This window comes from Anas acuta, chromosome Z (genome assembly GCF_963932015.1).
Source record: "Anas acuta chromosome Z, bAnaAcu1.1, whole genome shotgun sequence".
Taxonomy (NCBI): Eukaryota; Metazoa; Chordata; class Aves; order Anseriformes; family Anatidae; genus Anas; species Anas acuta.
Window position 1 is genome coordinate 11,015,915 of NC_089017.1, and position 144,179 is coordinate 11,160,093.

Sequence of the window (144,179 nt, forward strand, 5' to 3'; positions counted from 1 at the left end):
TTAACGTGTAGAAAAAAAAAAAAAAAAAGATATATCATCTCTGAAAAGGAAGTGGAAACTGCAAATGTATCTATTTAATGATATAGAACTATGTTAAAGGATCAAAGTAAAGTATAACTATTTACATCTTTGCGGTTTGACAGACTGTCCATGGTAATTAAAGTAAGATAAAACCACAGCATTACAGTATTATTCGTACAAAGGAGGATGCCATTCTTCCAGATGTCATAAGCAAGTGCCAGACTGTCTAACTTCAGTTCATATGGTAAGGATCAATATTTGCATCCTGCTTTTCCAGTAGTGTGAAATTGAGCTAACTTGTTACACTGCAATGGTTCTTCAAAATGTCTGAAGAAAAATATAAATGTGTTCTGAAATTGTAACTCAGTTTCATCAGAGTATAAACAAACAAAAAAGTGTATTTTTAATGTACCATAATCGACTAAACTAGAAAAAAAAAAAAAAAAAAGAAAAAAAAGAAAGATTCATCATCTGGGCTGCCAGCCTAATCGTGATAATATAAAAGGTTGAGTTTTCTTTAAGCTATATTCTGTGACTGCAGGTACACACTGGGAGGTTCCTAACAGGCTGAGACAGGACAGATTTTCTCTCTTTTCCTCTAAGTTTTAGTACAAATTTATCACAAACAACTCTTCATTACTTTTTCTGGATGAGGAATCTAAATCTTTTAAAAACGTGGTTTATATAACTTTAATTTGGTGCTGTCTTCATTTTCTGTGAATTCCATTTTAACCTTGAAAACACCTTCTTGTGTGCAAAGACAACTGTGATTTTTCTTTGAGTGAGGCTGGAAGACAAAACACATACCCAGTTCCTCACATGGCAATGTCTTTTTCGTTATGCTCATTTTGCAGCTTTCATTGTGCAGAAGAGCTCAACACAGATTCAGATTCTGGCTTGGAGCTAACACAGACACTCTGAACCAGACCCTAAGCTGGTATAAATCAACATAGGTGCCACTAAAGTGAGAGGAACAGTATCTCATGTCAGAGCAGAGTCTGGTCAAAGGTTTCTCTTGTTTCTTTTAGAACTGAAGCCAAATGTAAATTTACTAAAAAAAATACCATCCAAACACAAAACAAATTCCAACAGTTTTTATTCAGCTAGTCAGCATGGATTTAGCAGGAGGGACTAACAGAACTGTAGACCCCATGAACGTGGTCTTATGTCGTGCGCACTCCACATTTCCAGATGGCAGGAGAAGAAGTGCTTCTGAATTGCCAACAGCAGTTTTGTGGTTACTTGCAGTCCTGGTAGTAATAAGAAAATTAAAAAGAGAATGGCAATAATGGCTGTTTTTGTGAAGTTTTTGCAATGAGACAAATGTCATTATTTTTAAATCAAGCTGGCAAAGCTACAATGGTGTCAATAAAGTCAAACTATGTATGGAAGTCTGTTTTAAGAGTTGAAATGGGGCTGCTAAGAAAAATGTTGGCCTCTTCCTCCACGTGTGACTCAAAGGTTAGCAGTATTGGGTCTAATAATAGCTCAACAGCACATTTCTCCCAGAGTAGCAACAAAAATGGTTGTTTATTAAACACAGTGTTGAAGCTGTAATACTGTCTGTAGCACTCAGTGAAAGTAAAGGCAGTATTTGTTAAAATACATTCAAACTATTGAATGTATATCGTTCTGAAATTTTGCAGTATCCATGTAGGATTATTTTATTATAGATTTCCCTTCCAAATAAAATTAAGTGCTAAAACTGAGAAAATATTGTGCTTTATGAAAATAAATAAATAAATAAAAAAGTAAATCCATTCTTTTAGATAATTTTTGTAGGTAGGAACATTTTAAATAAATGAGAATAAGGTATTTTAGAGTTATCCTCTTTTTTTACTTTTTCATCTTCAGCTGAAAATTTCTTATCAAAGATTTTCCAGAACTTATTTTAGTATCTACAGTATCCTTTGAATCAGACTCTAGACCAATCTGTTTCAGACAGTCAGGAGTACACTTCACAATGGTATGATACAGTGTAGGTAATATTTACAGCTTTTAGAAGGAGGTTTTTTTTTTTTTTTTCTGTAAAAAGTCTCATTTTTTTTCTTTGTATTAATACATAAAATTATTTGTGACAAGCTGCTAAAGCAACACATTTCTATCAGCTGGTAAGATTTTTTCTCTTGTTGCATTTAGTTAGGGATGTAACTATGCTAAGAAGGTTTAATTTCTTAGAAAATGTTTCAGGATATGAAAAAAATGGAATATGATTTCTGCATACAGACTTTATAATTATTAGGTGGGGGGATAAATCAGTGGAATCAAAGTGCACCTCTAATGAGAAAATAAGAAGGTTTGAATATCAAATCACTTGTTTGTTTCTGTTTTGGAAGAACTTTCTGCACAGTATTTCCAACAGTTTCATGTTAGGAAGTAGTATCCCTACTAGATCACTAGCTTAAATGTGCTACTATCAGTATCTCTGTACCCTGTCTTTCCTTCTATATGGTTTCTTTTCATTGTCGATCTGTTTCCAGATCTAGCTATTATATATTCTAGCAGAAATTTCTCCAGCTTTGGTGTTTGAAATATACAGAATATACAGATCCAGAGCCATCGTGGTAAAAAAAATAATAATAATAATAAAAAAGTTGGCTTTACTTCTTTCTGCAGTTATTTATATGGTCTCAGATGAAATCATGTTCCATGCAATTATCAACTAGAAGTGTTTTGAACTAAAGGAATGCAAAGAATAAAGAATAATTGTAAGAATAATTGTATTGGTAAAATTAGGATATCTTGAAAATATATTCTAAGATGCAAAGCCTGGACCTTTGAAAAGTAGTTCCTAAAAGTAGCTACAGTATATAAGTGCTTTTGTGACTTTGTGTTTTTTGTGATATGTTTTAAGAATCCAGGGGTACCATAATTAAGTGCCACTTGCCAATATTTTCCAGCACTGCGTAAAGTTAACTGCACATATAAAACATATTGTCTCCTGCTGCTGACTTTTTATTGTTCTGTGTCTGTAGTAAATGCTGGACTGGTATGCTTAAGGACATAATTTTGTGCAGGAAACCACAATAAGGTCTGGGAATAATTGCAACACAAGATCAAGATTAAAAGATAGAATTTTGCAAAAATCATTTTTATCAAAAGGGTTTCTCTATATACAGTATTTCTAATGATCAGTTCATGTATAAAGATAAATGTTAGCAAGAATAACCAACATTTAATGTCGCCACACACCAAAACAGTTAGCTTGATCAAGGCATGATGTTACCTTGTCATCTGGTTCACCACTCAGCTTGAAAAACATTTTGTTATAGTATTTTACAGTCCTTCTAACCATGAACAGTTTGGCTTTAACAAATTTGTGTAAGATACAGAATTTGGCTTAGTCTTCCACTCATGCTAGTAAAGCTTTTCTTGAGTACAGTTGCCAGTCCTAGAGATCTATACAGGACATGGCTGAATAAAATCTGCCTTCCATTTTAGGTTATTCCACTGGAGATTTTCTTTCTGATGTGTGAGGTCAGGAGAAAAGTGTTATTTTATTCAGAAGGTTTCATTTTTGTTTTATTCAGAAGTCTTCCTATTCCTTACACAAAGTGAAAGGTTACCTTAGCCTCTCTAACCCTTGCCATTTGCACAGAATTCCTTTGAAATATTTTTTATTCTCTCTGAGATGGAGAAGAATTGATTTATGCTTCCAACGTTTTGCAGACAATTCAAACCAAGTCCACAGCAACAGAACAAGCAACACTGTAATCCATACAGCATGTGCCATCTGTAGAGGATGTAATTGCAATAGTGTTATAACCTCTTCTCTGTGGGCCAAACATGTGGAACATTCTCTAGATGTTATGTTTGGCTGAAAATGTTTAATGTCGTGGTATTTTGAATTGGGACGAACATCCAGTAACAATGTACTGTTCCTAGGCATTGAACAACTGTATCAAACGCAGCATTTGAAGAGGGGCTTGTAAAACACAAGGGCTTATAAAACCCATACAGACCTCCTTGGGGTAAGAGTAGAGGAGTTCTTAGAGCTTTGGTATAAGATTCATAGATTAAGCTTAACAGTGTTTAGTTAGACTAATCTTCTCTTGTCCTGAGCAATTAATGTATACCAGTGGGTCTAGTTGGGGCAATTAAATAAAAAATGAGAAGCTCTTTTATTTCTGAAGTGTTCATTGAGTAGTAAATATCTGTTAGTGCTTTTTTTTTTTTTTTTTTTTTTTTTTTTTCCTCCTATTAAAATGCATTGCTTGAAATAATGAATTAAATTACAGAAGTAATAATTGTTAACAACACCACCTTAATTGCTATTTGTTGCCACAGAAGCTCATATCAAGATTATGGATGTTTTGTGGGAGGAAGTGACACATAATAAAGACAGTACTTTTTCTGAAGAGCTTGAAGTCTTAAGTTGGTCCACTGTTAGCCTTAGGAAAGTTAGCACCTAGTCTAAGCTGGATACCTACACTTTTACAGCCAGTGGAGAGACACTTGACTTTTCAGGATACACATTTCAGACTGAGAGAATTTTCTGCAGAACTTGATGTTAACATATACTTTGGTAACCTCCTGGGATTTTATGCTTGGGAGCCCCAAAAACATCCCTGCCACACATGATTCTGTCTGTGGAGGGAGGAAAAGGCCCCAACTTGTGAAGAACAAGGTGATAGGAAATATATTTTTTACACAGAGCTGCACAGAGCTGTACCCAAGTGGGCAGTTCCAAGATGAATCTTCACAATTATTTGATCCTATAAGAAGGGTCTTTGCTGTGCAGAACAGTAAAATAGAACAGACCTGAACACTAGTTTTCTACTTCCTTGGCAGATGATCCAACCCCTGGTTTAGTCTACTTAGCAAGTCAATCACCAAATGGGCCACATGTAGATCTAAGGACATCATAGAATTATACTAGGCAGGGGCAATTAGATACTATTAAGCATCAGAAAAAAAAAAAAACTTTCAACCAGCTGTCAACTTTTTTTCTTAGAGGAACTGAGTTTCCATTTAAATAAAAGGTATTTATTTGTTTACCTTGTAATTGCACCCACAGTGTGATGGACAGAGACAGAGGGGGTTATTCCACAAAGAATCTCTGAAAGTGTCATACCTACCAAAAGTCTGAGGAACAAACACCATTCTGAGGACTAGGTAAGGAAAAGGTTAGTTTTACCAGTCACTGTGTTGTGGAAGAAAGCAGCCCATCCAGGGGGTCTAAAAGAAATCTGGAGGGAGACTCTATGTTAGGGCATGTAGTGGTAGGACAAAGGGTAACAGCTTTAAACTAAAAGGGTAGATTAAGATATTTGGAAGAAATTCTTCACTATGAGGGAGTTGAGGCACTGGAACAGGTTGCCCAGAGAAGCTGTGGATGCCCCATACCTGGAAGTGTTCAAGGCCAGGCTGGATGGGTCTTAGGGCAACCTGGTCTGGTGGGAGATGTCCTTGCCCGTGGCAGGAGGGTTGGAATTAAGTGATCTTTCCTTCCAACTATTCTTTGATAAACCACCTGTATGATAGTATTTGTAGTTTTGGTATTGCAGATGTGAGATCAACAGCCTGAATCCTCATCTGCTCAGAGTACCCCACCCAGAAAGAAACCATGCTTAGGAGCGAGCTTAAAACTGACATGATGGATCCTGCTCAGAGGTACAAAAAATAAAGTTTAGGGAATCTTGACCAAAAAGAGAAAATTGCCTACACAATTTAAGCAGCAGCCAAATGAAGGTTATTAGATTAAAAAAGTGATTCAGACACCTATCATCTGCCACAGACATACTTTTGAATTTTTTATTATTATTATTATATTATTATTATTATATTATATTATTATATATTATTATATATTATATCATTATTATTATATTATATTATTATTATTATTATTATATTATATTATTATTATTATTAATAATAATATTATTATTAATATATTAATAATATAATAATATTAATAATATTATTATTAATAATAATAATAATAGCAATAATCTGTCTCTAAATGGCTTTCCAAGGTCATATATAGCCACTCTGGCAGCTGAGACTTGAGGTCGGAATTCCAGTCCAGTGCCTTACCCACAAGATTATCTTTTTGCTTAGGCACTAGAGACATCTTTTGAAAAGTTTGGTCTGTGGTTAAGATTGCAAGCAGATTTCCTGTCTTCTACAGTAAACATTTCAAAGAAGGATAGCTTTTGGTTTGAGGTGACACAAGGATCTAACACTCAACAGTTACCCTTCAGAAGTCAAGCATAAGGCTGTAATAATACATTTAATATGGATTTTCTCCTGTTCTTCCCAGCTGAGGCAGGAAAGAGAATTTCATTCTGTCAGAGCCAAATAAAATAGAAGTTTCATATTATTTAATCTCCTTTCCTTATTTGGGGTTCATTAGCTCTTCAGTGACTCTTCATATGACTCTTTGTATGACTTTTCATATGACTCTAAGAACATGTTGAAAAACATTTAGAAAACAGACTTGAGCCCCTAAATTCATCATTAAATAGTTGCAAAACTAGCTGGTCATTTTGCAATTAAAGACACAGATTCAAATCACATCAGGGCACCACCTTTCGTATCTTAGTTTCAGCATCATTCAAGTTTCAGTAAGGCACTGCTCATATTCAGCAACGGGCTCTTAGCATGCACCATATAGCATGCACCATATAGCCTCTGTACATTTCTAATCTCAAAGATAGGCTAGTCTTCATATTGCTCCTTTATCACCATTCATTGTCCCTCTGTATTTTCAATATCCTTACCTTTTGCTTTACTTGAACAGTGGCATAGAAAACATCCCAGATGATGTGTAGTGGAGATGTCTGCAGATATTTTTGAAACATTTTCTAGAACATGTATTGCAAAATGGGAGGCTGCCTCTGATTTATCTACAATTTTTACCAAATGTTAAAGAGCTTGCAGCTGATCACTTGCTGCTTTTATTCAAAAGACTAAATAATTCTTCCAAGTATCCTTTTAGAATTAGAAAAAAAGCGTATTGCTAAACAACAGAAAATGAAAAAAATATTTTCATCAGAAATACAACTTCTTATACTGCTTCCTGTGACTATTGTGAATAGATAAAGATATTATGCATGTAGAGGATTGGCACTGCAGGGTGCATGTGTAGAAGTGTGTTGGGTCTGAGCTTAAGGAAAAGAAAGCTGAGTAATACATTACTTATAGAATTTACCTGGTAACTACATAGTGGCCAGTTCTGGAGAATGGGTAAACAAGGCAGTTTCTTTGTACTTGGCCTTGGGAGTAGAGTTCAAAGCTTGAACAAAGGTTATGAGCTCCCTAAAAAGTTAAGGGTTAACTTGGTGTATAGTGGGATTATTCATGGCCTGCACAAAAATCTGCTAGAGCCCAAGCTAACTCATGGAAGAAGTGTTTCAGATTCCATAGTTCTCCTGATCATAAATACATATTCTCTGCTTTCCAAGTGTGTGGAAAAGTAGGGTTCACAGAGTGAGTCCAGTCCCTTATATATAGGGTCAGAGTTTGGCTAAGTGCTTCATACTTCAAACATCATTGGCTTTGGGTCTACTTTTTCTTTTAAGACTCAGAGCGGAAAAGAGACAGACCTTGGCCTTTTCCAAGGCTATTTGCCATCCTCTGATTCCTAAGAAGAGCTCTTACCATCAGTGTAGAAGGTATGAAGGAGATTGCAATTATCCTACCTCTCACCATGAGGATTGCTGTTGTAGAGCTAAGGGGCCAAAGTACTGTGGCTAGAAAGGAAGGAAGCATGCAGAAACTTGTAGCCAAGGATAACAAAGTTTAAAGGGACAGAAGGTCTCTCAGGTTCTGCTCCTTGGTTCCAGAACATTATTTACACTTACAGTCGTATGATGTAAGCATAAATAACAGCTATAAATTCATATAAGTTGGGCATATCTTCATATGGAGAATGGCAGAACGAAATTCAAAATTCTTGCCAACTGCCAGATCCTATCTTCAAAACATAGTAGTGCTCAAAGTAAACTGTTGTAATGCCTCTGTGTTTTTAATGAGCAATATTGTTTGAACAATGTTCTTTTTCACTTCTGACATCTGGCTTCTTGTTTACTAAATCTAATGAAAGGTTATTTGCCTTTTGATAAAAAATTTAGCAGAAAAAAAATGTTCTAAAACAAAATTTTCCAGTGATGATGATGACTATTATTATTTATATATTTTTTAAAGTGCATATTCTCTGTAGAGCTCAAGGTGAGTACCCAAATGTATTCCTTTCTTGACAGGGTAAACTCTGTTGGAGTTTCTCAGGTTGAATTGTCAGTAAAAAGAGTTTATAATAAATTGAAGGAATGAATAGAACAATTTTTCAAGATGAGCCAGCAGTTACTTGTTTGTCAAGACTGAGATATGACATTTCTTATGGACAAACTGGATGGTGTAGCCACTTGTTTCAAACAGCACTGGTGCCAGAACGTTGAAAGCTTGCGGATCTGGTGCTTTATTTTTCTATTAAAAAGTTTCTGGAAGAACCTTAAAAGGCAAATTAATGCAGTTATACTGGCAAGTAAGGTTAGTAGATAAAAGGAAAATATTATAAGAGTGGAGGAGAACAACACGCATATGGTAGAGGGGAAGTTGTGTCTTTATGACAAACCTGTGAAAAATGAGATTCAATTGCTGTACAGCACCAGTATGATATGATGTAACTGTGTTTCCAAAAAGGACTTTTTTTGGTCTGACCATGTACAGCTGTTTGCTCTCATGGTTCTTTTTTTTTTTTTTTTTTTTTTTTTTTTGTCTTGAAATTTCTGTTTCTTTGATGAGATAGGAGTGGAATTATTGCTGGAATTTTGAGTCCTGTGATTTGTGTTTTCTTATTAAACGTAAGAACAACTGTGGGCATGCTCACAAGCTGTATGGGGTGCATTTCACAGATGTGCTGCATCCTGATCACTCCTGTCTGAAGACGGAGAAGCAAAAGCCTAAAGGCCTTTCTAGAGCTGACCTCAATTAACTGTTACTCATGACTATAACAGATGTTCCTGATTTCATTTTTATATGATATAATATTGGGTGTAATTATCAGAAAACGACCTGTTACTAGACACAAGCTAAATAGTTATTTCCAGACATGTAGAACATGATACCTGGGATGCATCAGTTTGCTTTGGATTATTATAGATGCAGTTGGATGTTAGACACTTGGGCTTGGCGAGTGTTAGAATAAAGTAAACAAGTTACACGTGTTAAATGTTATAGTAAACTAACTAAAGTAAACACTTGCCTATATGAGGTTTATATGAAAACCCAGCCAATTTAGTTTGACTCTTACTTTCTGGATCTCAAGAAGCAAACCTGTTAGCTAAAGTCCCAGAGCAGTAGTTGGAGTCGGTAGACAGGAGTCTGTAGAAAATAAGGGTGGCAGGCTGAAAGTGGAGACTCTCAATTTATATGAATTTTGGCTCTTGATGGTAATTGTCAGTCTGTGTTAATACTTATCTGCAGTGGTTGGGTGCTTTTCATGCAGTCTTGTGTGCTCTTCTTGAGCAAAGTAGGGACATATGGTCTAAGTGAAACTAATATAAAGTCACAGCTGGTTGAAAGCCATCTTAACTATTGTTCGCTGACTACTTGAATGCACATGTGGAGTTGACAAATGCAGGAAACTAGATGGGGACACAGATGGAAGTGAATGTTCATTTATAAAAGAGTCAAATGGCATTCCAGAATGTTATTAAATGTGTATCACTTGATGGAGTGAGGGTGTGTTTGTTTCATGCTACCTGGTATTGGTAGGCACTTACTGGGGAGTAGATTCATTTTCTGAAAGACAAAATTGGAGACAATTTATTCTGAAGAGTAAGGACGATAAGCAGTTTAGAAAACATGACCCCCAAAGCAAGTATGAAAGAATGTAGTTTGTTTAGTCTGGAAAAGACAAGAATGAAAAGGCTATGATAAAAGGCTTCAGATGCATAAAAGTTTATTACAAAGAAGATGGTGATCAATTGTTTTAATCCCTGCAGAAGATAGAACATGAATTAATTAAATAAATTTGTAGCAAGGACAATTTTTATAGGATATTAGGAAAACCTTTCACATCGAAACGCCAGTTCAATACCCAGACCATTTGAGAAGCAGCAGAATTTCCATAAACAGATATATTAAAACTGTTGGATAAACTTCTGTCAGGGAAATTCCAAGTAATGGATTCTATTTTAGGCAAAAGAGCTTGAATAGAGAAAAATTGTGATCAATTTTATACCTGCAAATTTGCTAATAGAAGAAATAGGAGTTAGGGAAAAGGAAAGTTAACTGTACATTTTCAGAGATTCAATAATTCATTGAATGGTTGTTTTACTGGATAAGTTGCCATATTGCAACTCATTATTAATGATTCATAAGCAACGAAAACATCATGAACTTTCTAATTTGTTATGTTCCTACAGCAAGCCACTGTCTTAACAATTAGCTGTATCAGCCCATTTACAGTTTCAGTGGAAACAGAGATGTGAATTTATGTTCAGCAAATCAGATGTAGTGGTGATAATTTTGTTTCTTTATTCTTTGGACTCTTTGGGCTCCATCTATCCAGAGTACATGGAAAATTATTGAAGTAAATCAGATTCCTTGTACATAACATACAAAATTGGAATTATCATCAGAAAAGCATGTGGGAAGACTTACGAGTATATAAGCCAGCCAGCATTATATAATTTCTGCTACAGCACTTTTAAGCCAGAGAAGGAAAATATAGTAATAGCTAATAGGGCTCAAAGGAGATTTTGACCTTAAGTAAATTAGATTTTCATTAAGAAGATAATAATTCTGATACATAAAAGTAACAATGTAGATATACTACATTTTATAAACCTTCCATTTAGCATCATACCATATTTCAGTTAAAAAAATTAACACTACAAAATAACAGTAAAACACATGCTAAATGATACATCAATGGGCAAAAAACCAACAATCAAAGAAAAACTATTGAATAGAGAGTTTAGACAGGAATTCTAGGAATATGCACTTGGCCTGGTGCCAATCAAAGTTTTAATCAGTGATCTGGAAATAACCAAATTCTTACATAATTCCTACATAACCATGTGAATTTAATTCACACACCAAAAAATAGTGACAAAATATGGACTAATCTCATCCTCAGACTTATAAAGAGGAGTGATAAAAATAAAAAGTTTTATTTTTTCTTGTGCATAGTAGGATACTGTAGATAATGTAGATGCTGCCATACAGAAAGGAGTCTTTATCAGAACATTATCAGAATGATGTGCCTTATGCTGTGCAACCAAAAAATTCTGTCTGAGTAGTTCTTCAGAATACTGAGAGTGACTTAATTCACGTCCTTCACTTGGTTATCAGTGGCTTTTAGCTAAAGTGGAAAAAGTTAGAATTGAAACTAAGATTAACATTGAAGAGAAACAAACACAAATTTTAAATAAAGTACATAAATGGGACAAAACTGGCCTCACTCTCTCTTCAGGTACTCCTAAACTGTAGTCAGTTAGAAACTGATTAAGTCAAATATAGATATTAATAAGAAACTTTTGAAGGTGAAGTGGTATTATCTTCTAGTTTTATGCTCCTTGGGTACATGAGAGAAAGATGAACAAGATGTCTTGTTTTCAAGAGCAATTAATGAAAAAATATAAATCCAAATACGTATTTAAACTAAACAATAATTACTCATGGTCAGAGGCACACAGTGGACCGTAGAAGCTGCAGTTCATTAAAAAATGTCAAGTGTCTGCCATGAATGATTAAACCATTTGTTGTATTGATGGAGTTCCTTTGGTCACTGCAGCACTGCAGACCATGTGTTGAAGTACTGGTAATTGCACCAATGCAGGTCTTCCAGCACACTGTACACCCAGCTTCCTGCATTTTCTGCTCACAGTATTTTTACGCTTGTGACATGACTTCATTATTATTATTATTAATTATTATTATTATTATTATTATTATTATTATTATTATTATTATTATTTATCTGATTTGTCTCTATCCTCTTGCACATATTGTTCTTTATAGCAAATAATATTTAAAACAGGGTGGAGTCCTCAAGTCCTCACCTGAACATGTGACATAAACCACCGACTACATCAGCTCTATTTGCCTCTTTTCTACCATGTAAACTATTCCAATTTTGCTCTACATTACCATTCTTCCAAAGAGCAGCCTGATGTGTTAGCTGAGAACAGCTGCCAAAGTGAAAAGCTTCCTCTGTAATGGATTTTCTAAATCATGTTCTACTACAGAGGTCTGGTTTACTGTGCTGGCTAAACTGTCTCAATATCCGCTGCAGAAGCACCTGGGTTGGAATGGGCTTCATTTCATGTGCCTGTGTAGGCATAGACTGCTGCACAGTACCACAGTCAGAGCTGTGGTTCCATACATACTGGCTACATGCATCTGCAGGGAAAAATAAGAGAGAGTGTATCTTGTTCAGTTCTACCTAGGTGGCAAGAAATCTGTTGCGGATTTCATGCTCAATAAAAAAACAGACAGGAAAAGGCACAAGGTTTCTATGCATTGCAATAGTACTGCCAGCTGTCCTCTGTTTAATTGGGGCCATCCTTGTTACATGATGCTGTTTTAAATGTGATCTGGCTCAAGTTAAGAAAACTCTGCATATTTATATAAAACACAATAATGTTACCAGTAAAATGTTTACAACATAGACGATCTGGGAGGGACTGAAACAAACAAAAATTATATCTAATTTAATAATTAGAACCAAATAGAAACTTGCTTCTAGGACTGGGTTTGAAGAACATTTGAACTTCTCCCTCAGGCTCAGGCATTGCCCCAAACTTAAACTGTAAGGTTCTGCAAAGTTAATTTAACTCATTCTTCTCAATATCCCTTATTTCCATTTCTGTGCTTCCTGGTCTAGCCACAATTAGGTTCCTCATTGCTTTTGATGCATGTATTTGCCTAGCAGTATCTTGCTGTCATCCCTTAGCATGAAGCCCCAGTTATATCAGTTTGCTAGATTTCGGACATACCTTTCCAATGAAGAATAAGGTTGTAATTTTTCTTTACAATACAGGTATGATCCTTTTTGCTCTCTATAGGTACCTTAAAGGAGGCTGTAGTGAGGTGGGGATTGGTCTGTTCTCCCATGTGCCTGGTGACACGATGAGGGGGAATGGGCTACAGTTGCACCAGGGGAGGTTTAGGTTAGATATTAGGAAAAACTTATTTACCAAAAGGGTTGTTAGGCATTGGAATGGGCTGCCCAGGGAAGTGGTTGAGTCACCATCCCTGGAGGTCTTTAAAAGACCGTTAGATATAGAGCTTAGTGACATGGTTTAGTGGAGGACTTGTTAGTGTTAGGTCAGAGGTTGGACTAGGTAATCTTGGAGGTCTCTTCCAGCCTAGATGATTCTGTGATTATGTGATTTTACTGTTCTGTAATATTATAGCAGTGATCTAGCTATTTGTTTAAAGAAGTGACTAGAAGTAAACATTTTCAATTTCCATGTGTGGCCCTAGATCTATTCAGACTCCCCTTCCTTTCCTGCATCTCTTATTTGAGTCAATTGACTGTTATATATGTGAACTACACACCGAGCATTATGTTGGTTATTACACTGCATTCACAAAGTTCAGTTTATGCTTCTCTGAAACATTTGTAGTACTTTGCTCCAAAGCAAGACTGTATTTGCATGATTACTGTGTTTTTCTCAGTAACTTTTTTTTGGAAGCTAAAATAATGAAGTCCTGTTTAGATTTTGTATTTCCAACAAATAAATATAAATTAATTACTATTTTCTTCCTGACCTTATTAAGTGAGAAGGATGTGTCTTGTGAGAAGACCATCATGATCACATGCTTCAAACATTGTGTCCTATTGCTGTTTGTCTCATATGCTATGCCGAGTCCCCTCATTATAGAGTCATAGAACCACAGAATGGTTTGGGTTGAAAGAGACATTAAAGATCATGTTTTCAACCCCCCTGCCATGGACATAGACACCTCCCACCAGACCAGGTTGCTCAAAGCCCCATCCCACCTGGCCTTGAACACCTCCAGGGATGGGGCATCCACAGCTTCTCTGGGCAACTTTTGCCAGTGCCTCACCACCCTCTGAGTAAAGAACTTCCTAATGTCTAATCTAAATCTACACTCTTAGTTTAAAGCCATTCCCCCTTGTCCTATCACTCCAGTCCCTGACAAAGAGTCCCTCACCAGCTTTCCTATAGGCTTTCTTTAGGTATTAGAAAGCCAATGTAAAGTCTCCCTGAAACCTCTTTTCCAGCCTGAACAACCCGAACTCCCTCAGCATGTCTTTGAAGGAGGGGTGCTCCAGACCAGTATTTATAGGAAGGCTACAAAAAAAGCAGTGGAGGGACGTTTTGTCAGGGAGTGTATTGATAGGGACAAGGAATAGTGGCTTTAAGATTTACAGCACTCTGATTCTGTGATTCTACTAGAAGGCCTCCGTAAGCCCTTAATATGACTATTAAGGATACTGCTGCTAACATCATCCTACTGTCACAGGGTTTGGCATCCTTTCATTCTCTTTCCTTGACCACCCTTAAAGAAAAGGGCTCCACTGAGTCTTTTCCTGATGTGCCTTAGATGATTTACTAGTTTCATTATACTAACTGTGATTGTTGCCTCTGCTTTCAGTATGTCTGTTTTTTTTTCTTTTGTTTTGTCCTGTTTTGTTTTGTTTTGATGTTCCTTCCATTGGATAGAGGAAAAAAATCCTTCACATGAAAATCTGCATAGTTTTCTACTTTATTTTCTCATAAATCATTCCTTAAAGCCCATGACACATACTTTTGTGATAACGCTCCCTTTTATTTATAGGCCTCTGTCATATTCCACCACATCAGACAAAAGAGCTATAATTTTACTGGAGTAGCAACGTCTTCTCTCTTACCATTTTTGCTTTGTACCTTAACAATGGAGTTTTGATAACAGCAGTAGCTGTAGCTAACAACTGTATGATTGTGATGAAGAGCAGATAGCTGCCAAAGACACAGAGTAATAGAACACCTGCCGTAATGACTTTGAGGTACAAGACATGTCATGTAGATTTAAAAGAGCTATGAACATTAGATATGAACATTATCTTTCAAGGAGGCTGATTAAGCTAACTTCCTACCCAGGTTATAGAAAGTAACAGCAGGGAATAACATCAATGCTCTTATGGGGTGAAAAATAGAAAACAATACAGTGAGTTTGGTAGGAAACTGCCAGTGGTATATGTCTATGTGCATGTGTGGTATTTATGACTATGGGGTATTACATCTTATATACATTACCATAGGATTAAATAAAGAAAATTGAGTTTGGGATGTGTAACATGCTGTATTTTATGATACATCTATGCCTTGTTAGAGCTACAGTTAACTAGAAGAATAATGTTAACCTTTTCTCCCAGTATTTTCATTATTCTGATCCCTTGCCATACTTTCAGAGTGTAAGCAGTAACAGAATGATCATGGAAACTGCATATTTTCCTCTTCCCTAGAATGGGCCTTCTTTTTAGGGCTTATCTAGAATAGTAACAGTGTACAGGAAGAAGCTGAGTGGCTGATCTTCCCCCAATATAAATTGAGGGCTATAATTAATGTAGAGCCAGTCTTTCATTTGATACCATACTTACTTTAAGAATGAATAAAAAAAAAAATAAATATGAAGCAAGCTCTATTAATTGTTAAGCTGTCAACTGATCAAAGATTTGCATTAAATAGAAAAAAAAATTGTTTACTGGTTAATTTATAGTACTGTGCTGTTAGTGGCAGCTGAAATAAATAAAGGTTCTTGGACAGTATCCACTGGTCAGCTGATATTAGGTTAGGGAACATTCTGAGGAGGAGTAGATTAGTGAAGTGGTTTATTCATTTTGGCATTATTCTTTCAAGGACCACTGAAAAATATGGTAATTACCTATGAATTTATTTATTTATTTATTTATTTATTTATTTGGACAAGTTACCAAATAGCAAAAGGAGGTGGACATTGACCTTTGCATATTGTAGCTGCCTGGGTCAGTCTCATTTCCTGCAGTCAGTGTGCAACAGAGGATTGAGTCAGACCCAGATTACATCTCTCTATAATATCATCTTGCTGTCATTTCCTGTACAAGATCATGCTCTGCTGAAAAACTTTACACTTGCTTTTAACCACTTTGATTTCTTTCAGTTAGAGAACTGAAACTACTTTTGTCTGCTTCCTGTCCAACACTGCAAACACACTTGTGGAAAGTAACTATACATGGGGGGACTGGGTGGCTCTGGGGATTTTTTTATAGGATCTCCACATGTTACTAGATTGAGCCTGAGCTTGAGCCTGTTAATACTGATGGAAAATTATAACTGTCTTACTGCCTAGTGTTTCATATAGGTTTAGTCAAGGTTTTCATAGGTGGAAAATAGTTCTGTAAGGGATTTTGGATAAGAGATATTCCATTCTCCTGTCTATGGTAGAATCAACTACCTAAGCCATTCCTGATATCTGTCATATGCTTAGAACTTTGAAAGTACAATCTTCCTAATTGTTTTCTTTGGAGCTCTTAGTGCTAAGAAGTGTTTTACAAATATTTAAACTTAAACTTCCCTTATTTTAATTTGATCATTTTGTTTTTAAATTTTTGTTTTCTGTGGTGAATATAGTGATCCTTTCCTATTTGTAGATTTCTTTTACATCTGTATGTATTTCAAGGTAGTTACCATGGTTTCTCTCAAGCACTGAGCATTCCTCAAAATAAGAGTAACCCAGCTGAACTGGTATCAAAATCAGGTTCTAGGTGGTTCCAGCACATTTGAAGAACTAATCTGGAAAGTGAATGGCTTCCTCAGTAATAGGATTCTACTTTGAAGTCATATGATGTCTCTGTTACAGGGAAATATGGAAATATTGTCGTAAGATGGTCACAAGCTTTTGAAAAGAGCTCAGTCTGTAGGGTTATCAATTCAGGATTATTTTGAAGAATTTGTTACTGGATACCTCTTTCACAGCAGTTTAATTTAGTAATTTAATATAAACTTCTGGGTCAGAAATATTTCAGTATTTCTAATTTGGTGCCATAGTATATTGTTTTTCTTGGACACATGTAGATTAGTGTCTAATGTCTTTCTTGGACATCATGCAAATTAGACACTGAGGGTTTGGCTTTCTGGGGCATGTTGTATGTACTATGTCTATGTTTCACAAATTATTCATGTACATGTAGTTGGTCAGCATACCTACCTACTGCAGTACTGTGTATGTGTTCATCTGCTTAAAAACAGTGGTTAGGTACACATTTTATGGAAGTCTGGAAGCCATAATGAATGTCTGAGATGCCAAATAAAGTTTTTCAGTCCTATTGTGCTGGACTAAAAACTATCCTCTAAAATGTTCTGTCTCAGTGAGCATAAACATATAGCAAGTGAGATGAGCACAAGAACGGAATAACATTTTTAGTATTTCCTTAAAGTACCCTTCCCAAGTCCAATACTGAGGTTATGAGGACTTCCTGGGCCGAAATCTGCTATCTTATATCAATAGTCCTCAGTGGACAAACTAAGAGAGCTGTTTGAAACTCGCTGAAGTCTTTTTTGGCAAAACATATGGCAAGTTTGGGGAAAATCTGATGCAATCTGATATAAGGCTTAACACTTATATAAGGGTAATATATATATATATGTTACGCTTATATATATAACCCTGATATAAGGCAGAACGGTCATCACATAAGTGCTGAGTAGTCTGTTATGTCTGGTTCCCTGTGTTACAGCCAACTTTCAGCAATGGTAGTGCTTGCAAGGTTCCACCTGATATTTTTTACTTGATTTCTTTTTTTTTTTTTTTTTCCGTAAGTGAATTTTTGTCCTTAGTACTTGATATACATAAGACCTCATGCTGTATTGCATTTCAAGTGCAATGAAGAACTGTATTTGTGTCAGGAGTCAGGCTCAGGGAATATGTTAAATGAGTAATGGGGAAGAAACTCATTACCACAGGTGACTTAAGCTCAGCCGCTGTCATTTTCAGACTGTGAGTAGAATTTGCCTCACATTTAGTATCTATACACATAACCAAAGTCAAGGTTGTTGTGACTTCACTTGTGGAAAATGGTTATGACACTAGAGCAGTCAGCAGAGTGGAGAGGCTACTTATTTGTGGATAACTAACTTCCTCAGTCCAGAGGCCCAGTCATTCATTTACAACTTGATGATGGCTTTCAGTATGAATATAGCTGAATATAGCTGAACCTTCCCAAGGGGTTTTATTTCAAAGTACTTTAATTTTTCTGACACAGCACCTTCCCACTGCAACCCCCAACTACCACAGAAATGTACTATCAGCAAGACTTTTTGCTCACACTTCATCATTCACCTCAGAGCATTTAACAAGCAATCGGTTAAACAGATGAATAAATTAAATCTTATCCATCTCTGTCAGGTAAAGGATACAGTACTTATTTAATAGAATAAGCAGAGCCATATCTCTTCTAAAGCTGGATTCTTTTAGCTTAATCCATATTTAAGTGAACATGAACTATATGGTTTATCAGTAGCACTTAGTAAGTCAAACTGGCTGATCATAACGAAGAGACAGAGGATGACCCTTCAGGATTGCTGGTATCTCTGTTCTATTTCATCATCAAAATAAGATCTAGTCAAAGACCAGCATAGGACATGTATTTCCTACCAGTTAAGGAAAACAATGACAACTGTAAATAATATTTTTTTCTTCTGTTCTCATGTCTAGTGAACATGAAAAGGGAAAGCAGTATCAAAACACATTTTAATTTGCAACATATCTTGTGTATGGTGGTTGTTAGAAAAGCCAAGCTATTGTTGCAAAGCATATTTAACTTTTGAATTCGTATTTGCACGTTAAATATATGGATTTTTTTTAGAGGATTCAAGGGTTAACAAGACAAAATAGTATTACCAGATCTCTGTATCATGTTCTACATGGAACCAAAACCAAGCATCTTAAGTCTGTAGTGCTAATGACACAGTACGACAAATATCAGTAATCCCTCAGTGAAGCATTTATGCATCTCTTTGCTTGAGGGCATCGTGACATGTAAAATAAGGGGGAAATCATAGAAAACTACTGTACAACAATTGGACAAGATATATACTGCCCATAGTAACATTAGAGCAAACTGAAAACAGTATTTTTCATTTTTCAAAAAGACTTAATGAAAAGTATGTTTTTAGAGCTGTGGCACAAAGAAATTGTATTCACATTTTTAGTGCAAAATTTAAAATGTCCATTGGGAGCATTTATGTTGTGTTTTTAATTTATGCCTAATACCATCATTTGGTTTGGTTTGTTAGTATTGCTTGAAAGATCCCAGTCCACTGGCCCTACCATATAGAAGGTACTCACTAATTTTTTTACAAAATTCTACTGTTCCTGTAATTGAGGAAGCTAGGCTTTTTCAGGCTTTCAGGCACTTAATTGTATCTGCTACTAGAAGACCATTCTCAAAACATTTTGATTGTTCTGAATGGATCGGTCCACTACAATTTGAAAGGATGTTAAACTGTATGTGTGGGCTCCTGATAATGCAGATCCTTCTCTGGGTGCTGTCTCAACTCATTAAAAAGAAAAGAGAGCAAAGGCTGAAGTGCTTATACTTCACTTATACAGTTTTGTGGCATAAATTTTAGAAATATGGGAACAAGGTGAGACTTGACTATTTCTAATGCAAGAAAGTATATAAATTAGGTGGCCATCAGGAAAAACATGGATAAATGAATCAGGGAGAACATTTTGCGACTGCCATATTTTTTCCACTTAGACACACCTCACTGAATAACATAAGTTCCTGTATGTCATTAATTGAAGGTAATCTGATTTTCAGTTGTTTATAGATAGACAAAATTGCAGATTAAAGTGTAGGTGAGTGTTTGATTTTTTCCCGGACTTCTCTGAAGACTGTTAACAGAGAAAAGAGTTAATGACATTCTTTCACCAATTAAAAAAACCTGTTTCATCATAAAAGTAATAATAATAAAAAATATAGCATCATTTAAATGGAGCCATAGTAATTTATATGGTGGAATAGTGTACTTCTTGAACTTGGATGAATAGCTACACTGAAGATGAACACACATTATACTTGCAGCAGTAATAAAGAAGCTGTAGTATTTTGATTCTTCATTGGCTACATTATCTCAAGATAATCATCATCAAAGAGTCTGACCTTTGATGTAATTATAGGCCCTGTATTTTCACTGCAGTATACTGTCTACATATCATCAATACCTTAAATATTTCACATAGAACTACACAGTAAGATACTTCCAGTGTTGTTGTTGCTGTCTTCTGGTATTGAGATGTGTATAACCTCATATTTGGACAATGGACATGTATTTCTGATGTCAACGTTAGCATATGAGATTCACTGTGCTTTATTAGAAAATGGTAGTCCCAAGTAGTTAATCCCAACATGGTCAGAGAAAGCTCCATATGAGGTTCAAATATTCTGAGTAGGTAGACATAACTATGAATTTTAATCTGATAGGTATGAAGCAAACTAATTTTTTATTTTTATTTTTTTACATAATGTGATGGGAAACATAACCTTTTGCATGTTTTTGTCTGTTACTTGCAGTTGCATTGGAATTGTTTCACTTGAGCTTTTTCTGAAAACACCATCAGTAATCGTACACCAACTAGCTGCATCAGAACATGTTTGTGTGTTGTGTTGTGCTCTTTTCTCCAACTCAATAGAAAATAAGGAGAATGAATGCAGATTCACAAATCTAATTTAAGAGGGTTAATAATGACACTTTAAAATAGGCAATGTCTTCCTTAATTAATTCATGGATTACTGATTGAAGTAGTTAGGACTGTATGAATAGAGACAATCAGTTTCAGCAGGGACATGAATTATGATGTACTTATACACTTATATTATTAAAGCTTACTAACCTCTAGTGAACTTTATAACACAAAATGTCTTGAATGAAATCTTGTATAAAATGTGACTACTTTTCCATCTCTGAAGTTTACTTTAAAAATGTAAGTACACGTTCTTCCTAAAACCCTTCATTCTTTCATTAAAGATGCTTGCTTTAAATTCATTACTTTTTCCACTGTATAAACTAGGTGGATCTGAATACTTACGGGAAGAATCTAAAGCATTTGGTTGTTATTAGTGGGGAGATAGCTGACTCACACATGCAAAAAATTAAAGAAACTTTACAAATATTCTAGTGATTTTTGTTTTGTTTTAGGGCTATACAGCACCAAACCACATCCTGTAGTACAACAGACCTTTTCCCTTTTTATTTTTATTGTGCAATATCACTTCAGGTTAATAAAACAAACAAGGACAATACTCTTATTCTCTATTCCCCAGATTTTATTATTTTTATTTAAATATAACATGCTATACATTGTTGCTCAGTGATTTTTGCTTTTATTTTCTTTTTAAATCCCTCCCGTTTTCCTTTTGCTCCGGAGTATGTTATGTTGACAGAAAACAGCTTATAGTTGAAGAATTGTGATACTCTAGAGTGTCTGCAGTTTGCTTCCACCACAGTGGAATACAGTATGATAACGATGCAGGAATCATTGATTCCTTCAAAGTAATTTTGCTTTGGTTAATTCTCAGAAACAACTATTCATGTCATAAATGGCTCCTGACTCACTTTGGAAAAGTGATATTTTCTGATTTTGGCCTCTGAGCAGCATAAAGTTTTGAGTACTATTACAAAGTTTATGCATAATCCCTTCCCTGACCAAGTAAACTAGGTAATTCTGTAAAAATAGAACCTAATTTGTACCCTAAATGTTCTTTAAGTGGTCAGCCAATACTGCAATTGCCCAGGCTAACATTGAATGTTCACTGTGGGTGGTCCGTTATGTCTTGTCAGTATTCATTATTGATTACAACTTTAAACAACAAAACCTCACTTCTACTATGGTAGTTAAGTTTGCTGATTGTCTGCATTTACATTTAAAATCTGAAATTATTATTTCCCTTTCTAGAAAAGTCACATTTGTGAAGAAGCAAGCTGGAGATAAAGTTCAATGAAATGTAATGTTAGCTATCAGCTAAAATGTTTTGTCTCAAATGACTTTCTGGTTTTAAAACAATTGATTTTATTTAAGTACAGGAAATACAATCTGACCATTTTGTATTTTATGGGAAAGCTATTATTTTTTGCTTAAAAAAAAAAAAAAAAAACAACAGCTGATATTTAAATAACAGATTAAGATTGAAGTGCTGGTTAAACATTGACTTAAATAAGTTATAGAAGACTCCAACACCAGCCTTTTTAGAGGTTAAACATTCTCAAAAAGACACATTAAGCAAGGCTATCCTTTGTACCAAAATACAGTTTCCAAACAATAAAAATAAAACCAACTTTTTCACAACAAGAAATATTGAAGATAAAACTGCAGCATCAATATAATCTCATAGTTATCACTTAAAGTATTTAGAACAAAATAATATTATACTACTTTTGTTTCTTACTACAGACACTGCAAAGGCTTATTTATTTATTTAGTGGAATACAATGTGAAGACAGTGGTACAAATTGTTTGATGTACTGTTTTCTATTTATCTGCTCTAACAAAATGAATCTCAATATGGTTATATTGGTGAGCTATCCAGAGCTCTCTAAAATTACAGAGTAAAGCAAAACATAAAACAAACCTTATGTACCTTTAATTGAACAGACTTCATATCACGCTTAACTTTGTTATACTGCAGTTGCTCAAGTTAAGCCATGGGACTAGTAACACTTTATAAAAATGTGCTGGATATTATGCATTTTGAGCCTTCAGTTACAATGATGGATATGAAAGGCATGCTAAAGCTGGATACCAGCACAGCTTTTTGGTTGGCTCTCATATATAATATACATGTGAGTAATAGTCTCTGATAAATGCATGCACATGATTTTGAATCCCCTACCCCTCAGTCCTTATTTAGGTATTGCTCCCAGTATATGCCTGTGATTCTACAAGCTGGTACCAAGGACAAATGTGCTGAATGGGCATATTAACTGAATAAGGAGTGCAGGACTGTGTTGCCTTCTTACTTACCTTTCAGAGACCAAATTTTACACTTGGGAATTACATACTGTTTAGTTTTAATATGTGCAGTCTCAGTGATTTTAACTGGGCTGTCCACATCTAGGTTCCAGCCCAGTGCTTGCCGCGAAGTTTCTCACTGATTGCAATGCATCTTTGATCCCCATTGAAATCCAAGTCAGACATATATACAAACAGATGCATTGACACCCAAGTACAGAGGTGGCCCCTCCTCTCAATTTAAAAACAGCAGAAAGACCCTTTGAACAAAGTATTTCTTGAAGTTTGTTCTTGAGTGTTGAGAAGTAAAAAAAACCTCTCCAACATAGACACCCAATACCATAAATTCAAGCACTGCTTGTTTGGTCTTTTTGCTTAAGTGCAAGACAGTTTAAGAAAAAAATATGGATTATACACATTAAATTCTGCCTTTAAACCATGTCCATTCCCTATTCTCAGTGTGCTTATGAGGTTTTGACACTTATCAACCTCTGCATAAAGTACTGAGGAAAAGGGAAAACAACAAGCAAATGAGGAAAACATTTCAAACCAAAAAGATATTTAACATCCTATTAAATAAATAACTTAGAAAGAAATAAAAAGGAATGAAGTTAGAACATACAAGCAAATCATACTATCTGTTTTGTTAAAACAGTTTTACGCTACTTTGCTTATATTCCTTAATCTTATCCATTCTTCCACAAGGCTTCTCCAAAAACATCTTTGCTTTTACATATGACCCAAGTGCTTCCAGTAAATGCTTGCGTGTCTAACTGTTCATTGGATCATTAGGCTTGAATAAGCAAATAAGGTCCTTGATACAAGTTAGTATTCCATAAATAACTTTCCCCATGAAGATCATTCAATAGATTGTCTCTCATCTGTTAAATTCCGTCGCAGAGATTAAAAAAAATAATAAATTGTTCACACTGGCAATAACTTCCATCCCATTTGATCCAGCTTGTATCTTGATTTTAAGATATGACACTGAACTTAATAAAAGTATTTGATCTGCCAGCAATAAGTTCAAAACCTTCAGAGGCTTCCCCTGCTCTTTTCAAATAAGCAGATATCTGCGCAATTTCTTTGCACTTACTCTTCGAGAGGACTACAAATTATGCTTGACATAAGAGCTTTTGGTTCAACTGAATTGGTAATAGAGTTCCTTCATCTATGACATTACTACCATTGGAAGAAAGTGAGCTGAAGTGTTTTTCCTTCTTGTTTTCTGTCCTCTTTTTGTGGCTCCCCTTCCATTTAGAGCCACAAACATTTGCCTTCCATTGTGCTTCCAATTTAGGGATGCATATGTGTTATATCCATTTTCTTCTATTCTTTCCTTCAATTTGCAATCACTGTTAAACTCCTTCTGTAAAAAGAAGAAAACACCAATTCAGAATAAACAAATTTCACTGAGTTGCATTTAAAGCAACATCACTTAAGATTACAAAAAGTGAAAAAAAAAATAATTATAGCAATAAAATGATATAATTCATCCAGAGTTGAAATGCAACTTCTCTGTATTGGAACACAGGAACAATATTAAATCATATTCTCAACAATAAACTCAAAGTATGAGGTAGTGCTCTTGGAATCATTCATCATATTTAAGTTCTAATAAATACAACCCTTAAATATCTTGAACCAGATTATTGATACCATATGTTAAACAATGGCATAGCCCTACTTTTATTGAAAGTAGGATCCTTTACACTACACTGGCCATGAAAAAGTGCTTTTTTGGGTGGGTGCAAATCACTGTCAGGCTGTTGATAGAATGGATGTGAAGCCTGTTTACTTGCTGATTTGAAGAGGGGCTTGGCCTAAAAGAATGATTCATATATAAGCCTATATCTTATTGAGAAGATATTCACAGTAAAATTCAGAGCAGTTTTGGGTAGGATACCAGGGATTAATGCTTTCTATTTTTAAAGGAGAACCAGCTGCCCATTTGCTATAAAGGATAAAAAATACAAGCATGACGAAGCAAGTAGAGGGAGACTATAATGTTAAATGCACTTTTATTTGTATCTGCTTCTCTATAGTAAAGACAAGAAAGATTTGTTTTCACAAAAAAGTAATTACTACATAAAAAAAAGTCAGATCAAATTACTTATATTCCATACAGAAAACTTTTGAAAGTATAACATTTACAACATACTAAAACATCAACCAAAAATTAATATTTCGTTGTTTCTGCATTTATAAAAACAAGATGTTATTGTACAGCTCAAACGGAAGCATGTCAGAATCTTAGAGTATGATATACTAACCATTCTTAAGGTGTTTATGAACAAGATAACACATTTGTATGAATAATAAAACATTTTTCATGGGATAATAATTTCAGGGATTTTTTGATTATGACTAAAATCTGTAGATATTCAGGTAAAAAAATATATAGAAAGTATCTGCATTAATAAAATAGACATTATTTAGCTGAATTACATTGTTTTAAAATAACACGGGTCAAATACATATTTTTTTCTCTTCCTATTAATTTAAACTAGATTTTTTAAACTAGTTAATGTTTAGTACTCAAAACAGTAAGAAGTTTCTGGTGTATTATTAATGTTTAACTTGATTTTAAGACCACAGAACGCATACTTAATGCTTTTTTAACACAATTGCACATATGCAAACACAATTTGGCTCTCAAAATGCACTTAAATTTTTGGATTAGTAGTTAGTGGAACAATAACTGTTGGGGAATACACTGCCAGGAGAAAACTCCTATGCAAAACAACCATTAATGCTGCCTGTATTCATACGCTAACATACAGATAATTTAACTTTTAGTTGCTGTAGTAATTTGCTACTTCCCATATCAAGGTATTAAGAAGGCAGGTGACTATCAACTATAGTTCTAAACTACAGTAATTTTTCCTATCTGAGAGAGTGTTAATTTGTTAAAGAAACTAAATGAGTCTTCCTTGGCTCCCTCTAGTCAGTCAAATGGTAACATATTTGATAAATGGAGAAACAGTCATACTTGTTTTTCCAGATGCAGAACCATACTAGAATCCAAATTTTTTAACTTTTTTTTTTTTTTTTTTTTTCCTATTATTAGATAATACAGAGAGAACGAATGATGCTGTGAAGTGGCTAAGAAGTCTTATTGGCAGGGGTCTGAGTGTTAGCCCAGGACTGCTTTGTTCATTCCAACTAAATTTCAGTATAGCCCTGCACCTATATGGTGAATGAATGTCTATTGTGCACATGCTTAAGAGTGTTTTTAAAATTTTTATTGGTTCTGTTTTTCATATCCATCTGCAAGCTGCCACTCTGCAGTAATATGAGTCTAACTGCAAGTCTTAGGAGGATGGGAAAAATAATAACAGAAGCATTCTTGAAATCTCAGAAGTATTATGGAATAGGTTTTGATAAGTCATTATATTGTGATTTTATGATGTGAATATTGAAAAATTATCTCAGTTGGAATTAAAAAAACAGCTTTCCACATTCATAGCCTCCTGTCAACACTATTTCTAATACACTGTGAATTACTGAATCTTATGGCAGCAGTTTCCACCTACGGTACATGAAAGCTGCTTTGCCTTCTTTTGTGTACGAATAGGGTTGGAAGAACTCCTACCACACCAGCAATGGATAACACGTTGGGTAGAAAACCTTATTTTAGGTTTTGGGACTGATCATCACCAATGACTAACTTAACAACATTAACCAAGATTTGTATTGACTGGTGATATAAGCTAATGTATTCACTTATGTCCAGAAGTATTCCTGTGATCAATAAAGCAACAGAGCTTAACTGAAAAAAGAAAACATTGTCAGCCACTCAATATACCCTTATGACTCTCAAATGTGCAGGGCTGACCACTGATTATCTATTATATCTCACCAGTGTAATTTTATAAATTAAAATCTACATTTATGGGAGCTTAGGAAAAAATTATCTGTTCAGATCTTTCTATCCCTAATGCAATTCTTCAACACTGCCCAGGAACTGAGGAGGTCAGAAGTAACCTCATAAACTAGGAGTGACTAGTAACAACAGTGCAGATAAGGGAAGACAGTTTATGAAGTTTATATGAACTAAGTGCACCCGACAGAAATGCTTACTTAGAAAAAAGGGCCAAATGACATCAACCCCCTTGAATCTCAATTGATGCAATCGGTAGTCTCAGACTGGCAATACTTCATTGTTTTCAGCAGAAGTGGGCTTAACTATGTTACCCTCTTTAAAACCTATGGATGTTCTGAATCCAGAGCAATCTGAAGATTGGCTCATCACCTCTGTACATGACTTGAATAAGTTTACACTCATGTGGGTTCAAACTGGATAAAAAGTTGCAAAATTACAAACCGGTTGATATGTAATAACAGAACAATCTGATGTCTGTGCCATCATGCGGATGTGTGAGTGTAAACTTGAATTTAGTAGTCAGATTTCTAGATTATACTGATTCCTATTAAGAATTTATTATTATTATTATTATTATTATTATTATTACTTGTTTAAACTGGAAATATCAGTAAACCCAAACTTACAGAAATGCAAATAGCACAATTTTCAAATGATATCCAAATTCTTCTCAGTCAAAATATCTCTGTCTCTTTGTCCTGTCTATAAGCTTGTTTATTAATTACTATAGTCATTTTATAGCTGAGTGCTCCAGAAATCTTCTTCTCAACACTCATACTTTGATGTGCCTTCTCCATCAGCTGAAGTTTACAGCATTTTAGGTACACTTTATTTCCTCAGAATCACTAATTATTGTGTCAGTACTGCAGAAACTCAGCTCTGGTGAGGCCGCATCTCAAGTACTGTGTTCAGTTTTGGGCCCCTCACTACAAGAAAGACTTTGAGGTGCTTGAGCAAGTCCAGAAACAGGCAACGAAGCTGGTGAAGAGTCTGGAGAACAAGTCTTATGAAGAGCAGCTGAGGGAGCTGGGGTTGTTCAGTCTGGAAAAGAGGAGGCTCAGGGGTGACCTTATTGCACTCTATAGGTACCTTAAAGGAGGCTGTAGCGAGGTGGGTGTTGGTCTATTCTTCTATGTGCCTGGTGACAGGACGAGGGGGAATGGGCTAAAGTTGCACCAGGGGAGGTTTAGGTTGGATATTAGGAAGAACTTTACTGAAAGGGCTGTTAGGCACTGGAACAGGCTGCCCAGGGAAGCGGTTGAGTCACCATCCCTGGAGGTCTTTAAAAGACCGTTAGATGTAGAGCTTAGTGATATGGTTTAGTGGAGGACTTGTTAGTGTTAGGTCAGAGGTTGGACTAGGTAATCTTGGAGGTCTCTTCCAACCTAGATGATTCTGTTATTCTGTGAAGAATATGGAAAAAGAGCCTTAAAGATTACATTTTGTAGATCCTTTCCATCAGCCATCAGTTAGTAAGAAATGTGACTGAAGCAGTGAACATAATAAATCCCAGCTACAAGATGCTTGTGGCTGGGGGGGGTGCTGGTTTACCAGAGGTTGACATTTTGATGAACAGCTAATTTTAGCTCTAATTAGTAGTAATACACAGACAAGTGGGGTTTTCAGTAGGTAAGAGAGGAAAATATGTTGACTACTGCCATCTGTTTGGAAGGTAAAAAGAGGTACTTACAGAGCCATAGACTTTTCCTTTCTTGTTCATGGCTAAATAATAGTTGCTTTTAATAGACTTAACTGCCACGACTCCAATTTCAACGGATGTTATCTCCAATATGCCTAAAAATAAAAAATCAACTATTTAATCACTTCATTATATGACTTTCTCACTATAGAAAGAACAGTAAACCCCCCATAATACAAAGCTTCTAATACTCAAAATGAATTGACCAATAGACTTCAGTAACATTCTTCTCCAAACTATTGCAAGAGTATACACAAATATTGTTTCAATTAACATGTTTCCTTTGCAAACCCTGCATTTTAAACCCCATAAATACTGAAACAGCTCCATTCTTCTTAGCATAGATTTTACTAAAATTTATCAGAAGAGACATCTGAACCACAGCATTAAATTAAATCTATAGCATATGTCAATAGAATGTTAGATTTATCCCAATCTTCAAAACCAGTGGTAAACTATTTATTCCTTGTAGGACATTTAGATAAACTAAATCTCTTGGCTGCACTGAGATGATAAATTCATTTTTGGCAAGTGTGTTGACATTTTGGGATATAGTAAGACTAACCCTAACGGCCACATTATCTTTGCTTTTCAGATATCAGAAACGTTTTGCTCTGTTTGTAATAAATATGATTAACTTTTTTTTTTTTTTTTTTTTTTTTTTTTTTTAACGAACTATTTCTGGGATATTGGATAGCTCAAGGGGCCAGTAACAGGACACAGAACTTTTCATCTCTGCATTGTCTGTCCAAGAGCATACTGATTTGGGACTAGCAGTTAGTGCCACTTACATAGGGAGTGAATCCAGAGGTATATTTTCAGCTATTACTAGAGCAATTGGATGGCTCTGTTGTTTTAATGCAAATGCTTTAATATGAGATAAATATGGTTCCAAAGAAATATCTTCTAAATGGTTAGTATAGGTAGTATACTCCAGCCTTTCTATTGATATTAAAGTAGTAGTAATGGGAAAAAAAAGCCATCTAACTCAGAGGTCACAAAGGGGCAACAACAGGGGAAATTACTGGAGGGCCAAAAGTATTGGGAAATCTTAGAGAAAAAACATCCTACATAAAGCCAACAAATAATATGATGAATAGATCAGCTGGGACAACATTGATGAGTTGCCAACTACTTAAAGAAAAGGCATCTGCAATAATTTGGTACTACATATGTCCAACACTTTTTGTCTGAGCAGAGAAAAACTGGAAAATTCATATGTTTTTTTCATTTACTTAAAATTCCTTATGGTAACCACACACCAACTGAATCCGAGCGTAGCTTGTTATTCAGTGCTTTGTCTGGAAATGCTGTTTTTCTGTCCATGAAAACTGTATGCAGTCTGTGCAGACTGTGTAAGCATCTGGAGTTCAGTTTGCAGTGGAGGTTTGTAGGAAGCTCCTTCACTGCATAGATATGTATATATTAATAATGGCTGCTTTAGGTACAATGGAAAAGTCAAGCAATATGGCCATTGTGCTGCAGGTCTGTATAAATCAGGATTAACAGATGAGCAAGGTTGATACTTGTTCTGTGACTTGACATAGAAGCTTTAATGCTAGCTAGACAGTGGCTATGAATCAAGCACGACAAAGAAATATCTGATTTTTAATAGGAAGAAAATTGATGATATAGGTTATGGACATGAAAAATAAAAGAAATATAAACCTAGGCAATATAATGGGAAAAGCTTCCTTTTATTGCCATGAAAGAAGAGATGGACTTTTCTGACTGCATTTTTAAATATATATATATATTATTATAATATATATACATTCTGGATTTATATAAATTACCTATTTTTAATAAAAAATATATGTAAATGATAATGCAATTACCAGAGAACTTGTATTTATTTAACAGGAAGCAATAGGTTGGCCAGAGCTACAGAGTGATTACATATTAGAAAGATTTCAGTGAGAATGGCAACAATAAACAACAAGAGGTCTAGGATCTAGTAAAGCTCTCCAAAAAATGGACCACTTTAAACCAGAAATATATACATATATATGCGTATGTATGTATATGTAAACAATACATTTCCTGTCCAAACCTATAAAGAACTCAAGGAGGAGGGTTATTTTGTTTTAATTTCTTTATGAGTGCCTCATGCTGCAAATACTGATTTCAGTATGTAAATGTAAGTGTTGATAGGCATAGTTTATCATGTACTGCTAAAAAAAGCAGTGATAAAGCCTTCTCTTGTAAGAATTTAATTGTAAGTTTTTCAACTACAGCATGAAAAATCAACACTGCTAAAGATTGTGTTGCACATATATACTAACAAACTTCACTCATAGAGCTGAATATCCATTGAGTTTCTTACAGCTGCATGAGAGCAGTTCTGTGATAATTACCTCTTGAGCTTGAAACCCAATGGGTTTAAAAAAACAGTGAAAGCATAGTTACATATGGCATTGCAAATGTGCTACCTGTGAGGGAGTAAGAAAAACAATTTCCCAAATAAGCTCATTCCATCATCAGAGGTGCATCCAATTCAGTAGCACCAAAGGCCCCTCTACTATATCTAGAGCTACCTTTTTCCACTGCTAGGTAGAAAAAGATATGCCCGGTTAGATAAATGAAAAATCAAAACATAACTTCCATTAGTTATCTACATGCAATGTTAGCTTGTGCATTAGCACAAGGTCCTAGGTGGAAATAAGAGGAGGCTTAAATTGGGGGAAATTAGTCAATTAGTAAAATTATTAAATTAGTAATCTGGGAAATTCCAGAATGTTTTCAGGAAGAGTGAGGTAAGACCCACTACCTACTTTTAAGAATAATATGACTATTACGAAGGAGCTCTGTATCCTTTTCCATAAGTAAGATGAAAATAATTGTACTCTCTAATCTCAAGAAAAGTTGTCAGAGCTCCTTAACTAGGTCTTGTTAGCCAGCTCATATATTACAAACGTTGTACCATTGACACAAGCAGATCAGTAAGCCTAGCAGCCAAGGCCTATTATGTTTTTGTTACTCTTATAATGTTGCTCATTTTCACTGAAAAAAAAAAAAAGCCAAAGTCGTTTTCTTGATTTTCTGCAAAAGCATTAATATAGAACAGTGGTCTTTAACATTTCTCTACCATGGGTCATCCTCTACAGTATTTGTACTCAAAATCAAGAACAGTTAAGTGGAATGCTTTAAGTTATGTGGATGACAACCTGTAAGAGGGTAAGACTATGTTGTGAATGTCACTACAACACCCCTCTCTTTCTGTGTGAGTGACATGTTTTCAGGTCTTTTCCATGTCAAAAAAGAATTTAGTCAAACGAATTTTATTGTAGAAATTAATAGCTGTAACCCAAGTGTCACCAGTAAAACTAGGCTCGGTCTATCTCTAACACCAGTAACAATAAAAATATAATCTGATACTGGCATAATATGTAGTATTATTAATTATTGTATGTTTAAACGGATTAAACTGATTTATAGTTTGTCATAGTATCTTTGTAATAACACCATATTGGATTAACTTAACAGACTATTGCACTTGTGAAATTTCTGAGTGCAGCTGAAGGAGAACAGTGTTTAAATAGGAAGCTTGCTCTAAACTAACACATTTTAATGCTGATACACTGCTCTTCACTATAATAACCGAGTTAAAACAACAGAACAATTTATATAAATCATGAAATTTTTTCTGGTAAAGTTTGGTCACTATCTCATTTGCCATTATACCCCCAATCAGGCAGCTAGAGGGAAGTAATGAGGAGAATTGTTATTATGTTAACATTATATATAAAAGTAATATATATATACATATAATATTATATATAAGAGTACATGTAAGAGTAACTACCTTGATTGTACCCAGTTATGCTATTTAACTGCAACCAAATTTTGCTTAATTCATCTGAACTACTGTCAGTTTGATCTCATGACCAGTGATCCTTGACTTATTTTCATTGGGTGTGTTTTGTGTTTTTTGGAGTTGAAAAATGTTGTATAGCTTTCAGTGAAAATTTTGCATATTTTAACCTCTGCAATATTTTGAGGAAAGAAGTAAAAAAATTAATGTTTTTCTTTCAAATAAATGTAGTACTCTTCATCTATTGCTCCTTGGGTAGCAGGGGTCTAGTTTGGTATTTATCTGCCCTGTTACTAGTTGTATGCCCTGGAGACTTCACTGGAGTTACATGCTCATTATGAGCATGGAACTATCTTTTGTCTAGATTGCAAATTGTTCAGCATCATTTACACATTTTCTATGGAGGGGATTGTCTTGTGTGTTTGATAGAAATCTATTGAAGATAATGGGAATCTTTTTGTAGGTGTCTGTGACGTAGACACAAATTCCAGAGATCAAGATGCTCATCTGACCTAGATCTATAAGAAGTCATAAGGACTTTCCAGAACTTTGAAATAGACTGCATTTAAATCAAGTGCCTTTGATCTAAGGGTGAAAATATGTATTTGATTATTCTTGAGTCATTATTAAATTCAGCAGGAATGTGTAAAGTAAAGCAATTGAGACATACAGTATGAAGCATAAAACTGTAGTGCTTTCACCACCTAATGAAACTGACTTCTTTGAGGACCTTTTTTTTTTTTTTTTTTTTTGTATTTTCCTCAAGGTTTCTATAGTAGAGCTATGTGGCATGATTGGGCTTCTATGTTACTGAAATAAAAAATATAGATAATTTCCATTGCCTCTCAAGAGTAATCAAGCTTGAAGGTAAGGATCTCTAAATAGTCAAAGACAATGTGGCTAAAAGGATGCCAGAGTGAGGGTGCTCCATGGCTTTAGTCAGGAAAACTATTCTTGGCAGATGAATTGTTCTTAAACACTTTCAAAAAATGATATGTGACCTCCCAGGTGACCTATATACACTGTCTACATGAGGAAGATTTTCTGTATTTTTGATATATATGGTATTTGATACAAAGCCTTTGCTGTAAGACTGTCACTTATATTTTGTTTGTTACTCTTGTTTAAGAGAATATTCTGATATACTGATTTCAAAAATCTTTCCCAAATTGATGATACCTACTGCTTCTCTCCTGTACGCAAAGGTTTTAGCCCATCACTGATGTAAATTTGGTATGGTTTGATATTACTATTAATTATTTTGATTTATAATTTATTAGGTGCTTATAAGCATATATTTAAAAAATATTTGCCCCATATTTTTTCTCTACATATGCTGACTTGTTTCTAGGTCTTTTGTTTTCCCTTTTTTAAAAATAAGTATTATATTTATTATCACGTTCTTTTTCTATTCTAACCTGTGTTAGTTACCATTGGTTGGAGCTTGTGTTATTTTTCTATGGAGACTAAAAAAAAGTATGTATTCCATATACTACCTAATATGTTTCTAGTATCTGATTTTATGCCTTGGCTTGGGTTCATTCATTTGCATTGCTAAAAAATAGTCACTCAACAAAATAAATAAAATAATTAATGACTATGGTATAATTTGACTTGTATCTAGGTTTGATAATAAGCAGTACAAAAAAAATATTACTGGGGGGAAAATTCTCATCGGTGGTTACTCATTTCCAGTTCTATGTTCTTTAGGAACTTGGAAAAGAAAAAAAAAAAAAGTATATTTTTAAATGAAGAAAATAAAAAAATGCTGTGGCCTCCATTATGGTTTTAAAACAGATAGCACACTTACTTTACAGCCATAATTCTGTAAACTCCAAAAATTACAACTAATCCCCATTGACCACATCCACTGTAAAAGCATGGTTTTCAATACCCAAACCATTTCCAACTCAATATAATTAGAAACATTTTAAATATCGTCTTGAGATGTGCCCTGTAGCCATGCATATGCTCTCTTTACAGGTCCCAAAGGCTCAAAACATACTCCCAATAGAAACCAAATATATTTAACTTAAATAAACTGTATTTTTATGGTTTATAAAAATCATTGCATAAATGAGAAGGCAACAGAAAGCTGACTGGCTATCTTGTTCCACACAGAGGGATTGTTTAAAATCAATCAAACAAACAAACAAACAAAAAAACCCCATACTCTTACATAATTCTGTACACTAATTCCAAATGTCTTATGTTCTTATAAAAATACTGGTAATATGAGGCAAAAAAAAATAAAATACAGAATATCCTAGAACTTGTGTAAAATTATGTCAAGCAATTTGTTAGGAAGCAGACGTGAGAGAGTACCAGATACATTATCAAGGCTGTATTAGAATGGACCAAAAAAACCCTGTACCTTGCAATGAGAACCACCTGATTCTGAAATCAAATGCTATGTAGCATGAGGCAGTGACTGTTTTTCTGTAGTGTCATTTGTATAGTAAGTTCTTAAAATGCACTTTACATGTCTGTAACCCTAGTCTTAATGTAAAAGAATGGGAATACCTTCTATAATCCCCAATTCAAAGACTTCGCATTTCAGACATAATGCCATCCATATATGTGGCATAATGCCATCCATATATGTGGCAATCCACAGGCAGTCCTTCCCTCCCTTGCCTTTTCTTCTGTCTGCACTGCAGAATAAGACTGAGTTCATCTGGACAGAATGTGATAATGACTGATAGTTTCTGAAACTTTCCAGTTTCTGAAATGTTGACAAGAAGGTGCTGGACCTGTGAAGTCAGGGAGGGCAAAGAGGGGAAACTTAGCAACATATCTTTAAACTAAGTTTTCAGAACTTTTTTTTTAGATCACCCTGCAGGGAGAATCTCTAGAGGAGTTTCTTTGACTGTCAGTGTCTTCGGCCAAAGTTGATGATAAAGCATCATGTTAAAGATTTCACAATTCAAAAAGCTGCTCCTACTAGGCCATTTGAAAAAGGCTTGTTTGAGGAAGTGAGAAGATTGGTTGGATGTAGTCATGAAAGACAAGAGTGAAGTACTAAAGGGTCACCGAGTCTTTTCCCACTCTGTTTCACCACTTACACTGGTGGAGAGTGAGTTGAAAACATCCCCAAGTCAGAATGTATACTGCTATCAATCATACCATAGAATCATAGAATGGCTTGGGTTGGAAGGGACACTGAAAATCATTTAGTTTCAAACCCACTGCCATGGTCAGGGATGTCACCAACTATATCAGGTTGCCCATGGTTTTGAGCATTGAACATGGCATTGAACACCTCTTGTTTTTTATTTATTTTGCATAAGAATTGCTGACATCAGAAAGCGAGAGATAGTGGAACAGAAAATAAATGCATTATAATGCATTATATGCATTTATCCAAATGCATATAGATATTATATATATATGCATTATATATATAATATCTCTCTCTCTATATAACATATTAAATATGTTATATAATATATATATTATCTTATAATATATATTATATCTTATTATATATTATATATTTTAACCTATATATATATTATATTATATATTATATATCCACATATATATATATGGATAAATGCCTGGGATAAATATCCAAACTTCTGGAAGACTGTGGGAACAGGACTTCAGGGCCCTCTTGCATGAGCACAGTATCAGCATAAGATATGAAATCTCCATTGTACACAACAACAACAACAAAAAATTATTAGAGCCCTTTGTCAGACAATCAGAGGGAATAAGAGAAGGTAAGTTGCTTCTCCTTTCCTTATCCGTTTCTTTTATGAGTTTGATTTCAGAGCAGAGCAAAGACTACTCAACCAACACTCCTCTGTAACACCAAATACATGGAAGGGTGGCAGTAGTATGATACATAGGAAGAGGAAATCCTATTAGGGATGAAATAGTAAGAGCTATTGGTTAGTAAAGCAGAAGTTTAAGTTTAGCTACAAAAATGTCAGGAAGCAATTTATGCTGCATGGGCACATAATACCGACCTGTAACTGAAAATTAATTTTCCCTTCTAGTGTGTGGAGAGAGATAGACAGCTCCAAAGGACAAGTCTGAACATTGCCACTTCCTCTGCTAAATGATTGAAGTTAGATGGGCTAAACTTAAGCAAAGGAAATGCAAGAAGTGACTTTAAGGATACATCTATGCTGTCAATTAAGATCTGTTCAGATCTGTCCTTAAGGACACCTTCTCCATTATTTTCATCACTTACATGCTAGCATGTCATCAGATTTAGCCTAAGTGCTGGAGTTGTCTTGAAGGAGGGAAGATGATACAGTCTCACTTCCTTCACATGGATTTAATTCATGCTGTGGAGATGGAATGGCTACAGGTAGAGCCAACTCTACCTAGCCCTGTTAAGCACAACTCAGATTTCTTGAACTCCATGCTTTGAGCCAAGACAGGAAGAGGTGCAGCCAGCTATGTGAATGTTGATGGAAAATTTAAGGGTCTGAAGATCTCAGCATGCTTGACCCCAACATTGCGAGATTTGATAACATGCAGATTAGACACAGACAGAATGCCAGAATTCATTATCTGAACTGTTTCTGAGATGGAGAAGTTACAGCTGACAACTCAAACCGCCCAAGGAGTAGTAGCAATTAACACACCAGGAGGAAAAAGGGGAAAACAAAACACCCCAACTTAGAATATATGATCTATGTATACAGATGCAGGGTTGTAGTTACCTGATTTGTTAGCTCTGTTGACAAAGGCAACTTAAGGAGTATAAGCCCTCCCTTCCCCTAGATACTTTATCCTGCCTCTGTGCTGAAGTTCACCAACCCTTCAAATATAACTGTTTGTGGAGCAGCACTATAAACAAAATCATTGGAATGATCTAGCCTGAAAATAAACTCTTGATAGAAAACAAATCAACCTAAAACCCTAAGGACTAAACAATCCAACTTTTTGCAGTCATTCCTAGTAGTATATGTTTTCTAGACCTCCTATTGCTTTCTTTCTGGTGTCTTTCCAACTGGCTAATTTTTTTGAAGTGAGGTGCCCAAGACTGAACTAGTGTTCTAACTAAGGTCTGATGGGTACTGAATAAAGCAGAAAGATTACTTCATGTGTTTATAAGGAAACTTGGATCCCAATCCAAATCCTAATCGAAACTTGGCAGACCATATATGTTTCCATTTAGTAGACAGGACCAGGCACTCAGGAGTTCTGCCAAATCTTAAATTTCTAGGTCTCCACAGAAATACATAGGATGATGGAAAGCTTCTAAGAGACCAATATAGTTCAGTAAATTTCCTCAGGGGTGTATGGAGCTGCCTATTTGTAACCTGGGTGGAATCCCATGTTACCTTTTACATTCAGGATCATTATGTTCATCTCCTGCATTTTAACATTTGTACAAATTTCAACATGAATAAGAGAGCAAATTGAATGAAATCATAGGGTCTGTTCCATTTATTGCCCAGCCTAATACACAAGAGAAGGATAATATATAGACAGTGGCACTGCAGAAGAAAAAGTCAAAATGTATGGTGACTGGTAGGAGAAGCAGCTTGTTACTTGCAGTCTCAGGAAAGGCAGACCTTCACTGAAGTGCAGTTCAGTCAGAAATTCTTAGCAGATACAGTATATACATTCACAAATGGGGCACAAATAGATGAAAAAATGTACAGGTGTATCAGATGTATGTATCACTTACAGTGTATTGCAGATGGCCTTTGCTGCTCAGCAGTCTTTATCCTAGTGACAGGTCTGTTGCCTCCTACAGAGATTGTCTCACAAATACTACTCAGCTGCACATTGAAATGAGAGAACAGTTTCGTTCAACAGTTATATTTAATTTGAGGCCTCATAGATCTCAGCTTCACTCCTTTTTATGCAGAAAACAGGATTGGAAAAATAAGATCTCATATTTGCTGGTTCCAAATACCTTCTTCTGTAAGGTGGGAGACAGAAGGAAACTCATTGCATAACTATACCACAACAACTGGAAATTTACATTGCACACTGCCAGTGGAAAGTAAGATCCCCTCCTAAATCTGTATGGGCACAATGACCTAGTTTTGGGGTAAAACAGAAAGTTCTACAGGCTCCCTTTCTAGGGACCATGGCTAAATACAATTCCTAACAGTATCCTGATACTACTGTATTTCTGTGAGGAAAAGGGTGTTTTAGTGTTTTCAATGCAAATCAGAAACTTGCCAAATGCACTAATCTATCACATGTTCCGAATGAATTATATATGGTTTTGCCTTACACTGGAGAAAGGAATCCATGGTATTTTAAAATGTAGGATCCATGTGTTAATAATGCAGGACTATCCCTGGACAGCTATAATGATAACTTTTTCACATAATTACCTTAGGTGACAGTTACTCATAACATTTTCAGCAGTTTTATTCCACAATAGCACAAATATTCCTAGTATTGCTTGGTCATAATAACCACTATTTTAAGGAAACCTCATAAGGATTTTGGGGATATAATGAACATTTTAGAAGTATAGACTAGGGAAGATATACAGCAAAGGTGATCAGTATTAAGAAAATGATTGCAAACCATATTTCAGTATATCTTAAAATTAGACTGTTTTTTGTCCCTGGCAACATTTTCTTCCTCAGATTCTTTTCTTGACTGAAAAGAAATGTGATCAAATAAAAGACAGACCTGTGAATCTAGTATTCTTATTTACATAGTTTGTACCAATACTGTGTATAATTTAAGATTGACATAGGTTGTGAGTAGCTCATAACCCTGGGGGGTGTTTTGCCAACAAACTACTGTCTAAAGTTTTTCAGATAAAGTATTTATTGAAAAAGACAATCATGTTATTGGATAATCTTAGAGTAAATAAAGAGACAAAGTGAATGGAGTGAGAAATTGATTGTGAGTTCATACTGCAGAAGATGTTAAAGCCAACAATTTAATAAGTGAAAATAACTGGATGACCTCTGAACATCAGTTCATTGTTTTGACTATTTTTTTTTTCTGACATAAACAGTCTGGGTACTTAATTCATCCTAAGATGCAAACAATTGAAAAGACACCGTTCAATCACTGCATATATTGTTCTTGTTATAATGCTATGTGATGAGCTTCTCATTTTTAATGTTAGATTTGTACTCTGGTTTACATATCTTGTACACATTCTTCATTATCAAAAGTGTGCTGAAACACTAAAACAAGTAACAAGGTCTGTACCCTTGCACACAGATGTAAACTATTGCCTGCTACAGCTACAGTGCAAGCACCTGATATATGTCTTTCACAGTGTTTTCATCTTTAATACTTGACTATCTCCTAACCTGGCTGGACCTATCTTCATTCTTCCAGTACAAACAGCTTTTTTTTTTTTTTTTTAAACTCTGATGAGCAGTGATAAGTGCTGTCTTAAACATTTATTCAACACCTCATCAAAAAGCAGGATGACAAAATCGTCAATCTTGCACAGAAACTTAAAAGGCTGATCTGCAGAGCACAATCACTTCACACCCTTCTGCTTTCATTTCCTTCAAGTCTCTTTTTATATTGTTTCTCATCTTGCATGCTGACATCCTCAGATGTCATGATAACAAGCATGTTTTGCCCACAGGATTATGTGATCTAATTGCACATGCAGCCTTTTTTCCCTTTCCTTGAAATGCACAAGACTTCTGTGCAAATACTCACAAAACTATGTTTGGGACAGTTAATGGACAATAGAATACAGTAGGGAATACGTAAAGTGTAGGGACCTCCTGTCTTCTCTACCTACTTTTATGTCAGGCTCAGTGATACCTTCACTTACACTACTGCCTAACATTGTAAAGAGCACCTGCCCCCTTGGCTGGCTCATCAAAATTGTCTGGCAATCATATTCACACCTTTGAGCATAGTCTGGTGCATCCATGAGAGTACTTGGTTCAAATTTCCTGTGATGACCTCTGGAGACTTTACCTGTAGACCACTGACAGGTCTGTGTTTTTTCAGCTCTGAGTGTTGTGAAGACTGTGTGGCATCCCACCATTGCGCTTTTTATAGTTTGATGCCAAAGTCATCTAGACATCCTCTTGTAGAGCCTGGCATGAGAGTTTATAAGACCAAAAGAACCAAACCAGGCTTGTCCTTGTCCATATTTCCTCTCAGGAGTTGTCCTTGCAATGAACTTTTGTGAGAAATTTTGTGGAGGTTCATCTCTTGAGGAAATAGTTCATGCCAAAGAAAGCTAAGAGTGAACTAGTTTATATGTTAGGCTGTCAACCTTGAGAGCTATGGTACATGTGCTGTTCATACAGCCTGCACATAGACAATAAGTATAAAACTTTCTATGTGCTTGTCTGTGAACCAACTCTACGATTATTTTCCAGTAAGCATCAACTTTTCTATACAGATGCTGTGCAACTGATATTAGGTAACTATAAATAAAGAAATAATGGGTTAAAAATAGGGAACAAAAATAATCAGTTTTCTCAGGAAGAAATCGGTAAATTCTTTGCATTGTTTATACTCAATGTATTCATTACTGATCCACCATAATGGATGGATACTGACATGATGAACCCTGCTGATTATACTGAAATACTCAGGGTAGTAAATCTGAAAAGAAGCTGGAAGTAAATGCAGAGGTTTCTCAAGATTCCAGCTGATAGAACAGTAAAATACCAGATGAAATTTGATGTAGATGAATGTTGTGAAGTAACGCACATGGGGAGAATACTGTTAATTTTATAAACATGGAATGTGTTGCAAAATTGCTTATGGTACAGCTATCAATTCTCAGTCATATAATAAATAGTAGAAAAGGAATATGGACTATCTAGGAAATAATATATAGCAACAATATTTAAATCCATTTGTGCTTCATTTTGAACATGCAGGTTGGCCTAGTCTCAACATGTACAAGATGGAGTAGAACTGTAAAATCTACATGAAAGGACACATGCATGAAATATGGATTAACTATTTTTTTTTTTTTGAGAAATCACTAAAACTCAGGGCTTTGCAGGGTGGAACAGAAATGGCTTGAGGAGAGGAATTCCGTAAAATTGTGGGCAACCTTAAGAAAGTGAGGTAGGAAGAGTTATTCCCTGTATCTAAAATCAAAATATTGGGTAAATGTTCAAAACAAAACAAAACAATTTTTTTTCTTTTCACATTCTGCTCATTAGCTTACAACAGTCATTGGTGGTGTGTCAGTTTACATGAAAATCACTGAGAAGAATTAGTTAAAAAAACATAATGCTAGCACAAGGATACCATCATTAGTCACTGAATATTGATAGAAACTAGGAAAGCAGTTATCAGTATATGCTTGTTCTCTTCTCCTCTTCAGGCTTCTGTTGCTGCCAAAGACAGGAAACTAAATTGACCTTTAGTCTAAACTGGTGGGGTTGCCCTTTGATTCTTAAATATACATCCTTTGATATAGGGAAATGGAAGAAAGTGGAGAAGTAGCCAACATGAATTTGTCAAGAGAAAATTCTGTCAAATCTCATTTCATTTTATGGCAATGTAACTGTTCATATCATGAAAAGAGCTCAGCAGTTAGGCTTTTGACACTATCATATTACATTATCTTAAATACACTAGGTATGTACAAAACTGTATTTTGAGTGTGACGAAAAACAGGCTAGAAAAGTGTATTAAGAAAATCACTCTCAATAATTTATTGCCAAAAATGAACGAGGTATTGAGGTGAAGAAGAATGAGGTAGCCATTTTGCAGAAAACTTTTTGGGTGGCTAGTTTTCCACAACCTGGGCTGCAGTGAATAGCATGAAAAGCAAACATCTTCCTAACATACATGTATTTAAACATGAATATAGAGTGTGAAGCAAAAGAAAATCTTGCCTTTTCATCTAGCAGTTGAAAGGCATAAACTGCACTCTATTCTCACTTCAAGATGTGTGTAAAAAAGAACTAACGTTGCTATACACCTAGAAAATATGTTTTGCAAGGTAAAGTAAAATAAGTAGTAAAATAAGAGGTTGTTTTTTTTTTTTTTTTTTTTTTTTTTCCTTAAGAAGAAGAGATCTGAAAAGAGTAAGCATATCATTAACTTTCAGACACTTAAAAAAAAAAAAAGTTGAGGTATACACTGTGCAAGAGGGATCATAAATAATGGGCTCAATAGAATGCTTTGGAGTATGTGTTGTCTTCAAGAAAGATGACAAAAGTGTCTACTGGAGTTCACAATAGGTATCATCCATATGTACATTATAGGAGAGGTGGATCTACCCCATGGTCTCTTGAGATTTCTGTCTGTCTTAGCTGTGTTTTTACATACAAGATGTCAATCTAATCTTTCTTAAAATGTTGCACTAGCACTCTACACAGCAGAATTCTGCACAGTACTTGCATAGGAAGTCCAGCACTCCCAGAAATGCACAGACAGAGTGCATAGTGTGCAGGTGACCTTTTGAAATATTCAGGATTTTTGGTTATGCAAAGACCATTCAGAACTACTGATATCATATAGGATATTTCTGATATAGGTATTGGAATTCCAAAAGAAACGCAAACAATAATTAAAAGCCCTGGGCAGAAAAGGTCAGTTGAGATACATGGTTGCTGCAGGTCAGAGTAGGACTGTGATAATTTAGCTCTCTCTCATGAAAATTTGAACACCATAAATACGTGCATAATTACTAGACTTTACAGAGGCTATATTATCTTTGAAGATCTTGCCTCTAAATCATGAACTTTACAGTGAACCTCATCTCCATGTTCTTCATTTGCAGGTTTGTACTTATTACTTGATCCTAGCTAATGTCTTATTAAATGCAACACCAACCATAACTCTTTTTGGCTTTATCAGAAACTGACCAACCGCTGCAATCAGTAGAAGGAAGGAACCTATTTATTTCTGTAACGAAAAGTGTAATTATGGTAACAGTGGTAGGTCTGTTATACAGAAATCTGAACAGACATTTACTTTAAAAAATAAACACGAGTATGCATAATGGTAAATCTTACAGAACATAGGATTCAACATCTGAAAGCTGGACTACTAACTGTAGTTCCTACAAGATGTAGAAGGGACTCCTTTCAAAAATCAGATTCACAGAGAGGAACTGTTCTACCAAGTAAGACACAAAGTTCACAGAACCTCTTCTGTAAATATGAATGTCCGTGTTCCTCTGATCATCTCTGGTGAATTATTCTTTTTATTCACCAGGGCCTCTTTTTTCCCTCAAATCTGTACTGTCTCTTTCTTTCTCCCTGTTGTAGACCCTAACAAAACAGCTTGATAGAAAAAGAGTAAGTTAAAGCATACGACAGAATCACAGTGGCTGCCTTTAAACTGTCAGTCGATTTATTAACTTTATTTATTTTGCTGTTTTGAAATCTGTATGTGCCAAGACCACGCTCTGGGAGCTCCTTGCTGTGTATAAAATAACAAAATAACCAACAGTTACAAGACACTGCTAAATCTATTGTCATGCATCTTCACATTTATAATTCACTTCCATGCCAATACAAAGCAATCGGACTGTCTGGACTGTCTGACCCACTCAATACCTTCAGTTGCATAGTCAGCTGTCAAAAAAAAAAAAAAAAAAAAAAAAAAAAAAAAAAAAAAAAATTTAAGCCCCCAGAGAAAGCAGAAAATAACAAAACTAGCCTCTGGTAAAAAAAGAAAAAAGGATTTTTTGAAACAGGATAGAAATTATGTTGCATATTTTGGTATACTGATATGATTCCAACATAATATTTCCTTGTTTATGACAATAAAGAAACATCACTATATTACCAACACTATTTCCAAGTTATCTGTAATTTCCGTGTCCGATATGTTTCATGTACATACTGAGCAACAACTAGTGTCCTGTAAAATCTCTTATAAAACAGAGATTAAGAAATCCCAGTTTGGCAGAACACCTTCTCCATTCTCTGGTATCAAAGTGTAATAGTTCTGGTACAAGTAGTTCTAGAAAGTTGCTTGAAGGATGTCAAAGCTGTTGATGCCACTACTACAAATGTCAGCTGACAAGACTCAGTGCCCACTGACCTCAGCAATCCCTTAGAACTTTCTAATTAGAATAGAATAAAATAGCTTAGTTGGAAGGGACTTTCAAAGATCATCAAGTCCAACCACTTCAGGGCTAACCAAATATTAAAACACTTTATTGAGAGCATTGTCTAAATGTCTCTTGAACACTGACAGACATGGGGCATCAACCAGCTCTCTGTGAAGCCTATTCCTGTGTTTTACCACCCTCACTGTAAAGAAAATTTTCACAATATCTAGCCTGTACCTCCCCTGGTGCAGCTTTGTGCTGTTCCCACACATCCTGTGATCAGTTCCCAGGGAGCAGAGACCAGTACCTCCCTTTTGCCTTCACCTCCTCAGGAAGTTACAGAGAGCAATGAGGCTACCTCTGAGCCTCCTTTTCTCCAGACTGAACAATCCTAGGCTGACCTATAAACTTATGTCTTTCCTTCCTCCTTAAATCCCATTTCAGCAGGAGATGCCAGGCCAAACGATAAATGAGTGGGCTGGTACAGTGAACATGGTGGTTCACTGTTGTTTATTTGGAAACATCTCAAATCAGAAACAGAAAAATTTTCATGAGCAGGATGCTCTAATTTATGAAATTTTATATTTGTCTTACCAAATGTATGATTTGTAGAACCAATAATCAGTACTGTCTCAGAACAAAAAAAAATGCAACAGATGCAAAAGTATACATATTATAATATTCCTGAAAGCATGTGACCCTCATTCCAGTATCATTAGGCATTTTAGCTAGTAAGATCAGGTTTAGAAGCCAGTAACTTTCACTGGATCAGGAGACTGTTTTTCAGTACTCACTTAGCAGAATAATAGTAAAGTTTGAACATTTTTAATGTTATCGAGTGAGACAACAACATTTATTGAGAGCAAACTTCTCTAGTTTTCTCAGCTGTTTCAAGTATCAACCTCTGATTCCCACCTTAACAATTCCAGTGTTGTGGGTCATAGAAAAGACTTCTGGATGCCTGTTTGATTCATACAACAATTTAAGTTGGAATGGCCTCTGGACGTCATCTGCTCCAATCCCTCCACTCAGAAGAAGGCCAATTTAAGATTCATTAAGTTGTTCTATTTCTTCTTTGTGTAATCTGTGTTATCTCTCATGTGACTGTCCTGGAGAAGAGTTAAGTAACTTCCATAACTGAGGACCCTTCACCTCCATTTTTATCAACAATCTCTTCCAGAATTGGATCTGCCATATGCAAAGTCAAACCTCAGTGGAAGACAGTTGGGTAGAACTGGCAGCAGATTCAGAATCTGGTGCTGATTCCACTGTAAATGAATTAGAAGCATTAAGCTTGGAGAAGATCATTGACTTTAGACAAGGAGGTGGCTAATGGGGCACTGTAAAACACGTACAAGAAGACAGTGGCAGCTGATTTTGATTTCTCTTTCAACATGTGGATTATGTTACATCCACCCAAGCACTAAGCTTTCATCTCAAACAGTTGTGAAGGTGAATGCTTCTGGGGGTCTCATTCTCTAATTATGCCTGACTTAGAATTCACTTAACTTAGAGTAACATGCATAGGAAGTCAAATTCTGTTAGCTGTTCCACCTTTCACCTTACCACACATCTGGGAAATATTCAGATCAAGATCATAACCTTGCATTTTGGCATTAGCTACCTAAAAAAACATTAAGATATCACCAACAATTTGCCTTTGACCGGGAAAATTAGAAGCATATTTGAGATGTAAACACTGTTGTGCCACTAATATTGCTGGTAATGATTAAAGGCTGCTACTTTAACTATAATGGAATAAACCAAAACTGACAGTCTTAGTCCATGCCCCTTTTCAGTTAAAACAAGATAAGGAAATCCCAGTGGTATATCATATTCTGAAAGAGGGGAAAAGCTGGGAATATTTAGAGATGAGTATTTTCGATGACGTCTACAAATGAAAAGCAGTATAAGTAAAGAACTGTAACAAATTTGTGGTTATAAAGCAGAAGTAGGGATAGGACCCAGATCTTCCCACTCTAGCAGTACTGTGTCTTGAATTTAGGAAGAATTGTCTTTAATTGTAAGGAGGTTGGTCCTATGCATACCCTAGAGACTATGCAGTAGAGGGCAGCATTCATTAGCCAGTTTATTTCATATCTACTAGCCAATTTATTAGACTATCATCGCCATCATTATTGTTTTACTCCAAGAAAAAATATTGGAAGTATGGTACATGTAGGAGTTGGAGGGGAAGAGCAACTGGGACATTCCATGCGCAGGACTGGAGAGATCTAAACTCCCTTTCTCCTTCCGTTTCCAACTCCATCATTACAACCCAAGTCTAAAGTTGCGTGAACGTTAAGAAGGATTTGCTCTTACAGTCATACTGGAAGAACTTTTTTACTTCTAGGATTATTTGTGTGTTGAGGTTTCTGTTCATTTTTTATAAAAACAATGGCTGCCTAGAAAAAAATACCGAGAGACCAAGCAGAGATCAATTTGTAGAAGCTGAAGCCAAGAAGATTCATTAAGAAAGCAAGCAAAGTATTTTAATGAAAAATTTTGGTCAGGCTTTGATACTAGCTATCAAACAAACATGAAGATTTTCCATATATTGATGTGTCTAAACCAAAACCAATGCCATTCTTGGATATATGATTAGCCAGATATTAGTTATGTTTGAAATACAAATTCCTATTCTCTCTGCAACATTAACAGTGGGAAATGAAATAGGTGGTGATATATTGATATATGCAGTCAGACTACATCCTTCTTAAGAACTCTAAAAAATGATCTATATTTGTAATTTATGCTCTCCCTCCCTCTCTCTCTCTCTCTCTCTCTCTTTTTTTTTTTTTTCCTAAGGATATACTTGCAGGTTAGAGTTGTAAAAAATGAGATTTCCTTCCAGAAATAAGTGTTTTCTACTGCAACAATTTTTCACATCAGTAAGCAGAAAAACAGTAATGATCTCAAGTCATAAATCTGTATATGTTACTAAAAATGGTGAAATGAGATTTAGCATTGGTTAGCATCTGTCTCACACTATTAGTTTCTTTGATATATTTCAAATATCAGTAGAACATTTCCTCATCTTCCACATTGCAGTGGAAAAAAGATTCTGAAAAGAAAAACAATTCTGAACAATCAGAATTGTAACAAAAAGCTCCCTGGTAGCTTTGAAGGGCCACAAAAAGTTTTTATATAACTTCATAAGAAATTATACAATATGAGCTAAGGTTACTAAATAATTTCTGTTAGTTGTTGACCATTTATCTACCACAGGACAAATCATTGCATGTGGTAGAAAAAAAGTGTAGGTGCTTGGGGGCATCAGGAGTATAGGGGGTGTATACTGGCTATATTATTTATTGTGAAAAATTTAGTTCTATAAATCAAATATAACAGACAAGTTTAGATGGAAGGAAGCAGAAAACCCTGAGTACGTAAAAACTTGTTTCAAGATAAAAATAGTTATTTTACCTACAGCTGGGTTTGAATATCACTGCTTTTCACAAAAGAGATATACCTAACTCAGTATGAAGGAACTAGTCAAAGTAGGTAACAATCCAGAAAACCTAGATATAGATACAAAGAATTGAAGCCACTATCAAAAGTCACCACCCAGAAGAAGGTGGAGGGAGAAGAAACAATATAACTTTCAAAATCCAAGAGGCAAGACATTTTTATAGTCTCCTTCCCTGACAAAAAAAGATATTTTTAAGCTATTTATGTTAATGGATAACTTACCAGATATGTCTAGTCAGTATAATCTTTAATATTTAAATTTACATGTTTGCTCCTTTAAGATAGAGTATGCCTAATCCTGACATCTTTACCCATTAGGAGTCTCCATTCTCCTTGTGTTACTTTGCCTGAAACTACAGGAAAAAAGAGTACTGTAAACTGACAAAACAACACATCTGCAATTACTTCTTTGTACAGAAACCTAAGATAGTGAACACTGGCTTGCACTTAACATAACTTTGGCTTTTGTTTCCTTCAATCAGGCACTGGATTAAAATACTGATTTTTGAATATCTGAGAAAATAAAATTCAAAGTAATTCATACATATGGTTGGTAGAAATATGTAAAATTGCATGTAAAGGTAGAGGAGATAGGAGTTTGCATGCTGAAGAGGAAGGAAAATACCACAGTGTAAACTGAAAACAGATCTGAAATCCTTGAAATTCACTAGAGTTTGTGAACAGAGTAACTTGGTTAACATCGATTAACGGAACAATTAAAACAATGCTAGAGAAGTTTTGCAACTGCTGAGGCAGTAGAGAGTACTTTTAGAAGGTAAATGTGTTTTGACATCTCTTGCCATATTTGTTAGAATAGCTCAGAATCTGAGAAAACAACACTGTGTGTGCAACAAACTCCTACTCACATGTATATCCATATTATTTGATTTGAATATAGCACCTTAAGAGACATTACAATGTATCTGATTAAACAGAAAACATAAGTAAATAATCTCATCCATTATCTCATCCATAGGTAAATAATCATCACATTGTTCAGTGGAACTGTCTCCTATTTTGTATTTATATGCATTTATATTTTATTTATAGTATTTATATTTTATAGTATTTATATTTTATTGTATTTATATTTTATTTTGATGGCTTCAAGTTGTGCCAGGGGAGGTTTAGGTTGGAAATGAGGAGACATTTCTTCTGAAAAAGAGCAGTCAGGCATTGGATTGGTCTGCCCAGGGAAGTGGTGAAGTCACCGTCCCTGGGGGTGTTTGAGGGAAAGGTTGAACATGGTACTTAGGGACATGGTTTAATGGTGGCAGGGAGACTGTTGGAGCAGATGATCTTGAAGGTCTTTTCCAACCTTAATAATTCTATGATTCTATATAGTCCGTAGCATAATTGGATTAGCATCACAGATTTCTAAGTGCTCAGCACAAAATTCATAGCTAGGCAGGGTGATTCTGCCCAGTGAACTGCCCAGTGGCTGGACTGCTATTGGTACTCAGGCTAGCTAGCATAAAGCTCTGTAATACTGTGGTGGAGAAATACGGTGTCTCTTCTGCAGAATAAATCTCACCCTTTCTGTCTGACTCTTCCTGATTCACCTGTTCTTTCACAAGTCATTGTTCTGTCTTATATGCTGTATTTTTGAGGGCCATTGGTCCAGGCAATCAATGATCTTTCCAGTTTTGTTCCTATGTCTTCAGATGGTATTGATAAACTTGTATCTGGTTGTAAAGACTAATTTGCCACAGTTTTACATAGCCCTTTACTTAAGAACAACCAGAAAAACAAATGACTTCTTGTTTCAGCAACAAAACTCAACTGACAGAGGTCAAATCTTTATCTGACTTTGCACCTGAAAGTATCTACAATCATTTTGTTAATTACAGGATTTCTTTTCCAACTCATATTTGTGCATATGTACTAAACATACATACATATCACTATATATACATGTGTGTGTATATATACATATATATACTTACTATATATACATATATATATATACTACATATACTTACTATAGATATACATATTATATATATATATATATATATATGCACACAATTATGCCTATGATGTAAACATAATATATCTAACCATATGACTGTCTTCTGAAATACGGTTTATATATTGAAATACATATGTATGAATATGTATATGAAATACTACTTCTTATATAAATTGAACAATTCACATATACTTTAGAAATGTATTCCTAAACTCTGAAATACCTCTAACTGGATGTGAAATCCAGTTCCTTTTTCCTGATATGTTTCTCACCAGAAACCGAATTGTTGCATAGCTATCAACTATGTTCAAATTATATTGGACTTTTATAAACTACACTAGAAAGAAGTGATATTTCTTGTACAGAAAATGATTTAGAAAAAGAACGTATGTCATACATGGATCATACATCATACATAGGATCATACATTCAGGCAAAATTATAATGACTTCTTGTAAATACTTCATGCAGTCCAAGGGCACAGGGTGAATTTGCTTCTCTTAAAATTTGATATATTTCAGCACAGGAATGAGACGCCATTCATCTTCCCTTCTCATATTTCTACCCACAAGACAGATGTCAATGTTGTCTAATGGATAGATCTGGTCTAAACTATTTCCCATCTGGAGGCAGGCCAAACAAAAGAAATAACAGCTAGAATCAGTGAAAAACATTGTTTAGAAGGTAACTAAAGCTCTTCACTAGTTCTGAGTATCTTTTCAGCTTAGCTGTGTTTAGTCAATACTTAACAAACATCTACATTTTGGTTTTGGTGACATCAGATAACAGATATATTTACATCCACAGATACTAATACCTTCAATTAATAATCTAATTAATCAATATTAAGATCATTATCACAGGTGTTAGTATTAATCTCCATGCCACAGATATTTTATGCAAGATATCCCAATGCATGACTTTTCCATAATCCTCTAAGCAAGCAGAAACATCATCAAATGACACTAAAGAGATTAAATGATGAAAACTGAAACTGATGGACTACAATGCAATGTGTGCTGTAGTATAGGACTGAAGTGTGTTCATGCTGCATGCACACAGAGTGACTGCAGATACATCACAAAAGCATCATAAAAAAATTGGTCTGTATAGGGATACGTCATTAATAAAGAAGAGATCACAATGAAACATTTGGTTGGCTTTGCTGAAAAGGAATTGTGAAATGTAATTATGAAATGTAGTATCTGAAAGTGGGTGTACAAAATGGCTGGAGTTTATAACTTTTCTTCCTGTGAGCCATATTCAGGGTTGGCAAGTACAAGTGGTGACAGCAGTTTTAGTCAAGATGTGTCAGATATAGTTAAGTCTCATGTTTGCTCTCTGACTTCTCCACATAAAATATTTTCACTGTACAGCCTGGAAGTCTTGCCAATGCTGGAAGTAATCTACTGCATGAAAAAAGGTTCAGGTCCCTGAAAACTTCATGAATAATAAAAATCAAAGTTTAGTAAACATTGCAGAACTAGTAGATATTATAGCACGAATTTACAGTTCATCATACAACTTCCAAGACAATATTATTTTGCCTTATTTATTGCAGTAATATTTTATTTTTGCCCATAGAGTGAACAAATAAGATGAATACATTATGACATTTAAGATTAGCCTAAATCTAATCAATTTATTGTGCTAACATTGCTTCAATTAAAATTGATGTTAAATTTCTTTCAACCCTACATCCTCCTATCCCTCTGTAATAGCTTCTTCAGTATCTATTGGTGGAGCAATTGGTCTTAAATGACTCACTAAATGTATCAGGTGCTGAGTAACTTTCCAAGGGTGCTGTTTTTCAGCAGATGCTGTTTTTCAGTGATGTAAGTTAAAGTATGTGATGTATTCCTAGCTTCAGCTCATCTTATTGCAAGCAACTTGTCCCTATGCAAATGCAAAATGCTGTGAGATATGATGGGAGAAGTTGCCTCTCAAACATGGCTTTATCAAGAATGTGCTTATGAGATTCAATCTCCACCATGCACTGAGGATGTCTTAGAGAAATAAACAGATATTATTTTGATTGCAGCGTATTGTAGAAAAACCTGAATAAAATAGTTCTGAATCATGGAAGTTGCTTAAGTGATTATTATAGGCAATGTTACAGCACTCCCCATTATTAAAATGTCAATCATGTCTCTCTTTTGTGTAATAGGAAAAAAACTAATCTGTAGCATTACATTTGTTTTGATTATTTTTGATTAAAACAAATCTCATATATTTTATTTTTTATTTTATAAATATTATTTAATGAGATAGTTCAGCTTTATTAAATTTGACAGTAAAATTATGATATTAAATGAAGTAATACTTTTGCAAATAATCTAGGAATCAATCAACTTAGATGAAATACCTTACAGAGAGTTTTAACAGAGAAAATAACTTCTTTATGATTTATTTAACTTATTCATGTCAGTATGTTATTCATTCAAAGTTAAAAAGTGATTGGGACTTTCAAAAAAAGTAAAATTTTAACAAGAAAGAAATCAATGATTAAAAACAAGGTGTCAGAAGATGAGTTCTACTACTTTTAAAAACCATGGTAACATGGTAACCAGGGACATGGTAACTAGAAACAATCAGTTCAGCATACTAAATACATACAATCTTTTGCTTAATAAATTAGTTCATACTAAATGCCAAGCATGTTTTGACAAATTATTTTTTATGCTTCCAACATAATGTCATTTCATGTAATTTAACCAGCAAAACAACGTTAAATTGTTTTTTGAAATTTTTTAGTTACATTGATTTCTTTCCAAATGTTACTCGACAAAAAAAAGCCATATGTAAATGATTATCTTTTAAATAACTAACTTATCATCCACCATTTTCGAGCAAAACCAAAAAGAAAAAATGAGAATCTGAATAACTGTTCACTAAGCCATATAACTACACATAGAAAAATCTGCAGATACTTTGTGGTTAGCAAAAAGGAGTGTTGAACAGTACCAGGCAGTGAGAATCAACAAAATGACTAAAACCAACAAAAGCAAAATAATTGTTTTTAAATTAAATATTTCTGTTGATGCTTTAAATCATGATAATATGAAGTAGGGTACTAAAACTGAGTTAAGTTACTTGTTATACGAAGCAACTGCATCATATATTCAGTTCATAAACTGATAAACCTTAATTCTTGCTTAGAATTTTTTTTTTCAAAGTACATCTCAAAAATCTGTATTGTAGAGTTAAAAAAAATATAAATTCCATTTTTTTTCCTAAAGGATCATTTTTACCTCTTTTTTTATTTTTTATTATTATTTTTTTTTCTCATACTTCTGTATCATTCTCTCTTAGTGTAAGCAGTCATCTTGCCTCTTTCCATACTTATGGTTACTCTTTCTCTTTCTGCTTAGATACATTAATAGAGAACTCTTATATCTTCTTTCAGCTTTTTTCCTTGTTAAACAGGTCAGGTATTTTTCAGACTTCCTGCTAAAACTGTATACGTCCACTACAGAGTTACCCACAGATTCTTGTCTACTCCACATCTTTTTTTTTTTGTCATTTTTTTTTTTCCTTGACTAGAATAATACATTTTATTTCAGTTGAGGTCTAACAGTGATTTGTAGAATGGAATCACAATTTTCCCTCCACTTGAAGATATATCTATTACAGAATGTAAGATGCTTGCACTTACATTTCTTATAGCTGCATTGCATTAGAAATTATTCTTATTCATTCTGTGATAAAGTGGTCCACTGAAGTCTTGCTTCAAGATTAAACAATAGTTGCATACAATATACGTTCGTGTTATTATCTCAAAACAGTATGTTTTGCTTTTTATACTGTTGAATTCTCTCCCACCTTTCCACTTATCAATCTCACCAAATACTTCCCATATACTATTACTGCTTTATATTTTCAGGATTTTCCGATGTCACACCACCAAATTTAATTTTAGCTGTCCAAGTTACTACTAAAAGCATTGAAAACATATTAACTCTTCTGATGTCCAGCCAGATAGATGAGATCTCATTTATTTTGCTTGTCCAGGAAAAACAATCATCAAAGAAAGACATCAGATTACACTGACATGATGCCCTTTTGGAAAATCCATGTTGATTTTTATTCTGTTTTCTGTTTATTTCCATGCATTTAAAGCAAATGTTGAAGAAGAGAACAGTTACATTGCATGATTTTTATATAATCTGAAGCCAACCAGAATCACAGTCTTCTTCCTGTTGCAAATCAGTAATAAACCCTGAGATTCCTGAGTTTTTCTGCCTGAAAATAGCCAGTGGCAAATCATTTAATTTCTATTTTTGATGGCTCAGTAAAGAATATGTAATGGATTGTTTCAGTCAGCCATAGACAGAAGTCTGTATGACGATCTACATGTGTCATCTTATGAGAGCTGCTCACTTTTTTGATGAAACCTGTCTTTAAGATTCTATGTCCTTTGAAAAACAGCTCACCATGTCGGTGCTTTCCTGAAAAAAAACAAGAATGAAAAAAACAACCAAAACAAGATAGTCGCACTACACAAACAGGAGTGCACTGTAAAGAATAACAATCTCTCCTTGTTTGAAAATGGGTGGAAGTAAAATTACAGCCTTGCTCTCTTCATACAATTAAAGAAAGCACATGCAAAGTGGGGATAAATATTAAGAGAAAAAAAGAAGACAAAAGGATTCTAATTTATAAATCATCTTAAACTGAACTTAACATGCGCACACTAGGCTTTGTACATGGAAGTGAATTACACCAAATCTTTGTCTATAACCATATTTCTACATTGTCCTGCACAATCCATCAAAAGCTACTTTACAAAAACTAGAAGGATTTTCCTAACATGGAATGCTTGAGCTACGTGTGTAGATGTGTGTGCACAAAAAGATGAGGTATTTTTGTTTAGTTTGCTGCAATGCTGCTTGGAGGTCTCATTCATGATCTACTTTTGCATTTTGCAGAGTTCTTTATTCGCACTCATTCTTGAAATGATCCCTATCCCCAAAGCTTCCATTCTAAAGATATATTGTGAGGATGCAACAAATAGGATAAACAAACACAAGTTAACATTGTGACCATGTGATAAAATCAATTAGCAACAGTTTCTGTTTATATTATGATCTACAAATGGAAAACAGAGACTGGTAGGAATGATATAATGGCTTTTACAGAGTTTTTGAAAAGTCTGAGAAAGGTGAGAAGGAGCAGACAATAAATAACAAGGGCGTCTAGCAAGGGTGGAGTAATGGTCAGTAAAGACTAACTTGGTTAGCGGAGCCCAAAAAAAGCTTTCTGAAGAGAATAGTTTTCAGAATTCATACTGACAGACTTTGTTCAGTGAGTCATGGCTTTGTACTATTATCATTTCTTTGTGCAGATAAAAATACTACAAAGATGAATTCTGGGCATAATAATGCCTGCGTGAGAAAAATGAGTTGGAAATTGTTTGAGGGAAGATTGGTGGGAGATGAGAGAGACCGATCACAGTGAGATCATCTCCAGATGTCAATGAGACTTGAATCTTTGAGGGCAGCCATTTGTCCAGTAGGGCTCTTTGAGACAGAACTGTGTTTAGAATAAGATGCTGTCAAGGATGAGTTCAAAGTCATGTTAAAATTGCTATCCAGGATCATTTTTCAGGAGGATGCATGCTTGTCTCTGAAGCAAAGCAAGAAATTGGATACTTTGTCATCCATCCCAAGCATACAGTAATTTTTATGGATCATTAAAGTTTGGAAGATAGAATGGGAATATTTTGGGTACTTTGAGATACAGGAATAAAATAATCTCTGGCCTTTCCAAACTTTCTATCTAAGCTAAAACACATATTATTTTTTAGCTCTACAAAAAACAAATATTCTGATAGGACAGTGATGTTAGAAATTGATTTATCTGGAACTAAATTTAAGCCTAATTTTAAAATTGCCTTTTAAAATTTAAGGTAGAGAGTAGCACTTGAAGACAAGATGGTTAAACAACAACAACAACAAATGAACAACAACAACAAAAACAAAAACAAAAACAAAACACAGTCAACTGTATGTTTGGAAGGTTTTCTTTCTAATAAAGGTTACAGCTGGTCATGAAGAATTTCCTAATTTTAACACTATGTTTTAACAGCATAGGGATGCTGTTACAACCCCTCTTATAATGTATTGATTTACTCAACACAACTGACATTGTTGTGTTGAAACTAACTGTTGATATCTGCCAGTTAGTAGCCAAAATTGCAGGGCATATGTTTGAGTAATCTAAGAAAATAAGGCATCTTAAATTTTACGGTCATCAGGGACAAGATTTTAAGTTCACTGGATTCAGTGACAATACTTCCATGAACTTCAGTCTGGATCCCTTAATTGCACATATCTCAGTGAAGTCCATTTCCTTGCAACTCAAACTCAACTCTCAATCAGGATAAATACTACTTTATCACAATCTGAAAATATATACACAACACAAAAAAACTTCTGTAAAATAAAACACACTAAAATTACATATTAATGTATGTTGCTCATTAGTTATGTCTGTGCCAGATACAGTTAACAGTTGTTTTTATCAATCTACAATGAAGGACAGATTTTTTTCTTCAAGAAAACAGTAATTATAATCACTCTATCAACAGCTCTTAGCTAACATATGCAAGGAGGCATTCATTTCCTATTTGTCCCTTTAAAGGGAAATATTGAATACCAAAAAAAGCAAAACCAAATATACTATTAAGATTTTCCCACTCAAAAAGACAAGCAAAAACCTGTGTAACTCAGAATAATAAGATTGAGCTCTCATCTACTTCATGGAAAAGCTGCTCCACTGGAATCAATTGAGTGACCTCTTTTGCACCTCTGTTTGGTCTTATTTGGGTTGCATACAACCTTTTAATAAACTTCTTGGAAATACAATTGTTTGGATTTTGTGAGTGGGATCATATGTAAAGACATTGGTGTTACATAACAACCTAATGAAGTTGTTCATTTCTGGAATTTTGGTAATTTTCAAATGCCCAGAGTTTTTGTCACCCACTAAACACTGCTAGCAGTCCACAAAGAACCCATGCCCAGAAAATGTTTTTGTTATTATTTATTTCTTTATTTCTCTCTGTGACAAAATTAGTAAATAAAGAAATAAATAAATTAAAATTCAGCAATTCCAACAGAGATAAATAAACCTGGAGCTATGGCACCCAAGAATCTGTCTTAAATTGTTAGTTTGCATGCTGCCCTGATACTATTAAAGTGAATAAAATAAAATACAACTTTAACATAAAAACCTAATGCTGCTAATGAAGTATTTTGTCTACTAACATCCACTACACACTAAGAAGACCTTTGGGAATACCTTGCCAATAAGTTTTATGTATGGTAGCATTTTTTCAAAAGATTATTTTGTATGAGATAAAATCTATGTGACATATACACTTGAAGGTAGTTCAAGGATTGCTTCAGAAATACTCTTTCAGGAATTGGTGGCTTCTGCTCCAGTGAAATGCAAACTGGCCCTTCTGCCAATGAATTCAATGGCAAAACTACTGTTGATTTGAAGGAGAACAGCAATTCCAGCTGCTACTTTCTTACCATGGTGTAATACAAAGAACAAATGCACAAAATCCCCCGAGGATATGATACTGACTTTGTCTCTGTCCAAAAAATAACTTTTGCCAACTTAAGAAAAAAAAAAAAAAGCAATATATTTTGTTACTTTAAATCTATCACTGATAAGAGATTGCACTGTAATGCCATTTAAAAGTATTTTTGATTTATATTCTAAAGAAAAAGGTTGCCTTGCATTTAAGCAAGATTTCTTTAGTGCTAGAAACCAGGGTAAAACAGAGCTATGCAAACTGTTTGAAGTAAAAAACAAACAAAGTTCTCTTTTAAGATTTATTCTGAGAATTTCCCTTCTAAAGAAGAGGCACTGACAGGTACAGAAGTGTTAATGGCTAATTTTCCCATTTCCCTTGTAATCAAAGTTGTGCTTTCTAATATCCTACCACTAAATTATTCAAACAAATCAATGGGAAGGTCCCTTTCAGTGCTCAGTGCCCTCAGTTCAGTCTAATTCTCTGAGTTTGCACCACAGCAGTCTCTTATGCCTATCATCCAACTCAGCAAGTGTGCCAAGGATACAGCTTGCTCCAGAGTAGGCTGCCATTACTTTACTCAATCTTCTTTAAACTATAACTGGAGATGGAAACCTTTTGCTGCTCCTAAAACAGGAGGAAATATCTCATCTTACCAACATGGCCTCTTTCTGTCTCTTTTCCTCTTTGCTTCCAAAGACACAAGTAAATGACATCACGTGCTAAGACTATGCTTTCTGAAGTGCTTGTACAGCACATTGCAAAGCAACTCTTGTGGTCTCATAATTCATCTTCATACAAAGGAAATCTATTAAAAAAAAAAACAACACCTAATAACTAGAAAAAAAAATTAACGAAAGAACAGCGTATCATCTTTTAGGTGTTCTTTCAGGACTTCTTTTCAAGAAAACACTAAATCGGGGTAATGTTACTGTAAAAGAGTAGATTCCCTAGATTGCAAACAGCATCCACAGCTTAGAGCAATATTTTTATCAATTACAACACCAGAAATGTTAATTATTTTACTTGGGATTTTATTATGAAAAAAACAAGTTTCATTCACTAGGTGCTTCCTTACATACATACTTCCACGTAGTTTTAATTCACAGCTTCAGTTTTCTAATGCTTGTAACTGTTAGGATAATTTATTGACTTGAACCAAAACACAGAATTATGAATTACAACTAATTGATTTGCTTTGGTGTAAGTTTCTAACTGCCCCTATTTATTTATTTATTATTTTTCTTATGTTGTCCACCAAAGAAAGATGAATGGCAGTACCTGAAAGGCAGTGTTTAGCACTTCAGTATAGAGTTTAGACTCAATCAGTCTTTCCTCCTGTTTTGTCTGTATTTGCATTTTAGGCAGTAGCATTTATGAAATAACAAAATACAGTGAGATGCCAGTTTAGTTCTTTCAATTTTAAGTCATTAAAAGAGAAAAAACACTTTGAATGCAATCTTACAATCAAAAACAAAAATCCAAACTTGTGCTAGATCATACACATTGGTGTTTCATTGTTAAGTTTTTGCATGAATATCCCAACATCTAACAGATTTTACATTTCATCATCATATGATATTGTTAAAAACTAAAAGTTTGAAAAGAATTTTCTCCGGTGAGGATGAACCCTCTATGAAATTAAATGATGAAAAATTCTTAACATGTTGATGCCTACAGTCTACTTAGGCTTCATTAGTATGGTAGAAGAGATGTAGTGTTACTCAGTATATATTAGAAGAGAAGGAAAGGTGATTCCCTGTTATTTCTGGGCTCCCCGGTACAAAAAAAGACAGGGGTCTCCTGGAAAGAGTCCAGCAGAGGGCCACAAAGACGATATGGGTTCTGAAGCATCTTCCTGTGAGGAAAGGCTGAGAGACTTTCCAGTCTGTTCAACCTGAAGAAAAGCAGACTGAGGGAGGATCTTATCAATGTTTACAAATATCTTAAGTGTGGGAGACAGAGGGATTTGGCCAACCTCTTTTCAGTGGTTTGTTGGGACAGGACAAGGGATAATGGCCACAAGATGGAGCACAGGAAGTTCCACACCAATATGAGAAAGAACTTCACAGTGAGGTTGAGGGAGCACTGGAACAGGCTGCCCAGGGAGGATGTGGAGTCTCCTTTTCCGGAGGTATTCAAGGCCCATCTGGATGCCTACCTGGGCAACTTGCTCTAAGGAACCTGCTTTGGCAGGGAGGTTGGACCTGATGATCTTTTGATGTCCCTTCCAATCCCTACAATTCTGTGCTTCTGTGACTATTTGATTCTGTGATTTCCAGTATACCAGACTGCAGGAGAGAGCCATGGTGTGTGTTAAATGTCTCTCACAGCCTAGGTGACATGCAGCTTGGGGACAGCATATATGAACTATACCTTATATTTCCTTTTTCCCTGACAATGCAGGATCAACATTTCCTCCAAATTAGAGAATAAGTCATGTTTTGCCAGAGAAATCTTCTAACTGAGCTAAGGTCTGTAACTACTGGACTGGGACCAAAAGGTTTTCAGCCCCTTGGAACATATTAATAACAAAAGACAGGCACACATCTCAAATTCCTGGTTTCAGCTAACAAGTTAATAGGGCAAGATACGTGACACTTTATCTGTTTCCAGCCAATCTTTATATAATGGAAGACATTTTCAAGCTGGTGTTTATCAATTTCAGGGTGACCCTATTGCTCTCATACTTTTGTGCCTTGAATTACTGAGGAATGCAGGCTTCAGAGCTGACAAAGATGCTAAAAGGTGGCTTCTGCCTACCCCCTACTATGTACACAGAACCCTGCAGCGTTCTCATCTACAGGAGTCAGCCAGAGGACTCTGCTTTTGTTGGTTCTCTTCTGCTTTCTGCATGGCTGAGGTTTTCAGCCCTCAGAGAGTCACCAATTTGCCTGCAGGCTGGAGTTTGTAATGAAAGTCTTGGTGCCAGGATTTTGTACATTCTATTCTGCCTCTAGTTAGGATGAGGAAACTTTCAAAATAATTATCCAATTTTAAAGACAAAAAGTAACAAATGGGTATCCAAGGAGCTGTGAGGTTCAATATAGTCTATTTCCTCATACAGTTAATATTGGCCTACAAACACCAGGCCTAAGTTTAGCAGTGATTAAGATTGAAAACTCTGCAGAGCAAAAGAGAAATAAATCTGTACTGAGGAAAACTGCTGTGGTGGGAAAGCTGCCCTCTACACATTACCACCCACAAAGCCATATGGGGATTCCATGGATAAATATGTGACTGCTAGCAAGAGCTGGGTGGGAAACCATCTCTCTAGCTCAGGAAACATTTCAAGATTTCAGAAATGTTCTTCTGTACCAAGGAGGCTGACCAAGCCACAGCTACCAGTGGAATCAGATGGGAGGGTATTTGTGTCCAAAGTGAAATATATTATAAAACAAAACAGATAGTGAGAAGATATGTTTCAAAATCCACAGAGCTGGAAAAGAAAAAAAAAAAGAATATCAGACTTTCTTACCACTACTGGAGCCTGCAAACAAAATGAGAACAGGAAAAACCCAATCAGTCCTGGCAGGCTGGCAAAAATAGAGTAGAGGACAGTGGACAGAGCTTGGAATAGCTACAGCACACTTCCCCTTGCTCTTTTCAAATGTAAATTCTTTATTTGAATGACCATCTGGTCTTTGAATCACTTAAGACTGAGGGGAGAGAATCCCAAATACTGTGGGCCTTATCCAGGCCACCATAAGCAAGCTGGTGACCTGTGATGGGGCACAAGACTTAAGTGGTCCTGACACACACCCTTGATCAAATCACAAATGCAATTCCATTTCCATGGAATTTCCATTGTCTCTCTACTTTTTGCTCACTCGAACCAAAACTTTTCATCATGAACAGAAAACTACAGCCTGCTAATGGCAGACTCTCCACGAAGAATTTGAACCTGCATCCCACAAAAACACCTGGTAGACAATTTCCATTTCTTACAACTGAAAAAGCATTGAAGTGTTTCCCTAACATGAACATAACACACAGACTAAAACAAGAAATGTAAAGCTTCATAAGGGCTTCATAAAGCTTCTAGGTGTGAGAGAGAAATTCCCATTATATCTGGTACAATCCTATGATTTTTTGTTGATAACAGATAGCCAGATCCCAAAATCTGTTTGGGATCAGAACAGAACATAAACTGAGAATGATACAAACAGCAGTGATGATAACAGGTGAACTTTCTACATTTTAAACAGTCATTGAAGGCAAAAACCTGAAAATTGGAAGACTTCATAGAGAAAAAATGGTGGCTTCACTAATTGCACTATTACTCCAGCTAATATTCAAGACTATTTCTCCTGCAGACATGTAAGCTGATTATATTATCCTGGGACATCACATGCAAAGCACTACAGGACTTTTATTGCTTCCTGTCTTTCTAGAAAATTGATTAACCTATGTTCTATGTTGCTGTAATGTTGGAACTTGGAAGTTTTTTTTTTTTTTTTTTTTTGTTTTTTTTTTTGTTTTGTTTTGTTTTGTTATGTTTTTTTTTTTTTGTTTTGTTTTTTTTTGTTTTTTTTTTTTTTTTTTTTTGGCTGGTGAGGTGTATTTGCTCCTTATTTCTTTGGCAAACCTTTGACAGAAAAGAAAATAATACTTTCTCTACAGCCTCCCGATCTTTAAAAAGGAATAACATAATCAAGAGCAATCTTATGTAAGGATAAAAGACATCTTGGAATGCTATGTTTGAAGGCAAAGCTGCAATATCATCTCAACTAAATGTTCCTCCTGTATATATAGGAAAGAAACCATCAAAGCACATTGATGAACTTGAGTGTCTGATGTATACAATGCAAATATTTTAGTAGCAGTGAAACATTGTCCAGCTGTCTCTTCTAAGCTTTCAATCCAGTTTAGCAGGAAGCCAAATGGTCCAAGGCTGTTACATAAATTTGGTGACATCTGGAAGAAGTGGTGTGCTCAGTTGGACAGACAGGTTTTGCATGGGAATATGCTGTATTAGGAAAGTTATAAAGCAGCTGGAGATTTAATACAGAATCTGTGATGGATAAAATCCAGGGCTACTGGCTCTGCTACTGCCTGCCCCCTTAGTCACACCATCTCTACTCAAGCAACACATGCAACATATTAACAATCCAATAATTAGTACACATTCCTGTCTGCTACTTAAAACTTCACTCCCAGATGCTGCTTTGGTCTGATCTCAATTTTATTACCTTTGATGATTCCCTGCACTTTGTAATAGTAGGCTCCACTGCAATTCTTTAGACTGAACAGTGCTTAGACAGACAGTAGCTGAGGCCAAGTTTCTAATAGGAATGCCTTTTTTTTTTTTTTTCCATGTGGCTAACTTATGTAAATTACTATAAATCCTTCTTCCAAATCCCCTTCAATGTATATTCATGTATGTGTTTGTCTAGGCAAAACAACTGCAGCCACAAGAACAAGACCAAGCAGCTAGATAACAAGCCAAATGATTAAAAATGATAAATGATAAAAATAATAATAAAATTGTTTTGCAGAAAAATACCTCGAGTAAGATAACAAGATAATATTATTTAATCTGTTCTTTTTATGTACTCATGCACACACACACACACTTTGATACTCATGGTTTCACTACTCCACCCATAAAACTACAAGTCACCTAATACTCTCCTACAGCTAGGCAGTCAGTCAGTCCTAATCACCTTATACAGATAATTCTGCTAAGAAAATAATCATGAGATGTATGTCAACAATGACATTTTTGTTTATAATTTTAAATAACCAGATCTCACATCTCTTATCTTATTGTTCTGGGCCCTGTCTCACTTTTTTTTTTTTTTTTTTTTTTTTTTTTCCCTGATATATATGGGCAGAATTAAGTTATTTGGCATAACTTTCTCAATAGCAGCTACAAATGTTTGAATGTGTGAAAAACTATGCACATTTGGACACTATCAGGAGATACTCAAAGGTTTTGCTTCTAGCATCAAAGATTTTAAATTTATTTTAATTTAAAATACAGATAAAGGGAAAGATATCACACAAATATAAACAGTAAATGTTTGGCTTGAGTTGATCCAAACAAAGTGGTGCCTTACAGTGTCTTTACCTGCCTCCTTGCTTATTGATACAGCAAAATATGCTAAATAAAAGGGGATTTTTTTTTTTTTACCTATAATGCAACAACAGGGACATTCCCAGTAAATCCCCAAACTGTGAAGCTTAGCAGACCTTGAGTTTAATGAACATTGTCAGGATTGAGTTGTTGCAAATGTTTATACAAATCATTCAAAAAGGAACAGGGCTGGTATTTTTGTCTATGTGGAAATCTTTCTAAAACTTGAACTTTCTTTGAACAATTTTATTCAGTGAAAACCAAACTAGAAAGCTAATAGAAGAATGGGTGTTGTACATCTAGACTGACATCACAACAATTGCACAAGCCCTTTACAACTACAGTTGCTGATTTTCAGACAGCTTTATTTGAAATGGACTTAAAAACATTATATTTTCAAATGTTGATCTAGTTTTTTTTTTTTGTTTTGTTTTTTGTTTTTCTTCTTGATGACAGTTTAATTTCACCTTTAAGCCTCAGAGATATTACTAGCTATGGTTTCAAATCATTTCTCTATTTTTCTGATACGTAATTTAGAAGAGTGTTGTCTATCATTTCACAACCAACATGAATTTCAGAATGGTGCAATGGCTTAACTTCTGTTACCCATAATGAGTAATTTTTCAACATGGACATTTCACATCACATTCTGTTTCAAGATACATCTTGCACTACTGATGGGATGGAATAAACAAAGAAAAGCAATGAGCTACTCAAATTCCTTGGATCGGACAATGACTAATTAAGTGTTAGCATCCATGAATGGTGTCAAACCAAACAAGGGACGAATGGAGCTTGTTTGCCACACTCTTAATCAAAATACTATTTATGAAACATATGACTGGTCATCGTGATAATGGAAAAATAAACAACAAACATAACTCATAAAAGCTGGGGTGTGCAAAAACTGCCTTGGCAACTTGCAAGGAGACCAAAGCCGATCCTGAAGACTCCTCCATTCAAGTGATATTTATCCTCAAGAAAATTATCCAAGTGACCACAATAGTGTTTTGATATAAAAAATTAGATCCTTTAAATTGTACATGCTGTCTACTTTACAAAACAATGGAAAAGGCCATACTAATTTTGATATCCAGTGTTTTATTTGACAGAAGATAGTGAGGTATGTTAACTCCTTATTCCACTGAATATTTAGCTTGTTATATTTTGACTTGCATTATGGGCTAAAAGACCCTTTTCTCAGTGCACAGTGCTCCTAATACCATCAACATCTCACCTGTACAAAAAAGCAGCTGGTGACACAGATTATTGCTTACATGGAATAAAAACTTCAGTTTTGACTATTCTGTTCTAAAGTTGTTTTTAGAAAAAACAGCTATCAGATAGCACCTAATTGTTGTTTACAGACTTTATTATATCAACAACAGCTTAGTCTTTTCAATTAATATGAACTAGAATTTAACTTTCCTTCCACCCTCTCTCCCTCAAAGCAACATTGAATATAAACTCAATTTAACACCACTGCCAAAATTTAATAATTTCATTAACTGTGCTACCTAACACTTTTTTGTTACACAACACACTAGATGATATAAACGTAATTTTTGGCTTATGTGTATTTTAATTCAAAAACCAAGTTGGACAGTACAATTCAACATTTGGCAAATCACAGTCTTATCTTAGTTTTTGTACTAATAATGTCTAAACAAAAGTAGACATTTACTGGGAACAGCAAACAGCAGAACTTGTGTCTTATCTTTTTCACAATTCACAGTATCATGCTGGCATTTGTTATACATTTCTAAGCACATTTTGACAGCTAAAAATGTCCCACATCATATCTCAATGTAATGGCTGTTTTACCTCATATTTTTGTATCTAATCCACTTAAAAAAAAATGATGATCCAATTATTTTTGGTACAAAAGAATTCCTTAGAAATTCTGGTAATTAAATCTAGCAACCTGGAGAATTCCTTGAGTGTCCTATGATCTTTTTTTTTTTAGCTGTGATCTCATATAGGCAAATTCAAGACAGCTCCTATGCAAACAGTGTCCAAGTTGCTTCAAGCATATGAGCCATATCAAACAGATTTAAAAGATTATTGCTCTGCTGCTCTGAAGAAGCAGGAATGAGGTGAGACAGAAGTGAATTGCCACACTTTAAGCTCCCTCGCTGACCTTCCAACCCTTCCTCAACTTGTTCTTGCATACTCCAAAGCATAAAGCTGCCTCTTTTCTACAAAAAGATTAAAGAATATGGTGTTAGAATGTAAGAAAACATCATAATAAGAGATGGAGGGAAGCAGGTACTTGTACATTCATTTCTCTGTTTTACATAGGAGCTAATTGATTTCACAGAGTTTGGGTTGAAACAAAATAATCTTAAATGAGACATGAGTGTTCCGAGGATTGCTTTTTGTTTAAAAACCTTATGATTTCTGTTTTTAACTGAACACCTGCAAGGATTCTGTTTAAAAGAGCAACTTTTATCAGTATGTTTACACTATGATCTTGACAACACTTTTGTTTAATCAGTTTTCCCAATGAAAGCCAGCTTCTGGGTCTATACGAAATTTTCATGGGACAACAGAGAAAAAAAAAGTTTTAAACTAGCTAGATGTGACTACAGAACCTCAAAAATTATTGGCAACCACAATGTATGCAGGTGTCTACCTATATTACTTCAAACTATTGTTAAGAAGAAGAAAGATTAAGTACTTCAAGATAAAGGAGAGCTTTTAGATGGAAAGAAAGACTTTAGATATTACATATTTTGAAGATAAGTAGGAATCTTTTTCCTTGTATATGTGAAAGAAATACTGTACATGGTATATGATGCTGACCAACCATCTTAGCTGAATGAATAAATTAATCAATATAAAATACACTACCATGTGTGAAATCTTCAAAATTAAAGCAGATAGAGCAGGGGTTGGGCAACTGCAGCTCTGACAACTTCTCCCAGATTGTTTATGTAGTGTGCTGAGTGTGTCAACTGATGTGTATGGTACTGGAAACTTTCAGGAATAATTAACCTCTGTAGCCTCTTAATGCAGTTTCACCTATAATCCACAGTTCCATATCAGGAAAGAGCAAAAAGCTTGTTCAGGCCCAATTGTAACATTTCACAGAGAAGTCACTGATTAAAGCCAGACATACAGATAGTAGAAGAAAAAGAAAACAGGAAAAAAAAAAATCATGTGGTGCCCATTATCTCCATACATCAGATGCAACAGTCCACACATCTTCTATGACATCTTGATGCATCAAGGAAGTGCTAAGAGTAGCCTTGGTTGATATATCTAACTTAGAATGTCAGGAACAAGTGAAAATATACCTAAATATTTCAGGAAATTGTGAAAAACTCTGTCACAATATTTAAAAAAAAAAAAAAAAAAGCACATTGCCCTCATCCCTCCTCAACATGGAAGTTAGAGACCACTATGAGTTATATTCAGTGCAAATACACAGCCACATAAAGCACACTGTTTACTAAAGTGCTTTTCTAAACACAAATATGTATTTTCTATAAAAGATACAACTTCATGAAAAACATCCTGGTCCCTCAGCTTGAACCATATCCAGAACTTATAGCAGTTGTCTTGTTGCTCCAGAAAAATGTCAGGAGGAGAAAACAAACATATTTCTTAATGTTTGCCCTAAGACCATTGATAAATAAAATGGAATGAAGCCAAGGAAGTAAAGATACAACCTTGCTTCTACACTTCTCCATGTATAAAAAAAAAAAAAAAATAAAAAAGAAGATGATAAACTGTGGACAGGTTTCTGCATGGAAACTAAGAGTTCTGTGCACAGTATTAGGTCCCATTATTAGTGGTATGCCCCCTAGTCCTCTTGCTTTTCTAATTCAATGATTCAATACCTCTTCGAGACCAAAGCTACCTAAGGACTGGCAGGAAATCTCTATTCCTTCAGTTGTACAGAAATCAGTAGCTTGAGCCTCAGACATCATCTAAGACATTTAATGGGCAATCAGATTGCTTGCCTGGTGTCAGGACTTGGACAAAAGCCAGTGCAAAACATAATTTAATCACTCTTTGTGTTTAGCTTAATTCTAGTGATGAGTCTGATTATTTGAAAAGAATATTAGAACTCTCTTCTCATCTTTTATCTATTTACTCTCCAATTCCTTTCTTATTCTGAAGCTATATATAGAAGTATATATTCTGAAGTATATATAGAAGTTTTATGACCAACCATTAGTTCATTTGAAAGTATGACTTTTCATTCATTTTATTTTCCCATAGAAATAATGGGTTTCAACAAGATTTTCAATTTAACTTTCTAAAACTTATCATAATTTTTATTATACTTTTAAAAAGAAAAAAAATGTTTCTAACTTAAACTCACTACAGCAAAAATAAATTTAAATTTTTGGCAGTTTAAAAAATATATTTTAAATTAATTTCCGTAAAATGTTGTGTTTAATATAAACTGATATTATTCTGGACTTTGATTTTATAGGAGAATCTGTTTCAATATTTCATATTCACTCTGAATGGTAAATACTTTCGCTTTTCAACATCTTTCAGAAAGTGGGAAAAATGAATTCCTCCCCTAAAAAACTCATAAACCAATTCCCCACTTCTAAATTTAAAAAGAGGCCTTCTGTGCCAAATCATTGGGAATAAAACACTATGTGATAAATTGCTTCAATTCATCTTCACCTGTATCAGCTCTATTCTGACCATCACTCTTTATGGAGGACTTCAAAATTTCCAACATACTGTTAAATATATTGTAAGCTAGCTCCATTTCTATTCTTACATTTCTTTTATTTATTGGGCAGAGAGTGGCATTTGCCATGTGACACATGTAAGGTCTGTTTGGGGGGTTTGTTAGTTTTGGCAATATTAGAATTCTACTAAAATTAGAATACTAGAATTACTACTCATTTCCTCTGGCATTGAGAACTTAATAGTGTGAGTCCTGAGCACTGAGGGCAGAACCTGGCCTGGGACATGGCATGCAATTTTGGTTTAAGACCAGACACCTAGAAACAGTTCTACAAGACAGGAAAATGAAAGCATTATCCTACAAGAAAAAGGCGTGTCTACACAGAACCATCCAGGTTGGTTCTTTGTAGTCCAGAAAAGAAACACTTCAAACTAAGCTGCCTTAGTAAAGATACTAAACTTGGAAAGCAAGGCAGATATGCTTTCAGGGTACAACGCATGAATTAACATGATCCACTAGGATGCATAGCTTATCCATGTGGATTTAGCTACAGTACTGGAGTACAGTACAGCCAGGACCAGCAGGAAAATAGTGAGGGTATTTCTCAGCACACTGGGCTCTTTTTAGCAATGAACTTGACTTATTAAGTTTAGCAGAGGAAAAAAAAGAACGTATATCAGCTTTAGAGAAGAAGAGGCAGTGAAGGAACCTGCCTTCCTTCAAGAGTAGGAGGAGTAGCACTGACTATGAATGTATCCTGACTGAAAATAAGAACTAATTGTAACATGTAAAGCAGTGAGATTGTGCAACAGCCTTTAACTAAAGAGTATGGTGAGAAGAACCTATATGTTATTAATTGAACTTAGGAAGATTCTGAACAAATTTATATGGCAAGTACTAGTGATAACAGGAACCATAGTAGAATTCCCAAGAGTTTTTTTTTTTTTTTTTTTTTTTTTTTTTTTAAATCCTGTGCCTTTACAAATTTTTAATTAATAGATACACACTGACCAAGTGTAACAAATGCCCATGGTAAGGCTGTGCATGCAGTAGAATCCTCACTCATCAAAAGCCATGCAACAATGCTGGCTGAAACTTGATCCCGGAACACCGGCCTGTTCAACCACTTTTAAAGCATTCCACCAAAAGCTGATGTAAAAAGGATGCCAGAGAAAGATGAGTACAGATTTTTTTTTTTATTATTATTATTTTTTTTTTCTGGTACCGTAAACTTACTGGTTACATATTACATGTCTTTGCAGGACTTCCCTGTTCTAGGCCAAAAGTCACATAACTACTCCTTGCCTACCTACATCTCTCAAACTGCCAAAACCTTGATGTTGGTAAGTTGGAGAAACCACCTGGAAGTGCCCATCCTGCGAATGAGTTAGTGTTCTGGAGGGGTAGCAAATACTTTTCTGATACCATTCACAGACTGCTTTTTCACAGAAACTGTCTGCTGAAGCTATTCAGTAAGAACAGTTCCAGTATTAGTGTTTTAGCTTTGAAGTTTATGCAGAAAAATAAAAGACAGAGCTTCTAAGGTAGATGCAGGGCACAAAAAAAGATGAGGAGTTTATCATGCAATTTCAGAGTGCTTCTGCTTCCCCACTGGTTATTCTGCAGCTTGAAGAACAAAGAATTCTGTTTTAATTTCCTTTTCCCTTTTATCCCACAAATGACCTTCTCCTTTGGCTACTTCAGCCTTCCGCAAAGTCGACATCTGTAACCTTTTCCAGGATTGGCACAACCCATAAAATCTCTTGGTATTTTCTCCTGGACTAGGTTCTAAGGTGGTACTATTACTTTTATAAGGTGCCGAAATGATACTCTTGATAGAAATTGAAATCCCGGTGTGAAAAAATTGGCTATTTTGCATTGTCTATTTGAAGAAAATATGAGGAATGCATAACTGAGATCCTGGACTGCTGCGTTTAGGTACAGGGTCAAAACTCCATCCTCTTTGTTGAAAGTCTAAATGATTTTGGTGATTTTTTATCGAATGACACTCCTGTTAGGACTCCTTTTACTTTTTTTTCATTCTAAAGCATCCTGGTTCTCTGGTATGAATCATGAAGTCAGTCTTGATGTGATTGCATGTCCTATCTCTCTCAGTGTCAATATTGGATATTTCAAAGTAATGAAAACCTCTACTATAAAATCCTTCCTGTCTATGCCTTGATGAAGTCTGATCTAGACTAAAAAGTGTCTAGTGTCACTAGACACTTTTTGATTTCAGGTGTTGAGAAATCCAGAAATTCCAGTATCGCTGATTTCAGTAGGAGTGAAAACATTTTATCCTGCACTGGCAGAAAAACCTCCTGTCTCTAGCTGCTTGTCACCAATCCCAGACAGAGCTTCGTTGATCTCCAAAAATTCCACTGGACACACTTGCTTTAGATAATATCTTTTAAGCCAGTAAAGTTAAACTGGGTGATTTCTGGGTGATTTTGCATGATGGAAGCTACGGAATGCAACAAATATAACAAATTGCTGGAGGACTTCTCCTCTACTTCTAGAAGATGCCGCCCACAGCGTTAGGTTTCTGTGTCTTTGCAATTAACCACTCAGATCCCTGAATCCCTGCTTCCAATAGCCTCTTCATTTTTTAAAATATCAGACCAGTTCCTCCTGCCTTTCTGTAGGCAAGTTTCTTTTGTTCCTGGATGAATACCTTTTCTTCAGTTAAATCTCTTCAACACTAACTCTTCTGTAAAGTTCAACAACATGAGAAAGAAACAATTAAAATTATGATTTTGGAATCCATATGCAAAATGCTGGCTTTCAGACTCTGCTCTCCTGGAAGGACAGACTGTTATCAGCTTTCAGCTGTTATCAGTAGTGAATACTTATCAATACTTAAAATATTTATTTTTCATTGTAAAACAGAATAAGCTCCCAAACTGAGATCTTCCAAAGGACAGTTTACGGATTACCAACAGCTCCTAGCTTTACTCATTAAAGTCAACTTGTTTTCAAATATTTTCAGTTTTCCCATCTAGGGGAAAAGGTATACTTAGCAAGAGAAGCTACCTTATAATATCTCTGTTATTAAACAGTATTGTTTATCTGTTTTCAATCCCTTCTCTAAACTTTTTTTCTACTTTCTATATATTTAACTAGCATCAAAGTCATCATGTAATCTTTCATATGTATACATCTATGTTGGAGACATACGCTGCTGTACAAACTGAACAATTACACTTTACCCTTTAAATCCCATTTCTATTAAGAACATGAACATTATCCCTTGTGTTGTGAACACAAAATAAGGAACAGAGTAGAATTATCGGTCCATTATTTAGCATGGAATAAGCTTGAATAAAATTAAAATAGAAAAAATCCAAGTCTTTAAACATCCTGTCTCAATTTCTGTCTCTATGAAAAGAGGAAATAACATAGCTATATTTCAAGATTTGGCTAGCTAATGTCTATAGAATGAAAAAGCCCAACACTGGACAGGAAGCCTAAGTTCTAAAGCATGGTATTTGTAGATTTTCTTTAACAAGTAAGAATTTTACTACTTGTTACTTTCATTTTTGTGATGAAAGCTTCTGGCCCTTACTTTTCAAAAGTAAACATGGAGCTATTAGTCCAAGTATAGAAATATCACTACAGTAGAAGAGTCTTTTGGCCTAAAACAGGACTTTGTAATACTACAATTTTATGAAAAGTTCTTAAGCAGTTGAAAAGTTCACCGTGCCATATCATTATTTTTGTTTAGAGGTATTTTAACTTTTTGTTCCTAATGGAAGCCAATTAGAAAAAGGGGGGCAAGAGGTTAGACATACATCTGGTCTCCCTATAGAGTTTTATCTTTTGCATGTTGCTGATGACTATTTGGAAGGATGGGCCCAAAGAAGAAAAACTTCTCCACCCTAACACTTGCATATTTTTCTGTTATGAAAAAGACTTCTATTTCTCATTTGACATATTAAATAGCTCTGCCTTAAAAACCTGTATTTTTCAACTTTGTGTTTAATTGTTAGATCCAAGAAAAAGGGTGAAGAAATAAGACAGATCTTGCTTGGGCTGACACTTTTTAAAACATAGGCTATAGCAGGCATGTCTCTCATTATATTTAAGTGAATTAGTCTGTTTCCTTTAAAACTAAGGGGGAAAAAAAGGGAGAGATTAACAAGCCACCAAGGGCCTGCTGTAAGATTTTGACACTTTTAGTGGCTTGTGACATATGACTTGTGAGTATAAGCTCTCCTTCAAAACCAGAAAACAAATCTACTATTTGGATGAGGAATAAAAAGAAAATAATAATAATAATAAAATCACAAACCAAGAAACTCTGCTGCTACAAGTTCATGTTAACTAGAATTTATTAGTAAGATATTTATTGGAACAAGAGAATGAGATAAGTTCTTTAACTGACTAAACTCTAAGATTATTATTAGATATCTAAAAGTTTCTAACATTTGCCATTCTCTGCTTGGGTAAAGCATATGCTATGGTCCATCTGGAGGCATTAATCTCACATGTCCTGATAATGAAATAATACAGATTTCTATTTATTCACAAGATGTTTCACAATGTGAGGGATCTTACATCATAAACTTGATAGAGCAAGCTCTTGGAGGTTCTTACAGCAATAAGTACTAGAGGATTAGATGTGAAAATTAGTAGAATTAATAGAAAATTAGTTCATTAGTAGTTAGGGCCTTTACAGATTCTTTGGAAACTTAATCTTATGAAGTATATTAGTTGCATCATCATGCGATCTACTTTTGTATTATCAGTAGTGTCTGAGTGTACAACAGTAGTTTTGCACATAGAACAGCCGTAGCTTGGGACACAAAACACATCAATAAACGAAAAGGTCATGTATATGTTTATATTTGACTACCGTGAGAAAGAGAAAGTCTGATGTGGCTGGTGGTCTTACAGTAAACTATATCTGAAAATGATTAGATCTCATGAACTGGGAGAAAAAAAGATTCTGAAACTACTAGCACAAGGTACTTAGATAAAAAGTCAACAACATTAATATTAAAATATGTCAGACTGGAGTTTACTCAAACACGAAAAATATGTTCCCATCCTTGTATGGACTTAATGAGAAGTGTCTGGTAACCTCAGCTATAACTTCTTGTGCTGACCACAAGGCAACAGAAAGCAGTGAGGTGTTTTCAGGTATTGTTTTTCCTGCTCATCATTACAGATATGTTTTGAGTCTGCATTGGTGTTTGAGCACAAATACACATATCCCTTACATCTGTTTCTCCATTTTCAAGGATTTTAAATGGTGATTAAGATTTAGAGGTCCCTGGACAAGAGAGGTAACATTTCCCCCATCAACAACTTTTTTTTTTTTTTTTTTTTTTTTACAACATTACTGAATTTAATAGATCAGACAACACTAAAGATCTTTCTCAATATAAGCACTATTATTTGCCTTATTAATTAATTTATTTATTTCATTTTGGACACAGCACTTATGATAATTTAGTTAGCATTGGATGACTAGACAGGGTTTGTTATGCCCTGAGTATGGTTGAAAACCAAAAAGGTTACATTTTGCTGACCTTTCTGATCTACTGTGTACATTAATAAAACCAGCAAAACCTAAAAGGAAAAAGTTTCACAGAAAAAGTATTATGGATATTTTACAATAGTGTTTGTCCCCAAATCCTCATCTTTGCAAAATGTTTCCTGTTTCATAAGCAGAATCAGCTGCAAGCAAGTCCACAAATGCATGTGTGGCAGAACTGAAGGAATAAAGCAAGCATGGTGAATTTTGAGCAAATCTGGATAATGCTTTGAGGAATTATTTGGTGTGTGGTCTGAGGCAAGAAGCCACAGAGAGGCGGAAGTTAATCTTATGTACTCCCCAGCTGCAGATATGTCTTTTTCAGAGCAGACTGCAGCAGGAGACACAGAAGAAATGACCAAGAGACCAGATTAATACCACATGAGCCAAGTGTCAGCCTCATTATATGTGTTTTCACTAGAGTTGAAAAGACTTTAACTTGGATGGCTGTCATTTCAAAGAGAAGTTGTGACATGTAAAAGTAACTGTAATAAATTAAACTGAAAGAATAATGCCTGTGACACCAAAGAGGAGATATCTATAATAAAAACAAAGATAGGAAAAGAAATAAAATAATAATAATAATAAAAATCTTATAGCTTTACTCCAAAACATAGGCAACATTTCAGAGAAACTAAGGCAGTGCCAAAACTGCATAATAGGACCAAATACGAAAATTATTAGGCAGAAATCATGCTCAAATTTCTTTGACTGGTAGGTTGAACAGTAAAAAGAAGGAAGTGAAATAAATCACTATTTTAACTGTTTAATCATGGAAATGACATAGATCCTTGAGCTAAAACATCCTAATATTTAGACCTTTAAAATAACATCAAGGTTGATATCCCTTAAGATCATAATGGTCATGCAGCACAACTAGATCTCAGCTCAGCATGACAGAGGGGCAGATCCAATTTTTGTCTACACCCATGTATTTTCAGAAGCTATTTTGCCATTAACTTTTCTATTACACTATACAACAAGTTTGTTGAGTAACCTTGACAGTGCTTTCAAGAGAAGCTATGGAATATTTCTTTCCCAGTGGAAACTTAAGTTTTTGCTGATCAAAGGACAAACACCTAAGTCTGCTGGAGCTAAGAAGTAGCTTATTATTTCCCTTCCATAAAGAGGACAAAACTGTCCTTCCTATTCGTTATACCCAAACATTTCTGTAAAAAGAGAATCATTACCTTCCTGGTGGGCTTTTTTTTTCTTTTCTTTTTTTCCCTGGCATTCATCACCATGTTACAGGTGTGTTTCATAAATAATGTGTTTTCATAACACCCTTGCTCATGGAAGAAGCATTACTACCTTGGTTTTATAAACAGCAAGGAGCCAAAGAGAGACTAGAAACAAATACATGTATAAATTTGGGGATACAATGGACAAAAATCATATACAGGACCTGATATTTCACAATAGCTAACACTGTATGACACTTCACAAACTCAAGTTTTACTTCCTGTAGACTATCCTTGTGCCAAATTGTTCAGTCTTCTTCCCTTTCCCTTTGAAGTAAACAGATTCCTCCTCTGTGTTGTTTGGCTATCAGCTAGGGGAGCATGGAGAAATCAGAAAAGTCTCCCAGATCCCCCTTATGCCCTGCCTATCTTCATCTCTTGTGCTGAAGGATGAAGAACCTTTAGTTCTTCACATCTCCATGTCATTATTCCAGTCCATATGCTTTTCAGCCTTGTTATGATTGAAAATTCCATCAAAGAATGTTTCTAAATTTTGCATGAAAATCTGATTCCTCAAAGAATGCTGGTGCTGGACCTTTTCTTCGAGCCAGTTTATTTGCAACCTTCAAGTAGTAGCTGTTCTGTAAAGTATATCATCCACCTGTAATGAATTTCCTCATCCCAAACCTCTTATAATGAGGTATTTTACACTTGTGTTACTAGTAGCAATCTTTCTGCATGTATGTCTATAATGATCTTAAAATGCTTTCAGCAATGTTTTTAGCAACATCACTGGGTTCGATCTTGTAGCTCCTTAATACACAAGTTTCTCCAGTTTTGAAGCAATCGGCAATCACTGTTCTTGACTGGTTTATGGAATAAGAGAAAAGAAAGTACCAAAAAGTACTACTAACTCCCATGAAATGTACAGAGTTTGGTTGCAATTCCCACCCTCAAAGTGATTTGCACACGTGAAACTGTGAGAGAAATGGCACATTTCTCCACATAGTACTTGGAGAAGAGATTCTCGTTAGTATTGTTCCCCTTTCCCTATCCTGCACTATCTCCCACAGTGTTTGGACTATAGGAAGCACTGTCATTGCCAGGATTGATAGATTGCTAGTCTGCATGATTTCACCATCTCCCTCCATCTTCCTTGGCCTATGACTGTGGCTGGCCACAAAGCAAAATTGAAGAGAAGCAGCAAAATTGCTTGAATTGAATCCATTCTGGGGCACAGAAAGGGCATGATTTGCAGCTCCCACTGCTAACTTTTGTAAATTTTGTTATGGCTCCTTAAGCAATTTAAACAGTGCATTGCCCTAAGAAGTGAGCTATTGTTTGTGTGAGCTCATGAGTTATTGGAAGCAGAGGTGATGCTGTTCTGTAAATAAAAAGGAATAGACATGACAATAAATGTTTCTATTCATAACAATTTGCATACTTGCACAGTATGTGCCTTCATCCAGTATCTTCACGTGTAAGGATAAAGCCTGAAATGATTGTTTCCTTCTATTAGTTACATGTTGCTCACTTTCGGAGATATTTCTGTCAGGAGCAGATAAACTGCTAGTTGAAGAGCTTGGAATGTTTAGGGTGTCTCTTTGTACCTCAGAACACCTAGTGAAACTCAGTTTGTATGAATATTCTACTCCAATTTACACATGGTTGAGTCCCTTAACCAAATTATCTACTTCTGCCCCAGATACCCAGTAAAGACAGTAGCAAAACTGCATGTATCTCTTCCAGGAGGAAATTATCGTTTCAGCTTCTGAAAAGCCAGGTGAACATCCAGATACAGACCTTGAAGCATACTAGTAACAAGTGGCCACCACTCAGCTCAGACACTCAGTCTCTTTCTGCTGTTTCTTTTCATGTTACCATTAGTTTTGGAGCTATGAATTTTCACTGAGCACACAATTAATCTCTGCATTGTGGTTACTAGCAATAGCGTTTTGACAAAGGAAAGGTGTCCTGTCATCAAGATATGGGCCATGTCTACCACATTGCTTTTCTTGAGAAAGGGGAGAAGGACACAGTGATATTAACTAAGGTTAAAGTTGCCAAAGGTTTTAGATTCTTCACATGGGTGGGAGAGGTACTTCCAGATCAACATGTTTTACCCTTTTTAATGTCTACCCCCCCTGGAAATCCATAGAGAAAAAATGATTATCTGGGAAATACACAGTGAACAAACCTTGTTCTGTTGAAGTCAAAGACAGTTTCAGTGAATATCAGGAGTCTTAGCATCTCCTATAATGTTGTTAAAAACTTTTGAAAATGTGGCACTAAAACTAGAGTCTTATAAAACCTACTTCCTGTTAAATACAGTCATCCTGTGTTCTTTCACAGAGCATATATTCCTATTGTCACTGTAGTAACAAACAGTTATTGGATGTATGAGCTTGTAACTATGTAACTACTTTAAATCTTAAAGATAAATTTACAAAAGATGATATACTTGATAACAGTAAACATATAGTCATAAAAAATAACCTGTTCCTTTCCCCCAAAATTAAAACACTTAAAAGTCTAAGGATATATCGATGCCCTTCAGGTGAATGTTTCTCATACCAAATTCAGTGGATAGTGAAAAACTAGCATAGTGAAAAAAATAAAAAACAAACAAACCAAAACCCCAGTTTTTTTCTTCTTTAACACAGGTTTGTTTGTGGCTGCTTTTCTTACTCCCAAGGGCCAAGTATGATCACCTTTCTGCTTGCAAGTAGTCAACACTGATTTTGACACTAGGAATAACGCATACTACTAATCCTCTTGAAGAAGATAATCTGAAGAAGAGAATGCCAGAACACATACCAAATCATATCAACAGAACAGGGTTAGAGAAGATACAATGGAAGTGGGGGTAGCAGTGGGGAGATTTGATAACTCAACATTGATTGCACACTTTTAAAAAAATTCAATAGGTACCTTGATGAATTTGCAGGTTCATAGGTTCAGGAAGTGAGAAAACTGATGATGCAGTGAGATAAAATGGGGAAATTCAATGGCTTCACTACTGCCAGAATGGGTAGGCCATGTTCCTGTCTCCCATGTGTAACATATGGTACCCCTATTTCTTTCTTGTCATCCTTTCTAGTGTTGCTCTGGCACTCATCACATTTCCCTTCCCCTTCCTCTAATGCTGGCATGGTATCAATGATTTATTCCCAACCTCCACTTAGCACCACAACTTAATTGCAACTAAAGAGTATCCTGAATGCTTCCAAAATGCTTTAGTGTCCCCTCCCGAACTCCCACATACACTGACTGCAGCTTGCACAGATGTGCATTAGGAACCTGAAAGAAAATTTACATTCCCTTTATTTCTGTACTATGTTTTGAATCTCTACTATCAGTAGCAGAAGAAGGAAGAAAAACTAGACCCGTCAGGTCCCCCATTTTCACCTCTGCTCCCTATGTAGGAGGAATCAGGAACTGCAAAAAACAACCAGCTTTGTCTTTCACATGTTTTCGACCATGAAAGGAACAGGCATCATATTGCTTTACTAAATCAAGGTTTATGAAAGATCCGATCTTTGTTTTTATATAAAATTTATGAGCACTCATGTTTATAGTATCTGTAGCCTTTTCCTCTCTTGCACAATATCAGAAATTGCAGAAGGGGGGTTGGGGTGGAAGGAATGAAACTTTTTGGTGTAATTTCAACATTTCCTTTTTCTTGAAAGTCAGCCTCAATGCGTGTGAAAATTCCTCTTTAACTGTAGAAGATATACACTACTGACAGATTATTTAGAGGTAAATGTGAAAGGGGACAGGCTAATAATTCTTTAGGCTAACTATAAAATATGGGAATGCTTTACAGCTGACACTGTGAGTATATCAACCCAGTAATTGGATGCACGTGTTAGTAGCAGTAAAAAGGCACTGTCCAGTTGTCCACCTTACATGGGAATCTACTTTGAGTGTATTCTTTGATTTACTGTTGCAATTAGAACTGAATGTTCAAAGAAAGAACACAAGTAACCCAATTTAAAAGCAAAGAGTGCCTTTAAAGCTATTATTTAGCGTGTGACCAGGCTTACTTGCAACCATTTAATTCCCCTGCAATTTCCATTTGTTGCACTGTACATATGAAGTAGCACAACCAGTTTTAATAATGCATTTAGCTAATGATTTAATATATATCCAGTGCTTAAAATATAACTGATTTTTTTTTTCCTCATACACCTTCCCTTGAAGATATTCATTTTCTTCATAAAAACAGAGAGCTTTCCCATGATGGATTTTCAAAACTTCATGTAACAGTGTTTCCTGTCTCCCATTTACTATGTAGTAAGAAATGTTTTACAACAAATTGGCTCTAGCAACAAAAACAATTAATACAGAGAGGAAAGGATCTTTTCAAGTCACAAAACTTATGCTTGCAGGTACCATTATTAGTTCTTTGTGTTCAAGGTATCTGAACAATGAAAGGCTGCAAGATATGAAAGTATTGTATCAAAAGAAGTTGTTGAAGTACAGGAAGGATTTTATTATTATTATTATTATTTTTAATAAATACATGCAATGAGACTAGTATATTTCTACCTACATAGTAACCAAGACACTTATATGTGGTCATATTACTCAAATGCATCCTCCATTTCTGATCTGATATTTAGCTTTCCTTAGCCCAAAGTAAGCAAAGCTTACTTCCATAGAGTCTCATCAAGCTGACAATGCTGATAAACCTTAAAACTATTTACGCTGTTCAAAGTGTCAGAAGTCACTACATGATAAACCACAGAATATTAGGATAAGACAGTTCAGTGTCTTATGGCAACTGCAAGAAATAGTACCACAATGTGCAAACTGAAATGTCAACTCAGTGCTGTTTTGGGAAGGAAAGAACTCTAAGACCTTGATTCAGAAAACTTCAGAAAACTGAGAAAACAAACAAAAACAAGACATGAAGGAAGCATTAGAACAAGTCCAAGCTGACTGAATTATTTGTTGACACTATTGCTATCATCCAAATATCAGGCTTATGAATAAAAATGCAATACTGTTTAAAAAGATCATTTTTTTTTTTTCTCCCCATTAAGAACCTTACCAATGTGATTTTATTACTCGATTACAGGAAAGGTCTGGAAACCTCCATGAGAGGAGATGTTGCTCTATGTTCATATAAGTACCCACTGTTTTTAACTTAAGACACACAGGTTAACAAGTTTTGCTAACAGGATGTTTTTTCCTTTTCTGGAATGAAAGGCTCTGTGGAAGAAATGAAAACTCCCCTATTGCAGAATCTGACTGAACTCCCATTTGAAGTGAAAAGACCCCTCTTCACACACACAGCTCAAAGACATATGAAAGTCATCTTTATTTCAAAACAGAGGATCTTACGCTATGAGTGAATGTATCCAAGATGTTTCAAAAGTGTAAGCAGATTCTATAGCACTCACTCAACTAACACCATCTTCAAGGGAAGTTTTGACTGAGCCATACCTGAGAATCATCCCATTAAATCAACAGTATGGCATATCTGAGCCTGTATGCATCTTTCTCTCACTCTTCTGAGGTTTTAAGGACAAACTTTTAATTTCCCCAACTGTTTATTTATTTATTTATTTTTCTCCCCAAGAGGTTATAAGTTAGATTTATGAAGACAAAAAGACTTCTTACAACTGTATATTTTGAACAGATTTATGACAGGGCTACACTATCAGCATGGAGGGTCCACAAGGCAGAAATGCAGTAAGGATAACAGGAGAGTGTCATGTAGACATTAAATAGTACAATTCTTTCCACATTCATAAATCCTAAGTGCCTACGGTTGTACCCTGCTGGTTATAAATTATGTAACTGAGTTCTGCAGGGGAAAAAAAAAAAAAAAAAAAAACCTGGAGTGAGAAGTCATCTCCATAAAAACACAAATTTCATATTAAAGAAAAAGAAAAACAAGATTCAATTTACTTCACTGAGACAGCATTATTTCTTATTTTAAGTCATTTTAATTGGTAACAAAATAAAATATCTCTTATAGAGTAAAACAACAAAACACATATGACTACTAATCAGTCTTTAGAAAAATAGAGAAAAGTCCTCACATTAATTTGAGGAATTGATAAACCCAAACAGCTAGTTTAACCATGTCCAGAAGAAAAAGAATGTATTTTACCAAGTATTCTAATCTGTTTTGAACTGTACATCTGAGATTAATGTACCAACAAAGCTTTGAGGTATACCAAAAAAAAATAAAAAAGAAAAAAGAGTATCAAACTGAGTATACTTAATCGGAACACTTTTGATGTGTGTGTACACAATCCAATATATACTACAAACCTGTATTTACATGTCATGCATACACTTAAAATCCTCATTAGCAATGTTCAGCATTTCTAGCAATTAGTCATTGTCTACAATCTTTTGGCCTACAGAGCAAGCCTTGAAACTGTCTTGCTATTATTCATTATATTGCTAATCTAATCCCACACTGACTATAGCAAAACGAAAGACTGCCAAGGACTTCAGGAGATACTAAAGCCATTCATAAAAGATAATTGCATACTCAGGGGAAAAGCCTGGAGTAGGTTAGCTTGTGAGCAGTAGCTAATTATTTCTTGCTAGCTCTCTCAGTGAAAACACTTGTTCTGCAACTGTGCTTTTGCACTGTTTGGATTAATCCACTTCGGATGCTCAGAAGCCCATTTAATAGCCTCCCACCTGGTGTAAGACCCTTTAGCTTTGCTTGAGCCAAATTAGTCCACAGAGCTGAGGACCCAGCCCCTTGTCTACCTACTTTGAGCAGAGGTGACACCAGACAGTGTCTGTGCCGCCATCTACCGTAGGTTTTGCATAGCACTGCTTGGTCCAAAACTCGCAGGAATCGATCTGGTAATTCTTCCCTCTAATGGGCAGTCTCAATGACATGGACTACACTCCCCAAATATCTACCTGAATAACAGCTTTACCCTGTAATCCTCGCTCAGGCAGAACTCCCACTACGGACTGCATGTTAGCTGCTGCTAGTTAACCATTGCTTATTGTGTTACCACTCTTCACCTACTACAATCTGTGCTGTAAATTTGAAGCCCATGTGCTTCTTAGCACTATTTATGGTTGCCTTAAAAGTCGATTAAAAATAATATAACACTCAATAATATGTCCAAATTTCCTAGATGCAGTTTATCACAAGTATCATGCAGCCCACTGCATGACGACCATATTATATCATGCAGCCTAGTGCATGACGACCATTAAACCCAAAGATTAACCATCTTCAAGAAAGCTTTCTAGGTGCAAATCGGGTAAGAATCTGCACCATGCAGTTCTTTCCAAGTTTACATATGGCTAAAGCTATTGTTGGTCATCCCAGATGTCAAGTTACAGCAATTTACTTTTTTAAATTACACTTTAGAGGTGTTTCCCCCCCCACCAAAATACTTAAGACTCCAGAAAGCAGCGCAGCTGTCCTTGTTCATATACACAAATGATCCTACCAAGGAAAGGGATTTCACAGCTGTGGTGCTGAGGGACATGAGGGACAAACTATCACTAAAATGTTACTCTTTGAGAACAAAACTCCAGTTGCAAGGAACAATAAAACCAGACCTAAAAAGCATCCTGCTTTTACCTGGAGACACACACACTCCATTTCTCCTAAATGCTGCAAGTTCTCCTAGCTTCCTGACAGTGTGTTCAGAAGCCACCTCTGTTACCATTACCCTATAGGTAGAGAAAAGCTGATGGAAAAGTTCCAAGCAATCAAGTCGGAAAACATGCCAAAGTAAACTTTTATTTAGTGCACTTTACTCAATATTTATAGAGCAAATCTAAGGATGCCGTTTGAGCCATTTTAAAGGCTGGGGACTAAGTTCTATTTTCTGAATGTTTATTCTGACTTTCTCCAACTGTTCTTCTTACTTGACAGTACTTAATTGGCAGTCAGCCATGAAAGCTGTTGTCTAATTACACAACATATCATGATCTTAGAGCCCTACAGATAAGGCTTTACTGCAGCATAAATGGACTTTAAACATTAGCATATGAGAAAAAGAAAATTAGCCCCCAAATTAGATTTCAAACAAAGTCTTGTGTGTCAATAGTAACTGTTATTTGTTTAGGAAAGCGTGATTTTGAAGGAGGAACTTCTATTAAATAGCCTTTAACATTAAACAGGCTACAATTTAGTGGGTTGGCTGGCTAACCCCTTATGCATGGCAGAAATTTGTTCACATGTAATTACACATTTTAGACTATCTTAATGATACCACATATTTGCATGGAATCAGTCCAGCTGGAGATTATGGCAGCACTCTGATTACACAGCTACATGGAAGTGATGAAAAGCACAGATTTTGTGAATCACTTGCAACATTTTGCTACAGACACCCTTGAAATTAAGACATGGTAAATGTCTACATGAATGGTCTCAGCTTATGTGCAGAAAACACAATTTCACACTGCAAGTTATAGTGAGTGTTAGAGGAAGATATAACTGTTTGACTTGTCTTCTGCTAGCTAAAGTGTAATCATCTTGTGTTTAAAGATGTTGTTGTATCACACTGTGGGGTCAGCAAGTTACATGCCCTAGGACGATGGGAGTCTTTTCTTCACTACTTGTAAACTTGAAAGACAGGATACATCTATGTGTAACACAACCATTGGTTTGCATTTATATGAAAACATAACAAAACAAAACACAACATTCTTCACCCCTTATGTAGATATTCTGCAGTTGTGAAGAATAGCCAGGACATCACCCAGAATGCCTGTTCTCTTTCTGGTACACTGTCTAGAACTCTAGGAAAAAGGAATCACATCCCAGAATTACAGGGAGTTGTTCATGCACATAGATCAAGAGTAGAAAGATGTATATGTACATTGCAGATTATGCTACCTCTTCTTCAGAAACTCATGCATGTGTGCAACTTTACTCACTAAACAATTCTGCAGGCTAAGTAGGGCTGCTCAGATGAGCATTTGCTTCTCTGAATATACTGTTGTCAATTCGGCCCCTTACAGACTGTGCTGCAGGAATATTCTACACAGCATGGCTCTGTGTTTTCAGTGATGCACACAATGTTTGCAGAATCCAGTTTGAGGGGAATCACGCTATCCTCTGCAAATACAAGTTATCAAAGAAATACAGGGCTAGGACCTAGTTCCACACACACCCATTCAAGTGAAACCTTCATCAGATCTTTCTTTCAAGAATTTGGCTTCCTATGAAATATAAAAGGGAAATGGTAAGATTTGGCTGCCTTGATATCTAAAGCCTTTACAAACATTAAGCATATGACAGAGTATGAATGTGCCAGGTGGAGCAAGTGAAACAGTGACATGATACATCAGCTCTCTCCTCCCTGCTTGTACGCCTGTATTATGGGTATTTAATAGAAATACAGTGGAATTAACAGTAATGCCTCTCATACAGCAGGGCAACCTGCTGAAATATTCCATACTTTACACATTAGCTAACAGGGGAGCTACTTAAATCACTTTAAGTTGTTTTAAATTAACGGGAGATTTATCTTCATTTTTTTTTGTATTTATGAAAAACAACCCAAGAACCAAGGAGCGGTTCTCCACGAGCGGAACAAGTCAGAGTGCTTACTCCAACACTTGCATAACAGAGCTTACTTTTGCAGCACTATAGTGGGATGCAGTCACTTAAGAGTTACAATGCAATATATTGTGATTTACTACAATTGCTTCAGTTTGAGACTGCACAGGCAAGAAAACCGAATAAATGTTACATTTCTAGCACTGACAGCCAGAAATACATTACCAGAAGCACGCTATTACTAAAAGCCTCATTAGTACCACAGAAAAGCTGGAAAGTACAGCCATGGAAACAGCCATACGGCTTTTACTTTGAAATCATTTCTTCAAGAAAAAAAAAAAAAAAAAAAAAAAAAAAGACAATGAAATGTGTGTGAGGTCTGCGCGAGTCCAGCCCCAGATGTTTACAATGGGGCGCGGAGCAGCACCGAGGCTGCCGCGAACCCAAGCGCAGCGCGGGTGCCAGCGGAGCGGCGGCGGGAGGAAAAGCTCCTTCCCCGGGATCGGGGAGGAGGGGCGCGGGGCAGGCAGCCGCGCTGGGGCTCGGAAAGCGAAGAGCGTGTGTGCACGGGGGGAGATGGGTGCATTGTTTTAATATAGCGTTCTCGTCGAGGCGCGTTAATGACAAGGGATAATGATTTTCAGATTCGGGAGACAATGTCGTCTCCCCCTTCTCCCAACCCCCCCATCCCCCCCAACCTTCGCTCCCCGCCACATCCTTTGCAAATCTTTTCTAATTTGCTCTTCTGCCAGGCAGCGGAGCGAGCGGCGCTCGGCGAAGCCATTTGCAAAGCAAATGCCTGCCGGAGAGCGCGGCAGAGGCGGGCGGGCAGCGGGGTCCCGGCAGAGCCCACCCCACCTCCGCCCCGAGCCCCCTCCCCGGCCCTTCCCCAGCTGGGGGCTCGGGCGCCGGGTTCGGGGGAGCCGCGGCCGGGGGAGCCGGCGTCCGAAGTCGGAGCCGTACTTACTGAAGGGGCAGTTCTCCTTCTTGGTGCCGCTGACCTTGCCGTTCTTCTCGATCTTGAGAAAGTACTTGTTGTAAGAGTAGAGCTTCCTCTTGCGCACGTCGCCTTGGAGGTGATTGTAGCTCCGCACGTGTCTCCCCGCACTGGAAGGAGAGGAGAAGGACGAGGGGAAGGAGGAGGATGATGAAGAAGAAGAGTTGGTGGCCTCCGGGGACAGCATGTCCTGGCCGAGGTCATGGCAGGTGACAGGCACAGAAGACACCAAGAAGAGCAGCAGCAAGCAGCAACAAGGCAGGTGGGAAAAGGCTGAGGCACCATTTGTCAGTATCCATTTGCACATTGTACTGAAACTCTGGGCGCTGGAAAATGTCTTATCAAAAGAAACATACTGGAAGGGTAAAACCTGGTAAAAAGCAAGTGGAGAGCCGGTGGTTGCTGCTTCTGGTTAGATCCCTCTGAGCTCTGATCTGGCCTGAAGTAAGTGCACCAACATCCATAACTCAGGGGACAAATCGCCTCAGAAGTTGCTGCCTTTTAATCCTTCGAGTCCTCCCTCAGAAAAAAGAGCTGTTGGTTTTTTTTGGGGGGGTTGCTGTGGTTAATCCTCTTTCCTTTTTCTCTTCCCCTCCCCACCCCCCCCACCACATACACACACACTCCCCAACCTGGTTTGAGACTTCCCAGTAGTTATTTTGTTCTCTTCCTCACTCCTTTCTTCACCATCTTAGATGCAGAAAGGTCTGAAAAATAGATGACAGCAAAGTGAACAACAACAACAACAAAAATAAATAATAACCAGCGGAAAGGGGTGCTGGAAGGGATTTTTCACACACACCCCTTTACACACACACTCGCACTCACACTTTGTGGCTTTGCACCTTCTTCTGATCCCCACCCCCTTGCCTTTTTGCAAATCCCAAACCAGTTGCACAACTCGTCCTTTCTCACTGACAACCCCAGAGGAGGCAGTTTCTTTGTTTTGCTTTGAATTCTCCAGAACAGTATTAAAAAAAAAAAAAATCCAGAGAGAGAAAGAAAGAGAGGGAAAAATCCCAACTTGTCTCCCCCCCTTCCCTTTCCTTTCCTTTCCTTTTCCCTTCCCTTCCCTCCCCCTTTGGTTGTAAACAGGTTGGAAGCTGTAGCCTAAATGTCAGCGATTACAAGTCAGAGGTGGGATGTGCCTCTGGTGGTCAACCCTTATTTGCAGGGGGTCAAGCAGCGGTGGGACATCTGAAACCCTTTTGCAGTTGGAGCGAGCAGTGCCTGCTGCGGAGGGAGCCTCAGGAGCTGCCCTGGCTTCCTCCGAGCGGCAGCGGCAGCAGCAGCCGCCGCCGCCTTCAGCTCGCTGCTAATTGCTCCTAAAGCGTTCTTCTCGGAGTGCTGGCCACCAGCATGGCTTGGAGACTCATGCCTTACTAATTTCCCTGTCTTACAGGCTGAACCAATCCCCTCCAGGGAGGCTACCTTCCCCCTTCGCCCCCCCCTCCAAGGAAAGAAAGAAAAAAAAAAAAAAAAAAGAACTTGTTTTCTAGCGGAGGATTTTATTTTATTTTTTGGCAGTGAAGTGCTTGAGAAAGCCACCTGGAGCTTGTTGCCTGCTAGATCTCCCCCTCCCCCCTGCTGGAGGAGGGGTTGGTGGAGGGGCTGGAAAGAAGTATATACTACAGGCAGACCCTGGAAAAGCAGATTATATGCTGGTCGGAGAGAGTAAAAAGGGAAGAGACATAATTAGCTCCTTTTCCTTCTTCTTTGCCAGCTTCCATGGAGGTCTTTCTCCCTCCTTTAATGAATCACTGATTTCTCGCTTCCGTTGCTGAAATAAAAAGTTCACACTTTAGCCTGCTCTTCCTTTTAAGCCTCTCAAGATTTATTGTGTCTCTTTCCCCACCCTCACCCTCCTTGTCTCAAAAGAAATCGGGGCCCTAAATGACCATTTTCTAATTGCTAACATGAGTCATTTACCGAATCACGCGTCTGACTTCAAAGCAAAAGGGGCTTTATTGGGATTGCAAAGGTTTCCCCATAAAATCTGTCTGAATGTTTTGCTGTCCTTTTTTTTTTTTTTTTTTTTTTTTTTCTTTTTAATTAACTAATGCAGTTTCCTTTGCCAGAGAGAAACACATTTTCCATTCCAAGGCTATTTTAAAGCGATTTTTCAAGCTATTATTTTCCTGGAGGGGCATATGTTGTTGGTTTTTCCTTTGATTCTGTCTCTCCTAATGGATTTGTCATTTCACATACTGAATGTTATGACAGATTCATATTTCTATCCCGTCACCGAACTGTCAGCTTTCCCAGTAATTAACAGGCATCTTCCATATGATGTACTATCTTTTAACACCATAACAAGGGATCAGGGACTGACAGGATATGGGTGAGCATGCTAGACGTCGAATGTTGGTTCATTATTCAGTATTGTAAAATAACTGTTTTGGAATGCAAGTAGGTGGAACATTCACTAAGAGGACAGAGCAGCAGAGAAGTGAACCAGTGCAGAAACACAGGGAGTTACTCAATATGTAAAACCAAAACTTTTTTTGAAATACAGGCAGTTTAATAATGCAGATCAGTGGAATGCAATGGAAAACCGCCTGTGCAATTACATGTGGCATTTGGAGTCAGTCTTAATTTAAACAACAGAAAATCCAGAAAGGAACAAATAGTTCTAAAATTAGACTGATTCATTAGATTAGGATGTTAAATATATTGTTAACTTCACAACAGAAATTAGAAATGATTTTCTCCAATTATGGTGTTTATTCTGGAGAGAGTTAGCTCTTAAATTTATGTTCTCAGCTTCTGGGGGTGACATTTAAACAGCCTTAAAAATGAAACCATTTAATGTTAGAATCAATATGTTTTATGATGTTGTTTATGGTACTTCAGAGTATTTATTCTGCACGTATTTGCACTGAGTGCAGAGCATTTCAGAAAATTTTTGGTGAATCTGACTTAGGCTTTTCTTTTGTAGCAACTAATAAAAAAAGAAATAAAAACTAAATGAAAAGCAAAAGCCTACTTCTTGGTGAATGCCTGACAGCTTACGTGTATGTCTGCAAAGCTACTGTCAATGTTCACTTGCTGTTCAGGTCATGAATACAATATATTATCTCTAAAACTGAAGTGCTTTTGATTCCAGCAGATTAAAGAATAAATAAATGCCATAATGTTTTAAAATTATACACTTGAAGAAACCTTTAATTTTTGTGCTTTTTCTGTCAAAAGCTGAAAAATGCAATGAATTGACATTTTAGGATCTCTGGTGGCAAGAGAAAATAGCAAGGTCAAACAGACATATTTAACCCCAATTCCTCTAAAAACAGGTACTATCTTGAATTGGTTCCTCTCCAGAAGAGGTCTGCTTAAACCTATATCTAGTTTGTGATGGATTGTATATCGATTTTAAAATCTTATGGTTAAATACAAAAGCTACGTGTCCAGAATTTCATATTAAATTTGCTTCTGTCAGGTGCAATATTCAGAGCAGTACTTAAAACTACTTCAACGCATAGGGAATGCGTTTCTATCCCGTGTGATGACAGGGAGGGCATTAACAAAACGGAGTCCAAATGAAAAGCTGACATAGCTTTTTAGATTATATCTCATTCTTTTTTTCTACATTCTGTATAGCCTTTCTTTTACAGCACAGTTGAATCCCTAAATACCCCACTACTTTGTATTGTTAGGTCACCTCTTAGGTTAGCCTGAGAAAGCCTGAGAAAAGTTCCACAGGAAAGATGCACTATTTAACGGAATTCAATCTGTCCCAATAGATTTGAATCACTAACATAAATGTATGAATGTAGATTATATCTCTGTAATGAGGCCTGAATCATTCTCAGTTACTTCAAAGGACTGAAATTCAACCTTCCTTTTTAGCAGCAACAATCAGACCTTAATGGGTTCCTTTATTAATTGTTCCATTGCTACGTTTGAAAAGCAGCTACCTTCAGTCTGTGTCCTAGACTAGAAATGGTACCTGCTGCTTCTAAAACAGTGTTTCTGTTTTGACTTCTACTCTCTAAGATTTGGTTTCCTTTTCTGCAATTTTAGAAATGCTGAATAATCTTGACCCACCATGAATGAAATAAAGAAAATCCCTTTCTAAAAACAATGTGCAAAAAGTAGAACATATGTTTTAAGAATTTTCCTTTTGGGCTCTTTTATTGCCAAGGAATGTTCAGGGAAATGAATTGCACAGGTGAATGAAAAATAATCTCAACACAATTTTTTTTTTATATTTGTAGCAATTGCTTATGTCATGTTTTGCCTTTTGATCAGCAAGGGAGGGTTTTGTTGTTGTTGTTTTTCTTTCCTGTGTTAAGTAATTGACTTGAATCCAAGAAGGAGTATTTTAAGGTAGCTGGAATAGATTTTGCCTTGTATGATTTCCCTTAGGCAAGTCTTTATCTTTTCTGGTGTTGTAAATAAGTTCTGTGTATGTCTTTGAGTGTTAATATAATCAGCTAACTCTCAAATATCACCAGCCCCTTAGGTTGGGCTGTTAGATAGCAATCATGCCCGTTTGCTGCTTACAGTATGATGAGAGATGCACATGCATCTTCTGGTCATGGGATCCAATTCTGTTCTTATTCAAGGTGTTGGGAAATTCACCAATGTTTTCAGTGAGAGAGATCTGGGCTAGGAACCTGACTGACAGAGAGACAGTCCTGTTGGAAGTGAGGCAAGGAATGCCAAATGACAGTGATGGTTCAGATGTCTCCATCTATATGACTAACTGCTGAACTTGACTGTGTTGCAAAATGCTAATCACAGTTGTGAAGAAAAGGCGGTAGCACATGATGTCCACAATAGCCAGCCAGCAATGAGACAAGCCATTTGATTCAGGTTGCAATGTTGCTTGCTGAAATCTTTATACTGGGTAAAGAGTTTGTGGCCAGCAATAGCAGAGATTAAAGGCCATAGCATTTTATCTGAACGAACTGTGCCTTAAAGCTTGAAGGTAACTATGTCATGGAACTTGAAGGAAATAATTGTTGCAGTTGTTTTCTTCTGAGAAATCTGTGAAATCACTATTGTTATATTTGTCTTCCTTTTTCACCTCATAGCATACCTCCATGCCATTTAAGAAGTGTCCAAATACTAATATTATTCTAATTTTACATATAGAACAAGATATAAATTAAGTCCTTGAGTTGTCAAAGAGAAAGATTGAAGGAGGTGTATGCCATATACCTCATCCATATGAAGCTGGAATAAGATATCCAAAGACAGCATACCATTTCAGCTGCCTGTAGTGGGATTTTGTAGTGTGTGGGATACATGGCTGAGCTCCTCTGTGCACATTCCTTTCAAGCTAAGCATCCAAAACTGGAAAAGAACTCCAGCAGAGTTTACACAGAGTTTAATAAAATGGACATGTCAGCATTTATTTTTTATTTAAAAACCATTTGCATTTCTAGGTCAGACATAACAGTAGACAAATGCAAAAAGAACCTGAGATAAACAGAATTTAGCTAAGGCAAACCTGGTTCCCCCTGAGTATACAGAATCACTGCTGAGAATAGTCAAGTGCCTTGCCCATGCTGTTAATAGTCCTCAGAATGGTGCTTATTCTCAGAGATCTGGTTGAAGCACAAAGGGCTGTCTGGGCTAGCACTGCCACTGGCAATATGTAATGATCATCTAGCATATACTATCTCATGTTTTAACACAGAATCAAAATATGGCACCTCTTAGGACTACAAGGGTCATATTCTTCTGAACAGATGTGTGAATTGTGGGATGAGCAGGATTTGGTCATTGTGATTTACCTCATTACTTAGGTTGGATGTGTTTTCCACTCTTGGATGTATTGGAAAAGTTGTCTGAATGATGCACTTCAAGCAGACGATTAAGAAAATTGTTTATTCTTCTTAAAATGCTAATTATGGCTATTCTCTTGGAGTATGTTTATAGTTATGCTATGCCTGGCAAAAGAGATCTGCAAATAATGTATGTGTGATGGTTGAAAATATCTGTGTGATTTGTGTTTGATAAATACAGCTTAAAGAAAAAAGTAAAAACATGCATTCTACAGAGGTCATCTAGACTACAGATCCCAGACAATGAGCTGTAGTAGTAGCTATGTGCATGGGTTAGACAGTGACTGTGTTTAGTAATGGTCTGCTGGCAGCCAGTTTTACTTTGCAGAAGAAAAATTAAAAAGGCAATATTTTCAAGGAAAGGATTTGTTTTTCTTTCTAATTTCATACAGAACTACCAAGAATACAGGCCACTTAAATATTGTCTATAAATATGAGTGATTGAGAACAAAACCATACGAAACTGCCAGGAAGGGGTAAAAGCCAGTGAGGTCTGCATAATTCTCCCTCCCTCCCTCCCTTCCTTCCTCCAATCTCATCTAAGCCTAAATTTTCCATTGGAAAAACAATGATGACTGAGGAAATACTTTGTGCCTTCTGATAGTCACACTACACACATAAGCCAATACACCAATACACCCATGGGTTTTCCTTGTAATGGATATTGCTACCACACTTAGTCACCGAATCTCTGTGTGATTTTATTTTCCTTTTGCTGATAGCAGTCTCTCACACTGTTTTCAGACCTCAGCTGATTTGGTGTGCCTAGACTTGAATCAAAATTAGTATTTGAAATGAACTTGTGTGCAGTGTTAATACTTGGAAAAGATAAGCTGACCTTTTATGTGGATAAAAGTGGGATACTGGTGAATTTATCCCCCCACCCTGGTTATTCTAGCTGTTTATACAAGTTCTGAAGATACACTGTAAACATTTCACTACTGCTTCACAAGATCCAAATCTTCACCTGAAAGAAGGTGTTGGCTTATTTATGATATTGAAGCTCCTGTTCCTTGGAGGAAGCTTTCCAGAAAAAGGGACAATTTTGTACTTAAATGTGCAAAATCATCTTTGTGTCTTTGTGTTGTATTTCTTAATTTACTGGAAAAGGTGCTTATATAGGATGCAACTGAGACAAAATGAAAAAAAAAATATATTTATTTATTTAATAAACAGAATTGTGTATCCTGAAAGGTGCTAACTATCAGTATTCTTTCTGGATCCAACCAAGATCCCTTTTACAAAGGCAACAAAGCCAAACCAAAAATCTGCAGCTCTGCTAGGCTCCATCCTTCTTCAGTGCTACTGGAAGGGAGTAAAGAAGTCACTTCTAGGCATTGCTTGTGGAGCTATTTGAAACAGAGCTGACAGCTAGGAACATCAGCCCAACAGCTGAACATGCTTGCCTCACCACAGGCAACCAGGGTAGCCAGCTGGGCTCCCTCTGAGCTAGTTAATAGCTCACACATTGCAGGGGGAGCTCACACATTGCCTCTTCTTTGTCAGTTAATTTGTAGCAGTCACTGGAATTACTTCTGTGAGTAAGCACCTCTCAGCGTGAGGAAGGGTGATGGAAGCAAGCCCTCCACTAGCTGGGCAGTGCTCAGGAGGGCTGGAAAGCAAAGGACAGCTCCTGATTCCCCTCTGGCTGAGCAGGAAGCACCAGAGACACCAGCAGCTAGGCTGGGCACCTGTCAGCCTTCCTATATGTGCTATAACCCTGGAGATACCTGGCATACTGGGGCTTAATGTGTGCAATCTTATTATTTTGTCCTGGAGTTCAGAAAGAACAGACGGGCTTTACTGCTGTCCTCTCCATCAAAAAACAAGTCCCTTAAAGCTAGCATATTCCTGAGTTGTGATCTTTTTAAGGATGATTTTCTTCTGTTCAATAGCTGATTATGGTTTTGGAAATTCAGCTTAATTAAATATATATTTATTAGCAGATTCTTTAGCTTTTTATGAGGATCAAAACACAGAGATAAAGGAAAACAGTATGGTATCTTCTTTCTAGCATTATTTAAAATGTTTACAGCATGTTAAAGTTTTAAGCAACTCTGAAGAGCAGTCATCCATTCTGTAAAGCTTAAAGAAATTATTTTTCTTTATGACATGTGGGTAACAACTGACCACACAGATCCAAATTATTTCAGATTTTAACCAAGCTGACAGTCACTGATGATAATAATTAGCTCCTAATTGTCAGATTCTCAAAAAATGGCATCACGTTTCATGCGCTGTACATGCAGTTAAAAGTAAAGAACTCTGACAATGACATGTTGTTTTTTTGTATGCCAGTAACTGGTAAAATACCTTCCTTGTATGTTTCTAAATATTAAAACAAACAGATAAACAAACTTCTGCATTTTTTTCAGTGCAGCTCAGGAATACAAGCCCCTATATAAAGGCTGGAATCTGACAAACCAAGAGATGTCACTGATCATAACAAGCAGCAAAAGCCTGTGTATATGGTATACACTTATTCTGAGCAGCTTTCAAAAGCATAGAAGGGCATGTTGCAGCCAAAGAGTGAAGAGGGGAAGCCAAAAAAGGAGAGGCACTCCCTTTCTTGCTCTTCTACCGTGCTTGTGATGCTGCCTTGCTTCGTGTATTCCTTCCAGCCCTGAATCACCAAGTTATCCTATTCATGTGATTACTGGGAAAAGAATATCATCTTGGAACCTTTTTTGTGTATCTGAACGATAGCAATATAAACAGAAAAGAACAAGTTACTTAACTAGCAAATGTTGACTGTCTTCTGTGGAAAAGTACTATGTAATAGAAAAAGCTGAGGAGAGCATATGGAAGGGCTGAACAGATAAACCTACATAAATAATTTGTGTATTACAAGTACACAAAAAATTACAATTTCCACAGATTATTCAGGTATAAAATTACATGCTTAATTTTTGAGATATTCAACACTAGTTCTTTTAATGCCTTCTAAAGTTTTATGAATCTGTTGTACAAATGATTTAACAAAACTGTGGTGACCTTTTCTTCAGCTTGCCTCACGTTAGTGTGACTTATGGGTACTTGGGTCAGATGTACACCTAAAGGCAGGCAAACTCTTCAATTAATTAACAATTTTATTAGTTAGTAAATTAATGAAGAGTCAAAAAATTGTTCTTTTCAAAAAGCTCTGGGCATGAATGTCAGCTACTTAGATTCATGGTAACTCAATAGTGATAACTCAGTAAAAATCAAAAAACATTTACAAATGACATATTAGACCATAAAATTTCATTACAAAACAGCCTTTTTGGTCTTGGTTCCCTATGGACATGCATTTAAATTTGTCAACAAATGACATCCTCAGATAAACCACCACAAGTCAGATCTTTCTTATCTCACAGCCAAAATTAAAAGGATTACTTTCTCTGTGGGTGTAGAGGTGAGGGGAATAAATGTCTTTTTATCTCAGCAGTTTGCAGTAAAACATCCTCTTCCATCAGACTAAATCTGTGACCTATTTTGCTGCTCCACTGTACACTTTGCTCCCTACTGGCCTTCAGGAAGAGTACCTTTCCATTCCATTTCTCTTGCAATTGTTTTGTATCCTCAAATGAGAGCTAGAGAGAAGCCATACCTGCCACAAAATGGAATATTGTCCATTTAGCATATCTGAGATCTGGTCAGATATGTACAGTATGGTGGACCCCGAAAACAGCCTATCCTATTCACAACATGGAGCATCTGCAGAGAAGTGGATGAATGGTGGTTCGGATGTCGTCTCCCCAGTTTATTGATTGATGGCTGATATGTGTGATGGCTGATATCTTTCTGAACCATGAAGGTTTGGGGGTAGGGAGTGTCCTGGCACTGAGAATGACTGTGCTCATCCTGGATTTCTGGGAAGATCAGATCAATCAATGTTGGCTAATATGTAAAAATATTGTCTTCTTCAACAGGGGCAAAGTTCATGTCATTACTATGAAGAGATAATCACTGAGGCTAAGAATGTGAGGGGAACAAATGCAATTCCATTCACAAAATCATAATGTGTTCTACCTAGTAAAATTACGTAGAAAGCACAGTCCATAAATAACATGCTCTAATGTATCAGGTCTTCAAAGAAAACTGGACTTGGCCCTGAAAAACTTCGAGCCCTTTGCCAGCCAACCACTCAATTTCTTAAGCAGGTGTTTAATCATTTGAATATTTCAGTAAATTTCAAGATGATCATATATATACTTAAAACTAAGTGTGTGTTTAGGTACTCTTAAGGCAGGGTTTTTCAGTTTACTAAGACTTTCTGCCAGCTTAGAATTTTGGGTATCAGGAGTGAGATTATAAAGATTTTTAAGGTGTTAAAAACAACCTAAAGTGTGAGAAGACAAACAAATTTTTCATGGCATATTTTCAAGTCTTAAAGATACTAACATTTTCATAATTTGAAAGAATAATACCAAAGTAATTGTTATATATCCTCCCAGGAGATGATCATTATTATGACACAATGTTTGTTACTTTTGATGAGCGTTACAAGGAACTGGTAACGCTCATCATATGATCTTTTGGTAACGCTATATGATCTTTTTCATGGGAAGATTTAAAAGCAAGTGACAAAGATTCTAGATATGTTTTTCTAGGTGAACCAGATCTAGTGCAGTGGTACATTTAGATGATCACTAAATTCTTTTTCTATAGTTTTTGTAACTTTGAAGTAGCCAAACAACTCTTGTTTAAAGTTTAACAAAATAGTTGCATTACTAAGTGACATCTGTGAAACTACAGCATAAGCAAGAACAGGGCAAGCTCTCATCCTTTCACAGTAATTTATTTTCCATTTCTTTTTTTATGAGGATCCTTTCTCTCTAAAACTCTAATTCTGCAAAACTTAGAGAATAAACAGGACTCAAATTTCAGTTGATTCTGGGCAGCTGACTTCAACAGATTCTATGTGGTTTTCCTGCGCTGACCAAATTGCAGAAAATATATCAGGGCGTGGCAATCCTAGAAATTCCCTGGAAATTCCCAGTGCAGACTAAGGAAGACAGTAATTAATGCTCCTTCATCCTGAATTGATTTTTTTTTCATCCTGCCTATAGATTTTGCAATATAGTATGTGTGTTATGTGTGCACATCCCCCAGGATCTTGACGTAGCAACTTTTTTTATATAGTGCATGAATACCTGTCAGACAGTATGAGTGCTTGATCACAACTGAGTGAAAAAATCAATAATATAGCAGAAAAAGGCTTCTAATTTAATTTCTAATACTTTTTTTTTTTATTATTATTATTTTTTGTAGCTATCCATTCATATAGAGACTTTGCTCTCTGGAAAAACAAACAAACAAACAAACCAACAAACCATTAAATTCTGGGATAAAAATTTCTCATACATCAAAAATGACATTTCATTTAAGCACTGCCTTTTTTTTTTTTTGCCCTTTTTTTTTCTCTCCCTATAATAATTGCTGTGTGATTTTGATTTAGAAAGACAAGTGAACAACATTTAAAGTCTTCAAGACTCACTATTGCATTACTGTAACATATGAATAACTTTGCTTGTTAAGTGAACATTTGTAACCAATTAGTCTGAAGAATGCATCTTTGCAGATGAGAAAAAGAAGACTTCAGCTACCCCTTTTCTAGTGCCTTGGACATTGGTCTGCTTTGACAGCTGCAAGAAAGAGGTGTGCTTGGCTCACTAAGGTATTTAGCTGGGGATGGTAACAGAGAATAGGTAGACTATGTTCCTCTTACTCTGCAGGTGCTGAGTTAGAGGAAGGGATATTTTGCTGGTGATATTAACAACTATAATAGAAAGGGAGAAAGTCAGAGAAGCCATCTGACTCACAAGGGTTTCCTCTGTCATAATGATGTTTATTTGTCACACTTACCCAAGGCTAAGTTAAAATCCAGGCCCTAGACTAATTCTTCAGCTTGCTTACTCTTAGAGCTTCTGCTGGCTTTAAAATTGTGTCAAAAAGGTACGTACTCCATTAGTTTCAAGTAGTCTTGTCTTTGTCTTTTATTGAGTCAGCCTTTATGTTATTTTCTGTATAGATAAAAATTATGAAAATCAGGGAATTATATCAAGACTTATATCCTCAGACAGTTCAAACAAATAACTCAGTAATAAAAACTCAGGAAGTGGTAATTTATGCTGCTACAGATCCTGACTGAATCAACCTCTTCAGAAATATGTGTGCACGTATCACACATATCCCCTGTTTCACAAATGGCTTTTTGCAATGTTCTTGAAACTAGCTATAATAAATATTGTTTTAATTATTATTAACAATATTATTATTAATTTTTAGCTGACCTGAACTAGAAGGACCTGAACATAGACCTGAAGAGAGACAATGTTTTACTCATGTTAGAATAGTACCTGATTATACCTTTATGTGACTGTCAGACTGTCATTTCTTACTGGTAAGTGCAAGATATCTAAACATTCATATTTCTATTAGAAAAAACATGTTATAAAATTGGAATCAGAACTGAATCACTGTCAGAGCTTCTAGAAATTGCAGAGTGACTGTAGACATCATCATTTCTACATGTGAGCTCCTGTCTGTTTCTGTGCAATGTAACTGCTATGATAACTTGATCATAATGATGGATTTTGGCATTCTGGTGTTTGTCATCACATTTTATAAGTACCTCATACTTCACTGCTAGTGAAGAAGGTACAGCATCTTGCACATGCATTGTTGTCTATATGCTGAAGAGAAACCATTCTGACTTGTCAATCACTCTGTTGAAGGTTAGATGCTGTTTTGGACCAAAGGATGTCATCTTTTTCTTTTAATTTATAGGCACTTCAGGTAAATCTTCAGTCAAATGAAGTAGGAATCAGAACCATGAAACAGAGGTGAAGGGACAAGCAGTGATCTTTCATCCCCAGCTTATTACTAATGTGATGAGACGTTTCGGTTCTAATCCTTCTGCCTGAAGAAGATTTAAATTCATATCTAGATCCATTAAAGTGCATGAGCCATATTAGTCAAAATAATGGCATTTTCTTCCTTCTTGATTATAATGTTACTATTCCACTTTGCATGGACTGTTGTCCAGGAAAAACAAACAAACAAACAAACAAACAACAACAATTCTAACACTGTAACTCGGGGTTAAAACATTGTTTTTAAAATAAAGATCTGGGTTTCAGTTGCTGCTCCATGGTCTGTTTATGTGTTTTATGACTGTCTAATGCAACATAAATAAGCAGCAGTTCAAACAGGCACCGAAATTTAAGTCTCTCTTTTCACAGGTACAGTTGTTAACACTCACTGGATTGAATCCCTTACTGAGATAAGGAGATTTAGTTTCAGGATTCCAGCATGACATGTGCTGAATCTGTGAAACGTGAATGTGCATACACTGGTGTGCTGAGTTGCGTGGTCCTGTTTAATTTTAGTTGCTCAGGTGCTTTTATACACACTAGGAGTTGATTTCTGGCTTTTTTTGATGCGCAAGACACCTATGATCTTTAAAGAATCTTTGAGCAAAGGTTTTTGAAAGTTCAGAATTAGATGCATAAACCTGTCTTATGTCCCATTTTAGGTACCTCAAATAGCCCTGGGTTAATATTATTTGCTTGAGGGTAGTGCTATGGGATAAATTATATCCCACATGCCCAGACTACTTTTTGCTTTCTGAAAGGATAAAATCACAGAAAAATATGAAAACAATATAAGTGAATTATGAGAGCATTATCAAGAAATCTCAAAATGGAGATCTCAGTGAAAATCCAGGTTACATACTAGGAAATAGAGGTACAAACTGTGGAAATGACTTGCCAAAGGCTATCTAGAAGTCCAGTAGCAGCAGTAAGAGCCAAATTTCCATCTGGTATTTCATCTATGCATCAAACTCTTTCCCACAGTGTCCATTAACTTTGAATTGTAAAATATCTGAAAAAATAAGGTTATGCTCATCAGCTATTAGTTCATTTGTTATTTTGCTCATCTGATGTAGTTCAAAATGTTAAGAAATAAACCATTGAATTTGCTTCTCTATTTCTCAATTACATCTTGCCTTTCCTTTTAAATTACTGCCAGTTTTGTAGATCTGTAACTTTGAATATGCTGGGCTTTCCTTAAAATATTGATTAAAATTTACATTTACTAGCTTTTTATCAATAAAGATTTATTTATTTATTTATTTATTTATTTATTTATTATTTCATAAATATTAGGGCTAAGAATAACTCTAATGGCTATCAGATCTAACTTGCTTTTTAATGTATGGTACCAAAAGCTCCTCTTTCATGTATCTATTTTCCACACAGTTCTTGCAGCTAGTCCAATAGCTGGTGGTTAAAAGAACTTCATAGAAGCCTCCAACAGTAATGTGCAATCAGTAATGTGGGACAAGCCCCAGGTACGACATCCACTGGCTTATGGACTAGAAATTCACAAATCAGTATAATAGCTGAAGCCCCCAAAATCAAAATTGAAGCAATATAAAGATATTCCAGTCATATGAAAGCAAAACAATTGGTTTCTAAGTTTAGGACATTTATTTTTGGATTAAATATTGAAGAAACTGCCGTTTTTTTTCCTGCTCTTACTGTATTTTTGAGATTTTAAAATTTTCCATCAATTTTAAAGAACAAATAATTTAATTTATAATCATAATCAACAGATGCATTCAAAAATAGATATTATCTCTTTCCTTTTTGTGCCATGGCAAATAATCTTTTAGCTCTGATGAAAGAAAAAAGTTTTGTGTATCTTATATAATGCTGAATTTTTTCCTCATTAAAGCTAAAGATAGCAGAATTGATTCTGTTGTAATTTTTGTTTCGGAGTATCAAAGCTTTGGAAAATATTAATGTCATGTAAAATGAGGGTTGACATTTCTACATCACTGGTCTTTGTGTTAGTCAGAATGGAATAGAAGAAGATGTTGCAGTGAATGAGATCTTACAGTGCCAATTTTTTCATATGCCACGTCCTTTACAAAAATGTGCTCCATTTTTGTAGGAAAAAAAAAAAAGGTAATGAGAGAGAAATTGACATGTCTAGGTTTATGTGTTGCTGTAGAACCTTGAGATGTTAGAATTGTGATTTTTTTTTCAAAAAAAATTTTTTTTCTTTTATTTCTGTGAAAAGCTTAGAGAGGAAAATTCTGAATAATGAAGAGAAGTCCAAGCAGTCAGTTTATCTTTTTTTTTTTTTTAAAGTTTCCTGTTGATGTACCAAATGTCCACAAACATTAGAAATAAATAGGGTATTTCAAGAACAAAAGCATCCTCTATCAATTCCTTGGTAGCCTGCCATATCCCAAAATGTCCCAGGTAGTTGTTGTCATCAGAAGGTTCACAATCAAAATTCACACATTGGAACAACTACCCACACAAACCTGTCTATTCACAATTTTTGATCCAAAGGTCTATGACATCAGCTGGGAAATGGTCTACAGTGTCTTCTGGATCAGGCTAACAGTGAGTTAATTTGAGGTTGAGTACAAGTCTTTGCAAAACTTTGTAGATTGCAGTATCCCAGCCTGTTAGTCCTTACAGTAATGTAATTCCGTTGGCAAATTTTGAAATGTTTTTGTGCCAATATCAAGATTTCACAGAGTTTCTGCTCTATGATTGGCCTGCCATCCTGTTGGCCAGGGTTCCCTTTAGCTGCAAGAACAGTAGCCACAGAAAAGGCACTGACAGGGAATCTGAAAGATTTGGAAAAGAATTTGTTGTGAAGAATGGCTATTTTTACCCTCCTACTCTCTTGTGGGTAGTTGATGACAGATCAACTACCAAGCACTTTAGTAGAGGGGAAGAATCTCTTTCTTGCTTGAAGACTGTCCAAGACCTTACGCTATAGTAAATATTGCATATCCATATAACAAATGATAGGTCTTGTCCCACTTATTAAAAAAAGGGGAAAAAAAAAAGAAAAAAAGAAGAAAAAAAAGTGTCTTCTGCTGATGCAGTCAGGTTTCTCCTTGAATTAACATCATGGCCAAATGGTCTACTGTACACATCTACTCTGCATTACCATTTTAAGCAAACCTGAGATGATTCTAAAAGGAAGTGCTGCTGGAACAGCACCTACAGGACTTTGAAGAGAATCAAGGTACCAGTGGTTGGGAACACCACAATATATTCTCTTTCTCTCACTAGTGGTTCTGTGCTGACAGCCTCAGAAACATTTTCTATTGCTTGTTTGAAATACTGCTGATCTTTCTTTGCCAGGCTGGCACAGTCTGGGTCAGAAGAACCATGCAAGCGTGACTCTCATTCTAGCAAAGATGCAGAGGTAACTGTGCAACTTTGGCTGTGACAATGGTGTTACTACTGTCCAGAAGGGTCTCTTAAAACACCTGTTGTAATTTGATGGTTCATATGCTTTCTTTTATACCTCTCTTTCAATAACAAATAGAATTATGCTAGCTTCTGTAAACTGTTACTGATTTAAAATATACTGAATCTGTCTCTTTACTAAATTTAGTTATAACTGTATTCCCTAAGTCACAAACTACTCAGTAAAAGCATATTCATTTAGAACAGAGTATCTGTTACCAGTGTTATGTATACACCTTTGACTGAAGGGTTGCTGTTCACTGTACAGACACAGATTTCCTTTCAAGTTTCTTTACTTTTAAAATCCAACTTCAACACGAAGGAGCAATTTGCCTCATTGGAGCAGACAAGCCCAAGTAGGATTTCCTACTTAAAGAGACATTTATTTATTTATTTTTTCCCCTCTCCAAATAAACAAATAACTAGACAGTACCAACACAAAAGCCAGTTGAAAAACCTCACATGCATGGAGCTTACTGAGTGTCTATAAGTCTTTTTTGATCTTTCAGCATGGACCTCTGAACCCAACAAAATAAACAACCCAGATTACATCCTAATTGCTCCTACAGAGCAGAGCTGCAACACCTGGGTGTGTGGTTTCTCTTTATAAATTAAAAGGTCAAGCTAACCCCTCCTCCCTTTAGAAAAACATCCTGTGCTTATGGTTTTGGTGGCCTTAGGCAGCTAATCAGCCTTGTGCTGGTGGGTTTGTTGTGAATGAGTCTAGTTTGATTTGTTTTTTTCCTTTTTTTTTTTTTTTTGAGGTGGGTGGGTAGAATTTTATTTTTTGCTGCTGTTTTCCTTTGGAAGTATTCTTACACTTCAAGCATGAATGGACAATGCTTAACAAATGGGAGTACTCTCATATCAAGCACTGAGCCTCTGCAGGGATGTGATTAGTCATCTGAATATATGCATATGACTTGCATAAATAGCTACACTAGTATATCATGACTCCTTTGGTTTATAAGCAGAGACTCCCCCAGAATGAATTCCCACTAATACCAGCGTGCTGTAAAAGATGAAAAATAAGGAGGGAAAAATTAAGTTTACTTAACTAAAACACAAAAAGTAAGATGCAAATTCACATTAAAATGGGAAGTTGAAATGAGTTTGAGAAGAAAACATTTTCTGGGTTACCACTTCATAACATTTCCAGCAAACCTGACATAAGTAAATGAAGGCAGAAAGGGGCTCTGTAAAACATCTGCCGGGTCTCCATTCTCACGTTTCCTTTAGATTCTTTCAAAGTGTGTGTTGTTCCTTTCTGTTGGTAGGTCTGAAGTTAGGGTGATTGTGCAGGAAAACACACGGCATGCTGCCATTTGTGTATTTCTTTACAAGTGTAGGAACACTTTATCAAGACTAAAGCATTGACAGTTTGCTTTTCCCATTCTCTGTGAACCCTATGAGTCTCTTTGAAAGTACTGTAAACATGATATATTTTAAAAATAACTACTTTTACAGGGCAACAACTAGTCATACTAGGGAAAAAATATTTCAGGGAAGTAGACAATTAAGATATCAGTAAAAAATGGTCCAAGTCCTAATATGAAAGATGAGAATATCATAGATATGTGTTTAATGTATTTATCTAATGTGCTATAGCATAAACTCACAAAACCTTAAGTAATACCAGTAGTAATAAGTAGGTAATACTAGAGTGGGGCTCTTGATAGGTAAAAGGCATTTGTTCCCTAAAAGAGAATCAAACCTTTTCAGGTGGGGGATAATTTTTTTTCAGGAATGGAATAATCTGGATTTTTGCAGGCAAATCTTAGCTGTAATCATTGAAAACTATTCTTGGGAAATGTCCACATAAAAATGCACAGAAATAGGGGAAAACGGTAGAAGATGAAATCTGTTTGAGAGTCACCAAGGCATTCATAATTTTTTGTAACATAAAGATTCTTCAGGGACCTTCAACTGAAAGATTCATTATATAATTACCATTACTGTGATATTTATTTCTCTTCCAAGAACCCATTCTTAGTGTTGGAGGAAAGGTGTGTGCCTGTATCTACACCTCTGAACCATTGTGCTAAGGGACTACTACAGCTAAGCTTGTAATAATTCATCTCACTTCTTCCTCTGCAGCTCCTTATGCTGCAGTGTCTTCTCATCCTTGTTTGCACTCAAGTTCTTTCTAAAGGCTTGCTTCTAACAATGACGATAATTAATGACCGTGTTTCAAGGCTTCCCAGTACATCCTGTCATTTCAGAGCCTGTCTTCTATACTGTAGGCTCTGAGAGGCAGTATTTGTTTTCATGTTTTGTCTTATGCAATGCCAAGCAATTCATTCTGTTCAACAAACAATAAAAGTGGGTGAAATTTTGCTCACTGTTATACTTTTGAAAATCTTAAGCCTTTTAACTCCATATAATGAGGAGCAAATGAATATATTTCATGTGTATTACTATATGTCAATATATCCTTGTGCAGAGCAGAAGTCTGCTAGGTTTCAGAATGGGGGTTAATTTATTAAGCCACGTGAAGCAGATGTTTCTCTTTACCCTTATAAGCAAATATTTTTTCTGGTAATCTAAAGTGGTCTACATATTCTAGATTGCTTGGGGAAGAAAACCTCTTGCCCTTCCTCACTCCCATCTCTATCACAGGTTCACAATATCAATGTGCAATAACCCCCCTCTTTTCCCCAGTCTTGGTTCAGCTCTTGCAAAGGCTAAAGGGTTTTGTCTGACACTTTTATTGTCCAGATGGTTTGTGACGTGTACAGATGTTGTATTTGGTAATACAGTGATTATCAAAACATGTCCTGTTGCTCACTTGAGGGTTACGACTTGATGCATAGATCTATTACAAAGATTGATAGTCTTAATAAATGCTAACCTACCAATTCCGTAAGTGCACAGGGATTTTGTTGTTGTTGAGTTTTTTTAAAGATGCTAGATGGCACTGCTAGTCCAGGCTTTACTTTGAACAGCTGGGTTTCATAAAGCTAATTCTGCAAGTTACGAAAAGGGCATGTAAGGTATTACTTAAACTTGACAGCTAACTCATTCTGAGCAATATACACCATGATACATTAAAATAATGTTTCCATCATAAGAGAATTTGGGTTTAGGTCTATAAACTCTGGTTGACTGCACTTAAAATTGTTGTACAAATATCATTGTGTTTGCATTTTGTCCTGTCTTTTTCACATGCCACCTCATTTAATAGATGCTATGATAGCATAGAACTTGTAACATATTTTACTTTTTATTCAAAATGTTGATTGGGGTACTTTAAATACCTTTTTATATTTAAGAATTAGATATACAACAATGGAAAAACATACTTTTAAATTAATTTATTTTTTAAACTGGAATCTTTCATTTTACGAACATTATGCCACATTAAGACATAAAATGACTATTTTGCAGATCTGAAAAGTATTTAAATATCTCTGTCCTCATAGTGCTCTCCCTTTTCCTTCATTCACTTTAACTTCCATTTAATATATGCTATACCTTTCTCTTACGTATGTTAGGAATTTGATGCAGCTATCTGCTAACAGGTGAAGGTTTCATTTTGAAAAACAAACATTTTACAACTGAGGGGACGGACAAAAAAAAGAAAAAAAAAAGTTCCAGTAATGAAGTTGTTGAAAAAAAGTTTATACAATGTTATTGACTATTCACTCTCTGTTTAGTTAGTATCAAATTCCCTTCTTTTGTTTATTGTGCAGTAAGCTTACAAAGAAACTGCAAATTCTCAGCCTTTTTGGGCAGACAGTTGGATCCCATGTCTGAGCATTCAGGGCAACCAAACGGAACCTGCACCCTTCTGACCATTGGTTGGGTCACTGGCTGGGGCGTAAAGACTCACCTGAGTAACTTGAGAAATCCCTTCAACTTCCCTTTTGATTTGCCTTTCACAGGCCAGTACTTTTTATTTCTTCTCATCTGTCTGCTATCATGTTAACAAGCAAGGGAGAATCTCGGCAGTTCATTGACAGCATAATAAAATGGGATTTAGATTTCAGTATTTGAAGAATGGTTTGCTTTTAGGGTTTTCAGCTTTCGTCTCGTATTTGTATTGCCCCAGTGATCAAAAAAGCCCCAAACCCCACAATGTACGTAGTTGGCCCTATGAATTTTCACTTCAGTTTTCCAATTATAATTTGGGCAGAATATTTCGTGTAGGTTCTGCCACAGTTTAAGTGAAACATCCCCAAATATATTTCTGTATAATACTATAATATTAAACATTGAATATTCTGTAGGGCTTTTCTCAGGTAATTATTTCCATCTAAATAAAACTGAAGATGCAAAGTCTAATTGAACACAGTTGAATGGAGAATAGCCCAAATTTATTCCAGACATGAATTAAGTGAGCTGATGAGGTGAATTTGGCCTTGTGTGTCTGCATTGGAAAATTCATACTTCCTCTTGGAAACTCAATGCAAATGTAACCTAAGATTATTGCTTTGAAAAATCTGTGCTAGATGATGCTCTCAGGTGAATATTGTACTAAATATTTCATGACTGTTGAGAGGTGTTGCTTGACAATATTGTATTTAGTTCCTAGCTGAAAATAAACTGCATTGTAAAAACAAGTCAGAAGTGAACATTGTTAGAAGAATATAATTTACTGTGATGAAACAACTATAGTGCAATGAAGTGTTGAAACACCTGCAAATTAATATACTCTAAAATACTGCAGAACTTTTTATTTTTATTAGCCTGACCAAAAATATTAAATTGTATTATTGTTTTCAATTATGCTTCCGTATATATTTAAGTTAATTCTGTTATCTCTTATCCGAGTGACAGTAATGAGAATGATTTTAACCTGATTGCCAAATGTTGTTGTAGCATCTGTGGGAAAAAGTCCAGCTCTATAGGATTTACTCAAAATTGCAGTTCACCAAGTATTCTGGCAGCAAATATAGTGATATCTGGTAGGATAAACAGTTACATGTATTGGTTTGTCAGCTGTTCCTAATTCTGCATAATTTAGATACCGTGAACTGGAGAGGTGCACATTATTTATAAATAATGCATGTGTGGATTAGTTTCATGTGAGAGAAAGCTGAGTAAATAAAACCACTCTAATGTTCTCTATTTATTATTAATTAGTGCAACAGAGTAACTCTTAAAATATCCCAGAACCCCATAGACATCAGTAGCAATTTTAAGGAGTTATTACCCATTCTGTCCTAAATTTTGAGATCCTCGTTTAAATCACTGATGTTATATCTAAAAATACACTAATGTAGTATTTGATTTCTCACAGAAATATTTATTTACTTTGCTTAGTCTAATTTTGACCCATGTCAGCAAGGGAGAAATTTAAATTACAGCCTCTGCTCTTCATAAACTCCCATAGCATATTAAGACACTTGCTGAGAATTTCATTGATTTCCTATATAGATACAGGGTTTAGCCAGGAGGACTGCAGTGCCAGTTCAGGACTGAAATTGGCAGAGGCTAAGCACACTTTCAGGAAGCTGCACTCTTATGAAACTGGTGACTGGAAAATGACCCAGAATTAATACCAATTCCATACAGAGAAAAAACTCAAAATGGAGTTCAAACCAGTAGATTACAGTCACTTCAGCTATTCTGGATGAAATGCAGTGAACAGAGGTGGGTTTTGTTATGTTCTTACGTGTTTCAGGATTGCAGGGAGGGATCTCAATTTAGAAACCTCATGGGTTGCAAGGTGGGTTGGACACTTGGCTATGGCCATCTCATGAGAAGTGGGATTATGGGCTTGGGCTGAGAGGCTGTCTTTCTGCAGAAAAGAAAGGATGCAGCAGAAAAGAAAGGATGCAATAATCCACTTGTTGAATCTGTTTGGGAGAGCAGGGTTTTGTACTCCCTGCTGCAAAATGAGATCTGCAGAACATTAGAGCCTTGATCCTCCATGCTGTTTTCATACATTTCAAATTGTTTTGATTATTATTTTTGTTGTTTAGTGGAAAAACTTCGTCAAGAGGGTCTGAAAGCATCAAGTACTGGACAGTCATCAGGGTAGCTAGAATCTAGAGGGCTTAGGCATTCTTGGGGATTTGAACTCAAATGTTCTCAGGCAGAAAATTATTATTTCATGATCTGCATGTGTGCTATGATCTCTTGGTGTAAAAGGGAGGATTGTTCTTCCAAGCATCTTCTAAATGCATTATATTGAAAGATCCTCTTTCAATTGGTGTTCAGAAATGTGCTCAGAGAAGCTTGCAGTTCAATGGATGTATCTTGGTTCGAGAACTTTGTGTGTATATCTTGCTATGGAAAACTGCTAAGCAGGGAGCAGTGTAACATTGTAACATTTTTATTTTTATTTTTTTTAAAGCCACTTAGTCTGTGCTGAAGATGAAAATAGATATTTATAATAGGAGAAACACTTACAAAATTTAGAAAGCTGTTGAAGGATTTTCAGGGCTATTGTTTTGGAACTGAGTATATATATTGCTGTTGAGCCAGCATCAGAAACCTAGATACTACTTAAAAAACAAACAAACAAACAAAAAACAACAACAGCAAAGCATGACAAAAAAAATCAACAAAACAGCTACAATGACAAAACTGAGCAAATAAATAGGTCTGAAACTGAGATATCCTTGAAGTCGGATTTTTGAGGTTCAGGATCCATAGAGTACATTGAAAATATAAATACATAAAAGGTTATCCTATTTCTTTAAAGTTGTAGGTGTAGTACAAAATGCCTGATCTGTCTGCAATGGTCAGAGAAACCACTGCTGTTACCTTCAACAGAAGCAAAATTGGCTTTCATTTGTGTGTACACGTAGTAAATCTGAGGTATCAACAAGTCCTTCCTGACGCTACAGTACTTTTTAAAAAACTGTTTCATTTTTAACAAAGTTAATTAGTTTCCAAGTGAGTAGGATGCTTTTATACCCTCTTAATATTCTCTTTGCAGTGTGATGGTTGCCTGGGGTTGAAGTGTTTTCGATTAACTATATGTGATAATGAAAACCATGAGAACAACCTTATGCAGAACTTCTCTCTTTCTGATGTTACATATAAAACAGCGGAAGTCTTACAATATTTAACACAAAGCTTTTTCTCTCCTCCTGCTCCTTCCTCAGGCCCCTCTAAGAGCAAAAGCTAATTATGGAAGTGTTAGAAATGGTTGCACACCAAGTCTTCAGTGTTTTGTAAGGTGTTCCTAAGTGTAGAATTTGACTATATTTTTACGGGGATGAAGGGCTAGCACACTTATAAGGACAACGATGATAAGCATCTATGGTGAGAGCTGCTTGGTTACTATGATGCTCTACAGTGTTATTGAGAATCACGCTCACATAAGAATACATATGTTTAAGGTTTGTTAACAAAGGAGGAGAGACACCCTGCTTCACTCACATGGTTGTTGCTGCTTTTTTCCCCCCAGCAAAATCTTGTTGACTGTTGGATCTTTCTTACATTCTATAGCTTATGAAATGGAAGCCTGTTGAGACTGAACAAGATGGCCGGATGTTAGAGGTTGAGAAAATGATAGTGACTGGCTGCTTTGGATTCTGTGTTATAGGCCTCATTTTTGATATGAATTCCCATTGCAAAAGTAACTTTGGGTGATATGGATGATTTTCATGTGAAAACATGCATAAAGGGGTATATTCCTTGGTAAAGATGTGGAAGGATCTGATTCTTCTCCCAGTGAAATGCGCAGGAGTTTTGCAATTTCCTTTAATTGGGGAAGGATTGAAATCCTTAAAAGAAGGAGACAAAGCTGAGGCAGGTATTTTGCTGTTTCACTTGAATTTTAATGTGTATAAAATAGATGAATTACAGTAGTACTCCAATTCATATTTAGAAATATTTTAGAAATATTTTATACCAACTTAATTTAAGTTGGTATCAGACAGAAAATCGTAGCATCTTTCTGCATGTAACTAGTAGGAGGAACTCTGTACGTTGCTGGAATTGATGGCAATCTCCCATTCTGCTCTGTAATGAGTTCTGAGCTCTTACCAAGCATTATTCCAGCTTACTTTAGGGCAGGGAATGATATGACTGAAGTGTCTTTACAATAACGTGGGAAGGCTTAGAGAATCAGATGTCTAAAAATAATTGTGGTTCAGATGTCGAAATATATAATGCAGAGTAGTAAGCATGCTGGATATTGTTATATACTGTCGAGTGGATATTATGCAATGTGGTTTTGTACCCATGGGAATTTTGTTGCAGACTATCATTGAAGCAGGAGCTGGAATCCATGTATTACTATCTGGCATGTGCTACAGAAAAATATTTGGGCATATATATATATATATATATATATATATATATATATGTATAAATTTATATAAATACATATATATATTTATGGAGCAGAGCTATGCCAAAAATGGAAAAGAAGAATCAAGTATAATTCAGATTTTATTGTTTCTGTTCAATGCTAACAAAAATGACCTCCATACTGAAGTCAGTTTAGATCAAAACAAACCCTGTTGAAGATGCTAGATGTGAGCATTGCAAACCCAAGAGGAATATATGACAGGTTTCCTTCATACAGCATTATGAAGCAGAAATAATTTTCCAAAGTGAAATTGATGTGTATCATCCTGCCAGAGCCATGCTCTTCAGAATTTATAAAATGTTGCTGTATCAGGCTAATAATTTGTAATAACTTCTTGGCCACATTCACAACATTTAACTAATAGACAAACACTTTAGTGCAGGACTGTATGTAATTACTCTCACTATAACAAAATAAAGAAGGTATTAAATACAGCTGAAAAAACAATCGTCAACACGAATAAAAGGATACAGGGTACTACAATGTTTAGATACAACTGGTAACATCTTTAAAGAAGAAAAATACTCTTCCTTCTTCCCTTCTCCCCCCCAATCTCATTCCTCATAATCCTTCCTCTGAAGCGACTAAGTTATCTGTTCCTTTACAAATGCTGTACTACAAAAGTGATAATTTGCAGGGATCAAATTAACTCTTCATACATTCATATTAGTGTTTCTCTGAAGTAAACATTGTCTTAAATGTTCAAAGTAAGAGTAGTGGCTTTGAAAAGGTGTTTGGGATAACTGTAATATTAATTTTTACCACAGCAGTATCCTGATGGCAAACAGACACATCACAGCATGTCACCTTTTGGCAGATAGCTGCTGAGCTGTATTTTGCATCCCTATTGGCTTTGCTTGGATTCCACAGAATGCAAATCTGGGTAAAATTTGTCCAGTTGTGTCCAAAGAACATTGCTGTGAAAGTTAATAGGGAATTCAGCAATAATTTTTACCACTGGGAGGAAAAGTATGACATCATGCCAAATATGACTCAAAGCCAATTCTCAGTTCCTGTTTAAATATTAGTAGCTTGATACATCCCAAAACCTTATATTGCTTTAAAAATAAAAAATAACACTGTCACATGTGAGAAGTATTACTCAACTTTCTATTGGCTAAATGTAAATGGTAAAAACAATATTTTAGGAATATTTGTAACTAACTTAATGTCACTTATTTGTTTAATTAGTTGACCTTTAAATACAAACCCAAATTATTTTATAAATATTTAGCTTTCAAATAAAGCTATATCCAGATATCAGTCTTTTGACAAGAACCATCTGCAACATTTGAACTTTCTTCACATTCAAATCCTTATTTATGGTTTTGCTTTCATTCTGAAAGCAATGCTTTTCACCAAAGTTAACGATGCAACACCTAAATGAGATGCCAACTCTGTGGCAGACACCCAACAAATGTTAATGGCTCACTGCTCAGATGATTAAAGTCAAAGAGAGACATGGATACAACTTTGAATTAGACAACTGCTGAAATTCCTTGTAGCTCATGCCCATTTTGGAAATACACATGCTGAAGGGAGACAAAAATCACACAATGTGTGCTGGTTTAAATTATGTTAGTTGTTCCTTCTGAACTTATTTTATACAATAAAGTCTGTGTATTCCATGAAAGTTATTTGAAACTGGATCACTAATTGTGTTTACAAGGATAGTCAGGCAACATCTTACTAGAAAGTTTCAGTGATACTAACTTTACACCTATCAATAACCAAAGAAATATTTTGCTGGAAGCAACTGATCTAAAGCAAATAACTATTATCTTTCAGTCACTTATGACATGTTCATTTTATCTCCTGGTCTTCCTGCTGATATTCCCTTTAACTGTAGCAATGCCACCTGAACTTAAAAGATAAACTATTAACTGAAATATTTCTTACTGCTTCACCTGTTCAAATTAGATTTAATAATTAAATATATATTACATTACACGAGATCAAAGGTATATATTACATCACAATAACAAATACAGTTCAAAAGGTCTATTTTGTTTTCTCTTATAAGGCTTTTGTCTCACTACTAAACTTTAGGATAGACATCTGTTTTCTGTGTGGATGTTTCTGGAAGATTTGATGTCAGGTGCACAGATTAGGACTTAATCCTGCTAACCTCTGTTTAGATGAACAGCTCAAGAACAATGGCATTTATAACTGGAACCTCTGTTTTCTTAGAAGAGAATGTAAATTGTTTAGTCTGAATAGTTTGTGACATAGTTTCTTCATATATACCGCTTATGTGAGTTATATGTAACACTAAGCAAACTACTGCTGTTAATGTAGTTGCTAACGTGAGAAAGGGAAGAAGTTTTTGAAAAGATAAAGCTAAGAAAAGCTGAAGAGGCATAGTGTTTAATTTTCCCTCAGATACATGTATTATACTTTTCTGCTATGATGCTGATATGTAAAAATACAAAGACATTTCATTAAAAATTGTGGTAATATGTGTCTCTTCATTTGAAATGCATTTTTAATATAATACACAATGTAGACATAGGAATGTCATCGCTGAAGTACATTCAGAAATTGTCATCCCTGTCTTTTTATGTTTTTTAATTTATTTCCAAAATCTTGACTTTATCAGATAACCCCTGTTTCACACTCCTTATGTTTATGCTTATCTTTATCTATCTTCTAGGTTTGCCCTCTGTAAAAAGTTGCTGTTTCTCTCTTTTAATGACTAGATCTGTTTAAAATATTGGTGATGTAGAAGTACTTTTACAGCATGTTCACTAAACTTTGTCTGCTCAGTGGTGGTTTACTGATTCCTGCTAAAGCAAAATTAGGCTGCTAATTTCTTTCGGCTTCTTTTGTTTTGCCCTCACCCTTGACACTTGACTGGGGAGAGGAAACATTATAAAGGGGATGAAAATCTTTAGCATACTCACCCTGCAGGACAGAGGATACAGAAGATCACAGCTGTCTCTACCTCTTGAATCTGCATGTTATTAATGTCACCAAGCAGTCAATCCTCTGTAGCTGCAGGCTGGACTTTTCCTGCTGTTAACAGGCCATGGAGTTCACCAAACTTTCTGCAGCTAAATAAACTCGGTGTTACTCAAAAGTTTTCTCCAGAGTCTAAGATGACAACAAATGTGTAAGCACAACAACCCTGTGGAGCTGTTTGATGTCTGCAAATTTACTAGAGTGTGAAAGTGCATCACTTGGGGGCTGCCCCTCCTCCTGGTAATAACCTGCCCCTGGGAGAGGGAGGCAAAGCTGAGCATCCTGCAGGGCTTGGGGAGGGAAGCATGGCTCAGTGCCCGTGATTATTCCTGTGGTCTTTATCTCACTGAGCTCTGCCCTTTGTTACCTGGCCCCTTCTTGCTGTGCTTCATGCAAAATGGACAAATTGGAGACCAGGGAAGAGGAGTGATAAATGTCCTCCCACGGGATGGATGCATAACGAAACAGGCAAACTGGAAAGACAGAAAAGGAAAAGAGGTAGGAAAAGAGCAAAACAAGTCATTCTGCCCCCAAGATTTTGAAGTATTTATCTCTCCTGTTATTACAGAGAACACATTTCCATGAGATGTGGTTGTGATATATTTGATACCTTTCTGTTTTAATGTGTTACACTTTTATAAAGATGGCCTAAACTTGGGAATACATCATCAACTGTATACCTGTATCCTGTTATATCCTGATATTATCCTATTATAATAAACTGAACCTGAAATGATTTGGAAAATACATTGGTAGTGAAACAGAGTTCTAAGACCTTGTCTCTCATGAGAACAAGTTGTCTGTTTTTGGAGGATTTTTCAATAATATGCAGTATTTAAGAAAATCATTCTTAATTAGACCAACAGTATTGCTTGTCTAATGCCAAATGTTTTCAGAATGTCATCAGATTGGCAAGTAAGAATGGATGGCAAATAAAATAAAAAATAAGAAATAAAATAAAATAAAATAAAATAATAAAATAAAATAAAATAAAATAAAATAAAATAAAATAAAATAAAATAAAATAAAATAAAATAAAATAAAATAAATGTCTCCTCTTCTATTAGAGTTTCACAGTTTTGCTCTTTAGAAATCGGACTATGGTAAGAAGTCGAGTTTGAGGATTGGTGTCCTCAAGAGTCGTCTCAGGAAGGCACAGAAATTATAAGTGACAACAAAAAGAAGTGTTATCTGAATGTGATACTACATTGAACTACTGCTAAATCAAGACAAACGAAATCCTAGAAGATCACTTGATAAGGAAGTGATTTTTTTTCCCTCCTCTCAATTTCTCAGTTGCTACTTTATATTTCTTGGAGAGCAAATCTGCTTACTTATATGGACTTTGTTTGTCTGTGGGAAGTGGGAGGGATAGCAAGAGACACATGGACTCCACAGTTCAGCTATGACTGTTGTTTATTAAACATGGGTAAATATTATCATAAACTCAATTTTCTTCCAGGTGAAACTGAGGCACACAGATTAAAGCTCTCACAGAATATAAATGGTAGAATTGTTACTGCAATCCAAGTTTCTGGTTTTCAGTCCCCTAAATAAATAAGTGTCCCATCTCAGTGAATCCTTGTTCAGCAGTGATACCAAAAAGGAAAGAGGGGAACAAGTGGTATGAAAGATGCAGTGCAAAGAAAGGATCATCCATATACTCTTACAGCCATCAGCAGATTAGGGAGTAAGGCAGCACAAGTCTGGAATACCTATAGCATAAGGCAAAGTGATCTTAATTTTTGTCATAATTTTTCATACAGATCTAAACAGATCTTACAGAGCCAGCTGGTTGAAAAGGCTTGGGACTAAAGTAGCTCATGCCTTGGCTTTTCTAAGGATTGGGTTAACAACACTCTTGTCAAAGAGTGCAGTCACATTTAGTGATGAAGGGTAGCATTTATTTATTTATTTGAAAAGACTGTTTACAGCATAGTGCCACCTATTACCATATTAGGACATCAATTTAAACGGCTGGAGGAAAGAATATGACCAGCCTTACAATCTGCAGAATCCTGTGTTGGATTACATCTACCCAAAATCTGTCTAGACTTATCTCTAACTTCCTTATAAAATGTCAGTCCATCTAAAATGGCAGCAGTTTGTGCTTAATTCTTAAGTTTCTTAATTCATCCCAGAAAACTCTCTATTTAAAGTCTGATTCAGAAAAGAAATGGTCAAGGGAAAAAGAAAAGAAAAAAAAAAACAACTTTGGCCGTTTTAACACAAAAGCCTGTTCACGGTTTCAGTGGTGGTTTTTGTAGGATATAGTATTATTCTGGTACAGATTGTTTTTGAGACATAATTTCTATAAGAAAATTAAATAGGGGTTGGAGATCTGAGTTAAATTCTGATTTAATATCCACCAAATCAACCTCAGATACTTAAGTACTTTAGTTTTACTTAGTTAATTTATGATGTTGTTGACTTTTAAGTGCTCTTGGCCTGTTGTGGATCATGAACTTGGAAGTCTTTTAACCACTAAGTAAAAATTTTCTCCTGGAACTGAAAGCTGCTTTCCTAGGGGGGCTTACTGGAATTGGAAACCAGTTTTCCAGACATCCCAGCTGTAAGAAAAAGAATGAGTTAGAGGAGAAAAAATAATCAAATACATTTTTAAAAGAACTATGTTGAACATCTTATTATTTTAAAAGTCTGGGTTTTGGCTCATGAAGAAATATTTTGCTTGTTTTCAATGATGTTTTCTGTATCATTTTTCTGGTACTTGGAGTGAAATGGACAAGAAAGAATATATCTTCCACCTATCTGACGATAAATCTAAAATGTTTATTCAACAGGAGTTTAAATGTTCTTGTGAATAATCTATTTCTAATGTCATTGTAACCAGACAAACTAAGTTACATAGATGTAAAAACATTATGTGCATTTGGTTGCATAGATTCTTTGAAAAACATCTAACTCTGAATTCTGAGATCTGAATCTTTCTTTTCTAGAATATCTTGGAAAATATTGAATGGCATGTATTGTGTATTAAAATCAAAACTCCCAAGTCAAAAGTCTGAAAAGCAGTAAGTCAAGGTGATCAAAACTGGGTTAATGATGTTAGACTTTTAATTTCACTTTTTGCTTATGGGAAAGCTCCTGATAAATGCTCAGCTTCCACTTTTTTTTTTTTTATTTATTATTTTTTATTTTTTTCCATTATTAAACCTTAATAGTCTAGCTAGATGACCAAAGAGCTGCATATGTTTACTTCACATTGATACCTGCTTTGGGTTTACTTCAGTTTTTTAGCTTACTTTGTAGATTTATTTTGCAGGTTGAAGTAGTATGAGACCTATATGCTGCTGTAACATCTCATTTGGATGAATTAGAAAATGCTGGAAGAAAGATTCATGCTGGTGATTCTTTCTAAGCTGGTGACTCTGCTAAGAGAGTGGAGGAGAAGGCTGTGAGGGAGAAATTATCTTTCACATTTCCTATGTGAGAAGAGAACAAGCAATACTGCAGATTATTTGTTCAGCTATTCTGTGGCCCTGGGGTGTTATCCTTGTGATTTTTTTTCAGGGAAGTCTCTTTGGTGACAGTAGTGTTTGAAGAGTACAAATGAGATGAACAAATAACAGAACAAAAGTTGTTCTTATGAAATACCAGCAAAAACAGAAAGCTTGCATCTTCTTCCTCTATTTATTGAATATTCAACTTATTAGACAGCAATCTCTCCACCATACTTAAAATGAGGAAATTTCCCCACAGACATGATTTTGTGTGCGTGTGTGTGTGTGCACGCCATTATTTTCTTTTCCAAGGAAAGCTTTCAGCTTTCTAATTACCCTTAAAATAGAAAAGGTGAATAAGAAAACCAGCAACTGGGAACATTGGAGCTAAATTTACTAAGCACTCTTAAATAAAGCAGTGGGAAGGCATAAGTTTAAGGCAGAATTTTGAGCCCAACTTCACTATACTTACAATATTTAGTTGCTGGATCTCATGAGGCAAGAAATGTTTTTGCAGGCTATATATATTTGGTGTTTTGTATTTTTTGTTTGTTTGTTTTTGGTTGTTATCTGTCTTGTGATTATTGGTGCTAATTAAAGATATTCCTACTGACTTGAAGGAGAACTTTAAAGAATTTGATTTATATCTTGATTTAGGCCCCTAGAGGTATAGGATGAATATAGTTCTCAAGGAAGCTAAAAAAAACACGTTTCCTTATGCTTAGTAATTCTAGAAGCCAAAGTCTAAATATGAAAATATGAACAGCTAACAAATACATGTGTTAAAAATACTGTTCCCGTTTACCACAGTCTTCTATAATTTTGCTTTCAGAAAGACCCTTGACATCTTTGAAGGTAAGACATTACACAGGCCAAGTGTTAATAGTCACCCTAAGACAAATTCAGCTTGTAGTTCTATCAGCATAAATACAAAGTTATAGTGTTGCCTTTCAGTAGGCCCTTGGGAGGAACAGTGTGCATCCACTGAGATTTCAGAATAATTCAAATCGCTGTTGTTGTTCTTGAAACATTAAAGTGAATGATGAAAATGAGGAAACGAGTGCTGGCAAGAGGTTAGCAAGAGGCAAACAGTGTGCAGCCATGTCCATGCAGCTATTCTGCTTCGCCTCCTTTGCTCATGACCTGCAACGCCCTGAATGCTCAAGTCCTGGATCTTTGCGGAAAAGCAGTTACAAGCTGTGCCAAACTGTGTGATGCTTTTGTGCTCTGAATACATGTCCTCCAGGGGCTAGGATGAAACCACCGCATTCATTTGCACTTGAGTAAAAACTACATTGTTTTTGCAGTCATTTGGCATCATGTTCAAAAAATATAAGGTCAAATTCAACTCTAGTGTCGCAACTCAAATGATTTCAATGGCATTTTGCCCACCTACATCAGAGCTGGATTTGGCCCATCATCTGGATCTAGTTAGTGAATACTGTGCTAAATGTTCAATGCCTTGCACAGGGTTTTAGTTATGTGCTTACCATTGAATTAAATGGGAATTGTGTTCTTAGGATCTTATCCAAATTATGAAACCGTAGGACTGTGAAGGGAACTGTATTTTTGTTGAAGTTTGTGCAGCACCAAGCACATAAAACTTAAGTTGAAGTTGTGGTACTGGATACACCTGTAATACAGCTATTAAACACAATAAAACACCTCGTTAGTGCTTCAGTGAAGAGAATATTATAACAGAGAAGAGATTAAACTTTCTGTCATGGGATTACTTTGCTTCTGTTTCTGAATAATTTATGACTTCATACATTAAATACAGTGAGTGCATAGTTTTTCTAAGTATGATCCTTGTAATTGCTTCAGAGAGTATATGAAGTTTTTTTTCTCTTGCAGGGCAATGCCCAGAAAAAAAGTCTTCTCTTTGTCATTGAGAATTCAATATTGTCCTGTTAATATTTCTACATCTTTTAAGAAACATATTTTAAGCCTTGCCTAGATTTATTTGTTAATAATATCTAAAAATTCCAGATGATCAGGATAGCAATGCGAAACATTAGAAGACTTTAGAAAGACATTCATTACATGTGTGTCCAACCAGAAGTGATCAAGTGGTTTTGGTCATATTCATAGTTCATAGAAAACTGAGTTTGTAAACACAGGATGCTTTTGTAAAAGCATTTTATTTTCTAGGAAAAATCTTAACTTGTAAATCTCTTAGGACTTGGGAAATGCTAATGGTCAGACTGACTTTCTTTGACAAAGAACACTCTCACTGGCTCCAGCCTACCTAAATCAAGTGCTTGAAGTGTTTGATGCAAGTATCTCGAAGATCTTTTTGAAAACAGTACCCTGATGAAGTCTTGGAACAAGACTTTTCTTTCCTTTGCTCAGATCTAACAATCTGATTTCTTTGAGTGAGAAAGATTTCTAGAAGAGAAATCAACAATAATACTAATTTTAAATTATCTAAATTTCTTCCTGTCTTTCTACTCTGCTGATAATTTTTCAGATTTGATTAATCCAAATGAAAACAGTGATGTGAAACTACCTACCTAGGGTTTTTAGTTTTGGATTGATCTAGTGGTTGCTTTCATGCAGTTCCAGTTCGTCCTTTCCTGTCTAGTTCTAAATTAATCAATGGTGTCCATAAATCTTATCATTTGTCTAATCATTTTAATATTGTTTCATCATGCTGTAGCCCTTTGAAGCTTCAAGTACATGTGAAATAATTCTGTTCAGTACTGACTCTTTTGTTCTGCACTGACTGACAGCTCAGTAGTTTACAGGGTGTGTGAGGAGTAAAAGAAAACCCATGGGGGAAAAGGATGTGGTGATCATGTCAGGGGTGAATTCTGTGGCCATTACACATACAGAATATCACTATCTATGGGAAAATGATCCTCCAAGGCCAGTGAGACTACTTTGTAACAGGCCAGTTCAATGTGAGAAGGCTTTTTGAACCAAAGTAAATGAAATAGAAGTGCAAAGGTATAAAACTGGTATTGGATTGTGGCAGTGATTTCACTGGCATTTGAAATGAACATCTTTGCACTGTAGGGGAGAGTTGCACTCCTGAGTGGTGTATGGTTATGAACACTGAGGGTGACCAAGAATCAGTCCCTGAGAACCCAAACCAAGCATATTGGGTTCACTATACCTTGTTCTGCAAAGTTAATTGCAAGAGAACAAGAGCAGTGAAGCAGCTGTGAATCAGAGATCTAGAGAGAGATCTAGAGGTTGCCTTGGAGTCAGGAACTGAAAAAGCAAGTAACAGCAACTGTAACTACAGTTCTCAATATCTGTTAATATATTAATATATTATCCAAAGTAAAAGAAAATCTGGGAAATTTAATCCAGCATGTTAACACTGTGTCGTGGTTTAACCACACAGCCGTTCGCTCACCCTCCCCCCTACCTCTCTCGGATGGGAAGAGAGAAATGGGAAAGTGAAGCCCGTGAGTTGAGATAAAGACAGTTTATTAAGACAGGAAAATAATAATAACAGTAATAGTAATAACAATAATGATGATAATTGTACCGCTAATAATAATATGTACCATCAAGTGATGCACAACGCAATTGCTCACCACCCGCTGACCGATAGCCACCCCTACATATTGTTTAGCATGACGTCAGGTGGTATGGAATACCCCTTTGGCTAGTTTGGGCCAGTTGTCCTGGGTCTGTCCCCTCCCAGCTCCTGCTGCACCCCCAGCTTGCCCGTGGGTAGGAAAGAGCAAGAAGCTGAAATGTCCTTGGCTTGGTGTAAGCACTGCTCTGCAACAATTAAAACATCAGCTTGTTATCTTCTCATTCTAAGCCAAAACATAACATTCTACCAACTACTAGGAAAAAAATTAACTCTGTCCTAACTGAAACCAGGACACACTGGATCCAGTATGTTCATATTGGTTTACAGAGTCATTGTCAGAAAGTTACCATACAGGATTTTTTAAATGTATTACCTAAAGATAAAAAAATAAACAACGAGCTGATTAGACATCCTTTGCAGTAATAATTTTAAAATCATAGCAGAATCTGGAGGATATATGATGACCCTGATCCCTAATATCCAGCTAGTTTAAGATACTTAATAGCTTTCTCTTGTAGCGGGCACTTAAAATATAAAGCTGATAGTATAAAACATCAGAAGCAAAAATATAAAACAGAAGCAAAATATACAGTTTCTGGCTATAAGCAGCACCTAAAGATTGATGAAAACCTCACCATGGTCAACTCTCCTGCTCTACTCTGTGCTGGTACAGTCTTATCTTACCTAGTATTGTGTGCAGTTTGGGGCACCACAGTACAAAAAAGATGTGAAACTGTTGGAGAGTGTCCAGAGAAGTGCTACTAAGATGGTGAAAGGCCTGGAGGGGAAGATGTATGAGGAGTGGCTGAGGTCACTTGGCCTGTTCAGCCTGGAAAAGAGGAGGCTGAGGGGAGACTTCATCACGGTCTACAGCTTCCTCACTAAGGTGAGCAGAGGGGAAAGTGCTAATCTATTCTCTTTAGTGACCAGTAATAGGACCCATGGGAATGGTGTCAAGCAGTGATATGGGAGGCTCTGGCTGGGAATAAAGAAAGAGGTTCTTCACTGAGAGGGTGATCATGCACTGGAACAAGCTCCCCAGGGTCATAGCCACATAAACAAGCCAGCCAGAGTTTAAGAAGCCTTTGGACTATGCTCTTAGTCATATCGTCTGAATTTTTGAGTAGACCTGTGTGGTGCCAGGAGTTGGACTCGATGATCCTTGTGGGTCCCTTCCAACTTGGGATATTCTATGCTTCTAACTTTAATTCTGTGGAATGCTTTTTGGATTCACAGGTGAACTGTAAGTGATGTAATCCAAGTTTTTGGGCATGGAAGATATTCTCAAATACTTACAAGATTTCAGTTGCTTATATGAAATAGAGAAGGTAAGTTAGGTAGGAACTGGAAGAATCCTGAAGCTATCCAAATGTGTGTTCCCAATTTAGAGTTCACACCTTAACACAGGAACGCAATGCAAGCTTAAGGTAAAGTAATTTGTAACTGTGCTTCTGCAGCTTCCATTACAGAACTGACCATTAGAAAAGCCTAGGAAATAGCTTAAAGACCTGAAAAAATTCATTGGTTTGAGAGTACAGAAGACTTGTATGCAGTTTTGATGAGTGGGCAATGCCATTGTAGTAACAAATAATGGAGTGACTTTTGACAGAGGAATAGCAAAAAGGGTTTGAATTGGTGAAGAAAGGATTTTTATGAACTAGATTGTATTTAAATTTCCAAATTGATCCGAGTCACTTGAAGCTTCTGTATGGGAAATTACTTTTTTTGCAATGTTAAAAGTTGCTGTGGGATTCGCACTTGAATAAATTGAGCTTGATTGGAGTGGAGTGAGGACGCTGCAAATTAAATGCTTAAAATCTTGGTGAAGACTATAAATGTTAGAATAAAAAAGTAACATTTGTGGTCTTTGCTAGTGTTCTATTATCCATTACTTTCTCAGAGCTTATTTTTGCACTTCTGCTTTTCTGTGCCTTAACAGAAGGCACAGAAAATCATCAGAGTCCTCTCTACATGGTTGTCACAGTGTTATATCTCTGCTTTCAGTGTAGTATTCCTGAATATAAGACAGTTTTGAGGTGGAAGTAAAGGCACTAAAACCCAAAAGAAATGAAAAGAATTATGCACCCAAACAGGGAGCAGCAAACATTTGGCTCTTGATTAGAAAAAGTAGCCAGGAAAAGAATCCCAAACTTAGTCCCTTTTGGATACAGCCTAGCCCAATAATTAAGAAACTAAAGTGTTTATTCTTGTTGATTCCAAAACCAAAAACTCATTCCTTTGTTGTTCTTCAGGACCTGGTGCAGAGAAACATCCCAGAGGGAATGAGAGGGAGTTTGGAACAATCCCAGCAATTTTTTTTTGTGCATAATTGGTAATGGCTTGTAGAAGAGAAATTACTCAAGACATTAGAGGTCTCCTTGCAGCTGATTATCTGGCTAAAAGTTTCTGATAATCTCAACCAAAGAACAGACAAAGCTCTTTGGCAGAAATTTAGCAACAAATGAACAGAAAAGTTACTCAGGACAGAAACTATTTGGATTTCAAGAGTTTCAATAAAATTAAAACTTCTGTAGACAATCACCATTAAATGAAAGGGAGGTGTGGTAGAAAAAGGAGAAAAGGAGTTGTAATCAGAAGTTCAGGTTATCAAAATCTAGCAGTCTAACATTGCCATCTTTCATAGTATGTCTTTTTTCTATTAAGATTGGGTGGAAGGAGATTAAATTTGGCTTGCCCTAGTAGGATGTTTACTTGTAATGTCTTAATGAGTTATTTCATTTCAATAGACAAACACTATATTATGTGGCTGTAATAGTAAACAGTTATAGGTTTCATGCTTGACTGTCAAAGGACTGATCATCAAGGCTCATACAGGGATTAAGAGATAACTTCCGAGGTTGCTGTGGTATAATGCTTTTGCTTTGTCATCACTGACTCTTACTGTACAGCTGTTTAAATTGAACACTGTCTCTTTTATATTGCCCATGCCTACCCTTCCTCTCCCCTCAAAAAAAAAAAAAAAAAAAAGAAAGTTAAGAAGGATCCAAAACACAATGAATAATACCAGGGATGAAAGGTAATACAACCCCACAGGAACTTCTCTTTGTAGTAGACAGCAGAATCATATTCATTATGGCCTATGTAGCTGCATTCTCAGAAATCACTTTCAACTTCTGGGCACAATTTCTTACTAAATTTTCAGGGTAATTTAACTTACTGTGCAGGTACCTGCATAACTGTAATATACTATACATGTACACATATACTGTGCAGGTACACTGACATAACCTGTAATGACAAGCCTAGAAGAATATAACTTCATTTGGAAGTTTTGTGGGAATAAGGTACAGGTTTTCTAAGGCTGTTATCTTTCAGCAATTCACCCACTTGACCAGCACATTATGACTGTTTTATAACTTGTTTAGGACATGTAATGTTTTACATTACAGAGGTTGGACTCGATGATCTTGAGGTCTCTGCTAACCTAGAAATTCTGTGTGATTCTGTGTGTGACATATATTCCCAAACAGGCCTTGTATCTTTTCCCTTACCAGATGGCTTTTTAAAAATCTACTTCTTTCTGTTTTATGCAGGTTTTGTGTGTGAACTGGTAGTCTAACATCTCCCTCCCTTTATCACCACCTTTTTTCTGCAAACCCCACTGCAAAGGTCCTGTCTTCTCTTTGTGCATTCCCATTCATTCGGCTTCCTTGCCCAGACCATTGTACCCTTGATTCTATACAGCATCTCAGTTCCCTCCTCCAAGCAGGCTGGCTTTTCTTGGCTCTGCTCCCATGCACTGAATCTGAAGAGCATGTCCAACCACAGGTGACCTCTGTAGCACACAGCAGTGAATTAACATGGATCAGCTGGAACTGCTTGTGTAGAAGTGCTTCAACTCAGGTAATCTATCATCGTTGTTTGGGGAATTCTGTAAATTCTGCTCAGCAACACAGTTTAGAGAACTCTGCTCCAAATCTTTGCTCATTATAAGGCTTTAATAGTTACAAGCTCATCCAGAAGAATAGTTTTTACATATATCTAGAGTGCAATGGCTAGATGATTCAGCGTATGAAAGGTATATTAAAAGTAAGAATAGCTTGCATCTTTAACAGACCCATTCATAACACTGTTGTAATACATCTGCTTTCTTGAATAATTATTTAATCACTGAGTTTTAAGACAGTTCCAGAAATACTCTGGTGTTTATATTCTAATAAGTAGTATAACAGCAACTGATTCATAACTTTAAAAATTGAGTGCATTGCTAATACTTATGCTACACATACGTTGTGTGGTCATGAACACCATTCTTCTTTTCCCAAGTATCTCTTCCACTGGTATGTGTTATAATGTAAACGCAGTTATTTTCTTTCTTTGGGGCTGAAATCGAATTAGCCTTTTTGCTTCCCATTGTGGCAGAAATATAAGGAAAGTCCTGTTCCTTCCTCTGGAGAGTGATTTCAAGGCTAGATATATCATTTGACATTTCTTAAAATTGTTTTCTCTGTTCCAAAGCAACTTAATTTACAGCTTTCTATATTTACAGTGTTTCATAAAAAGAAATTATGTTTGGCTTTGTTGAATAAAAGCTGAACAGCTTGAAGTGAGGTATCTTCAAAGCAACAATAATTTTCTGCAAATACTTCAGAAAATCAAATAAAATAATCATAATCAAATGTTGCTCAACTGTGTTTGGATCCTACAAACTAAACTCTGATCAGACCTTACAAGCAAAATGCTACAAAAGCAAGCATGGGTTCTCTCTTCTGGGCCAAAAACTTAGAGATCTGGATTCCAGCTAGAATCGTTCCAAGAGCTTTGTGAACAAATTTAATCAAAACTGCTTTTGAAGTTACATTAGTTTCTCATTATAATAAGAAAAAAAAAAAAGAAAGTAAAAAAAAAGACAAATCTGATAGCTCAAGCCATAACCAGACCTAGAACCAGCTTAGAACTCAGAGAGGTGGTTAGACTCAAAAAGGTGGTTGAAATGCCTTGTGAACATTCATGCCTATGATTGCTCAGCTTTATAGTGCCACTCTATTTCATTCTATTTTAGACAGACCTCTTCAGTTGTACTTCTCGTAATACACTGCTTCTTGTCACTAAGAATTTCCCTCTAGAGAAAAATAGAGGGCAAAGAGAAGACAAGCATGCATATTGAAAACTTACAGGTGTCATAATATTCTGCTCTCGTTATTTATGATGCAAACTGTATATTAGAGAGAGACTACTTCTAATGTGTGTTTCTCTGGGAAAAAAATTTCTGCAACTTCTGTAATCTGTTTCTGACACAGGTGTGTTATCTTCAAAGATTATCTTTACTTGTCTTTATTTTCTCATTGGACGATGCTTAGTTTTGTGCATCAGATGTTTTTCACGTATGTTGCTCTCTCTTTTTCCTTCTTTCTTTCTTTCTTTCTTTCTTTCTCTCTTTCTCTCTTTCTCTCTTTCTCTCTTTCTCTCTTTCTTTCTCTCTTTCTTTCTTTCTTTCTTTCTTTTTCTCTCTCTCTCTCTCTCTCTCTCTCTTTCTCTCCTTCCTTCCTCCCTTTGTCCCTTCCATCTGTTTTTTCCCCTTCTTTCATTTGTTTAGTCATTCTTTTTTTTTTTTTTCTTTCTTTCTTTCCTTTGTTCCTTCTTTCATTTGTTCTTCTGTTCTTTCTTTTGCCTGCTTAGGCCATACCTGTGATTTCTCCGTGTGCCTGAAGCTTCATCCAAAGAACTGTCTTTTTCAGCATTCTGGACTAGACTAATCTGGTCTCATATTTCCTCTGTCTTGCAACAGGTGCTCTTGTTAAGGAGGGGATTTCAAGTATGAATGTGCTGCAGGTGGTGCTCAGAGACCTGCAGCTAAGGATGGTTGCTGTAAGGGTGGCTTTGGCCTTTCTACTGACTTTTGAAATTGGTTGGACTGAGGGATGACTTCTGATGTCTGTTCATGGAGATAGACTTTTGCTTGTTCTCCCCCTCAGTTTGACTGTTGAGAAGTTTGGCTGTGGAAGGTGTACAGTCCATCTCTTTAGCTGCCTTGTACAGGAAGAAATGGTGAAGCCTGGTGTTAATTATCCTAGCCCAAATTGTAGGGGAGTGGGACAATACAAAAATTGATTATACATTATAGAGACCACCAGAGTACACCACTACTTCACCACTACTTCCCTCTGAAAGGTAGGTCAGATTATATTAGTGAATATAACATGAAGAGAGGATAGCAGGTTATTTTGATAGTTTTCATTATTTTGTTATTCTGTTCTGGGGGTATTTTTTATATATATATATATATATATATATTTGTTTGTTTTAATTAGTGATTGTATATTTAATATCATAAAATTTAATGAGAAGTTAATTGAACAATTACTTTGACTCCTTGGTAAAGAATAAGGTAAAGAGGTTATTTTTTAGAAATTATCTTGATGGACTCAGATTATATTTTTATTCATATAAAAATATGTTCAATAATATTTATAAAGGAATATTTATATTCATTCTTAATCTTAAGAATGGTTCTTTGTGGTAATAGCTGGAAGAGATGTAGAGTTATAGGGTTTATTAAAATCACATGCTTTTATTTGGTGTTATAGAGGAAGAGAAAACTTTTTAAATGATACAGTTTAGAAAAAATCCCTGCAAGCTGCTAATAGTTAGAATTCTGTATGATATGACACCTTCTAAAAGTTATGGGAATGGAACATAAAGTATCCTAAATTAATAAATTTCTTTTTTCACGTTTCACTGTTTAAGATTGAAGTCAGGCTTCACATCTGAATTTTTCAATGGCTTCCTCTCAAATGGGCCAAACTAGCCATGGGTGGAGAGTGCACATTAAGTGAATTTTGGACACACTTAACACATTGGATTCTGTCCTATATGTAAAGGTACATGTAATCAAGGGTAAGTTACAGCCTTTTACAGCCTTGATTTTGCATGTAGAGTGATGTGTAGAGAGATACAAGAAAACAGTAGTACTGTGTTACCATGTGGTGTTACTGCCTTTAGGACCGACCTTTGCACAAAGGTGGACATGCTGCATCACATAGGATGAAGCTTCCTAATCCCATGCTTCTGCCTGGGAAAACTGGTAGTCCTTCCCATTCAATTTTCACCATTTCTGTTCACTGCTACTGCAAATCAATCAGCATTAGAAGGAAGCAGGTTCAGATGTGATTCTAAATAATCACCATTGGACAGCTTTTACATATGTCTTAAGATGAAATAGCATGGAAATGGTTCTTTTCTCTGTAAGTTCTGCATAAAAAAAAATTACTCCTCTCTTGGTTCACTGGCTCCTCTAGGGCTATTCATTTCAGTTAGTAAAATAGTTTTGCCCATATGAAATTTGAGTTTTAGTAATCTTCTGATTCAAAATTACTACAGTCCATCTGAGTGTATTTACAACTCCAACTAATTCTTTGCAGGTTCTTAAAACTACATTATGTAATCTGTGTTTTTACTTTTATTGCTCTTCCTGAAACTCTAGTGTTCCTGTTAATACTATTCGAAGATAAAACATCTATGTAACAAGACTATCATATTTTACATTTTTGGGACAGTTTCAAATGCAAAAAGCATGTCAAGGTGAATTGCATAATGGAATCAGGAATGCAGAACTTCCTCTGTCCTCATGGGAAAATAATAATCATAATGCCTAATCCAAAGCCAACTGAAGTGACCTTGGAAAGAGAAGGGTAAGATTTTCCATTGGCTACAGATCCATTATGTTGTGTACTTGAACAAATTGAAAGCTGATTGCTTTCATCACCATTACTTTGCAGTGTCTATTGAAATTCTGGGATCCCCTATGTTATAAATTCATGTGTGAGGATGTAAAGTTCTTTTTGGTATGTCACTAAAATAATATCTGACAACAAAACAAAACAAAAACACACACAAACAAACAAAAAACCAAACTGGTTTTAGATCAGTGTGCCCCACAGAAGAGATTTGGAATGCTTGGAGATTAGATGCTTAAGGGGTTGATTGATTGAATTCAAGCCAGGACCCCAGGAAACATATCAATAATGATGTACAGTCAAACTCCAGGAGCCAACTGAACTTTACAAAGGATTATATGAACTTCCAAAATGAATCAGAGAAATGCCCATCATGTCTACTATGTTTATTTTTGTTATTAACCATTTCATGAAAGAAAAATGAGTGGGTTGTTTTTGTTGATTTTTTTGTTGTGTGTTTATTTGTGTATGTGTGCATTTGGTTTTAGGGGTTGGTGCTGAGACTATTAAAAGAGAAAGAACAGAATAAGCCAACAGCTTGCAGGCATACACAAAAACTGGTCAACAGGACTTAAAATTTCCTACTTGCTTTTTTTGGCCAGTACAGGAAGATCATATGCTTTGATATTTGAAGAAATACACAATTTCTATTAAAACCATTGCTGTAATCAGAGAACGTGAAAATGCCTAAAATTGTCTTTTTTGATGAAAAGATCATTAGATCGCCTTACAGATTTTCTTGAATTCCTGCTGTCAATGATCCGTCCATGTGTAACTATGAAAATTTGCTTAACATATGTTACTGTCTATGTAGAGTTGTTTCAAAACATACTTTTTTCAAAACTTCCTGGAAAGTATTTTGTGTAGGTTTATACATTTACTTATCCACTGAAGGTGAGCTTTTGCAGTTCCTGACCAAAATATTTTTGCTCTCTGCATCAAACTGCTGCTAAGTCAGGAGCAGTATTAAGGTCATTTTGTATCATGATTTTCTTTTATTATTATTATTATTTTATATTTTATTTTATTCTATTCTATTCTATTTTTATTTTATTTTATTTTCATTGTATTATTTATCTTTATTTATTTGTATTTAGAGATGAACATAACAGGCTAATTAAGTACTCTGGTTAAATTATATGTATAACTAAAACTAGTACATGACTGAGTCTTTTCAAGCACAAAGAAAATCTATTTATTACCAAAATGCAATTTTGGTAATTACTATTGGATTAGTTCTCATAGTGTCAAAGCCAGAGTCCTCTGTATATATTATGCAGTGCCTCTGAGCTCAGCCTATTAATTATGTCTTATTGATTATTGAAGAGATGGGTTTCTGCAGTCCTAGGAATATTCCCATCCAAGGAATAGTCCCATCCAAGATAGAAAACCATGCAATCTTCTTTCAGAAATTATATCTCTTCCTTCAATATCTCATTCCATTCTCCCTTCCCTGCTCATCAGTTTGGAATCATAGGCCTGAAGGAATATGCATAGAGTATAGAGCCCAGGAATTAAATTCAAGGTTTCTTCAAGTTCTGTCTCATTTCCAGGACCAGCAGAGAAACTGATCGTGCAGTTTTTCCAGAATTTCTGCATCTGTTTGCAGTTCATCCTTTTTCTTAAGGGTTTTTCCTACTGGACATGTATTATGATGGTATGCACGGGTGATAAAGGGAAGGTGAGATAATACCATACACTTGATTCACAGAGTTAATTTAAATAAATTTATTTTTATAGTTTAAATATATATATATTTATTTTAATTTTACTAGGTGAACCCAATAACAATGAAGCCACAGACATGGAAAAACAGTAAAAATATAGGCTATTTAAGAAATTTGAGTACATGCTGTGGTTAGCATGCACTGAAGTTCACATGGTTGCTTCTACTGTCTGAGTATACATAGAAGTCATAACCCAAAGTCTATTATAATTCCTGAATCCATTTCACTTTATCGTCATGAAGATTTGGGTAGCCTTTTTTATTGATTAAAATGAAAAACTAATTGATTTGAAGCTGATGAAAAAGTATAGGTTTTGTTTGTTTCTTTGTTTTTAATTAAGTGAAAACACTGTTCAGTACCACAGTAGCTAATTCCTGCCTTCCTCCTCCGGGTAAAAAACCTAAAAGACCTAACGGCTTTAGTAGTGCTTTGTTTAAACAAAGGTTAAGCAAGGTTTGATGAAAGCACTGACAAATAGTTTATGTACTATGTACATATTCTTTTTTTTTTTTTCCTACACAGTATATTACGAGCATGGCTTTCTCTTCCATGCTTTTTATAAGAAAAAGCTCTAAAAGAACTAACATGGATCTCAATCTTTATTAAAAATAAAGGATTAAGCCACTTCTCAGGAACATTCCAGTCTTTTTTTTTTTTTTTTCTTTTTTTTTCAATTTACATGGAAAACTTAAAAAATAAGTCAGCCTTTATATAGCAAAAAGATTCACTATAGTGACACTACAACGAGGAGTTCCTAATTATCCTCAAAATGCAGAATTATGTGTCTGGATACACCTGCTTGAGCACCCTACACAGGATGACCAAAACCAAATGATTAAATATGAGATGTCTAATGCAATACATGCTAGTGTTTTCTGCTGTAAAACTAAAGGAAATCTGAGTCACTGCAATCTTAGAATGTAATGCCAGACAAATGAGAACCAGATCACAATCAATGAAGCCAAGTACATCATTATAGGGTGAGTAATGTGAACAACTTACATAAACCATGGCTGAAACTCATAATTTAGCAAAAGACCATCACCCTTAATTTCATCAAGGACAATTAAAAGCTTTTTAGACTGCAAGTTGTCTATCAGGAATAAGAATCTCATTGATCTAAGTCATAATATTTAAGGAGGGAAATTTTTCATTTTAACTACCTTCCTTTATCTTATCTTTCTTCCTATGGTATGAACTGTCTTTCATTTATTCTCTCTTCTCCCAAATGGGGAAATAACTGTGTAATTTTCTTTGTCTAGTCTCCACTTCCAGAAAGTTTTTTTTGTTTTTTTTTTTTTTTTTTTCAGCCCAGGATCTTTCATTAATTCCTCTGAAGACTTTTTTTTTTTTTTTTTCTCTTGACTATCAGTACTCTCATAAGCTAAGCATCAAGCTCCTCCTTTTCTGATAATTTGGTATAAGAGCAAAAAAAATATATACTGTTAGTAGCTGTAAGGTCCATGGGGCTTGAGATAACTTTCTTTTTATTCTTTATTTTAAAAAGGAAAAAATAGATAAAAGTTATGAACCAGTTCCTGTTGATGCTAGCTAACATCACCATTAGATATTTACTGTCTGCACTGGATGAAGTCATTCACTAAGAAGCGCAATTTATAGGATGCACTCCCACATGATGAAATAAACCACAGATTATCAAAGGCTTTAATAGTTTCAAAAGATTCTGGATGAGACTGTGGAGAGAAGAGGCATCAAACTAAGAACAAAACTTAAGTCCTGCAAGACAATGTTGTAACATCTTGAGCGTGTTGTCACACAGCCACATTAAGAAACTCTCACTTCTCTTTAAGTTGCCTCAAAGACCATGAAAATTCTCTGGTAGCAGGAGGTAGCAGACACTGAGATCCTAGTAAGAACAAATGCATCAGGGATTTCTCTAATGCACATTTGAAGTGGTTGGCCATGTGATGTAAATGTGTGGAGGCAGACTATCCCATAAGACATCTTATGATGAAATTAAGTGTGGTAAATACTTTTGTAGGAGTCATCTTTAGGGATATAAAGATTTCCTAGAGATAATCATAAAAATGTGAGAAATCCACTGATTTATGAGCTCATGATGCTCCTATTGACAACAACAACAACAAAAAATGGCAGAAGATGATTTACAGGAGTGCAAGTATCTTTGAAATAACTAGCAAATAACTAGTCCCACCCTCCCACCCCACCTCTCTTTTTTTTTTTTTTTTTTAAGAAAGAGCTACACTAAATTAAATCTGACAATTGTGTGGTGAAAACATTCCTTGGATTTCATAATCATAGGAGAACTCATCATCTCAATTATTGTGCCATCATGGATAATAAGCAGAACAGAACAAATAGTTTATAATCAGAAGCTAGTTCAACTCTACAGCTCAAGTTTTCCAATTAACATTTTAAATACATTAAGAAACAAATGTAATCTCATTTGTGAATTGTCTTCCTAACAGTTTCTCATAACAGCTACCACAGCAGTTAAGTGGTAGACAAGAGACAGTTTGTTGGCTTCTGCTGAAGAGAGATTTAGTGGAAGTGACATGTTTTTACAGACAAGTTGCATCACCTATTTCTCTCTAAAGTCATTGACACCAGGTTTATCGTAGTGTTAATACTAGATTTTAGCTATGAGAAGAGAGTTCAGAACCTGGTTTATACTTTGCAAAACCCAGAAACTCTTATCTAGTTCAGGGAGACTGCAGTCTGGCTGGAAGGAAAGGCTGCATGCTTCTAACCCTTATACTTTAATCAGCAGACAGACAGACAATAAGTTTAGATGCTGAAAGGGCATACATATATGTATATATATGTATTATTGCCACTGATATATTTATGAAACCTTCTTATTCAGCAGTAGCAGTGCTTCTCCACATTATATCATCAGATGGATATTAATAGTAGCTTGGCTGAAGAGTGCTAGAATGAACAACTTGTGCTACTCATAAGTAGCTTTTTCTGAAGTATGTCTTGATAAATCCTACTGGATTAAATAAGCTGCTGAAAGCTACTGCTCAAACCAATTTTGACAAAATAGATGTTTGGTCTGCTTCTGCATCTGGCTTATAATAACATCTGGTACAGTATGTTCTACTTGGGTTTCCATGGGATTTGATACTATTGATTTATCTTATTGGGTTCCAGACACAATGCAAAAAGAAAAAAAGAAAGTAGTTTTTTGTTTTTTTTTTTTTTAAGTTGGGGCATCAAGGCGTTTAATTTTCTACAATGAAATTTCCTTGAACTACTTGAGGAGCCTAATGTTCTTTCAAATCTGAAAATCACAAATAAACTTGAGTTTAAATGGAATTCCAACAAAGATTTCCTTACGTCAGTTCTGATTTCTTTTATTTTCTAATTTAGACCTATAAATATTTCTGTTTAAGTTGCCAGTCACTGTTCCTGGGATGCAAAACTCTGAACTGCTTTTCCAGTTCATCAATAAATACAGTGCTGGAAACTAATATCTACAGCAACTTGGCGATGCAATGTCATGAATTTCTACCAACAGTCAGTCACCTGCACTTAGGATCCTTTCAAGTGTTCTCTGTCAGCAGTGCACTGCAAAGAGCTAATGAGAATCAAAATACCTGCTGGGGAACACCTGTATAGCAACTAGGCAACAAATCCTTCTGAATCAGATCTAATGACAAAGGAAGGCTTGGTTGTACTATCTTAGATTTGATTATCACAGAATCACAGAATCACAGAATCACAGAATTTCTAGGTTGGAAGAGACCTCAAGATCATCGAGTCCAACCTCTGACCTAACGCTAACAGTCCCCACTAAACCATATCCCTAAGCTGTACATCTAAACGTCTTTTAAAGACTTCCAGGGATGGTGACTCCACCACTTCCCTGGGCAGCCTGTTCCAGTGTCTAACAACCCTTTCAGTAAAGAAGTTCTTCCTAACATCTAACCTAAAACTCCCCTGGCACAACTTAAGCCCGTTCCCCCTCGTTCTGTCACCAGTCACATGGGAGAACAGGCCAACCCCCACCTCACTACTCCTCCTTTAAGGTGTCTGTAAAGCACAATAAGGTCACCCCTGAGCCTCCTCTTCTCCAGTCTGAACAAGCCCAGCTCCTTCAGCCGCTCCTCGAAGGACTGGTTCTCCAGGCCCCTCACCAGCTTCGTCGCCCTTCTCTGGACCCGCTCAAGCACCTCGATGTCCCTCTTGTAGCAAGGGGCCCAAAACTGAACACAGTACTCGAGGTGCGGCCTCACCAGAGCCGAGTACAGGGGGACGATCACCTCCATAGGTGATACAAATTATCATTTGTATCAAGATTTTTGCCTACAGTATTTTCTTCATACATACATGTATATGTTGGCTTACATCATAACTTGTTCCAGTTATTCTGTATATGTCTTTTCAGCATCAATACTAGGCCTTTACCATTCAATTCCTAGAAATATAAGTTCTAGATCAGGCACAGATCTTGCTGTCAGCTCAGGTTCAAAGTATATACTGACCTTGTGTTTTTATGCTAGTTGAGGAAAGACAGCATTTAACATAAAATATACAGGTAATAAGTTCATTCAGCAATATTTTTGAAATGTACCTGAACTGTTGGATGATTTTATATTACACCAACTCTTTGTAGCTGTAACTCTTTGCAACTCTCATGGCTGCAGGATCTTTGATCTAGAACTAGGAGCCTTCAGATTGAATTTTACCATATTATTCAGTAGCAAATAAAGCCGGGCCTTCAAATTCCCATTGACATTTAAAGATTACATATTTCTAGGTTTACAAGTGAATTTTATAAATACCACATCTCATCTAATCTAAAAGATTCTGTGATTCCCAACATTAATCACAACTTTTTAAGTACAACATACATGTCAATGTATGGTCAGAATTACACACTTAGACACTGTCAGTTGACAAGACATGGAAACCATTGAGTTTTATTAAAACTTACCAATATTTATTGTTCAAAATACTTTCCACTCAACAAATTCCACTAAAAGTCCAAAAATGGAAACTAAATTAATTTTGTCTCTTATTGACCATGGAGAAGGAAATGAAAGACTGGAACTACCATTTATCTCCAAGCCATAATACCTCATGATTCAGTGATCAGGGAACATGGTCTAGTGAACTCATATAATCAGATTCAAATTTGCTCATACAAAGCAGAGACATACATCAAAGTACTTCACAATTTGGATAGAGCTTTAATGCCTGGAGGACTGGTGATACATGTACATCCTGCATCAGCAGCTTTTTGGATTAAAATATTTTTTTATTTAAGTTTTAGAATTCTGTGAGGTTGATTACTTGTTCCCCATAAGTAAGATACAAAAGTCTATTCATTTTTTTTCAAATTGTTTTGGATATGATCCTTTTCACTCTCAGTCCTCCATTTTGGTCATGCCTTTTTTTTTTTTTTAATTATTATTATTTTTTTTCCCCCTGGTATTCAACATCAAAACTTTTACTGGAAACTGAGGGGAAGTATCTGTTTAACTTTGGAGCCGTAATGTAGTTATTTTATGTTATTTTCTATCTTTTGTCATATCAGTTCTGCTCCTCTGTTTTTGTTTCATTTTCATTAATGTGTCTAAAGAACTTCCTGTGATTTGTATTAGTCTTCTGTGAAGTAGTTTGCAAACTTTCAATATTTCTTTCTTTATTTCAATAATTCAAAATTCTGAAATTTGAACTTATTTTGGCTTGGCAAATCTTTTCCCCATATTCTTCACCATAAACAGAAAAAATATATCCCTTTTCAGCTCTTTATTTACTGGATTACAATTTAACACTACTTCCTATAACTGTGTTTTTCTGTCTTTGATAAAAATCATGAATAATACTTGCTTCTCTGTTTTTATTTATTTCAGGTATCCCAAGTAGTTCCTTATATTTTTAGTCCATTTATCATCATTAACTAGCTCCCAGAATTTTGCATTTCACCCATCTGAAATTGAAAGTCTTCATTGTATTTCTACTTACATTTGTTTAAAGTAAAGGATCCCTACAAGTCCATGGGTCCGGATGGGATTCATCCCCGGGTGCTGAAAGAGCTGGCGGACGTCATCGCGGAACCTCTCTCAATTATTTTTCAACGATCCTGGGAGTCTGGAGAGGTCCCGGTAGACTGGAAGCTGGCAAATGTTGTGCCGATTTTCAAGAAGGGTCAGAAAGAAGACCCTAGCAATTACAGGCCTGTCAGTCTCACGTCAGTGCCTGGTAAAATCATGGAGAAGATGGTTCTCGAACTTATTGAGGCGCACCTGGGGGACAAAGCAGTCATTGGTCCCAGCCAGCATGGCTTTGTGAAGGGTAGGTCCTGCCTAACTAACCTGATTTCCTTTTATGATAAGATCACCCGTATGGTGGACCAAGGGAAACCAGCTGATGTGATTTTTTTGGACTTCAGCAAGGCTTTTGACACGGTTTCCCATAGGATCCTACTGGACAAAATGTCCACCATACAGCTAAATAAAAACATCATACGATGGGTGAGCAATTGGCTAACGGGCAGGGCCCAAAGGGTTATGGTGAATGGCGCTGCGTCAGGCTGGCGGGCGGTCACCAGTGGGGTCCCTCAAGGCTCCATTTTAGGGCCGGTACTTTTCAATATTTTTATAAACGATCTGGATGTAGGAATAGAAGGTATTTTGAGCAAGTTTGCTGATGACACCAAACTTGGAGGAGTTGTGGACTCGAATGAGGGTGGAAAGGCCTTGCAGAGGGATCTGGATAGGTTGGAGAGCTGGGCGATTGCCAACCGCATGAAGTTCGATAAGAGCAAGTGCCGGGTCCTGCACCTGGGACGGGGAAACCCTGGCTGCACGTACAGACTGGGTGATGAGACGCTGGAGAGCAGCCTAGAAGAGAGGGATCTGGGGGTCGTGGTAGACAACAAGTTGAATATGAGCCAGCAGTGTGCCCTGGCAGCCAGGAGGGCCAACCGTGTCCTGGGGTGCATCAAGCACGGCATCGCTAGTAGGTCGAGGGAGGTGATTGTCCCACTCTACTCTGCGCTGGTGCGGCCCCACCTCGAGTACTGTGTGCAGTTCTGGGCACCACAGTATAAAAAGGACATGAAACTGTTGGAGAGTGTCCAGAGGAGGGCTACGAAGATGGTGAAAGGCCTGGAGGGGAAGACGTACGAGGAACGGCTGAGGGCACTGGGCCTGTTCAGCCTGGAGAAGAGGAGGCTGAGGGGAGACCTCATCGCAGTCTACAACTTCCTCGTAAGGGGGTGTCGAGAGGCAGGAGACCTTTTCTCCATTAACACCAGCGACAGGACCTGCGGGAACGGGGTTAAGCTGAGGCAGGGGAAGTTTAGGCTTGACATCAGGAGGAAGTTCTTCACAGAGAGAGTGGTTGCACACTGGAACAGGCTCCCCAGGGAAGTGGTCACTGCACCGAGCCTGACTGAATTTAAGAAGAGATTGGACTGTGCACTTAGTCACATGGTTTGAACTTTTGGGTAGACCTGTGCGGTGTCAAGAGTTGGACTTGATGATCCTTAAGGGTCCCTTCCAACTCAGGATATTCTATGATTCTATGATTCTATGATTCTAAAGCAACTCATCATCATTTATTTTGTACTTGAGTACTTGCCAGAACAAAATCTAAAAGAATCTCACCTCTCATGGGTGCTGCTGATTGTCAGGTGACAGCCCTGGACATACTGTATCCCATCCAATACTAAATGGGCACTATGTTATTAATAGCCTGGATAGTAATAACCTGGATGTAATAGTCTCCCACAATGATGTAAATTTGCAATAGTATGTCTAAAATAATGTTACCAAGACCTGTGTTTATACTGAAATCTAATCTAAAGGATTCACATAAATTTATTTATTTTAACAGAAGTTAATTCCAATAAATTTGCACTATCATTCTTCATCAAAGACTGATGTTTTGACTCAGTTCAATTTTGTTTCATTTATGTTAGCTCTTATTCACTGATTTCTATCATCACTAGTATACAATTTGGTACCTTCATCATTGTGTTTTTCTGTTCCTCTGAATCCTACACTTGCTTTTCAGTTACAGTACCTGTTTGTTATTTCTGCCATCTCTGGTTTCATGTCCTGTACTAGCAGCTCTTCATCCATTTTTTCCCAGGTTCCTTGTATTAATATAATAGAGGTTTCAGTTGTTTTTTCTTTCAGTTATGCCTAAAATTTCCTGAGATCAAGTACTTGTTCCTAGTATCTAACTAGACTAGACTAACCAAATGTCTCTCCCACACATACAGTTTTCTATATGCAAACTTATAGCTTTGTGTTAACAAAAATTGGTCTTTGTTACACTGTCTATAAGAAAGGCATATAGTTTTATGTTTTTGCTATGTATGCATGGCACAAAATCTAATAACATTTTAGGAGTATAGTCAAACATATGAATGAATAGGTAGGAGTAAAATTCAAGTGTTACTCAACATTTTTATTGAAATAAGACAGTGACACTCCCTTTAGAGATCATTAAAATTAGATCTGGATTGAGAAACTGTCAAGTTTTGTCCCAAGTCACACACGCACACACAAAAGTTGTTATATCTGAAAATGTTTTTTATTTTATTTTATTTTATTTTATTTTATTTTATTTTATTTTATTTTATTTTATTTTATTTTATTTTATTTTATTTTATTTTAAAGAAAATAGAATTTTCTGCTTGGAAAAAAACAATCAAAAATTTCAAACCAGCTTTAATAAATTATTCTTCAGAAATATCCCTCTTCTATTCTTCTATTGGAGATAACTTTTGTTTGGAAGCAGTTCAGACCCATCATTTTGGGCCATAGCTTGGGAAACAGGGACTATTTAACTTGTATCAGCTGATGGTTTTCATTCTGAAAAAAACTTAAAGCCATTAGCTCTCTCTCATTATGTTCCAGAGGTGACTGTCTATACCTGGTGAAAATTTGGATTACACAGCATATCTACCCTAAACATTACAGTACAAAAATACTTCATTTGTTCTAATGATTTCCAAGGAGTAACATCTGACACCCACAGGAAAATGAATAGACCTGGGTGTCCAAGAGGGAACCGAGTACAGGAAAGAGTTAATTATGATTTTGTTGGTGGAATAACATATATCTGGCTCCAAATGATGGTTCAGTGCTCAACAGCAATAGTGCTATGTCTTGAATCAACTTCATCTGGTTATGTAAGAAATTATTAGATAGTGATTTTGAAATCCTAACCACTGGCAAGATCTTTCCAGAAAATTTAAAGGCCACATAAATAGTATAATATCTGCATTTTCATGATTACATTCCTATTAATAATGAAAATATCAATTGTCATAAACACAATTGTTTAAAATGTTACTATGATATTTACCTGGTTACTGAGTTGCCTGTGCCTGCTCAGTTGCCAAACAGTAATTTGGTGGATAAAAATCACAGAATATTTTCAAAAAGTTAGACAGTTTTTTTTTTTTTTTTTTTTTTTTTTTTTGTTAGAAAAATTGGAAAAACACTTCTGCACTTATGTGCTCTGTGCTTTTAGTGATACTGAATAAATATAGTAGAATAAAATATGAGGTTTGCAAGGCATAAACTTTTCCAGGAAGGATCATATTATGAGAATAAATTACTAATGATGTTGAAAGGACATCCTTTAAAATAATTTTATTTTATATATTTGATATATTAGAGAGGAGTGTCCTGGTAGTGGGAGATGCTGAGAAAGTGGAGATACTGAGTGCTTTCTTTGTTTCAGTCTTTGCTTCAAGGACTCCCAACACTGGTACTCCTCGATCCTGGAGAGAGAAGAAAGGATCTGGGAAATGGAGGGCTGCCCTCTGGTTGACGAAAGAGTGGATCAGGAGCATCTGAGTGGGATCAATGCACACAAATCTATGAGCCCCGACAGGATGCATCAACGTGTGCTAAGGAAGTTGGCAGAGGTGATCACCGAACCGCTCTCTATCATCTTTGAAAGGTCCTGGAGAACAGGAGAGGTGCCCGAAGACTGGAGGATGGCCAATGTCACTCCAGTCTTCAAGAAGGGCAAGAAGGAGAATCTGGGAAACTAAAAGCCAGTCAGTCTCACCTTTGTCCATGGAAAGGTGTTGGAACAGTTGTTCTGGATGCTATCTCCAAGCGAGTGGAAGAGAAGAAGGTTATGAGGAGTAGTCAGCATGGATTCACCAAGGGGAAGTAATGCTCAACCAACCTTGTTGCCTTCTATGACGGCATCACCAGCTGGGTAGATGGGGAGAGAGTGGTGGATGTCATCTACCTTGACCTTAGCAAGGCTTTTGATACTGTCTCCCAAGACATCCTGCTAGCAAAGCTGAGAAAGTGTGGAATAGACAAGTGAACAGTAAGGTGGTTTGAGAACTGGCCAACCTCAGAGGATGGTGATCGGCAGTGCAGAGTCCAGCTAGAGACCTGTGACTAGTGATGTTCCCTGGTGATGGGTCTGGTCTTGCTCAACGTCTTCATCGATGACCTTGAGGGAATAGTGTCCTCCCTCAGCAAGTATGCCAATGACACAAAGCTGGGAGGAGTGGCTGACATGCCAGAAGGCTGTGCTGCCATTCAGTGAGACCTGGACAGGCTGGAGAGATGGGCAGGAAGAAAACAAGTGAGGTTTAATAAGAGCAAGTGTAGAGTCCAGTACCCGGGAAGGAAGAAACGTATGTACCAGTAGAGGCTAGGGGATGACTCGCTGGAGAGGAGCTCTGAGGAGAAGGACTTGAGGGTTCTGGTAGACAACAGGTTGACTATGAGCCAGCAGTGTACCTTGGTGGCCAAAAAGGCCAATGGGATCCTGGCGTGCATAAAAACAAGCGTGGCCAGCAGGTCAAGGGAAGTGATCCTTCCCCTGTACTCTGCCCCGGTCAGGCCTCACCTGGAGTACTGTATCCAGTTCTGGGCTCCTCAGTACAAAAAAGACAGGGATCTCCTGTAAAGAGTCCAGCGGAAGGCCACAAAAATGATATGGGGCCTGGAGCATCTTACCTATGAAGAAAGGCTGAGAGACCCGGGTCTGCTCAGCTTTGAGAAAAGAAGACTGAGAGGGGATCTAATCAATGTTTATAAATACCTGAAGTGTGGGAGATAGAGGAATTTGGCCAACCTCTTTTCAGTTGTTTGTGGGGACAGGACAAGGGGTAGTGGCCACAAGATGGAGCACAGGAAGTTCTGCACCAACATGAGAAAGAACTTCACAGTGAGGGTGACGGAGCAGTGGGACAGGCTGCCCACGGAGGTTGTGGAGTCTCCTTCTTAGGTGATATTCAAGGCCCATCTGGACACCTACCTGGGCAGCCTGCTCTAAGGAACCTGCTTTGGCAGGGGGGTTGGACCCAATGATCTCTTGATGTCCTTTCCAACCCCTTCAATTCTGTGATTCTGTGATATATAATTTAAGAAAGGTAAATGACAATTTATAACATGTTGTAATATGTAATATTTTTATAGTATAAATTAGTAAGATATTGTCGTGGTTTAACCTGGCCGACAGCTAAACACCACGCAGCCGTTCGCTCACCCTCCCCCCTCCCTCTCTGGGATGGGGGAGAGAAATGGAAAGTGAAGCCCGTGAGTTGAGATAAAGACAGTTTAATCAGACAGGAAAATAATAATAACAAAAATAATAATAACAATAATAATAATAATAATACAATGGTGATAATAGGAAAGTAATAATAATATGTACAAACAAGTGATGCACAATGCAATTGCTCACCACTCGCTGACCGATGCCCAGCCTAACCCTGAGCAGTCTGGCCCCCTCCCCCGGCTAGCCACCCCTATATATTGTTTAGCATGACGTCAGATGGTATGGAATACCCCTTTGGCTAGTTTGGGTCACCTGTCCTGGGTCTGTCCCCTCCCAGCTCTTACTGCACCCCCAGCCTGCCTGTTGGCAGGACAGAGCAAAAGGCTCTGTCCTTGGCTTAGTATAAGCACTGCTCTGCAACAATTAAAGCATCGGGGTGTTATCAGCACTCTTCTCATCCTAAGCCAAAACACAGCATTCCACCAGCTACTAGGAAGAAAATTAATTCTATTCTAACTGAAACCAGGACAGATATTTATAAAAAATGTATTTTAAAATATTTAATTTTCTAAAATAGTATCAAGGAACAATAGTTTTAAAATACATTCATTTTCCAAAATTCTGTTAATATGCAGTTCCTTGTCCAGAGAAGGGTGACGATGCTGGTGAGGGGCCTGGAGAACAAGTCCTATGAGGAGCGGCTGAGGGAGCTGGGCTTGTTCAGCCTGGAGAAAAGGAGGCTCAGGGGTGGCCTTATTGCGCTTTACAGATACCTTAAAGGAGGCTGTAGCGAGGTGGGGGTTGGTCTATTCTCCCACATGCCTGGTGACAGGACGAGGGAGAATGGGCTAAAGTTGCGCCAAGGGAGTTTTAGGTTAGATGTTAGGAAGAACTTCTTTACCGAAAAGGTTGTTAGACATTGGAACAGGCTACCCAGGGAAGTGGTGGAGTCACCATCCCTGGAGGTCTTTAAAAGACGTTTAGATGTAGAGCTTAGTGATATGGTTTAGTGGGGACTGTTAGTATTAGGTCAGAGGTTGGACTTGATGATCTTGAGGTCTCTTCCAACCTAGAAATTCTGTGATTCTGTGATTTTAAACAATGAAAAAAAGCAGACAATAAACCAGATGGAAAATTTCTACTACTGCTACTACTTTTAGCCTTCACCATTATGTTTTCTTCTTCCAATCACCAAATTTCTTAAGACCATCTCATGGATAATCTAATACAGTTTACCACCTCTAACAAGCAGCAAAACTAAGCATCAGTATGGAAAGCATAATAGTACCATTTGAACTTGGCTTTGAGACTGGGCAGATAGCTTCATTAACAGCTCTGGCCACACTAAGGCATGTGGATTGCAGATTTGACAGGGCAGATTAGAAAAGAAGGGTTACAATTGATGGTTGCTCGTGGAAAAAGTATTTACTTGATTGAATCTTTTTCAGCAGGGTAACCAGGGGTGATCTTTTCAGAAAGAAAGTTGAGGAGATGGCTTTGGTGTCCCTCTCCCCACTTCCTGAGGGTGTGGGGAGCACTAAAGTATTTTCTGAGGAATAGCTCATACTTCAAGTGCAGCTCCTCCACCAAGAGCAGTGTGTTCAGCCACTACAGAGTTGTAGCTCATAAATTACAGGAAAAAGCCTCTTCAGTAATTAATTTATGTTCCAGCAACCACACTTAAAATTAATTTGTCAAAATTACTCCAAAAAAGATAAATGATACCTTTCCTATTTATTGTTGGTTCTGCTTTTGCTCTTTATGAATTCCTGATCTAACTTTGTATTGCTATAGAGCAATATTAGTCCTCCTTTAGCCTAAACATAATGTAAGAATACAGAATGAAAACTCCAACTTTATTAAGGAGTTGGACAAAAAACGTAACGATTTTGCTGCCAAACACTCTGGGTCACTGTCCATGAATGAACCCTGTGGTGAACTTGATACTGGTTTGGGCAATTTTATTTACCTTCACAGTCATAACAGGTTAGGACAAATGTATTAAGCAGGAGTAAAAATTAATTAATCTATTCCTCAAAAGGCACTCCTACAAGTTTAGTTAGATTTAGAATCAGAGTTTTGGCAAAAAGGAATGAAAAAGTGAATGTAGAAATACATGTATTCAGGCTAATGACCGGTTCTCTTGGGTAATCATCCAACAGTTAGATGATATGCCAGGTTTAGAAATAGACCATAATTCTACAATAAAGAAGCTTTAATATAAGCTTTGCTATATCATTTTTTTTTTTCTGTTTACTAAGATTCTGGATTTCAGATAACTCAAATAATTTTACTTAAGACAATTGCTTATGATGAGCCAACTCTGTTGAAATATAGTGCTTTTGAAATTTCCTCTCATTTTCTCTAGGGATCTGTCTTGTAAAAGTGGGTACGATATGCCTCTAAGAGAACTTTGTACAGGAAGAACTTAAGAGGCAAAGTATTTATTTGTTTGGTCATAGCAGCAATCTGAGAGTGGATTCTGGCAGAAGCAGTTATACTATGACTATTCACAGTAAGTCCAGAATAACTAATTGTATTATTTTACATTATAAATATGCTCAGCAGTAAAAGATATATTTTTATAAGATGCAAACTTGGAATAGCCAGAATTTTTTGTTTTTACATGTTCATTGCATAAAATGTGGTGAGACTTGTCATATTCACATCTCAGGCAAAGCAAACCTAAAAGAGATTTATCACTTTTTAGTTCAATCATAAAAGGGAGGGGACATATCCTCCCATAAAAAATTGTACTTTTAATGGAGTTACCAACCCCATGTTAGATATAGTAAAATACTAAGTGCCTGAAGATTATAAACCTGTTGCAGTATCTGATCCCAGCTCCTTTGTGATGGAGCTGGAATGGAAATTTTCCACTTCATTATGCCTGCCATCATTTCCATTCATTCCTGTCAGTTGGCGTCACTGAATTTTCTGGGGTGCTGTAATGGTATGATTGAAATAATGTTGAGAAATGATCATGAATGTTACCAAGATCCAAGACAGGTAAAAACTGATAATGAAAAACACTTCCCCTCTAGCCACACAGAGGGGCTCTTACCAGCCCTTTTTTTTCTAATTGTGAAATATATCTGTGACATTACAGGTGAATATTTGCTGGGCTGGCAAGATATGAGAAAGGACTTCAAAATGGTTTAGACCCTGCCTCTGACTCCTGAAAAAGCCTTACTCTAGTGCTCTGGTTAACACTTTCCTCCTTTCTGTTCCCAGCAGTAAGTTCACTCTTCCAATCTGTTGCGCTAGCTGAATTTTAAATATATGAACCAACTCCAAAGGCATTCACAGGGCCCCGTATCATTTTTGTGGCCTTCTGCTGGACTCTTTACAGGAGATCCCTGTCTTTTTTGTACTGAAGAGCCCAGAACGGGATACAGTACTCCAGGTGAGGCCTGACCAGGGCAGAGTACAGGGGAAGGATCACCTCCTTTGCTGGCCATGCTCGTTTTTATGCACGATCCCATTGGCCTTCTTGGCCGCCAGGGCACACTGCTGGTTCATGGTCAACCTGCTGTCTACTAGGACCCTCAGGTCCTTCTCCACATTAACAGCATTCTATCCCCAGCACTGATTATTTTTACTGCAATAAACATAATTTTTATTTCCTGACTTAACATTGTCCTGTATTTCATGTTTCGTATTCTACTTATGTTGTGTA

General features: G+C 36.1%; 1 protein-coding gene and 1 long non-coding RNA gene across 5 annotated transcripts; one reads left to right on the top strand and one right to left on the bottom strand.

Annotated features, from left to right (window-relative positions):
* Nucleotides 1-22,014: 22,014 nt before the first annotated feature.
* On the bottom strand, nt 22,015-86,722 carry FGF10 (fibroblast growth factor 10). 4 transcript variants are annotated; one of them, XM_068666591.1, is made up of 5 exons: nt 86,411-86,722; nt 85,915-85,989; nt 85,253-85,816; nt 28,554-28,657; nt 22,015-24,346 (listed from the first exon to the last, which is right to left on the bottom strand). In XM_068666591.1, exons 3-5 carry the CDS (start codon nt 85,587-85,589, stop codon nt 24,149-24,151), a joined length of 639 nt encoding a protein of 212 aa, XP_068522692.1. In that variant the 5' UTR covers nt 85,590-85,816; nt 85,915-85,989; nt 86,411-86,722; the 3' UTR covers nt 22,015-24,148. The 4 variants fall into 4 exon arrangements, with proteins under 4 accessions (XP_068522692.1, XP_068522693.1, XP_068522691.1 ...); XM_068666592.1 differs by lacking the exon at nt 86,411-86,722 and adding an exon at nt 86,111-86,345; XM_068666590.1 differs by lacking the exon at nt 86,411-86,722 and having other exon boundaries at nt 85,915-86,345.
* On the top strand, nt 85,405-99,124 carry LOC137847913 (uncharacterized). Its single transcript, XR_011091119.1, has 3 exons — nt 85,405-85,544; nt 97,345-97,459; nt 97,846-99,124. It is a non-coding gene; the product is annotated as an uncharacterized lncRNA (long non-coding RNA).
* The last annotated feature ends 45,055 nt before the right edge of the window (nt 99,125-144,179 follow it).

Excerpts from the sequence above, each read along its gene's own strand:
- FGF10 (XM_068666591.1), bottom strand. The coding sequence starts at position 85,589 with ATGTGCAAATGGATACTGACAAATGGTGCCTCAGCCTTTTCCCACCTG. Across the intron at positions 28,658-85,252 it reads GAAGGAGAACTGCCCCTTCA|GCATATTGGAGATAACATCC; the intron begins GTAAGTACGGCT and ends TTTTATTTTTAG. Across the intron at positions 24,347-28,553 it reads AAGGAAAAGTCTATGGCTCT|AAGGAGTTTAACAGTGATTG; the intron begins GTAAGTACCTCT and ends TTCTTTTTACAG.